This window comes from Pipistrellus kuhlii, unplaced genomic scaffold (genome assembly GCF_014108245.1).
Source record: "Pipistrellus kuhlii isolate mPipKuh1 unplaced genomic scaffold, mPipKuh1.p scaffold_m20_p_3, whole genome shotgun sequence".
In the NCBI taxonomy this organism is placed as follows: domain Eukaryota; kingdom Metazoa; phylum Chordata; class Mammalia; order Chiroptera; family Vespertilionidae; genus Pipistrellus; species Pipistrellus kuhlii.
The window spans coordinates 56,966,934-57,111,112 of record NW_023425529.1 but is presented as its reverse complement, the minus strand read 5'-3'; positions in this window follow the sequence as shown (position 1 = coordinate 57,111,112).

The following is a 144,179-nucleotide window of genomic DNA, read 5'->3' as shown; positions in this document are numbered from 1 at the left end:
GTAGCTAATTGATACATAGTACTTAAAACTGTGCCTAGCACCAAGTAGCAATATATCAATATATGGTTTCTATTATTATTAGATTTTTTCTATCAGAGCTGCAAGTCAGAAAACAGAAGACCATCAGTAGCTAAAAAAGCTAAATGCAGAGATCCTATATTGAGCCAGGTGCCCTCTGTCCTGATGGCTGTGTGGCTATGCAGGAATTCAGGGAGTATATCACTACATACTTCACCTGAGGAATTTTGAAAAATGCATGTTCCTTATCTTAATGGAATATGAAGAAGAGAGGAAATAGAGTAGAGACATCCTTAATCTTATACCTAGGTAAGAGGGCTTCAAGCTCTCTACACCCCCCCCCCCCCCAGATCAGTAAACAACACCAATATTTAGGTCAGGAAAGAAAAATTAAATAATTTATCAAATCTTCCCTCTCAGATAACATGAATGCAATAGTTCTTCCATATTGAAGTCTCATTTCCACTAGTACTGAGAGTCTACTTTTTCTTCCTTCTCTTCCCATTGCAAGTCCTGGCTCTGGAGTTACTAAAACATTAGCATGCTATTTGCAACAGGTGCACATTGCAGGTAAGAAATATTTTGCAGTATTAACAATGTAAATTACTTTTTAATCTACATACATGTAGATTAGATATAACATGAGTAAAGTATCATATATATTTTGAAACCATTTATACTTTTTATAAAAATTGAGAATTAGTTTTTTGTTTTTTAATATATTTTATTGATTTTTTACAGAGAGGAAGGGAGAGGAATAGAGTTAAAAACATCGATGGGAGAGAAACATTGATCAGCTGTCTCCTGCACACCTCCTACTGGGTATGTGCCCACAACCAAGGTACATGCATGCCCTTGTCCAGAATCAAACCTGGGACCTTTCAGTCTGCAGGCTGACACTCTATCCACTGAGCCAACCCAGTTAGGGTGAGAATTAGTTTTATTATTACAAAAAGAGAGTAATATTTATTAAGTGTTTAAATTATGTAAAAATTAAGCTTTTTAAAATATTTAAAAACTTTTACTAATAAGAAATTGTGTTTATTTTAAATTTTAATAGGTAATTTAAATATACTTGAAGAATATTTTTAAAAACATAAACAATTTTATATTATTATTTATCTAATTTAATGTTTCATGAAATTACATTCACTTTTTATATTTGTGATTAAATTACAGTTTAATTTTGACTTCTAGGTCATTTTATTATAGGAACATAATAAGTAATTTTATTTAAATGAAGGGAAAATTTTATGGAATAGATATACAATAATTTATGAATTGTCTGTGTTTTTATTTTATAAACATAATGGGTTCACCAACAGAATTTCAAACCTCTAGGGAAATTTGTATCTGATTATGAGAGCTAAGGATATAATTATACAGTAATTCAAGATAGAGTTTATACACACTCACACTAACACTCACACAAACATGAGCAAAAACACACAGTTTAAAAAACCACGCCTTTGAAGAAGATACACTATTCATCACATTGTATGCCACAAAACAACCTAACGTCTACAGATATGCATAATCCTAATATATATAAAGAGCCAGGGTCCATAACGTCCAAAATGGCTGACTGAATGCCAGGCTGTGCGTGCAGCAGGCTTGGGTGGGTGGGGACTGGCAAGCAGGCTGAACCTCTCAGTCTCTTGGGTCGCAGGTGCTGTGGTGACCCAGCACTGACTGCCGCTGCCAAGGTGGGTGCAATGCGATTGGTCAGGGGGCCCTGCCATTGCCCCATGATTGCCCTGCAGAGGGAGGCCCAGGTCTCCTGACTGGCGGCAGTGGGTGGGGCCTCCATCTGCAGGGCAATCAATTGCAGGGCTCCCAGACTGAAAAAGGGCACAGGCCAGGCTGAAGAACCGCCGCCCCCCCCCCCAGTGTACAAATTTCATGCACCAGGCCTCTAGTACAATTATAAATGCAAGGAATCCATGACAAAAACAAACACAATGGTAACAGCAGACTTCAATATATCTCATTCAGAATTACCCCTAACAGCTCTCAATAAGAAATAATATTGAATGTATGAGTGATCAAAAAACTCAAATATGTGTCAATGATTTGTTATTATGTTCATGATTTGTTATTATGTTCATGAAACTTAGATAAAAAATTAACACCTGAGAATATTTTTCCATTGATTTTTCTTAGGGGGAGTGGTAGAGAGAGGGAAAGGCAGAGAGAAACATTGATGTGGAGAAGCACATCAATTGGTTGCCTCCTGCATGAGCCCAGACCAAGGCCCAGGGCCAGGGATGAGCCTGCAACCAAAGTACACGCCCTTGACGAAAACTGAACCCACGACGAAGTTCTATCCACTGAGCCAAACCACTAGGGAAAATGTTGAAAATCTTAATGAAAGTTTTAACATATATACTATAGGCCACAGTTCAGATTATATCCAGTAAAGTTAGACATAAATATTTAAAAGGTGACCAAAAATTTCTAGTATTTGAAGATAAATATATTCCTGGATAACATTCATATCAAAGAAGAAATCAAATGGTAATGTCTATCTAGACAACATTTGGTAAAGGAATAAGATCTTTCATTAATATAAGATTCCAGGAAGGAGTTAAAGTGGTTCTAAATTTGAAGTACCTCCTGGATTCTGGCAGAAACTCTTTGGTGCAGAATATATTCACTTTAGGCCTGCAGGGTTCCTACATATTAAGACAGATAAGAGATTCTAGTAAGAGATCATCAAGCTCACAAGGAAAAATCACAAGGAACATATTTAGACCTTCAAAACCTTCAGATTTTGAAGCTTATGGAATACTTAAAAATAAAAGGTATAATCCCAAAGATGAACAAGCAACAGAAAATTTCTTTGTAGCAAAATAGAATACTGTAAATAAATAAATCTTTGTTAAAAACAAGGAAAAGGTTAACTTTCAAATTAGACACAATTGAGAAATCATTGGATAAAAAAAACATCAGATGAACTTGTCTAGAATTATGAGCATACTGAGACAAAGTTATAAAATATATAAAAAAGAAAATAAGATTTATGGAACATAGAATAAGTATATCTACTCAGAGTCTCAGAGGAAGAGAATAAAATAAAGGATAATATTTAAAGGAATTATTTCTTTGAATTTAAGAGCTTTACTCAAGGTAAATAAGAAATGCATACCTAGACACATCATAATGAAATAGATTATTATCACAATAATAATAAAAATTAAAAAAATAATTTATTATTGTAAATAATAATCAAAATATAAATAAATAATCAAATCAAAATAATAAAAATGAATGGCCAGAGATGTGACAGCAATGCCACAGGGGAGCAATAGTTAGGCCAACAGCCAACTTGAACAACAACAATGGGAACCAAGAGCCAGTTGAATGATGTCTTTAATATTTTGAGAGAAAAATACTGTCAACCTAGAATAGTATACCCATCAAAACTCTCTTCTAAAAAATTAAGGTGTAATAAATATATTTTCAGATTTAAAAAATGAAGTTTTATCATTCATAGACCTTTATGAAAATACCTATGTACTCTGGGAAGAAGAAAAATGATTCCACGGGGAATAGAAGGAAAAAGGGTGAACAAAGACCATGATAAATATAGACATAAATCTTAAATAAACATTGGATGCTACTTGACAGATTAAAATGCAAACCTCAAGTGCTGGGAAGGAATGGTATGTAAATTGGGAGTGGAGTGGGAATGAGAAGATTAACAATGTTTCTTGCTACGAAAGAAAGGGAATAAAGTAGTGTTTCATTTTAGTTAACTATTGATGTGGTGAATGACTGAAAACATAAGGTAAAACAACTGGATAGAATGTACAATTTTCTGACCGTAGGCAGAAAAAGGCAAAAAATAAAATAAAATAGGGAAAAAAAATCAAATCCTGGAAAAAGCAAGATACATACAGAGATCAAAATTCAAATAGATGGAAACAAGTCAAACTATATTGATTATTATAAGGAATCTAATTAAAAAAACATGACAGTCAGTTAAAGAATGCTGTCATGTTTATAATTTGATATTAAAATCCAGATATAAATCACTTTACAAGGGACACAGCATGTTCTTTCCTGAGAAACAGATCCAAGGAAGGAATCAGATGTGTAAGATACTTATTAGGAGAATGCCTGTGAAAGATTTAGGGAGAGGGAATGGGAATATGAGACAGCCTTGAAATATGAGGCAGGTCTGACACAGGTAAAAAGAGGGAGGGAGAGCAGAATCGGGCAGAGGAGCCTCAAACAGCATTCCAGTCCTGAGAGAGCTTCAGCCAGACCAACCGAGTTCATGGCAAAGGCTGACCACTAGACTGATCTCAGACTGGATTCAGATGGCCAATCCTACTTTTGTTGTTCTCAGTCTTTGGCTGAAAGCATCCCATATGAGGCATGGCCCTGGGGGATATTGTAGTGGATCTGAAAGTGTGGCAACCAGAGGTTGTCCATCAACTACTTCCTGCAGAAGGTTCTCTTGAAACTAAAATGAAGGGAAAAGATATATAAAGCTAATATTAACAACAAAAGTAAGGTGAAGTAGCTGGATTAAAAATAGAAGAAATAGGCTTTAAAACAAATAAACTATCTTTATAAATGTTCATCATCTCATTAGTTTCTGGTTTACCTTTCCTATATTTCTCTTTGCAGAAACATGTATATTTTAGTTTCTATTACAAAAAATTTAGCATAGTATATTCTGTTATTAGGTTAACTTACTATATTTTATTATCTTATTATGAACTATTCTTTTGCATTTTGCATTTTGCATCTCCTAATACACTGTGGAAATCACTCTATGTCAGTATATAGAGATATTCCTTATTATTTTTATACCCACATAGTACTCAATTGTATGATGTACCATAGTGTATTCAACATGCAGCTGTAAAAAGAAACAGAGGAAGGACAATAGAAAAGTGAGACTGATTACCTATATGAAAGGGCAAAAGGATGGAAGATGTGTGATGGAGGAGAGAGCCAATTTCTCTGATTGGACCTTTTTTATCCAATTTTGACTGTTGGGACATTCTTAAGAACAATATCTAGTCATATCAACAAGGATTTGAAAAAGCTTTTTAAAGTGGCATATAAACAGAAACATATGAACCTTACTCTATTTCAAATTAATGTCAAAACCATACTAAAGGGACAAAACGAATAACCAAGTAGTGCATTGATTTTATATCTCTAGTCTATAGGTAGAACAAATTGTCAACACATATGAATTCTAGTTAGTTTTATTTTTACAGCAGTATGGGTTAGCAATTCTGAAATTTTCTGTGTAAAATAGAGATTGAACAAATGAGTAAATATATTAAGGAAGTAGGAGCCAGTTTTTTTTCACTTTGAATAAGAGCTACAATATGGGTAGAAGAATGATTAAACCATCTGGTGTTGCACTGCAATTGGAGTTATTAGCATAACTCATGAATTTAAAGCTAAATACAAATTAGATGATAGAGATAAAGAGGTGTGTGTGTGTGTGTGTGTGTGTGTGTGTGTGTGTGTGTATCTTGCACACCTTCAGTACCACAGGGCTATCTGCAGAAAGTGCCTGGAAATAAAGACAGTGCTATAGCAGTGAGCACACCAAATTTTGATTACTAAATGCCATTTACCAATGAGAGGAAGTTGAGCTCCTAGGAATAATATCAGATTCTATGACTGTGAATAAGTCCTATGAGGAAAAGAACAAAATGAGCCAGATAAAACAAAACATGATTAAGAAAATGATAATGGAGACTTGTCAAAAGGATCCTAGATCCAGCTGGAAGGGAAGGGCATTCCTAGATTAGAGCTGTACTCTGCTCTCTGAAAGAAACTGTTTTAGTTTTTCTTTGTGTAGCATAATTCCAAACTCTACCCACCCCCATCCCTGCCCAATATTCTCTATAGCTCATTTGAAATAGGCATTTAGAATTATCCAAGGGGTCTGCAGAGCTTTTGGTACTTAATATTTTGCCTATAGAAGTTTGGGGTCTGAAGGGTTTTGAGACTTAAATAATCAGTAAATAGTTATAGTGGTTTCTTTGGCAGTAAAAATCCCTCAGAAATATGGAAGACTTCATCCCATATATCAAGAATCACATCTCAAATTCATTCCTGAAGGTAGGGTTATTTATGACAGCTTTATTTGTTTCCTCAAGCCTCTACTTTCAACGTAATGTCTGCTTCGGAGGCATTCAAAAGATTAGGCTTGGATGGGACTTCGATAACCTTACACTGGGTTTACCTCAGGGCTGAGTCACTTTATTTAATGGAAAAATCCTAACAAGCTTCATTTTCTCAAAGATTTTATTTTTCAATTTTTCTGCTTCTTACGTTCTAGAGGAGTTACCTTTGTCACCCTTGTGATTTCCAGTCAGCCAATTTGGCATAAGATTATTTTTAGTTGTTTGGTCATACCTCGCTAAACGCATAAGAGAAGTCATCACACATTAATACTATTTCCAACCACTTCTAAAGACATAGCCTCGACAGGCATTTAGTTTGTCTGAGGGATGACAGGTGGCAATTTTACCGAATATCTTGCCTCTATGGTTTGGTTTCCACTTTTCCCACTTGTGTTATCTCCGTCCTAGCTCCCTCCATTTGACCACTAAGCCTTTGTAATTTGTATTTTGCTGTAGTAGCACTCTGTCTATGTAATACTATGTAAGCCTTTGGTTATATCACTTAGATTGACTCTATAACAGAATGCATAGGCATGAGTCTACAGGAGCTGAGCAGGGGTGAGAGGACAGGACAGGGTGGACATCGATCATTCACAAGGTGCCCCAGCTGATTCAATGGTATGTAATGCACACGGCACTCTGTGTGAAGGTGCAACTTTCTATATTAGTTAGCATAGCACTACCTGCTGTAACATACAAACCCTAACCTGTTAGTTATGTCTACCTAACATAATGATCCAATGTGTGCCCTGTTGGAAGACAGTTTTCCTTTACATAGTAACTCAGGACCTCAGATTCCCTCGATCGTAGGCCTCTATGGCCTTGCTATCTTCACCCCCAAACAATGAATGGAAAATGAGATTATGTGACTTAGAAGTGACACACATCATTTCAGCTCACACCCCATTGGTAAGAAGCAGTCATGTCATCCCTGGCTGAGGGGCAAACTCCATACATCGGAAGAGGAAGCACAGATTGCATGTGAAGAGCTAACCTACCCTGCTACTTTTTACATAAAATACTGTGAAAACCTTTGGTTATTCTTAGACAGTCAGCTGCATGAGACTTGACTCACTCGCCTGCTTTCACTCCCAACATTGGTCAAATTAACTCCCTTTATTTTTTTCTTTTCTGTAGAATGAAGTCAAATCCCTAATGAAAAGTCATCATTGTTTAAATGTAAGGCTTTGCAATTGCATCTCTATTGAAATGATAATAGTTTAAGGGACATATTTTATGGAATAAAATGTCATGACAGAAAGCAGAAATAATGCAATTGGTGCTTAGATGTGCTTTGTAGAATTCCCTCTTTACTCCGTTGTGTCATTCTGTTGTGACTTCCCAGAATAATTTGTTCTCTGTGCTCTCAAGGCGAAGGGAATCATTGCTGGAATCACTCCCATACTTCTCAAAGAGGCAGCATCATAGTGGGTAGTGGTGTCAGAGGTTGAACTGAGTCTACAGGAAAGATATATTAAAAGTCCCAATTCTCTTTACCTCAGAACGTGACTCTATTTGGAAACAGTGTCATATCAGATTTAATTAGTTAAAAATGAGGAAATTAAGGCACAAGACCTAATCAATGACTAAGGTCATTATAAGAAGAAGGAAGAGGATATGAAGACACACACATATTACAATGAAGGCTGAGACTGGAGAGACACAGAGCAAGGCAAGGAAGGCCAAGCATCAATGACCAGGTCAGAAGCTAGGAAGAGGGAAGGATTCTACCCAAAGTCCCAGGGAGAACGTGGTTCTGCTAACACCTTGACTCGGACCTCCAGCCTCCAGAGCCATGAGAGAATCAATTTGTTTCCATAAGTTCTCAGATTCTGTATTTTGTTGTGGCAGCCTTAGAAAATGACCACAAAGTGTAAGATTGAGGATTAAGCATATATGGGTTGAATACCACATTTCTCACTTGCCATCTCTGTGTCCTGGGCAGGATGCTTTACCTCTCAGAACCTATTTCTTCAGCTATGAAGTGGGGAGAATAATGTCTATGTTTCAGAACTGTTAGGAGAATAGAAAGTCTTCACCGTAAGTCTTGACACACTATACTACTGGTTTAAAGGGAAATTGTTATGGCATGCTATTTGTTGGCATACTGAGTGGCATAAGGGTCTGAGCATTCTTCCTGGTATCACTGCTGCAGCTTCAAACCTAATAAAAAGTTCTTCTGCACAGTATTTATTTATTCACCCAGTTATTTCTCTATTCTACCATTCAGATAACAATATCTTCATGCACAGAGTAAATGATCAGTTTAGCTTTGGTTGTGGAGCAGGCAAACTCTTTTGTGAGAAAAGATCAAGAAGGAGACCATGATGCAGTCAATTCAAAAATTCAAATATGTACTGAGCACATAGCATAGTCTCTGGCACCATGCCAAGCCCAGGTGGTGACAGAGGAATAAAGTGATGTCCTCTGATGGACAACTCACAGGCAGCGTCTTGTGATGAGACTTTTGAGGGCAGTGTTATGAGAGAGCTCAGGGCACTTGTAGTAGAAGGGGCATTGTTCCAGCCTCTGGAGTCAGGAAAGGCTTCCTAGAGAAGGTGCACCCTTAGGCAAGCCCTTAGGGATGAGGACTAATTACTCAGGTGAACAAGGATTGTGAGGGTACAGGTATCTCAAGCATAGGAAGTCAACCAGGTGCAAGGGCCTGGTGACGGTCAGCTTCCCGGTGATTTCTCAACAGCACCTAAGAGCAGTGGCCATGTCTGCATGTTCTTGAGTATTTGGGGACATAATTCCCTTAGACTTGGAAACTATAACTCATCTAAAGCTGTTAAGTGTTTTATAATCTTGCCATTATGCTAGTCATCTATTTACTTTAAGAAGTGCTTTTACTATTCTTTTTCAAGTGGAAAATCACCTTTCTGGATAAAGTAAACTAAAATGAAAAAAAAAAAAATCAGTACAACCTTTTTGCTTTTACCTGTTATTTGCTGACATAGCGTTATCTCACCCACGTATTCCTGCCTTGTTTCTTTTCTTTCCAAATACAGCTTTTAAAAGTCAGCATTCTTTTTTCTTAAACCTTGGTTCTTAATGTACCTCAGTTTGCTGAAAGCTACTTCTAACGATGTGTTTCTTTAAATTTGCATTTTTGCTCGCTCATCCCCTTCTGCTGCTGTGATGTGTGTGTGTGAGACGATGCTCTTTTCAAACATAAGCCCACCAGAGAGGTGCCCCTGGGTAACTACATTGCTCTTTTAAATGCCCATTCCCTCCCATCTTTATTTTATTCTTTATTTACATTTGAGATTTAAAATTTCACTAATTTTAGAGCCTTGCATGTAGCTTGAGCCATGTCCCTTCTTAAGAACTCTTGCCCTGAGATGATATTTATTGTTTTAAAACTTGCCTTTCTAAAAATCTAAAGACTAGGCCTACTAATTCTCAGCGTTCCCTTTATTATTATTGTAGCCACCAAGATGCCCTAGACATGTAGACACTGGGAGAAATTCCTTTGCATGTGTAACAGGATGTTGCATACAAATTTTCCCATTGCTTTGGAGCTTCGGGGTCTCCAAAGGCTGCAAACAGCTAGTGACACGCTCTCCCACATTCCAAAGGAAGGGCCAGGCACCTATGCTGAACATGCAAAGAACATGATCCAAAGTGAGTTGTGTTACAAAAGCTCTTCCCCCACCTCCCATAAGGCTAGATGGGGCAAAATAAAACTCATCATTGAGATGTTGAAGCAGCTGGTAAGCAAGTTCTTTTAGGGAAGAGTAGTCAGCATTCTGAGGGTTTCCACCTAACTTCCTACGAGGAGAGAAGAGAGAGGTGAGCTTCCCCTTCCTCAATTGAAAGTTGCTTCAGAAAACCAAACCAAAACCAAAAAGCCAGCTGCTTTTTAGAGCTGAGGACAAGGCAGTGTGGAGGATGGTCTACCTGTTCAGATGCTGGTTTATTGGGGATGGAAGGGGATGGATAATTTATTCTTAGATGGCCTTTGCTCAAGATACTGCTGGTCTGTGCAAGGTAAATGCAACAGAGAGGGGACCACTAATAATCAGGGGCTTGGAGAGAGTTATAAATTGTAAGCCACATCAAGGACATGAAAGGTGAGAGATTATAAGCAATGAAAGATCTAAAGAACCCACAAAATTATACTGGGCGGGGGGGGGGGGGGAAATCAGTGTTTAGCACACTTAAAGAGCACTAATGACAGATTTCAATGGAATCAATCTATTGTAATAAGCTATTTTTTTGCCTCAGATCTCTCCTTCCTCCAACTCTAATCCTGAAGGAACTGAATGCAGATTATTGAATGGAAGGTCAAAAGTAGAAGAACAAGGTGACTGTGTGGAGAAGAAGCAGGCAGGTGTGGTAGAGATAGCTGGCAGTCCACCATGGATTGTGCTCCCCGTCCATAAGTATATCATACAGGAAACTGACTCCCTGCCATGGAGTTACCTTTCCCAAAGGCAATGAATGCCCTTTGCAGCCAGGTGTGGACATATGACTGAATTTTGTGCAGTGGATGTGGGTGGACATGACATGTTACTTGCTACCCTGGCCCACATTAACCTCCCATAAAATCTCCTATGTTCTCTCTTCCCCCTCTGTCAGTTGAATGTTGATACTCAGGATGAACTATAAATGTCTTACCCATGTGCCCTTAGCCTTTAATATTCAAATGCACACTAACCTATATTCCAACTACTTCTGTCTACATCTCTTTGTCTGAAGCCTTCTTTCCCCATATACATATGATAGGCTGGAAATGCCAGGGAATTAGCACCCTCCCCTACCCCCAATATTGGAGCAATCCTAAGCCAATGCCTGTTGGAGTTGGTAGATCAATACCCAAGCTTCCTCAAAGTCTCCCTGCTCCTTGGGTGAGATAACATTGAGGCACATATTCTGTACTATTTCCAGCAGGATATCTTCCTATTTGCTCTCAGTTATAATTTGTATAACTGTTATTTTTTTTTCTTTCCGTTCCCCATCTCCCTTCCCTACTCTTAGTAATTGGCTGTGATTGCCTCTTAAATAAAAAACTACTTTCATTCAAATTCTTATTTCAGGGTCTGCTTCTAGGGAAACCCAAACTAAAACCAGGGTAACTCTGGGATCCACATTATTGAAGATAGCTGAACCTCAGGCATCTTGGATCCTTGAATGACTAGATGGAGCAGAGCCCTCCCTGACCAACACATTATTCCAATGCCACTACAGCCAATTCCCTTTTTATGAGAAAAAAAAAACTAAATAAACTAAATTTCCATTGTGCTAAGCCAAATGCTACATATGCCTTACTTCCCCTTTGTCAGACTTCCAAACATAAAGCAAATCCAGATCTGGGAAAGAAAAAAGTTTTCAATTGGATGAGAGTTTGAAATTTCCTATTACTCTGACTAGATGTTTCTTATTGTGTTGAAAACGAAACTTGAAATTTATTACCTAAGAGTGACCAAGATTTAATTCAAAGGTGGGGAAGAACAAGTTGAGAGAACAGGTAAAATAATTGAGTTGCACCCTGGCTGGTGTTGCTCGATGGTCAGCCCATGCACTGTAGGATCATAGGTTCGATTCCCAGTCAAGGGCACATATGTGGGTTGCAGATTCTATCCCTGCCCCAGTGGGGATACATGTGGGAGGCAACCAATCAATGTGTCTCTCTCATATTAATGTTTCTTTCTCTCCCCATCCCTCCTTACCCCTCTTCTTCTCTCTGTAAGACAAAAACAAATCAGTGTGTGTGTGTGGGGGTGAGTTGCTTTCTATTTACATCCTATTAAGTTCAGCTTTTTCAGTAAACTGATTATTAGTTACATATGTTTCTTTGATTCAGTAAAAGTAACTATACTGAGAGTTCAGTGTGAGCTAACAATGCAATATAAAAAATGTTTTGCTTGACAAATTGAACATTGCCATGTTTAATTTTATTTACTTTCTATCGAAAGATATGCCTATATGAATAAACACTGCTCCATCTGTATAGTAGCCTACCATCTTATTTTAATTACATAAAGAAAAAATATTAGGTATAAACTCTAAATTTTAATGTTTTCAAGAAAAATTCTTAGCATCCTACTCTACCTACCTCCCCAAGCCCAATATCTAGATACTATGTTTTTTTGTGGTTCCTTTGGGATGAAAGTTTGATTGAAACAAATGCTTTACTGTCAACTCCTCTTTAACTTCTCCACAGTCTCTGTTTAACACATGGTTCATACTCTTTTGTTCCTTCCCCAACTCTTTATCTCATTAAGAAGGCAGGGACCTTGAGGTCATGCCCAGATGTAGCTCTGTGGGGTCCCACTTTCCTGAAAAATAGAAATGACAGTAAGAAAGCAAACTAGAACAAGTTTTGAGAGCTTATTAAAAAATAAAAAATAAAAAACAAGAACGGGGGGAAATAGCTAGAGTTCAAAAATGCAAAATTATAGAATGGCAAAGGCCAAAATGGAAGTTGACACTTAATGAGTCTTTGTTTTATATTTTATACCACAAAAATACATCTTCAAATTAAGTGAGATGTCATTCTATCCACAAGGTGAGATTAAAAATTTAAATTTCTTTGGGTTAATAATAATATTTTCCATTTACTGAGTATTAAATGTGCCAGGTATTATTAAAATACGATGTATAGTCTACCTCATTTTATCCTTACCATATCATCTCCTTATACCCATTTCACAAATGAGAAATTGAGGAATCTAGATGATAAGAAAAGTGTTCAAAGTCTCACTGCTCAGAAGAGGTGGAGTCTTAATTTACATCCAGGCAGGCTACCTTCTGAGCCCTGGCTTTAACCCTGGTATTAACACAGTGCCAGACTTGGGGCCAGGCATCTTACCTTGATTTAACCTTCATAACGATAGTCAAGGTAGAATTCTCAATTTACAAATAAGGGTACAAAGGCTCAGAGATTAAGAAATTTGCCAAATCTGTATTTATAATCTGCTTACCAAAACACTCTTCCTTAGCCTTAGTCTGACTATATAATTCATTGTTTGAATTCCAAAGTAAATTTAAGAGTGGAAAGGGACATTATTAATGATAGCGCTGGCAAAGTGGGCCCAAACCAGGATTCTCCCAAGCAAACTGTAAAGCATGATGGCCCTCTACCTTTCTGACCCTGACTATCTGATTGATGATTTTTCTATCTCAAACCTTTGAAGAGTTCTCAAAAATGACCAAAAAAGTGTTTGCCCAGGGTTTTGCAAACTGATCACCCCCTTCTCCACTGTCCCTAGATGCTTATATCCTTTTTGGAAGCCCTGTTAGACCAATTCCTCTTCTTTACTTCAAGTCTTTTGGGGGGGAAAAAAGAAAAGAAAAAAAAAAAGAAAGAAAGAAAGAAGAAAGAAAGAAAGAAAGAAAGGAAGAAGGAAGGAAGGAAGGAAGGAAGGAAGGAAGGAAGGAAGGAAGGAAGGAAGGAAGGAAAAAAGAAAGGAAAAAAGAAAGAAAGTAAGAAAGGAAACCCCAATTAGAACTTACAAATGGATTTTCTTCAAGTGTGAAATGCCAGTTTATTCGAGCCTGGGAGAAAATAACATCCTTTCAGTTAACAGAACTGAACAGAACAAAATGGGAGGAGACCACAGCAAGGACTGATGATTTAAAGAGAAATTTATAGGTCTGCTGATCTCATGACTAAGAAATAATTTGCTGTCTGCAGCTTCAGGGCAAGGAAATAGTGCTTAAAATCAGTGCTTAAATACTGCTTAAATGGTACATGGGACTTTCTCTGGCCCTGGAAACAGTGAAGATGCCCAGGTCTGACCCCAGACTCACTGAATCAGTGTCAGAAGGGTGAGTGCTTTGACGTCTGTGCCTTCTCCGAGCCTCCCAGGTGAATGTGATTCACAGCCAGGAAGGACGAGTCTATACTGAATGCCCCTGGCCCTACAGGCCTTTCTTGTAGGAGCATGGAACTTGCCTATTAATATACATCTGACGCCATTATAGTTATCAAACTATTCTTCCTGGCCTTTTTGTTCGACATATTTTAGGAGAACTTTTCTTGGTTACTTTTCCAATTTTTAAAAATATCTAAATTTGGATGAATCTTCAAGTTCAAAATCATGTTTGTTCTGTACATTCAAACCAGAATGAAAAAGACAGAAATAATATATTAACTAAGCCTTTCTCCTTCAGACTCCAGTAGGCTCTCATTACATCTTCTACATCAAGGGGTACACTTGCCTTTAAAAAATGTGTTGTGATAAAAAAAAAAATGGCCAATCAAATCAATAAATAAATGAATATCCTCATGTCTGATGTTGGCTCCTCTGTAATTTCAACAAATCCCTTCAATCACTTTCCCTCTCTCTCCCTCCCTTTTCACTCTTTCCTTCTCTCCTTCCCTCTTGTCCTTCTCTTTCTCTAATCAGTTATTTTTCAGGTAAAACTGCTTGCCTGTATTTGCTTTAGTATCATGTATTAGTCAGAGTTCTCCAGAGAAATAGAACCAATATGATGAGTGCCTCTCACACCGGCCTGCGCCCTCTTGCAATCCGGGACCCTCAGGTACAGCCCCTAGGCCTGGCTGGCGATCAGAATCTATCAGGGCTTTTCTTCTCCTGGCTGCCAGCAGCTGGCTGGCCCCTATTGCTGCAACTGCGTGCCATCTGTGCAGCACTGTCTCTCGCCCCTTCCCCCCCCTCGCCCCGCTCCCCAATCCCCTGCCATGGGTCGCCTCCCTCTGCAGGGCAATGCCACCAGCCAGGTAGCCTGGGCCTCCCTCTGTGGGGTGATCATGGGGCCATGACGGCCCTGACCAATCTCATTGTACCTGCCTTGGCTGGTCTGAGCCAGTGCATGTCATGGTAAGCCGAAAGGACAGTCGTTCTACTGTTCAGTCATTTGGTCGATTTGCATTATATATATATGGAGAGAGAGAGAGAGAGGGGGAGAGAGAGGGAGGGAGAGAGAGAGAGAGAGGGAGGGAGAGAGAGAGAGAGAGAGAGAGATTCATTATGAAGAATTGGCTCACACAATTACAGAAGCTGAGAAGTCCCATAATCTGCTGTCTCAGAAAAGCCGGTCTAGTAATTCGGATCTGAATGCCTAAGAACCAGGGGAGCTGACGTGTAAATTCCAGTCCAGGGGCAGGAGAAGATCAGGGCTCAAGTAAACTGGCAAAAAGCAAAAGGATGGAAATCCTCTTGCTCTGCCTTTTTGTTCTGTTCAGGTACTCAAGAAATGATGTCCACTCGCATTAAAGAGGGCCATCTACTTGACTGAGGCCACTGATTCAAAGGTTACTCTCATCTGAAACACCCTCACAGAAGCACCCAGAAAGAATGTTTAATCTGGGCATCGATTGGCCCAATCAAGTTGACACATAAAATTAATCACCACGTACCATTCCCATTAGGATGAGATGAGTTGAAAAGAGAACTTGGAATATGAAGGCTTTCTTGTAAAGTATGGGCATAAATTAGATAAAACGCCTCTTTAAAAATCGTCTTTTGTTCCACTATCTGCCACCAGGTGTCGCTAAGTAATCTAATTAAATACCCAATTTATGACTCCGATAAATTAGTAGACAGAGCTGAATGAAGCAGAAATAAAAATTAAGGCCATGTGGGCTAAATAAAATCCTGTAGATTATCTGTAACAGCTATTCCAAAACATCAGGATGAGTTCTGCAACATGAATTGGAAAGCTCATGAATTAATAAGAGCACATGAAGGGGCTTAGTCTTCATTGGGAAAAAAAATGAATGCATTCTTTATACTTTATGTGTCCTTCCTTTTTTCTCTACTACTAAGTCAGACATCCTGCTGCCTGCATTTCCATGAGCAGGACGAGGTTTTGTTGGTCTAAATATATTGGCTGGGCTGTTCAAGCCTCTGCTGAGGCAACTCCACTCACCAGATCTTTCATCAGTTCATATATATATTATACTTTATTATGTTTTTACAGAGAGGAAGGGAGAGAGATAGAGAGATAGAAACATCGATGAAAGAGAAACATCGACCAGCTGCCTCTTGCACACCTCCTACTGGGGATGTGCCCACAACAAAGGTACATGCCCTTGACCAGAATTGAACCCGGGTCCCTTGAGTCTGCAGGCAGATGCTTTATCCACTGAGCCAAACCGGTTTTGTCAGTTCATATATTTTATTGTTAAATTTTTCAAAGACTATTTTTGAGGGTGCTGACCCAAAAGCAAGGTCAATCAACAGAATACCTGTCCTTGGACATACATTAGGATGAATGTATTTCTATTCACCCTTCCAAGCTCAGATCTAATGTTTCCTAGTCTGTCAGGTTCCCAGGCAGCATTTCCCTTCTCTTCATTCCCACAGCACAGCTGTCTGTCCTTCCAGAAGGCATTTTCCGCCTGACTTGGTAATTGATTGCTCATATGTATCTGTCTTCTTCACAGGCTGTGAGCTCCCTAAGGACTGGGACACGTGTGTGTGTGTGTGTGTGTGTGTGTGTGTGTGTGTGTGTGTGTGTGTAAGCCACTGCGCCGCCACAAATTCAGCGCTGCTGCTTGCTTTTTGCTTCTGGCTTTTCTGCTAGCGTTGTACAGCAAGTCAGTAGGCAATTACTGATTCCCCTAAGCACTTCCCTGGCATCTTCTCTCTCGTCACATTAGCAAGAGGAAATCTGGTTGTGTGTTCTGTGATTTAGAATACTTTGTGCTTAGGACAGATAATTAGGGGCTCACTAAATTGACATTGAAAGAGGGATTTTTATTTTTTTTATTTTGGTGGGTTTTTTTGAGGGGAGATGGTATCTTCAAATATTTGTAAAAGGAGTTGCATTTTGTTCATCCATTGACATTTCATTTAAAAACAATTACACAGCAGAGGAAAAGGGGTTGTATTTATGAGATGCTAAATCAATATTTAACACAAGGGGAAGTTTCAAAGCATTTCCTTCCTAGCGAAATCAGTTGAGATTAGGAAACATCTCTTCTTGAAGAGGTTAATGGACTTGTAAATTCAAACAAATATTTCAAAGTGCTACCAGTAGTTATGTTTAAAGTTTTTACATATTTTTAATTTTATAAAATAAGCACAAGTTCCTTTGAGAAACTTGAAATGCAACACACATTTATGCAATGCTTCCTATGAGCCCGGCACCATGTTGAAAAGGCAGGGAGAGCTCAGCATGCTCCCCTGAGGAGCTCGCAGTTGGTGGGGCTGTGTACACAATGAATGTAAATACCTTTGTTAAGAGCCAGGAACCAAGAGATTTCGTTAATTCCACAAGGGACATGAGATTGTCAGGGAGATTTCACAGGGAGGCACCACATTTGAACATTTTACCATCTGTGAAGTCAGGATGGTTTTTACTCCATGGCTTAGCTAAATTGATACACTAAGGCAGTTAGGCAATATTTACACAGAGGTTTTTTTTTTTTTTTTTTTTTTTTTTTTTTTTAAGCCTAGATTTGTAAAATGTTATCAACTGATCGACTGTATCTTTTAATCTACTTTCAAGATGAAGGTATTAGAGTAAAGCAAAATGACTGTTTTCTGTCATTATGCTGAGATTGCCCTAACCTACTGGGTTTCAAGATTTGGCACACTTTGAAATCATCAGCAAGGCTGTTAAATACAGATTCCTCCTCAAACTTACTACAGCCAACTTTCTGGGTCTCCCCCCCCCCCCCCGCCCCCCTAAAAATTGCAAAAACACCAAGATTTCCATTTTATTTTATTTATTTTTATTTTTTTGTTAATCCTCACCCGAGGATTATCTCCCTGTTGATTTTTAGAGAGAGTGGGAGGGGGAGAGACAACGAGAGAGAAACATCAATATAAGAGAGACATATTGACTGGTTACCTCCTGCATGCTGGCCCTGGGAGCAGGGTATTGAGCCTGCAACCCAGATATGCATCTGTGACTGGAATCAAACCTGAGACCCTACAGTCCAACTGCCAATGCTCCCACCACTGAGTCAAATCAGCAAAAGCAAGATTCCCACTTTAGAGATGAGAAGAACTAAGGTTTAGAGAGGTTAAGAAGTTAATCAGGGCCATAGATCCAATAGATGATTAAACCAGTAATAAATATGCTGCCACCTACTTCTTACTCCCTTGAGTGAGTCGAGGTTGTCTCAGCCCAACAGAGATCAATGTTTAAAACACATTTCCTGCAAGGTAATTATTTAAGTAATCTCCATTAAAAAGGAAAGATAATGATGATTTTCTCACTTATGAGCTCTGACCTAGCTACTGACAACTCAATTTCCAGGGAAGTTCAGAGCCAACTTCTATAACTGACGGTCTGTCACCTCTGCCCAACCCACAGGCCTTTTCCTGGCTTTCCTACACCAGAAAGAAATATGGACGTATCTAAATTAGTTATGGACAAATCTAAACCCTAACACTCACCATATAGTTGGTGTTATTGAGTTCCCTTGAGCATGCATTTTCAAGAGGGGACAGTTCTTAAAAGTAATCAATTTGCTGATATAATGCATCTATTACAGTTGTGTAAATGACTCCTTTTGCAAATGGACAGCTGGGATTTAGCCAGATGCAAAGAAGAAAACTTCTGATACACTAGTTCTTTTGCTGTGGCTAGTTAACTTAGACTGAGGACAATCCTGGGTGTAGCCCAGCATAAGAGCTGAGAGCTGGGAGCACTAATTCTTGCTGACCTCTAGCGAGGTAAGAGAACACGAGGGACTAAGAGAGCTTAGCCTGCCTCAACCCTGAGATGACTCAAGGAACTAAAGGCACGTAATCCATTATCCTTAAGCTACAGGGGCAGTGAAGGTGTTGTCAGAGATGAATGGCACTGTAAAATGTTTACATTTATATTAGCAATTGTAGTCTGGAAGACCCTGATGTACACAAAGGCAGGGCTTTTACTACTATTCCTTTAATAATGAGAACCCTAAATTCAAAAGCTGATTCTCTTAAAAACATCCACATTAGTACTTATAGAAAACCAATGCGAGTGAGAAACACAACTTTACGATTTAGCAACTGAGTTCTTAAAGTGCAATCATGTTAGACAGACTTAAGTGTTTGTGTCTTTTTGAAAAAATAGATTAACATCATCCCATATGGGTCCATAATCAAATTTACTTTGCCCCTGCATTTGCCTATTGAAAGTGGGGTCAGGTTTTATACATACACGGTGTTTAAGTACACCTCACTTTCGGTAATGACATTTTAATGTATCTATATTAATAGAGTTACAGAGCAATGCTTCCTCAATGCTGGGACAAAGGTCATGGGGGTGGGGGTGGGGGTGGGGAGGGGGTTCTCTTTGCTATATTTCTTCCCAGAAACCTCTGTTATTCCTGTTCATAATATCACCCATCAGTTTCCTGAAAAGGAAAACCAATAGCCTAAAGCTTTAACATTAGCTTCTCAACTTTGTATTTATGAAAGCTGCTATTTTAACACCCAAGAAGCTGCTTTAGCTGGATCTCTCAAGCCTCCTCTCAGCTTGCCATGCCAACAAGGTAAATCCACCGATTGTGTGGCTGCAGAAATCCCCCTACATGGGCAATGTAGGAGCTGGCATATTCCTGAACATGTGGGAATTCTTCTGGTCAGTGTTCCGAAGGCCTGGCCTGTCTGCTCTGTCTCTGTCCCATTGTTACCTAAAGCCTGGCCTTCACGCTAATGCCTTGTACTGTGATGGGCTGCTCACCCCATGTGTACTAATTCTGGGAGCTAAGTTAGTGATGGGACCCAAAGGAAATGCTGAACTCCATCTATTCTTTAGGAATTTCTTTGTATAAGAGCAAATCTGGGTTATTGGATTATTATTTTTTATAATGGGAGCTCCTTATGGTTGGACAGCATTCACACACACACACACACACCCCCCAATATTTGGGAGATACATCTATAAAGGGGAGCATTTTCCTCCATAACTATGTTCCTTTCTTTGCTTTTGCCCATGGGGAAAAAAAAAGGTTCATTTTTTAATATTGTGTGCATATATGTGTGTATGAGTAGGTGGTGGTCTTATTTTATTCAGAGAAATCCCTCAACTTTCTACTTACCTGTAGATCATCTGGCAATACAAACTTGCCAGTTCTTTTGCTCTCTCATGGATACACTGGAAAATGAAACTTACCTTCTCTTTTCATCATCTAGTGTCTCCTCCCGGTAGGATGAGATATGGCTAATTGGATTGAGTGATTGGAACAAGTTGCTTATTCTCCACTTATACCTGCCTAACACACTGTGATCTGTATGATTTTATTAACACTATGTTGAGATAATACATTATACATCTCAACTTCCCTTTCAGCTAGAGGTGGCCAATGAGATGTAAGTGGAAGTTGTTGAGTATGTTTCCCAGGGAACTTCAGATTCAGCTGGGAAGTGTGACCCTTTCTCTGACCTCTTCTCCTCTTCTATTGCCTGGAATATGGATGAAATGTGTAGAGCTGCAGCAGCGATTTTGCCACCTCAAGGCGACATTGAAGCTGTAAGCTAGAGGATGCGGAATTAAAAATAGAAGGGCCCTCATCCCTGATGGGTGTGGAGCACATTGACAGTCCCAGCTTACCTCTCTTTGAAGTCATTGGTGGGGGGTGAGGAGGAGGAGGGTTGTAGTGGTATCTTTTTAAGCCACAGTCACTGGGTTTTTACTCAATGCAGTTAAACCTAATCTGTTGCAAAAATTATACAAGTCACATAATCAAGAATAACTCCACTCTGCCTCTTTCTCTTCCCTTCTCTCTCCCACCTCACACACCCCAACTCCCCAATTTTGTTTATCTTTTTAGCTTCTCATCTCCGACTGGTGAGCCCTGTGTTTGATCTGCTTATTACATGAGAATTGGAAGCCCACTATCATTGAACACAGGTACCCAGCATTTGTAAGCCTCTGACTCCCATTTGGTTTCAGGTATCCAAGATGGCAGCATGGCCTTATCTCTTGACTTGAGGCAGATTTACGAATCAGAATACTCATCACTTCCATTTTTATAAGGAAGAACAAGTAAAGAGGAATTGAAAGGAGTGGGTGTTTCGCTCATGCTATTTCTGAAAGGGCAGTGTTAGTGGAAATTCCTTTCTTTGTGGGATGAGAGACAAATCCTCAATTTCATGTATGTTTAATTTTCCACATCAGTCCCAACCTGTCTGTCCTTTCTGCTCTCTCAGCTGTTTTATTTTATTTTATTAAAAAATATATTTTATTGATTTTTTTAAAGAGAGGAAGGGAAAGGGACAGAGAGCTAGAAACATTGATGAGAGAGAAACATCGACCAACTGCCTTCTCTACACCCCCTACCTGGGATGTGCCCACAACCAAGGTACATGCCCTTGACCAGAATTGAACCTGGGACCTTTCAGTCCAAAGGCCTACGCTCTATCCACTGAGCCAAGCCAGTTTTGGCTCTCTCAGCTGTTTTAAAAGGAGGGGAGGATTGGCATGAAGATGTGGGTCACTAGATTCAGGGCTTTTCAGCACAAAATGCAATTCAGCTTTACCTCTCCTTTTGCTGGTGGCTCTGAGGATACACAAGGAGGAGCAAGAAGCAGGCTATGTTTCTCAGTCCCACAAAGGATACAGGTTCTCTCCTACCTGCATGCATAGCAGAGGGGCTGGAGGCAGAAAGAATCCATGCAGGAAGGGTGGGCTGTGGTTTGTGTTTCTGCTTTAGATTTTACACTGTGCCAATCTCAGACCCATTTGTGTAGATCACGCATAAGGAGCAGGAAGATTCTTTTGTTGGAAACGTGTTCATTTTGCAGTGAGTTGAGGACAGGCCTTTCCGGTTTGCTGTGGCTGTTTGGAACTCAGGATTCAGACACCACCCTTCCCAGACCGCTTCTCTCTTCCATAAAAGATGACACTAACAACACGTACCATCAACAATGGGGTGAGACATCCTTTCCTCAGCTCAGCTTCTTACTCCTCTTGTCTGCTGTCTTAAAAGAAAACTGAGGAAGAAGATTGAGGTCCTTCTGATTACACCAAAAGTGATGTGACCAGCACCTCATAAGCACCATTTTCCTCCCAGTAGGATGAAGATGTTCTGTGATTTTCTAAAAAGAGTTGTCAGAGTTGACAACTTGGTCAAGCTTGTCTGTTTTGCAAACAGAATTTAATATTCAGGAAATCAGGATGATTGATGTAATAAACTAATAACCTAAAGCTTGAATATCAAAGCAGTGTGTGTGTGTGTGTGTGTGTGTGTCCTAGGCTTTGCCCCCCTGGGTGATCCATTTTGAGCCCAGGACATCAAATAGGCCGCTCCCTGGCTGTGAGAAATGAATACCTGCCCACATGTTTCAGATTCAACCGCCACATGTGACTCTATTTAAAGTACCTAATGCTAGATGCCGCCTGTGTTTGTTGCCCTGTATTTGTATATCACCTTCTGCTGGAAAACAGGCTTTTCAAAAATACACTCAGGTCTTATCACAAATGTGGGTGGCAGGTGTTGTTTCTGCCTCCAGATGAGGTAAATGAAGGAGCAGGGAGGAGCCACGTGACACAGGTTCACCGCAGCCTTTCCAAAACTGAAGCCCCTGTTTGCCTTCAACTTAATTTAGTATAAAGTGTTAGCTCAGCAAGTGATTTTCCTCATACAACTTTTTTATTGAAATCTAATTCCTATACTATAAACTTACCTTTTTAAGGTATGCAATTTCATGGTTTTTAATATAGTCACAAAGTTGTACAACCGCAAACACTCTCTAATTTCAGAGCATAAAACACCTGTGTGGTGGTTGCCAGAGAGAAGGGGGTGGGAGGGAGGATGGAGAGAGAAGGGGGCCTCATACATGGTGGAGGAAGATGATTTGACTTTGGGTGGGGTGCACACAGTGCAATATACCACTACAGATGTTGCCTCATAGAAATCACACCTGAAACATATGTGTGCCTATCAACCAATGCCATCCCAATAAATTTAATTAAAAAGAAATCCCATACACATCAGTAGCCAATCCCCAGGACCCACCCTCATCTTCTCCAGCCTCTAGCAACCATTAATCTACTTTATGTCTCTGTGGATTTGTCTATTCTGAACATTTCATGTAAATCAAATCACACAACATGTGGCCTTTTATGTCTGTTTCTTTCACTTAAATGTTTCCGAGGTGAGTGCTTTGTTCCCTTTCAGGGCTGAATAATGTGGCACTGTATGGCTATATCCCAGCCTGCTTATCCACTCATTAGTTAACAGACATTTGGTTTGTCCCACTCCTTGGCTATTGTGAAGAATGCTTCCATGCATTCTTCTAAAGGTTTTAGTGTGTGCATAGTTTTTAATTCCCTGAGTATATTCCTGGAAGTGGAGTTGTTGAATCCTAGGGTAACTCCATGCTTAACCTTTGGAACTGTGTGACAGATGCTGCACGCTCTGTCTTAAGCTTCCTGAGCAGCAGGGGGAGACACGGGAGGTTCCAGTGTCTCTGTATCCTTGCTAACAGTTTTATCGTCTGTCGTTGTGATTGTAGCCATCTCAGTCAGTACTGTAGCTGTATTGCTTATATCTCTTAAACACTAACAAAAAGATATAAAGACCATGGATCTCTTTCTAAGCTGGGAGAGTGGGTTATGTGGCACATAGAACTGAAACCCCTTTTCTCACTGGACTTCCCTCCTGTTCATTAACCTATTCTTTATCTGTGACAGTTTTTGTTTGTTTGTTGTTTGTTTGTTTTTTATCCTGCACTTAGGAGAGAGGAGAAGCTGCTAGAAGCCTCTCCTGTCTTCATTCCCAGAGTCCTGTTCTCAGAGATTTGGAGGCTTTGACAATTTTAACATCCAGCTCTATACAAAAGCTCTTATACCATTAACACCAGCTAAATGTACTTACCATCATTAACCTCAGCTGTTCTGGAATATTCTTTACTTCCCCAATTTGATGCATTACTCATATGAATAGTGACACTAAGCACCACCCATAGTGCTTATTATACACGGTATCATTTCAGCTTTATAACGAGTGTGTGATGCGGGGTTTATTGTCCCAGTCATTTGGCAGGTGAGGAAATTGAAGAAGAGTGCAGAGTCAATTCCCTTGACCACACAGCCATCGGTAGTAAAGTAAAACTGACTAGCGAGGGTATGTCAGCCTCGTCTGCCCTGGGTTCTATTTCTTCTTGGCCTTTTCTCAGGCTCTGAGAGTCTGGAGAAGTGATTTCAGCATCCCCTCCCCCCCCTCAAATGTCAGAATAATTCTAAAGGGAATTTTAGAGCTAAGTAGGCTTGGGATCACTTAGTTTAATTTAATTATAATTTTAATTATTCCACTAGGCCATTTATGTCTCTGGAGTCAATTCTCCTTCTCAGAAAACTTCTGAGGATTAGAAAATAAATTTGTAACTGTTTTCTTCGTGATTTAAGCAGGACCCTGTCAATTGGGTCCATTTAGGTTTGGAGTAATTTCTTGTCATGGCAGAGAAGAAGAATCAAGGCTAACTCCATCCACACAGCCCAACAATCATCACTTTTCTTACCCGTGTAGTAGAATTCGGCATTGTCATGGCATGCCTGGGGAAGGATAGCTCTCGCTGAAACACAATATTCTCCCACCACACTTTCTGTGCTTTTGTGGTTTGTAAAGTGCATTATCAGAATAGATGACGACATGCTAGAGTGAACTCTGAAATTTTGATGCCATACTGCTATTAATGCGGGGGAAAGAATGCAAATCTCAACATTCCATGAGAATGGAAATAAAGGAGCCTTTAATTTTAAGGCTCTGTTTAAATAAAAAATAGTGCTTCTATTTTGATATTGACCAATGTATTTTCTTGTCATTTAAAACACCACAATGAAAAACATAGTGTCCCAAGTGTTGTTGTCTTAATTATTCCAACCCTCAACACTTTTCAGAGCAAAAGGGAGGAACTAAATATCTGATAAATGTAGACATTGATTTCTGGATGCCCCTTGACTATGCGTTTTCTGTGGCATGCAAGAAAGGCCTGCTTTTCCTGCTCATTTTTTTTTATTTTATCCTTTCTACCTGCAAAGCTAGAAGTTGGTTCTCTTCTCAGTGATAGGATATGATGAAGGGTAAAATATTTTCTGCATGTGTTCCCTGGAAGAAAAGCATGTATGTGTGTTTGAAAATCTTTAGGGGAAAGCTAAAAAACAGCTATAGGAAATAATGGCAAATTTATTTTAATTAAGATACTGTAATAAAGCCAAACCTTGTTCTTCTGAATGTTGTTAAAAAAACAAAAACAAAAACAAAAAAAACCTCTGTTCATTACATAGGCAAATATGAACTCAAAATTATACATTGAATTTTGTTAAAAAGTCCTTTTAACTCTGGGTTTTATTCAGGTTTATTATACATATTTATTTTTAGAAATGTTCCCTTCAACTCCAATTCATAGTAACCTTCAGGGGAAATGTGCTTCTAAGTGGCAGGATCTTTTACTAGAGAATTTTTTTAATGCTCATCCTCTGAGATGAACTGTACATACCTGATAGATGATTCTTATAGCTGGCACAGTTTTCAAATAAAATGGATATGAATTGTTTCAATTTAAAAATTTTAATTGGCATATGTTTCAATGATGGAGATATTTGGGGATCTAATCAACCTTGAATACAACAACCTTGTTATATTCATTATTAAAATACACAAAAATATCCCCCATCCTCAGCCAGGGTCTATATTCTTCCTTGTGCCTCCATTCTTTCACAGGGCTTCCTACTTTGTTTCCAACTCTTCCAGTTTGCATCTTAGTACTTAGTACCTTCTAAGGCAGGCAAATGAAACGGAAATAAAATCATAAAACCTAAATTGAATCCCAGATCTCATTTACTTATTTTGTGATTCTGAGTAAATATTTGACTTCTCTGAAGCAACCTCTTCATCTATAAAGGTAATAACATAATTAATAATGATTATTGTTATAAGATGTTTAATTTAAGTGTTTATTGTTGACACATGTCCCCATTTCCCTCCTTCAACCAACTCCATCCCCTTCCCCTTCCTCCTCTCTCTCTGGCCATCACCATACTATTGTTTGTGTCTGAGTTATACCTATTGTATATGTTCTTTGGATAATCCCTTCACCTTCTTTCATCCAGTTTTCTATACAAAGCTCTACTGTCATGATTCATTTAGAACCAATGATGGCTTGAAAAACTAAATATGCTAGTAATTTCCCTCTGGTCATTTCCCTCCTGCCCCATCTCCACATTCCTATTGATATCAATATATGTTGGTACTTAAACAAATTATAATGATCTTTCCCCACCAAGGAATTCTACTATTGGTGTTGTTCAATATTGACGTTTTTCTGCTTCACATCATTTTTGGAAGTGGGTGAATAGTAAACAAAATGAGTATTGATGCATCCTTACAAAACAAATTGACGCCTTTGTTTCAGAGAGCAGTGCTGGGACACTCAACAGAGTTTCTCAAAGGATCCCTAGAAAGACATGATGCAAGATTGCTGCAGGAGATCACCACTCTGCAGAAGAAGGGCCAAGGGTTCAAGCATCACAACTGCCCCAGGCAAAGGGAACCACTCACAAGGGGCTAATCACCCAGGGAGGAGTCCAGTGTCCTCGGATCTGTGGGACCCACAGAATTGATCAGGAAGGTCTCTGATGTTACTTGACTAGCGTTGAGAGTTCCCACTAAGAAGGATGGTTATTCTAGGAGCCAGTAGAGTACCTGGGAGAAGAAGGCACTGAAGCCAGATGCTTGCACAAGATCTTAGCCAGCATGACCCAGGGAGGCAGGGCAGTGTGCATGGTGCAGCCCACACTGGCAGTGGAATATTGTAGCAGTGACAATGCAGGGCTCCTCACCTCAACAAAAGCGATGCTGCAAAGTCCTGCTTAGGAATCATTTCAGTCACCTGAAGTAACAATATTCTTTGTGAGCCACTAAGACACGTAAATCCTTTTGTTCCTAGTAAACAGTATGAACTTAGTAAATGATGAATTTATTCATTCAAAAATATTAATGAAACTCCTATTATAGGCTGAGCACTAACTATGTCAGGTTGTAGGGTAGGTAGGTAGGTAAGTGGGTCCCTGCAGCCATAGCGTTTGTATTCCAGGAGGGAGATCCAGACAATAAACAGGTAAAGAAACAAGCAGGATAATATCAGACACTGATAAGTGTTGTGAAGGCTTATAAGGAGTGACATTTTTGGCAGAGTGGTCAGGGGAGTGGTCTTTGAGGCCTAAATCATGAAAATTACCATCTGTCCTGAGGTCCATGCATAGGGAACCTTAAGTTTATTCAATACCATATGATGTTTGCTGATTTTCTATTTATTAGATAAACTTCATTCTCATGTACTGTGATCAAAACCATCATTCAAAATAGTTACCAATATGTTAGATGCCAGGAATGTAACAGTAAAAGCCATAGCCTCTGCTTTCAGGAGCGGATATCCTAGCATGGACAACCAGTCGTGTAAACAATTACATAAAAGGGAGACTTGCTGTGATGGAGCCATGGTCAGGATACTAGGGGGACTTGTTGAAGAAGTGCCTAAATTGTAATGAAAATAGCAAGACCATCTGTGTGTTGGGAGAACATTTTACATGGGTCTCTCGGTTTCTGTAGGCCCTGTCAACAGAGAAACCGACAACCTTTTGTTGTTGAACTATATCCTTTAAGAACAGTGTATTGTATAATGAGCAAACACTTTAAAGGTTAGAAATGGTTTCTATTTCCAGGGTAGAAAGATATGTTTTTTTTTTTTATTTGTTTGTTTGTTTATAACTAAAATGCCCCAAAAATGTTCTCCTCCAAGGCAAGGTTGGGGGGAAGGTTATCTTCGCTCCTCTTTAAAGATTGGCTTTTCCTAAGTCCAAGATGCCTCAATTGTGATGCAAACCCACTGTGTGCAGCAACTACCTGGACCACTTCTTATCACTCTATAGAGTTCTGATGGTAAAAGAACCAGTGGAACAGGAAGCTTAGGCTGCCTGCTGTGCCATGAAGTAACAAAGTCCTTTGTCTCTGACTAAAGAGCTTTGTGTCTTCTGTATAAATCCGTGCACCTGTAACAGGCTAACTCGTGAGCTTGGAAATACATAGAATTCCTTAATATTAATAGTTCTTGACATGGTGGCAATATGAAAATTACTTAAGCTTTCTGGGACTTCATTTTCTCTTTTGTACACTTGGAATAAAAATTCTCACCTCAAAAATAATCACTGTACGGATTCAATGAGATATCATATGAGCGAAAGAGTGTGAGCTATTTCCCAATATCCATTCTTTTTTTCTCCTATAACACAGAAACTTTGTAGTGTGCCAAAGGCTACTGATTAAGAAAAATTAATATTTTGACCTCCTTTACAACTAGATGTGCTCAAGCAATAAAGTTCTAGTCAGTGGAATTTGAACAGAAGTGGTAACTTTCAAATGACATTCTTAAAAGAAAAGAAAATTCCCTCCCCCTGTTCTTTCCTCTTTCTCACTGCCTGGAATATAGACAGATCTGAGATATCTTGGGTCACGTGGATTGTAAGACCTACATGTGGTAGAGGAATAAGATACAGGGACTCTGGGTCTCTATCTTTTTGAAGAAACCATTCAATCCTGGTCTGCTAAAGTACAGCCGTTTGAGTTGTTGCTACTTGGTATCTCTATTGGAAAGATAAACCTGTATCCTATTGAGGGCATCTGAGTGATCATGTTGGCGATGGCAGTGGGGAGAAAATAGAGGCAAGAAAATTAGAAGGAAGGGAGCACCTCACTATCCAGTTATGTGCGGGTTTTCCCAACAATTTTGAATGTTGGCAGGTCTTATCTGGCCTATGGAGTCTTTAAAAAAATTTGAACTTTATAGCCAATAGAATTAGAGACACACTGAGTTACAGTTAAACATTTTATGACAGCTATGACCGGTGCTTGCAGCACCAGAGAATTTTATGTCTCTTAAAAGAGAGGGCTAAAGATAAAGTGTTTCTCAAACTTATTTGAAAATGGGTCATTTTATCATAAAACTTCTAGTATTCATGGCCACCAATGTTCTAGGAAACACAGGGAGATGTGATCCCATGCCTATTAGACTTACAGAGATCTATCCAGCTGTAGAAATGTTTAAATCGAAGTAACATCCATCCACGTAGAAACAGTTCACAACGCACTCCACAAAGAAGGATGCTTGTCAGAAACAAGGACTAAATAAACATGTGATATGCACACACATCCCTTTTCACAAACTAGACCCAAAAGCTCTGAATACACCAGATGCCATCAGGATAATTTTTCTTTATATAGAATTAATCTTTCAGTGTTGCTCCAAGCTGTGGAGGAAAGGACAAGGATGGAAAGATAAACAAGGTACTACCTTGATTCCACTTGGGAAGAACTTCATGAGGCAAGACCTTACAGGAACTTAAATGGTGTGACTACTAATTCTCATATGAGGTTAGGTTGCATGGTAGATGGCCTTCTTACTTGGGGGAGGAGGAGGTTATGACAATCTAAGAGGCAAAATGAATGGAGGCAGAACATAACATATAAAGTCAGAATCATGGGACTTTGGCCCGGGAGTGTTTGATCTGGCAAGAGCTATTTTCCATGAGTAACCGAGTCCCGTGGAGCTCTTATGGGATCAAATTGCAGTATAAATTGGATCACCAGTTAACATCCTAATTCTCTCCATGACCAATACGAAGAAAAGCAACTCTATTTAAACCCCTCATAGAAAAATACTTTGTGTAGAATCCTTGGGGGAATTTTTTTTAAATCACCATCCTATGCCACATATCCTGCCAGTTTTCTTAATGGTACAGCTAATTCTCTGTGCCGGCCGAAGTCAGTTTTCCTTTATTATTTAGCCCGCATTGGGAAAGTAGTTCTTAGGTACAAAAGAAACATGCATGGAGGTGCTACGCCGCACTTGACACTGTGACTGTGGTGACAAGATTTTCTCCAGCTGTCAGTTTCAGAAGCATTTCATTTCACTTGATGTTGCACAGCCCTGTGGTGAGAATGGGAGCCAAGCTCTTTCACTCTTTGTAATGTTTTCATTAGTAATAGCAGTAATAAATTACCTTGGAGCAAAGAGGTGCAAAAGAAATGGTAAACACTATAAGCTCAGGTCTTTATGAGGTTGTTCTGTGTTCATTCCTCCAAGGGGACTCGGGTTCTCCATCTGTAGGAGTTTTGAATGTTAGGAAGGTAGGGATAAGTTTTCTTTTTTTTTTTTTTTAAATGATGGCGGTCACATCAGACATTTAGGCTTCCTGCACAGTTTCCTTGTTCTCTTCTATGGGCTGGGTCATTACCTGCCAACAGTTAAATCTTAGTTTTTAGTCTTCTGACTAAAGTCAGAATCTTGGGACTTTGGCCCAAGAATCATTTTATATAAAATTAATCAGATTTCTTTTTTTTGCAGGGTTTCTGGACATTTCTTAAGATAATTCATTCTATGAAACTTTAAGGGAAAAAAATATAGACAGTTTCCTGAGTTTGTTTCAACCCAGAAGCTTTGTTGTGGGCCTAGATAGTTCCATGAAACATCAATTTTTGGAAAAGGCTAAAGGAATCAGTTAATCATAAACTTTTATATCCAAAGAACACATGCCTGCCAAAAACTACAAGTTTTCAGGAAATGTCCAATAACCTGACAATCTGATCCAAGACCTTACAATGTTCTAGCAGAGAAGTCATTTAATCCTTGGGACTATCAAGAACAAATAGCAGTGAAGTTTGCTCACTCTGAGCTGCGGCAGGGTTGGGCTACAGGATTTGTTCAATTCCCAGATCTCTGGTTGGAATTCTTCCTTTTCTACTATTTCAGGTAGAAAATATAAGTGAGAAAGGGTGATTTTATAGATAGAAATTACAATCATCTCTAAAATTTGAAAGAATAATACAAAAGCTTGGTACTTTACTCTTTGAATGGCACGTTACAACTGAGCATCATACTCCAGAATGGCCTTGTTGATTATAATTGGTGGCCCACAGAAACATGAAATGGATTTGAAGAATTCCAATGGGATTGTGATGCCAATGAGTGTGTGTGCGCCTGTGTGTGCCTCCTGCACATACAGGCATGCACACAGTCATTGGCATCACAATTGGCATCACAATTGGCATCACACTCAAGTTCATACACATGTACAAAAGCACTGGATTGGAGGGTTGGGAGGAGAATTCAGAGCAAGCAAAATAAAACATACTTCCCAAAGTCTTCAAGGCTACTGAGAATCTCAGAGACTAAAAATCTTTTAAAGCTCCTTACCTCACGTTTTATGGGTTTTTCATTTTCAAATGATCCTAGAATATAGACTAGGATTTGGTCTTATGGATTTTTGTCTATGTTATGGAAAAACCTTCACTGCACAACTTGAATTTATTGTATCTGGAGAAGTGTGACAGACAATGAAATACCTTTGCATTCAACCAGGAGGAATGTTATAAAAAGATAAAATGAGTGTGACAGGCAGATTAGTATAGTGATTAAGCATATGGATTCTAGAGCCACACTGAGTTTGAACCTAAGGTCTGTGCTCTTGGGCCAAATTGTTTATCTGCTCTGTGCCTCAGCTGCCTCATCAGTAAAGTGGAATGATAATGTTGGTGGCGAAATGGCACCAGAATGTTACTGGTGATTGGACCTCAGTTCAGCAACCTAAGTACTGGCTAAGAAAGAATTCAGAGCCAAGATTCAAACCATAACAGAAAGTTTACTTAGAAAGTCACAGGGATAAAAGAAGTGAGTCATAGAGAAAATGGACTCAGGAAACAAGTTGCAGAGGCAAAGAAGGACCCTTAGAGCTTAGAAGAGAGAGGGGTTAAGGTAAGGTGCTAGGTGGGGACATGTGGGGTGTGGGGAGAGAGAAAAGAGGAACAGGAAAGGTTTAGCAGGCATATTCCTGAGAGGGAGAGTATGCTGGGTTCTCCCTCTTAAGGGCTTTTAAGGATGAGGATTTTTAGGGGAGGTCCCAGTGGAGAATCTTAATAGAATATTCATCAGGTTATCAGGTGGGTCATTTCAGAGTCTTGGTCTCCAATGATTGGTCAGCGCCAAAGAAGGGGGTCATTAGTCAATGCAGCTGGTCTTGATGTCAACCTTGGCATCACTTATCTGGTTTTGCTGCTTTTTCTGGGCCTGGAGCTAAAACACAACAGAGGCCTAGGTGTATTTGATGCAGGTCAGAACCTTATTGTCCTCAGGGCTTAATGCCTATGGACTATTCTCCCACCCCCTTGTTTGTTCCCCTCTAAAGGGGTTTAATCTGCATGACTAGCAACATGCCAGGGGAGGAAAGGTCTGGGAAGGGTTCAAACCACATGACCAGAGATATAAAAGGTCAGGAGGTGGAAGGCATGCAAGAGGCAAATCCATGTTTCTATCTCTCTCCCCCTCTCCCTTCCTCTCTCTCTAAAACCATTTTTAAAAAGTGGGGGTTAGGGGACCTAAACTGCATAACAAGAGATATGTTAGGGGAAGAAAGGTCACCTTGGCAAGGACCCCATTTTCCCAGTTTTGCCTGTTGCGAGGCACAAGGAACTTTCTGCCCTGGTGACTTTATCTGGTCCTTGCTCTGCTCATGTCTGTCCAACAGTCTACTTAGATGAAGGAGAGGCTGCTGTAACGAAGTACCACAAACTAGGTAGTTTAAACAGAAATTTATTGCCTTATAGCTCTGAAGGCTAGAGGTCCGAGAAAAGGGTGTTAATAAGGTTGGTTCTTTCTAAGGGCTGTGAATGAGAATCTGTTCCACCTCCTATCCTCAATTCTAGTGGTTTGCTAGCAACCTTTGGGGTTCCTTAGCTTGTAGAAGTATCATTATGATCTCTGCTTTATTCTTGGCAACATATTTTCTGTGTACATGTGTCCAAATTTCCCCTTTTTGTGAGGACACCAATCATATTGACTCAGGACCTGCACTAAAAGCCTTACCTTAACTTCATTATCTCTATAAAGATCCTCTCTCCAAATAAGGTCACATCATGAGGCTCTGAGGTTAGGAATTTAACTTATGAATTTGGTGGAAGTAGAACATGATTCAACTCATAACAACCTGCATTTAAAGGATAAGCTGAAGAGAAAGAGCAAAAGAAGGATTAACAGGGGAAACAGGAAGAAAATGCAGTGTTAGAAAAGATAAGGAGGAGGAGGTACAAAGAAAAGCTGCTTGCTCCTCAAAAACAGTGAGTGGAGGCCCCAAATCCCAGCTTTGTCTTAGACACTTCACTTTTCTGAACCTCATTTTTCTCAGTTGTATGATGTGGGTAATCCTACTTCTCCATGGGGTTGTTGTGAGAATTGAATATGATTGTGTATAAATACATTATGACTCATAATGGGTCAATGGTAAAATCCTTGCCCACCATGTGGGAGACCTGGATTCTATTCTTGGCCAATATGCATGCATTGCTTGATGTTCAGGAGCCAGAGATGACTCAATGTCATGTGACTCAGTGCTAGAGGATTCTATACAATCATCAATTTACTTCCTAAATATACACTATAATTTAAAAGCTAACACCTTGGGGGGGCTGCTGTTGCAGTCCACCATGAGTAGAGCTCATTAAATTGTAAATTCCATATTTGTTTCATGTGACCAAAACCTATAGGAATATTTCAGTACAAAGAGTATGAATTATGGCTATGAAACAGAATTTCAAACTATTTCTCTTTTGTCCTTTTTGTATAAATTAAACATCCTATTTGACATCTCATGAGCCTTTTTCTCTAGGTTGTTTGGTTTGGATTTAATGTGTTAACTGATCCACCAAGGAGATTAAACAAAACCCTTCCTGGCTCTGCTCATCTAGTTGACAGGATGTCCAAGAGGTAGTTCCTTCGCCTTCCATCACTCCTACCACCCAACAGATTCCAAGATCTTCATGCAGCTGAGTGACTGTTTTTATTTTTCTTAGGTGCAGGTGAGAGCTAGTTTAGATGCCACCAAACCTCTCTTGGAAATGTTTTTTCATGGCATACTCAACTGATGTTTAAATGGAGCATCTGCATTGTGGCATTGGTGCTAAACCAACTCAGTTCTCCAGATCTGGGTCTCAGTCTTTTAAACTCTCCCAGCCTCCAGACTCTGGCATCATCAATATTTTACAGATGTCCGAGAAAAGGAGATGTTCCCTCTGCTGAAATCCATGTAAGCAATGTTTCTGTAAGATGCTGAAACACACCCATTGTCTAAACATTTGTGATTAGATACTAGTATGTTTCCAAACAACTTTTCATTTTCTATTAGTCTGAATCCCTTGTTGAAGTGAAAGCAGAACCACCCTTTTGCTTTGCTCATCCTCAACCAGCTTATTGGGAACAAAGAAAAAATTCTCAGTTGCTATCAATCATCCCCAGTTACCCACACAACTGGTCTTACAGGACCAGGATGCAAGAAGAAAACCTTCCAGGCTGGCTACTTCAGGAGTGGGCCTTTGGGTCATGGAGCATCAGGCCAAAGAAATGTGTCAATCAATGTTTGTTTCTCCTATTCCTCTGTCACTGTACAGCCCCTCTCCTCCCAAGGTAGGCCCTCAGCCTTCTCACCCAGATTCCTACAATAATCTCACAATAGTCTCTCCTTCTCAGTGTCAATATCTTTGTTAACCTGAACTAATAAGGCCCAGCCTTTACCTTGGGCTTCTGGACCCTCATTGGCCTCCATTGCTCTCAGAATAAAGTCCAAACACCCCTCACATCTCTCCCAAAGGTCTTCAAATCTGACCCTAAACCTCAGCCCCAGCTCTTGTTCCTTGAGAGCCTTCCATACCCCCATTTGCTCTCACCAGCTGGAACCGCCTTTCCATGGACACATGTCCAGTGGTGTGTGCTTTGTTCATTCTCTTCTCTCTGAATGGAATGCAGGCCCTTATGTCCTCAGGCTTAGCCTACTCCCTCATGAAGCCTTTCCTGACAGCTCTATTTAGAAGGCACCTCCTCCCTGAATTCCCACAGCCCCGTTTCTCTGCCTCTTCTAGGACTCCTGTGGCTTTCTATTTGATATCCTACACATTTGTTTTTGTTCTCGGCTCCCTCCTAGACTGTGAACTCCTTGAATAGAGAGATGTGTCTGATTCATGCCCCCCCAAGTATCTGGCACATCTTCTTACACACACAGAAAGCACCAAATCAATGTCTGAGAGGGACTGGACACATGGAATAGTCAAGGGTGCCAGGAAGCCTTACGAGAGATTTTTCCGGTGTCTCAGCAAGTTTTTACATATTATGTCTGCTGCGTTTTCTCAGCTGAAATTAATCTGGAAACAGGAGTTTACAGAGCAAATTACTTTCATATGAATTCAGACTTGCAGCTCACGGATGAAGGGAAACCGCAAAAGTCTTCATTGCGCATCGTCTAGCCGGGAATGAACTCCAACCACACTTTTATAAGCAACACTCCCATGCAGATCTGCTCGATAATTTAGGCCTGGTGACAGCCCTCTTTTGCTTTCTCTCGTATATTCTTAGCACAGTCCCCATGGTAATAAAACTTCACTCCAAAATCAAGACCCATGTGGGGGAGGAAAGGAGGAAAGTGGTATTTTTCTGTCTGATCTGTCCTGCTGTTGCTTCAAGTTCATTACTTGCATTTTACTTTGGTTTTAAGAAACTAAATTGCTTATCAATGATCTTGCTCACCGGAAGCTCTGCTGAAATGTATTTGAAGGTAACTCATAGCTCTTGGTGCTCTAGGCCCTAGAAATCCACCCTCCTTTGGGACCCCATGATTTTCCCCAGGGCGGGCAGAAAGGCCCCATTTAATTCTTGCTGTGAGAAACTAGTTTTCCAGGATTAGAGCAGCAAACTGAAGTAGTCACCCTGGGCTCTGTGTTATGCATCTATCTGCATCTATGTTTATGTATGCAGGTGTGTGTACATGTGCATATGTGTCCATTTGTGTGTGTGTGCCTGTGTGTGTGAGTGTATGAAAGTGGGTGGGTGGAGTGAGTATTAGGCAAGGGTGAGGCTCTGGGTGGTGACTTAACAGCTATGGGTGGAGAAAGGAAGAGGCATTGTCAACTGATACTAAAAAAACATCTGGGGTCTAGAGAGCTCCAGTCAACCCACAACCATCACAGATGAAGTCAAAGTGAGTGAAGCATGACCCTCAGCTGCAGCACCCCCAGCGGCATATTCAGCTGGTGATTTTCTCCTTCAATGTTGATTTTCGCCTCTGGCTTTGCTTATTATCTCCTATCATGGGAATGAATGGCCCAGGAGAAGAGAAGGGAGATATACGATATGAAACGTGTGCCCATGCTTGTCCTCTCCCTATCCTCTTTCTACTCATCTCCCACTGTCCAGGGCTGCTCTGCCTGGACGAACGTCACAATTTTCTCTTTGATTCGGGTTCCACGTCTCCTCTTTGCCTCTCTAAGACTTCCGTTTAAAGTACTGAATCAATGGGATCTCAACTGTTTACTCACAACCTCCGTGCAGCGTTCAGAAGTCCCCCTCATTGTGAAAAATGCCAGGTGCGTACAACCGAGCTTCCCTGGAGTCCCGGACACTTCTGAGCTTCCCATTACAATGAGGCTGCGGAAACTCCTGGCTTGTCTGCTGCTGGTTGTTAAATGCTAGAATTCGAACCCTTTCTCTGCCCCTCTCCCCTATCAAGATGCCCCATGACCTGGAACTGCTTTAGGCCCCACAGCATGGCCTAAGATTGTATCACAAGGAGCATCCTATACTTTAGGGCCATTTTCTTTCCATTTTTTTCTGAATTCAATGTTCTCAAATGCACTTCCATCTCCTTCAGATTGACTAGGTAGAGAGACTGGAAAATTCATTCAAAATCTGATTCCGATGACTAATAATAGTCTAAGGACTTTCCTTTCACCTCAAATATGTATGTAAATAAAATATGTACTTAGTTAACTCCAAGTGATACATTCTATTTGGATAAATTGTGTGGGTGTGTCATCAATAAGGGAGTATCCGGAAAGGAGTCACTCACACACGTTTTGACTTTCCACTGAGCCGAGTGTATTAGGGGAGACTCCCAATAAAGCCAATAGAGTCACAGGCAGGTTGAACACAGAGAGGGAGTTTACTTGATAGAAGCGATCAGAGCGAACATCCAGCACGCCGTCCCAGGATTAGCGCTGTCCACAGGTGGGTGGGTGGGGGGTTGGTCTCCATCCAGGTGGCTGGCAGTGGCAGCAGCGGACTCTGAGCGACCCACGTTCTGAGTTCTGATAACCCACAGGGGTGGAAGTCCCACTCATGTCGGTGTCCATATGGAATCCTTTACTTGTGGTTTGGGCATTCTGAGTCCCTCCTAAAGGCATTCCCATTACACCCTATTACTTTAGTCCTGACACAGCACTTGACATGACTATCGTGCCTGATGGTGACTCAGTATTGGATTGTCAAAGGTGTCTAACATGTCCCCTTTGTTCTTGCTCTACACTGTGTGTGAGAGAGAGGGAAAGAGAGAGAGAACAAGGGGCTTTGGTATCCTTTAAATTAACTAGGAAACAGACTGCCAACTGTCAGAGCAGAGGGGGTTTGTGAGGTTGGGTGAGAAAGATGAAGGGATTAAGAAAAAAAGAACAACTCACAGACACAGACAAAAGTGTGCTTATCACCAGAGGGAAAGGTGAGTGGAGGGAGGTAGAAGAAGGTATAGGGGGGATAAATGGTGATAGAAGAAGACTTGAACACAGAATACAACACGCAGATGATGTATTAGACAATTGTACACCTGAAACCTATATAATTTTATTAACCTCCCTAACCCCAATAAACTCAATGAAAAAGAAAACATTAATTAATTAAATAATTAATTAATAATTATTTTTTAAAAAATTTAGACTATATCCACTATGGCACCACCTAACTCTAAAATCTGTCATGGGAAGGCAGTAGGCAGATGTCCTTTTAACTGGGCACGAGTAGAGCCCTGAGAAGTGAACATGGTGAGGGAGTAGGAAGTGGTCGGCAGTGCTCACAGTGGTTGCTGATCTGAAGTCCCCATGCCCTCTCTCACTGTGCCTCCAGCCACAAACCTGCTGGTTCTGTGGCCTCTGGTGCCTGGCGTGGCAGAAAGGAGGTTTCTGAATCTGCGGACACTTGCTCCTCTGCATGTGTGTCCTGCACAACATTGTCTCAAAGAATGAACTTGGTAGAGTTACAAAACCTTTTGCCATGTATGTTCATCCAGATGTTGAACACACCACTGCTTTCTATGAGGACGCCATCGGCTCCTTAACCAAGTTCCCCAAAAGCTTATAAAACCTGTTTTATGTCAAACGCTTTGAAGCAATTTAAAAAAATCTTTTTTTGTTTGCAGGATTTTCATGAGGTTTTATAACTGAAGTCCTGAGAAATGTCTCTAAGATTTATTAGTGGCAGTGATATAGGTGTGAGTGTGGCCTTCTGTCTAGGTTATTTGCAAAACAGAGTTTGATGCATTTAGAAAATATGATAGCTAAAACTAAGCAAATGGTGTGAGCTTAAAATGAGAAGAAGGCTGGAATCAAAGATTCCTCTGGAAAAATGGAGCTTATCATCCACGTATCTTCCATCTAAAGCACCTGGATCCCAACATTTTAAAATATAAGAATAGAGTAATGCAAAGTGATTCTTTCCTTTGGTGTTATTTTTCACCAAAAATATTCTAATGACAGCAACAACCATTTAAAAAAAAAAAATCCCTTGAAAGGCAAAGTTTTAAAATAACGTTACCATATTTCATACAATTGATTCAGCATTTCAAAGGTATTGAACATCAAATATCACATTTTGTTTTCACAAAATCATCTAAGATTTTCTCATTTATTATCAAGTAAACACTCACCAAACAATAGAAAGGGGGAGGGGCTAGAATCTAGAAGTTTTGATTGCCCACTTTATATTAGTTTTAGTAGTTCATAAAAGAAGGAAAAAAGAAGTAAGGGCTGAAAAGTCCTAGCAGAGGCACACATTTCCTAAGTGTGGATATGGTGCTACTGGTACTTATGCTAACTTAAGGGCTCCTGTTCAAATTCCTTCTCTATTTGTAGGTAATTTTCTGGCCATCGTTTTGATATTCTAATACAGTGATAAATAACTTTTTAAAATCTTTAATAAAGGAGCAAAATAAATTACTTTAACAAACATTAGCATTAATAAATGCCTATCTACATTTTGGAACTATCTGGAAAATACTAATTTATTATCAATTAAAAGTTAATTTAGGCCTCCACTTCCTTCTAGATTTTTATTAGAATTCCCCCTCTTAGTCTAGTTTTAAGTCTAAAGGGGAGGCACACTCTTTTCTAGGTTCTGAGGGCTCTGATACCTGAAGTTACCTTAACTTTAAGATTCTTCTTAAGATATACCAATGTGTTAGAGTAACAGAGTGGTTAGCTCTGAAGTAGTAATTTTATAAGCCTTTTTGCTTTATCCTTTTTTTATTCATTTGGATTTTCTCATTTTATACAATGGGAACATATTGTACTTTTATAACAGGAAATATTTTAATATTATTTTAGATAAGCAAAATTATAAAAATGGAAAAGGAAGGCAGAAAGGAAGGAAGACCAGAAGGAGTGAAGGAGAGAGGAGAGAGGCTGAAGATAGATAGAAAGGAAAAGAAAGAAGAAAAGAGGTCAGGAAGGAAGAAAGGGAAAGAAGAAAAGAGAGAGGAATAATAGAGAGAGAAGGAAGGGAAGGAAAGGGAGAAGGAAAAAACTATACAAAAAAGAAAAGACACTAGCCTAGGCCTTGAGAAGCACATTGTTGGCCTACTGTGATTATCTTGTTAAGGCCCCAGGGTCAGATCCCCACCTTTGTATTAAAGTAATATTTCCATAACGGAACATGTCTTCCCACTCACAGCCTTCTTGAGAGGAGGCTACTTTTGGATCTGAGAGGCCTCATTCGGGGGTTGAGTTGGACCTGGACTCTAAGGTGTGGAGAGGCCGAGGGAGTCCTGATGGGTAGGCGTGAGTTATCCCTGCCTCAGGGAGGAAGGTAGCTTGCCAAGAAGTGGGCTCTCTGGACTCTGAGTCGCTACCTCTAGTAGCCCCGGAAGGGTGGGACCTGCAGCAGCCCTTCAGCGGGGCCAGAGTGAGGATGTATTTGCCGGGACTGGTGTCCCTGCAGCACAGGAATGCATAAGGATGGAGGGCATGGGGGCACAATAAGATGGCAAAGGGAGAGGCCAGTGGGGAGAAATGTGGGGGGCGGGGGTGCTGGTGGTGCTTCTGAGGCAGTAGGAGATTTGCCAGGAAAACCTGCCAGGAGACCCCTCCAGGCAGCTAGCTCCTGGGAATTAGTTGATGGGCTGGGAGTGGGATTCACATCATGGCAAGTTACACATAAAAAGCAGACATAGCATTTTGTCATGCCTCAGACTTGTGAGACTTGGGACATTGAGAGGTAGGGAGTAGGCATGGCTAAAAAGACTGATGAATGGAGATGTATCAAAATGTGGAAGAGAAAGATGTATCATTTGTTGAATTATGGGCCATTTCTTTCCCCCCTTTTTTTTCTTCTATAATTTCCAAGTCACGCACAATTTCTTTCACAATTAAAACTAGCAACACACTGAAAGTTATTTGTTTTGCTTGGTCGAGCACCTGAGGCACTGCTCAGTCAAGGTGTCTTATAGCCCCTCCTGGAATTCACTCTATGGGCTCCTTCCTCTGCTGCTCTCAGGTGCCTGCTCCAGCCCAGTCAGAGCCCTGCATTCCCCCTCTACACAGAACAGGGGAGACTGAATTATACTGCATCTGTAAACTCAAAAGAGGCAAAGCCTATTGTTATTTTGTAAAACAATCAAACAGTAACTGTTGGCTCTACCCTTCAAAAAATCTCAAAACTGAATGGAGGGTAGTACCCCTGGGAGCAGAGAGTACCCCGCACATGAACTGGCAGGAACCTCTGAACGGATGTCCAAAAGGGAGGGACTGTTGTCAAGACAAACTTTTGTGACATAGAGCAGGGGAGTAGTGTATCTTCAGGTGTAACTTGACCATTTGGCATATAAAAATCCTTCAGGTCTATTTTCAGGCAAGATAGATGATCTGTGCTTGAGCTACTGTCAAAACCCTGATAAAAATGAATGATTTTTGCGAACTGCCAAGAGAATACTAACCATCCATCCAGTAACATTCTGGTCAGCAAGTGTAGCACATTGGATCATATAAACCCAGTGCCTCATCTAAAGCACAGCTCTATACCATGACCTATACAGACTTTTAGTCAAGAGCTCATAGGAGAAATGACCATGTGAAATACATGTAAAAATGATTTTGCAGAACAGATAGTTCTCAAAACCTCTGTAATTAGGATCCATATGAGTAGTTTGTCCTTGATTTCAGCACCTGTCAAAAAAAGTGGTTCTCTCCTTAAAAACCCGTGTCTTTCCTTCTACCAGACAGAGAGGTCTCATGACGCTGCTCTTTTGCCTTGGGTAATCATAGGCTCAGAATTAATTTAGTACTTAATTGTGGTCATAGTTTAATTTCTGCTTCTTGATAAAATTATCTTTCTCTAGTTCCTTCTCATTTATTATCTTTATTTGAAATACCTGAGGTACATAATTATAGTGGTGGCTCGCAGCAGGCTGCAGCTGGCGCTCAGCCAGCCTGGATGAGAAATCGCTCGCCCCACCCTCCACCACAGCCCACCCCCCTGGGAGCCCAGGAAGGCTGTCACTCTCTTCTCAGTTGGGGTTCAACTATGTATTTATCTTTCTGACAGAATATGTTGGGGGCATCAGAAGCTAGACTAAATAGAGACAGAGCATGTGAAGAGATGCCTGAATACACTCTAGCCTTAATTCAAGGGAAGGAAAAAAAATAGCCCAATATATTTTCTTTGTTTTACAATTAACAAAAATCCTAGAAAACAAAACAAAACAAAACAAAATAGATCTCTCTGGACTAGTGATAGAAAGAAGGGAGAATTACAAAATGACAATGATAAAAGCTGGTCATTAAAACCTACTTGTGTGATGAAGTCGTATCCTATTACTTCATACGAAGTCCTTGCTGGTTTACAAGGCCCTATGTGATGGATTTCCAACCGACACCTCCAGCTTTATCCTGCCATCTGCTGCTCATTCACTGCTGCAGGCATACAGACCTTTGTGTTCCTCAACTGTCCCAAACACCTTTGCCTCCGGCTCTTTGCACTCGCTGTGCCTTCTACTGGAAGCACTCTCATCAGATCTTTATATGTGTGGTTCTTTGTTATCACTCCAGTTTCAGCTCAAATAACAACCAGAGAGGCCTTTTAAAACTAGCCCTTTTAAAGAAGCCCTCGTACCTTCAACTCCTCTCTATCGCATCCACTTGTTTTTTCCATTGCCCACATCACTATCTTAAATTATATTTGCTCATGCCTCCCTTTTTAAATGGAAGCTATTGTACCTGGGCATAGAGATGTTGTTTATCTCATTCACCTTTCTAATTCTCAGCACCCGGGACAATGCCAGGCATACAGAAGGACCTCAATAAAAGTTGTTAACCCATACATTTACTTATCGTTGGTAACTTACATTTCATGGATCCCCATGAAATGGACTTTGAGATAGGTAGTTTATTGATAGGGTCCTTTGGGATCAACAGTGGGCAGGGAAGGATGTAGGACTGGACAGAGGGAAGAGCTGAACTGCACTGAAATCATAACAAAGCTTTAGTCAGTTTAGTCAATTCCACAGGAAACTCTAGAGCACATGTGTCAAACACAAGGCCCGCGGGCCAAATCCGTCCCGCCAGGCCTTGCAATGTGGCCCACACCGCGCTGTCATCACTGCACTCCGCTTCGTTTCCATCATAATGACAGTTTATGACTGTTCAGTAAACCATTCGGCCAGCGATTTAAGCTGGATTTTAGATTTTGCCCCTTCTCTGATTGAGTTCGACACCCCTACTCTAGAGCTTGGATGGCCCTTCAGCAAGAGGGCTGGGTCTTTCTACCCCTGGAAAGGGCATGAAACCTTGCGTCACTTAACTCTCTTCAGTCAGGGGAGTTCCTGGGGTGAGACAGTTGTGAGCAGTCTGTTGGACCAACATCTGGTCCAACGGGAAGAGTGATTCTGGGCTGCACAGCACATCTCCCACTACAATGAAGTACCTACTGTGAGCCAAGAATGAATGTAACTGCTGCTGCTGCTGCTGCTGCTTCAGTGAGCTAAAGGAACAAAAACCCTTGGTCTGTTGGAGCTTATATGCTAGTAGATGAATGAATCAATTAGTGCGTCAACCTGTCCATCTGTGTGTACATTGTATCACAACATTCCCTTGGCTTTGACCAAACATCTTGTGAATTGTAAGCAGTTGAGGGACCTTGATGCTTAAGGGGCATAATAAAGAGGAAACAGCCCAGAGTGCTCTGAGGGAAGCTGTCATAAGCTTGTCAAGATCGTTGCAGGGGGAAGTGTTAGGGCCTCATTGCATCATAGGATCTTATTAAAGTAACTTGTCAAAGGGGTTGCGTAGGTGATTAATGGATAGTTACCAGGTGCCTTCTATGTGCCAAGCACTGCCATGTGACTTGGGAGGAGGGTGTGAGTAAGATTAGCTCACACTCCTCATCCCCTGCAGCCCCAAGCCCTCAGCCCTCACAGAACTTACCTTCTGGTGGGGACACAGAGGGACAGAACAGCAATTACAATAAAACGGGAGGAGACTTCAGGGGCAATGTGAGCACTCACAGGGGTCTGACAGGTCTGCATGATTTCCTGGCAGAGGGAAGCTTTCTGGAGAAAGAAACATCTAAATTGAAACTTGCATGATGACTAGGCATTAGCCAGAAAAAGAAGGTGGGAGGTGTGTTCTAGATCAGGGGCAGGAACACACAGAAAATATGGCACTGAAATGACAGTTATTCAAAACCTGAATGTATCCAGGGGTGACTGGAACAAGACAGGAAGGAGGGGAGGTAGCATGAGATGGGGCTGAGGGTGGGAGAGGACAAGGTCATGAAGGTCTTCTAAACCTGGTAGTAGTGCGTGAAGTTTACCAACATGTTTTCAAAAGCAAGGGCGTGACACCTCCCGTTGGGTGTCCTATCACCTTCTAAACCCTGCAAACTGACAACAAGGTCATTTTCTTTAGATCAAAATGGAGACACTCCTCATACATAACCTATCTTTTTTACCCATATTTTGTCTTTCTTTTCAATTGTCTTTTATCCAACTTTTGATTTATATATCCAACTTTTGATTTATATATAGACATATTTTCAATCATCCTGGGTTTTGAAATTCTTCTCTCTTACCTTTCCTTTCTATAATGTGCTTAAGATCTCTCCCTTTTTCTGAGAAACTCATTTTCAAACTCATGTGCTATGGAACACGAGGTCTAAGAAATACTATGGGGCAGGGGGGAGGGGAAGAATGGGAGTCTTACATCAGATGTGTCTACTTCTTGGAGAATCACAACACACAACTACAGAAATAAATTTATTTTAATTGTCTGGACTATTGTTTCCCAAACTTATTTTATCACAGCATTTACCCCCATAGCTTTTGTGTTGTTTTTTGGTGTTGTGGGTGGTGTTTATATGATAGAACACCTGTCAATATCCCTAAACAGGGACTGTCACTGAGAGATACTACCCTCATGTATGTGCCTTCAGCCTCTTTTCCAATGTCCTCCTTTGGTGCATTATGTCATGCATGGTCCCTGCAATCTTGTCTTCCCTCCTAGTCTCTGCCAGTCTCATTGATATTCCATTATGCTACAGGAGTATCTTATTCTCAAGAGATAGTATATTCATAACTCATAGAGAGAGAGAGTAGATTGGTGGTTACCATGGGATGGGGGTCGGAGGATGGGGAGATGTTGGTAAAAGGGTACAAACTTCCAATTATAAGATGAATGAAAGTTCTGGGGATGCACGATGATTATAGTTAACAATACTATATTACAGTGAGAGGAAAAGTAGATTTACATAGTTTTGAGTACACAAAACAGTTTATTGTTGTATTATTAATTAATTATTTTATTATTTTCCATATTGACAGCTGTAGACCTACTTTTGCCCCACTCTGTATATACTTGGAAGTTGTAAAAAGAGTGGATCTTAAATGTTATTACTACAAAAAAAAGGATAATTATGTGAGAAGTTGGTAAACATTTGATAATATATATGTTTATCAAAACATTGTTGTGTACTTTAAATCTACATATGTCATGTGTCAATAATCTCAATAACACTGAAAATAAGATATAGTTTATTGAATTACTTTCCTTATTTAAGAAGCTCTGTGCTCCTGGACCAACACATCTAAATGCCACAGCCTGACATTCCAAAATTTTGTCCAAGTTCCAGCCCTCACTGTTATTACTGTTTTTACTCAGGTCTGTCAATCCAATCTGTATATTGTCTCCTCCAGCACATGATTGGTTCATTTCTTTCTTTGTATATTTTGTAGCTCCTATTCCTCTCTTACAAATGATGCCTTATTCCCTTAAGGTTTATTTTCAAACTTACCTCCTATGGAAACTTTTTCCATATTAGCACAACTCTACCTCAGCTCTTTAATACATCAACTTTATGTAATACTGGGGAAGAGGATTTGAAAGTATTGGAAGATATAACTGAACAGGAATAGTGCCTGACATGTAGTATCTGCTTTTTAAAACATTTTCTATGCCTGACCAGGTAGCTCAGTTGGTTAGAACATTGTCCCCATACACCAAGATTGTGCCAAGGTTTCAGGTACCACCTCCAGTCAAGTCACATGCAAGAATCAACAATGAATGCATAGATAAGTGGATCAACAAATTGGTTTCTCTTTCTCTCTTTCAATTCAATAAAAATAAAAACATTTTCTATGTAAATGACTAATATTAAATATTATTTAGTGTAGCAATAACAATAAAAAGATAAGTGAATTTATTGCCATTAAATAAGCCTAATTCATGGTGTAGTAAAGTGAAAAAAAGAATTACCTTATCTTATCATCTTATTCAAGACTAGAAGCCCCGTGCCTGAATTTGTGCACGGGTGGGTTCCCTCGGCTTGGCCAGTGATCAGGACCTATCAGGGCCCATAAGAGCTGGCTGCCTGTGAGAAAGACCGTGGGGGGTTGGCTGGCTGCAGGAGGTTGGCCATGGGAGCGCAGTGACCCCCAGGGGGGCAGCTCCTGCATTCAGCATCTGCCCCCTGGTGGTCAGTGCATGACATAGCGACCAGTCAACCTGTTGTTTAGTCAAGGCTTTTATATATATATACTAGAGGCCCAGTGCATGAAATCCGTGCATGGTGTGTGTGTGTGGGGGGGAATTCCCCTCAGGCCAGCCTGCACCCTCTCCAATCTGGGATCCCTCAGAGGATGTCATAAGCCAGGATTGGGCCTAAACCAGCCGTCAGACATCCCTCTCACAATCTAGGACCACTGGCTTCCAACTGCTCACCTGCCTGACTGCCTGATCACCCCTCACTAACCCCCTTGCTGGCCTAGTCGTCTCATGCAGCCTGTTTGGTCATCTGTTTGGTTGCAATAGTCACTTAGGCTTTTATATGTATAGATGAGCTAAGTAAAGCATGGTAACATTTAATGAATTATCTAAAGTCAATATGAGGCCAAACTGAAACAAAAGCTCAAGGCTACTTGATTCTTAGCCCAATAGACTTTTCTCTTCCCCAGACAAGTTTCTCAACAACTAGTTGTTTATGTGAACAAATGTCCACCCAGGTCATTACTTGGGAGATAGCCGATGATAAGAGCTTGAGGTATTCACAAGAAGAAGAGAATTCTCTAGGTCAGTGGTTGGCAAACTGCAGATCGTGAGCCACATGAGGCTTGCAAGCCACGGTTTGCTGCTCTGTTGATTAATGAGTTTGCCGACCACTGACCTAGACTCTCAATTCCAATAATTACAGGCTGTTGTTGTTCCTTGTAATTAAGCCCCTAATCCAGTGGTCAGCAAACTAATTAGTCAACAAAACAGCAAACTGTGGCTCGAGAGCCACAGTTTGCTGACCACTGCTCTAGGTCAAAGTGTTCAGTGGGTGCCAGGGACCATGAAGACTCAAACCAGAGAACCAGTATGATTTAGGAAGTTGGGGGTTCTGAGTGGGGCAGGGAAGGCATTTAATTTGGCCCAACAGAAAGGAAGAAAATGTTTGGAAATGAGTGGGTGAGTATAAGGCATGTTCAGGAGGAGATACATAGATAATCTAACCAGAGATAAGAAATGGGTTAGAAGGCAGCCTGTACTGTATGCCTGGGCACTTTCCAATGTGTTGGGAACAGAGGCTTTCATTCTTCAGAACAAGATGTATGACTTGAGGTCTGAACAGAGCACTACAGTCACAGAGCTAAGCGTTTTCTAAAGGAAGAGGAGTCATCAATGCACGGCCACACTGCTGCTGGCTTGTGCTTCTGTTTTACTCACCAAGCACTGGAATCTGGCGTCACCATCCCACCTCCAACGTGGTCACCATGAACTCTTTTCTCTTACTGTGAATTCTCAGGTGAGAACATCGCAGCTATTTTAGGTACTTGGGTAAAGGGTCCTCTTGGAGCTTCCTGAATTCTTAAAATTAGCTGGTGGTGGCAACTTTCAGGATGAAATGCACACTGGTAATTAAATGCTGATGAATAGTTAAAAATGGAAGTAAGGCAAAGCTCTGCAGAGCTGGACAGGGTGTTGGCATTGCAAAGCTGACCTGCCACACATTTACCCAACAGCACCTTCAATCTCCAGGATAGCCACAAAGCCCAGGGGCATGGGCAATGAGGATGGTATCAATGATACTGAATGCTGACAACAAGCGAGGTCTTCCATCAGTGGGAAAATCTAAAATTGTTTATCAACACACACACACACACACACACACACACACACACACACACACACTCACATCCACACCAATACAAGAAATTCATTTCCAAAGTGGGAAATGTCTATTCTATGTCTCAGTTCCCAGACAAAGCCCTTTCCTGTATAAAACCCAATGATAGACAGTGCTGCTGCTCTTCTTCTATTGGATGCATGTGCAAACAGGCAAGGAGGAGGAGTGGCTCCACCTGCCATGTGTATCCCTACCCAAGAGGCTTAGAGAACTGCTTTCTTTGTTATGTATGTACCAGATCACATGGGAAAGTCACTTAAAAAATAGTCTCTGCAGGGTAATGAATAAGTTCATTTGTCTCAGGAGGCCAATTTTGATATGTTGTGTTTTCATTGTCATTCAATTAGAAATATTTTCTAATTTTCCTTCACATATTTCTTTTGACATTGAGTTGTTTAGAATATATTGTTTGATTACCAATTTGGGGAGATATTTTTAGATGTTGTGTTTTTATTATTTTTTTAATTTAATTTTTTTCTTATTCCAAGAACATTCCCTGTAATATTTCAACCTTTTGAAATATACTGACATTTATTTTGGGGCTCAGCATATAGTCTATTTGATGAATATTCTGTGTGCATTTGAAAAGAATGTGGATTCTTTACTTCAGTATTGCTAGGTATTAGGTCAAGTTGACATTGTTATTCAAATTTTCTGTAGCCTTATTAATTTTTCTCATCTTATCAGTTACTGAATTATAAAATACTTAGTCATGATTGTAGACTTAACTCTTTCTCCTTTTAGTTTTGTAAATATTTTGCTCTACATATTTCTAGGTACCTATGCATTTAGAATTATACAGTAGCTCCCCTTACTCATGGTTTTGCTTTTTTGTGGTTTAAGTTACTATGGTCTACCATGATCTGAAAATATTAAATGAAAAATTCCAGGAATAAATAATTTATAAGTTTCATATTATTAAAAAAAAAGTAGTTTCATTTTTTTAAAAAAGGAAAACAACTATAATCCTCTTATATGTGGGGTTACAAAAAATGTGGCATTTGAATGTGATTACTGAAAATTTTGGAATTCCAGAAAAGTTAGGCATTTTGAGTAATACGTGAAATTCCTAGTTCTTTATACTTTTTAGTAATTTTCCATTTTCTCAACGACTCTGATAATTCAGATAAAATCTGTAGTTTGGAAAACCAACAAGCTGTCTCTGCTCTCCCACCATAGACCCCACATTCCAGCCAATGTCCCCATGGCATCCTCATTCTGAATGAACACTTCCTAGTTTCCATTATTTCTGGCTCTTCTGGGTCAGGGACACATTAATAACAAAATTCTGCCCTGTAGCTCACTTAACAGGTTTATATTAAATCAGCCCCCTTAGGTTGTTATTACAACTGACTTTTATCTTGTGCCTCTATGCTTGGTCTCTGGATGTTTTCGGATTGTAACTCAGTTTTGCCTTCATTTTATTTTATTACTTATTTATTTATCTATTTTTTTTTAAGTCCACACCCAAGAATATTTTTCCATTGATTTTTAGAGAGAAGACGGAAATATCAATGTGAGAGAAACATATCAATTGGTTGCCTCCTGCACCAGCCCTGGCCAGGGTCCCGGCTAGGGAGGAGCCTGCAAGGGAGGTACGTGCCCTTGACCAAAATCAAACTCAGGTCTGAAAGTCAACGCTCTATCCACTGAGCCAAACCAATTAGGGCTGTCCTCATTTTAGATATAGAAACTTCCTCCAGACTCAAATCACCTGAACAAAGCCCCACAACTTCCTAAAGGATCGCCTAAGGACCTGGGTCTGTGGTCTAGTCTCCTCTGACTCCTCTTAGCCCAAAGAGCTTCCTGGTCTCTGGATCAGGCTCTGACCCATTTCCCCATTTACCAAGCCTCAGTTTCAATGGACAAGATCGTAGGACACAAATACTTCATTTCTTTTCATTGTCATTACTAAACATTCTCTTAGCTTTATCATCTTGCTACTTCTTATGTTTATTTTTCATTCAAAAACACCTAAGATTTCTATGCTGTGGCAGGCGCTAAAGCAAGTACCAAAAAGTTTTAATAATAAGACATGATTGTTTCCTTGAATTAGCTCACAGTCTGAGGTATTATCCTAAATAATAATGCATTACATTATTGTTCTCAAATAATTTTCACATATAATGTCTTGACCATTATGCTTTACACTGTAGATTAATTGGCTTTTCGCATTCAAGACCTCAGCTATTCCAAAGGAGTCATGAAACTAACTTTCCCATGATGTAATTCAGATTCAAGCTGGAGAGAAACATTATAAAAGCAAAGAATGTGGGAAAGTCTCCTGTCAGAAATGTCATCTTTCTCAACATGCAAGACTTTCTCAACATGAAGAGAAGTGCTATAAAGGTTTCGTTGCCTGAACACACTGGTTTCTTGGCCTATATTCTCTGGTGAATTTTTTATTTAAAGAGGAATCCATGCAGGGCCATTTGGGATCTTAATACTAGGTTCGTTTCTTTTAAATTGAGAGAATGTGCAGCTTATGTTTTTGAAATATGAATTAGAAAAGTACTTTAGCACAGTCAGTTTTCACTTTCTGCAGGAAGTCTGATAGGAGTTCATAATATTACTAATTCTTTGTGCAGTTTGGTGAAAGCTGACAGTGAATAGTCATTACAATCAGATAAAACATAGCTGTGCCATGCGCAAGAATGAAAACAACTAACAATGTTTTGTTGTCTATGTGGTCAGCTGGAAAACATATTTTGGAGAATTTTAAATGGACCTTGAGAGCTTGTTTGGAGGTTCTAGCAGGGGAGCTCAGCTACTCGTATACCCTTGACCGAAGACCAGTCCTCTCCTCTTGGGGGAAAGTCGTCCTCTTCGACTGAGCACGCAGCTTCGGGAGGGACGCACATGGATCGGTGAGGGAGGACGGGGACACCCGCCTAGCCAGCCAGATCAGCCGAATCAATCCTGGCGATCAATGGGGTGACAGATGTCGCAGCCAGATCGCCCTCACATCCTATTTTGGAGAATTTTAAGACAGAGGCCAAATATAGTGCCAAATCCAGCAGCTGTGAGGGCAATGTCACTTTATGGAACCACATTTTTAACTCAAAGACTCCAGGCTCTTATTTACTTTTAGGTAATTTGCTATAATTATAAGGTATGTTGCCCTCCAGGTGCAGTTAGCACTATGTATATATCCTTGAGCCAGCAGGTGTGTGGTAAAGAGAAAAGCAGGGGAACCAAGATCAAAACATCTACGACTTGGCAACCTGGGGATGCTCTGACCTCTCAAGACAACTTTGAAGTTGATTCTTCAAAAGCTAGAAAGATATTCTTGACTTCTGCATAGATGCAGTTATAAGAGCAACTTGGGTTGTCAGTCATAAGTCCTGATATGTATGATAAAGTTTAAAATTTTAAGATTATCCAATAAATATTTCAGAACTTCATCTTCTTTATAATTCTGTTTTAAAATGAGAGTTTTAAAATGCTCTTGAGATAGCCTTTATCTTAACAAACACCTTAAAAGAAAGGGCATCTGAAAAAGCATAAATTTTGGTTAAAAAAAATCAAGAACTCAGATATTAAATGCTGACATTGTATCACTGGAGTTTCAATATAAAAGTGTCCTTCTCCCCCAATCCCCCACCTCAAAGAAATATGTCAAACAAATATCTAGAGATGTGATAACGGCACTATAAAGCTGTGCCTAATTTCATACAACAATTCTGTGCCTGCATTTTCCTGGGCACTACTCTCTGTTCCCTTCAATCTTACAGTACAGTCTTTTTTTAAATTTCTTTATTGATTAAGATATCAGATATTTGTCCTCATCCTCCCTCATTCCCACCCTCAACCCCTCCCCATGCATGCTTCCACCCCCCTGTTGTCCATGACCACAGTTAGGCTCGTATGCATGCACATAAGTCCTTGGTTGATCTTTCCTCCTTATCCCCACCCTCCTTTACCTTCCCTCTGAGGTCCAGCAGTCTAATCAATGCAGTTCTTGTTCATCAGTCTATGCTGTTCATAATTTCCCCTAGATGATTTAGCTCATGTGATACTAGAAATACACTTAAAAGAACCAGAAATGAGACAAGCAATAATGATTATGCTGAGAGGCAAATGAATCAGTCTGTAGTGAGTTTCTTTCTGATCCAACAGTTCTTTTGAGTCACATTTTCTGTGTCAAAGAGTGCCTTATGTGTACATGTCAGCAATGATATTTCAGTTCTGGATGGTGGACAAATGGTGGTAATGTAGGTCCAACCCTCTCTGGTTTGGTACTGGGCAACCTGCAGTAATGCACAGCTGCTGACTGCTAGTATGGCAAGGCTTGTCAGCATCTTTCATCTCTGGACTGTTTCTCTTCTGTCTTCATGGCTGGAGCAGTCCTGTTAATTCCTCTCTGTTGCAAGAATCAACATGGTCTCAGAGTTGTTTTCTGAAAATATACAAACATATTCTCGACGAAAAGTTAATAAAGGAAACTTTTCTATAAATTTGACTTGCGATCCTCATTCATCTTTGCCCAAACGATTTTCCTTTGGCTTGTTTTGACACAATGTATGTTGTACATGGGTATCTTGCTGTTAGCATTACAAATGAAAGTTAATTTCCTAAAGTAAAAAAATTTTCTAGATGTAATTTACTTATGGGATATTTTTCTTTACATAATATTCTTATATTTTTTATTTAAATATTAGGAGGCTTTTGGAAATTTTATAATGTAGTCTTGATAGCTTTTAAATTTTAATTTTTACTCTAAAATATGATTGCTTTAGGTTCATTACATGTTATATAATTTTACCATAAAATGAACTACCAATAAAAATTTTAGTTAACACTTTATGAACAGCTTTTTGTTCAATACAATTATAGTAGTCTTAAGGGAAGAGGTGAGTTATGGAAACTAATCCTTACTGATTATATACTATCACATACCAGCCATCAAATTCATGTTAAAATATGTTGTCTTTTTAAAATCCCTACAGTTATGTAAAGATTATGTGTTATGTAGGTATCATTATTTCCATTTTAGAAATGTTCCCACATCTTGGCTATTCTAAGTAATAATAATGTGGTTAGGAGTGTTAGCTTTTCTATCTATCAGCAATAACCATTATATTATAAACTAATTTTTAGAATTTTCAATTCACAATAGCCAGAGCAACTAAAATGTACTCAATCAAAAACATAATACACATGAAGGGACTTTATAGAGGAAACTATAAAAGCATACTGAAGTAAGTAAGAGAGTTTTTGGTAAATGGAGAAAGCATTATGAATGTAAGTACTCAATATTATAAAGATGAAAGTTCTCAAATTTATCTTTAAATACAATCCAGTCCTAATTAAATTCCCACAGTATTTCTTATAGAAGAGTATATATGCAAAAGTTGCCAAAATGACTTTCTAAAATGTTATTAAAAAGCATTATAATGAAAACAGTATGCTTTTGGGGGGAAAATAAGATAAATAAAACCATGGAACAAACCAAAAGGTCCAGATGGAGGCACATATGTATAGCTACATATATGATTTGGGTACAAGAATGGTAGTGTCTCAACTCTGGGTAAGGGATGAACAGCTCAGCAATGCTGTTGGCATAACTGATTATCCATTCACAAAAATATATTCCTGATGGATTAAAGAACCATGTGTATACCCATATGTGTCTGTGCACACTTGAGCTTCACACATTTAGTCTGAGAAGTATTTAGACATGTGCAGAGGAAGACTTTGACAAGGAGATTCATTTCATGATCATTTTAATGATTAATTATCAGCCACAATGTCCATTATTGTGAGAATTGTGAAGCAAATTATGGCATATCCAAATATAAAATGCCATGCAATCTATAAAAGGATGACATACACGCATATGTAAGCACATTAAAAGATCTCAGAGTCATGTTTTTGAGAGAAAAACACAAGTTATATAAAATTTAATATTATATTCATAATATTAATCAACTTAAAGAAATCCTTCTACATAAAACTCTGCTGAATAAATATATATATATAATTTAAAGGCCTGATGCACGAAATTTGTGCAAGAATAGGACTTCCTTCTCCCAGCTGCTGGCATGAGCTTCCTTCTAGCACCTGGGACCTGGGCTTCCCTTGCAACCCCAGCTTCATCCAGAAGGTTGTCTAAAAGGACATCTGGTCTAATTAACATATTATGCTTTTATTTTATAGATGTATATATTATATGTATATATATATATATATATATATCCACATATATATCCAGATATATATAAATATAAAGCAAGGACACATATTTTGATATATATTACACAAATGTTTCAATATAAATATGTACACATATATGTATACATATAAATATATAAAATTTATATTTATATATGTATTATATGGCCCGATGCACAAAATTTGTACAGTGGGGGGTGTTCCTTAGCCCGGCCTGCACCCTCTCCAGTCTGGGAGCCCTCAAACAATGTCCTACTGCCGGTTTACAAGGATCAGGCCTAAACCAGCAGTCAGACATCCCTCTCACAATCTGGGACTGCTAGGAACCCAGTGTGCAATTCTCACCTCCAGCCTCTCATCTGCCTGCCTGCCTGTCTGCCTTATTGCCCCTAACCTCTCTGCCTGCCAGCCTGCTCACCCCAAATGCCCCCCCTGCCAACCTGATTATCCCCAACTGTCCCCTGTGCTAGCCTGCTCATCCCCAACTGCCCCCCCCCGCTGGCCTGCTCACCCCCACCTTCCCTTCCCTCTGGCCTGCTTTTCTCCAACTGTCCCCCTGCTGGAATGCTCACTCCAAACTGCCCTCCCCTGCTGTCCTGATCACCTCCAACTGACCCCCACTGATGGCCTGCTCACGCCCAACTGGCCCCCCTGCTGGTCTGTTTTCCCCCAACTGCCCTGGCTCCTCCTCCTCCCTCCAAGCCTGATCATCCACAACTGCCATCCCATCCTGGCCTGATCACCCCCTAGAGACCCAAGCTCCCAGCCCCTCTTTTTTTTTCTTTTCTTTTTTTTTTTTTTTTTTTTTTAGCCACTTCTTGAGCGGAGGCCAGGGCTTGCTAGAAGCAAGTATCTGGGATTTATTTATCATCTATAATTGAAACTTTGTAGCCTTCAGTGGAGGCCAGGGCCAGCCAGGGCGGGCAGGAAGCTTGTTTTCCTCCATCACCAGGGCAACCCAAGCCTCCTGCTCTCTCCATGGCTGCATCTATCTTGGTTGGGTTAATTTGCATACTTGCCCCTGATTGGTTGGTGGGCGTGGCTTGTGTATATAATGGAGGCATGGTCAATTTGCATGTTTCTCTTTTATTAATGTAGATAACCGACCACAATGTCTTATTTCCTTTGGGGAGTGGCCTAATCCAGGTTTTCAAGGCTACCTAGCAGAACAGTAGTTTGTGATTTAAGTATTATATCAATACTAGAGGCCTGGTGCATGAAATTCATGCATGGGGGAGGGTCCCTCAGCCCAGCCTGCACCCTCCCCAATCTGGGACCCATTGAGGGATGTCCAACTGCCCATATAAAGGACTAATGAATTAAGTAAGTTATGGACGATAAACTCCACCAACATTTTCCATTACTTTCCAGATAACTATTTTAGAAATATAAATATGGGGGATAACAAAGAAACAGGAAAGGCTTGTCATTTAATCACATTCCTGTAAAAACTATTGATTGCTTTGGCAAAATCATACATAATCTACTTTCTTACAGTAGTAGGTAGTAGGATATACAAAAGTAGGTTTACAGTTGTGAGGACTTAAAACACAGTTTATTTTTTGTATTATTTACTGACTATTGTATTATTTTTCAAATGAACAACTGTAAATCTACTTTTGCTCCCACTTTGTATATGAAAAAAAAACTGTTTAGTTAAAACATCAATTCCCACCTAAAGATGGAATCACACAAACACACAGAAGCATACTGTTTAGATTGGTCACAGAGTGTACAGAGTGGTTATCCAATTTTTCTTTTATTTTCAAAATAAATGTCACTTAATGCTTTACCGAATACATATGGTCAGAACACACTTTTGGACTGATAGGAACAATCTTTAGGCCAACTTATAAGTTAAATTCAAGCTACATGATTACTAAAGGGAAGAAACTTGAACCCACCCCATCCCTCCAGGAGATGCCTCAAAGACATTCAGCATCCTGTAAAATTCCTTTAATTGTAGAATGTGGACTGCTTCATATGGTGCTAAACATACTTAAGAACTTCTGATGTCCTACTGAATATGTATATATTGTATACATCACACTATTCCACTCATCCACTCAGTGGAGACTTTTGTCAGATCTCCTGGGTATAGTTTCTGGAAGTTGATCTCTGAAAAGATAAGGAGTAAGAAACTTTATAGTTCTGACATTCCAGATAAACTCCGAGTAGTTGAAAACCACTGAAGATATACAGATCGATCTTGAACAGTTAACCACGGAGCTGAGATATGAACAAACACAGAAATGTACTTAATCCGGTTTTACCAACCATCTTTGGATCTTGTAGCAAGACTTTAAAAAATTCAAGAAGTGCTCCCTGGTGTTAAATGAAAAATAATCCTACAGCCTGCATGCTGTGAATTGTCTAGAGTGTTTTCTTGCAATAAAACAGTGAGGGGGAGTTTGTTTATACATATCTCTCTCCACTCTTGCCTTCAGGATATCTGATGCTCAGTATATTTTCTTACCAATCTATCAGCTTATCAGAACTCTTTCTAACACCCCTCCCAAATTTTCAAATGAAAAAGATAGGACAAACTCATTTTTTACCACATATAGTTTCTGCCTTACTCACTGTAATAGCTTTTCAGCAAATAGGCTTAGAAGTTTTCAGCTCTTTTGATATACAGAATTCTATGGGACACACCTGAAGTGCAGCTCTGAGCTCTGATGATTCTAGGACATTTTATTGGTCTTCTTTAAATTGTCAGTACAAAGCCTTTATTTTCCAACCAAGTACATACAACAGACTACTCTCATAATATCCACATGCTTCATACCTCTCACTCCCACCACGCCTGCTCCTTTGACATAGCCCATGTTAGCAAAGGGCACCCCTAGTGAAGGGTTACTCAGGCCAATATCTGCAAAGTCATCTTGATCCTTCTTTCTTTCAAACCCATATTCTGTAGTCAGGAAATCGCATTATCACAATGCACTTGAGGTCTCACCTCTTCTCACCAACTCCACTGCTGGCCGAGTCTCTGCTGTCTCTCACCAGGGCCACTGCACTAACCATCTCACTGGTCTCCCTGTCTCTGCTCCTCACTTCTTGGAGTCTGTTCTCCAAACTGCTTGAGACTCTCTTTTACTTTTATTGATTTTAGAGAGAGGAAGAGAGTGTTTGTGTGTGTGTGTGTGTGTGTGTGTGTGTGTGTGTGTGTGTGTCTGAGAGAGTGAGAGAGAGAGAGAGAGAGAGAGAGAGAGAGAGAGAGAGAAACATCAATCAGTTGCCTCCTGCATGTGCCCTGACCAAGAACCAGACATGCCACCTTTTGGTGTATGGGACAATCATACACTAACTGAGCCACAACCTGACCAGAGTGATACTCGCTTTTAAAATGTAAACTTGGTTGTGTCATTTCCCGGCTCATTCTGCTGAGACCTTCCATTGCACCTAGAATAAAATTAATAAGCCTTATTTTGGAAACCAAGAGTTTGTCTGACCTGCCTCTTGGTTCTTCTCCACCTTGATTCCTTCCTGTCTTGTTTTCCTCTGATTCAGTGGCATTGCCCTGTAGCTTTTTCTCAAGTCCAAGGAGCATAACAAGCATGCTTCTGCCTGAGGGCTTTTGCACTTGCAATTCCCTGCCTGGCATGCTCTCCCTAGATGGTCACATGATTCACTTCATTCAAATGCTACCGCTTCAGAGAGGAGGTCACCCTATCTAAAAAAGGAACAGCCTCAGCCTGTCACTATTGTTTTATCCTACTCTATTATTCCTTCCTCATCATTAAATTATATACCTTGTTTATTATTTCTCTTTCTTACTACACTGGAATCTTTATGAAAGCAGCGATCATATAGCATCCCCAGCACCTAGGATAGGGCTTGGGCTTGGCAACACTCAGTAATACTAGTTAAAATGAATAAATTACATATTTGTAGTGGGTAAGTTTATAATATATTAATTATATCTCAATAAAGCTTTTAAACAAAACAGGCCCTTGACTTAAAAATTAAGGGAAAAAATGAATTGATTGATTGAATGAATTAAAGCAATACTTAACTTGAATAAACTATGCTTTCTAAAATAAAATAAAAAGTATTGATTTATAGAAATCAGTGTTTCTGATTATATGGCTGATTTCATCCAGTGAAAGGCTTCTAGTTCTTTTTCTATTATATGTTTGGAAGTTTAAAACATCCTAATATAATATACTAGGAGCCCAGTGTGCAATTCAAAATCATGCGATGACACCCACTCTCCAGTCAGTGGTCTGGCCCTGCTTCCCTCTCTGGCCCTTGAAGCAGCAGTGACCACTGCTAATCAGGTCCTCCCCCAGCACAGGCGTGCAGAGACCCCTGCCACCCTGCCCTGATGCTGCGTGCAAAACCTCTTCCTATCTGCTGGTTGACCCCTTATGACATCCCAGTTAATTAGCATATTTCTCTAAAATATATATATATATATATATATATATATATATACACACACATTTGAGTGTTTTTCTGAGTGCCCAGAAACTGCTAGTTTGTGCATAAACTATTCCATGAACTCCTCATGATGAGGAAAGTGTAGCTTAGAGAGCTTGTTTCTAGCCCAATGTCACTGCTATTATATGACAGAACTAGGATTTGAATCCAGGCATTTTCCAGAACTGATCCCTATTAGGGACTGAGATAAAAGAACAGGGAAAAACAGTTAATACGATGGATGCCAAACTGCCATTTTTTTTGTAAGTGCCAAGGAATTCCAGGATGTTTTTTAAACTCATAACTTCTCCCTTGCATCCTTCCTTCTATTCCAAGGGGTGGGCCATTATGGCAAGCCCAACCCAAGATCACCCTTTTCTGGTTGAACTGCCTTTGCAATGATTGTGTTAAAATTTTATGATTTATGATTCTGATAGGATTGCAGCACCTCTGTATCACATCAACTTTTCCTTGATGTGATACAGAGGTGCTGCAAAAATATATGTTTTTTCATTCAAAATTCACCTTAAACCTAAAGAGGCTTATGAGCTCACCACAAATAATCCAGCGTTGTCAACTCCCTTCCATGCCAAACCATCTACATTACTGTTGAACGTATTCTACCGCATACCTTCTTTGGGTCTATTTGGCTTGCTGCTCAAATCCCTCCAGATACCTTTCTCTAGGGCAGTCATGTAAGGGGGGCGGTGGGGGGGGAGGCAAAACATGTTCTGATTTAATTTAATGATTTTCCTGTTTACCACTCAGAATTGACACCTGTCTATGCTCCTGTCATCATGAGTAAATCTCAACCCTGAATGTCTTCCCAAAAGACAAGTTCACACCCCTCCTCACCACTGTCCTTGTATCACAGGTCTTGACTTTCCCATCCCCTCCATTCCCACCCCTTCCTTTCCATCTTGTCTTCTTCAGCACTGACTTTATTTTTTCCTCTTTATATTGAACCTGTCATATCTGGTATTACCAACCTCTCCTCACTTTTAGTTACACGTTCTTAGACATCACTGTGGGTTTTTTGTTTTATTGAAACAAGATCATATTTCAACAGTGAATTACTCATGATAATACCTTGCATTTTTATAGCATTTTATGGTTCTCAAAGATGTCTCACATATCAAAGTTAACTAAATCTTCTGAACAATACTGTGAAGTCGATGTTACCATTGCAATTTGGGAGAAAAGGAAACTGAGTCACAGAGCCTTTTCCCCTGCCCACTACTACCCAGAAATGTAGAAACGGGAGTAGAACAAAGGCCTTTGTTTTTCCCATTTCCTCACAGCACACCTCTTGTTAGCTTATAGCGGGAGAATATGGTAGGATTTGTGCTGCCATTATGGTGGCTGCTAACCACATGTGGCTAGTTAAACCTAATTAAAATGAAACAAAATTAAAAATTCAGTTCCTTAGTCCCATTAGTTTCAATTTACATGACCAGTAGATATAAATGGAAAGTGGCTACTGTATTGGACAGGTCAGATAATGAACATTTCTATGTTTTCCAACCTAACTAGATCATTAGAATTATAGACTTCTGACCCATTAATTTTTTTAATGAATTCACAGCACCTGGAGGTGGATTATTCATTCCTAATCTGCTAGTGAGTGACCCCCGTTTTTGATAAATCAAAGACCCAAGAGGTGAACTGACCCCAGGGCACAGTAAACACTATCCATTGCAATTCTTCTGCTTTATCATTGTACAATAGAAACTCAAGCCCAACAAGACAAGGCGACTCTTCCAAAGTCTCCCAGCTAAAGGCAGAGCCGAGAATATACCATGACTTTCATATTCCCTTTGCAGCGCTCTCTTCTGCAAACCACGCTATTTAATCGAGCATGTGTAATCTACCAGACTAATCAGAGATGCTAATTAGGAAAGGACGTGAAGGGCAGCTTCTTGCTTCTTCTGCCCATGCCTTTCCTTCTGTAATTATTAAAAACGGAGGAGCTGTTTTGCTAAAGCGATGTTCCAGAAAGGAACAGCCTACGAGGCTCCCAAGACAGCTGGCCGGCAGGATCACCCAGCCTCGCCTTGGACAATGAGCCTGTGTCCCCGTGCCATACCTCTCACAACGCGTTCCAGGAGACGCGTCTGCTGAGAACACCTGCCACGCGGCCCTTTCTCCCCCAGCCACAGCCCGCGGCCCGCCCTCCCTGCCTCGGCAGTTCCAAATAAGTCCATGTCGGGTAGCCAGAGAAGCCTCCACAACGTCGTCGTGCTTACTAAGTCACAAGGCAACAGCTGGGTGTGAAAATATAACCCCTGTCCCTTTCCCAAACAACATGAGACCTGGCCCAGAGGGGCCGGAGGAAGGTCTTGGCCGTCTTGTCATTCACAGCTGCCGCCCGGAGTAGCTTTTTTTCCTCCCTGAGGTTTCGGTGGCAGAGGGCTGCGATCATTGCCAGGGGCTGCTTTTCATCATGATGACCTCGTGCCCACGCTCTGCTGGACATCGGCTCCCTCTGGACTTCAATGTTTACGTGCGACGGGGTGTGAAGTGCAGTGACTTTGGGGCATAACATCCCAAAGCTCCCTTTTGCGCTGCTCCTAGAAGGGAAGCCGAGATTTCTCAAGCAGAAGGCAAAGCAAGAGCCAAGCTCCGGGGCTGACATTCTTTGGCTTGGAAACACCAGCTTGCTAAATTTGGTCGCAGTTTTCTTTTTTTAGCGAGATCAGAGAAAAGCCTGAGTTTCCCATGCAGGAGAATAGCATTCACCAGCAGCGTAGCCTGTTTGAATTTCTTTCCCTTAGCGTCCACTCTGTGCAGCCACTTCCGACCTGATTCCTTGCTTAGAAAGGAAAATTATGGGGTGAAACGGATTCTGCGTTTTTTCCTCAACACAAACACGGAATTGAATCGTTAGTCGCAAAAAAAAATCCAACAGCTGCCCGTGTTCATTTTTATCTTAGGAATCTGATGAACAGAAACAGGAACGAATGGGTTTTAAACAGCCCATTTTCAGAAGGGACCTCAAGGCAAGGAGAGAAATGGAGTCTGGGTCCAACCCAGCTCTGTGATCAGCACACCCGCCGCCATCTGTCAGAGCCGGGCTCATCCCTCGGCTCCGGTTCCCTGGGCCCAGCTGACAGACAGAAGGGTGTCCTTAGCTGACTGGTGCACTAGGTCACCCCACGGAGGCAGGCCACCTTGGGTCGTTGGGGTGTTCTATTCCCCTGTTCCCAATTCTGACCCTGAGAAAGGGAAATGGAATTGTAGTTTTCAGATTACATGATGGCAGTACGCAATCTGTCAGCTCCTTGGGGGAAGACGAGCAGGCTTGCTAAATTAAAAAAAAAAAAAAAAAAAAAGAAGAAGAAGGGGAAGAGAGGACCCAGCTCCTCTTCCTTCAGTCTTGCGGGACCAGACGCAGGGAAAGCCTGCCCGTGTACATCCCATTTACATGCCAGCACCTCAGAGGTGCTGCCTGCCTTTACCTGCTGTATGGGTTAAGGAGCCGGCCTGGAGATTTTGACTATTCTGGCTAAAATACGGTGGGAATGAGAGAACCTGGCAGGAATGGAGAATTAAGGAAAGAGAGTCAACATAATGGTGAGTAGTGGCAGGTCCATGCAGGGAGCCACTTAGAGGCCCAGAGAGTGAATGGAAGCTACAAACACACTCTCGGCCCCCACACCCTCCAACCCCTAGGTGTTTGTTTGTTTTTTGTTTGTTTGGTTGGTTTTTTAAATCAGTCATCTGTTTTAACACCTCATTCAGTTGCATAGACTTCCTTCCACAGTTTTCTCACAGACTCCCCTCGTGTCTCCCCCAACCCCCAACCACCCAATATGGTGAGCCCTACACGTTTTCCACTTTCTCTAGGGGAAAGCTGTCAATCTCTCATCTCCTCCACCAAAGGATGCTTCGACCCAGGCATCTTGGCACTCCTGCTAAACACACTTCTTTTTGTTGGTTTCTCATGAGTTATAGTGACTACATTCTGAACTACACTTTAAACAGGTTCTGGCAAGAATTTTTTATTAGCCAAATCTTAATGTAATCAATTGTCTCTTCTGACACGATTTAATTAATCCCCTTGCTAAAGGAATACATATGCTGGCAGGAGTGTAATTAGAATTCAGCTGCATTTTAATTTGGAAGAAGAATGATTGTTAGATCCCAAACATGCATATTGGGGAAGCGTCTGGATTTCCCCTATGTAAACTCATCAGTGCAAATGCTGCCCTTTCATCGGGAAGGGACTCGAAACTCTGCATAGTGAATCCTCCTGCAAAATGGGTGGGCTTAGTTTAAGGACCTTAATACTTTTTATTATTTTTTAAAAATATATTTTATTGATTTTTCACAGAGAGAAAAAGAGAGGGATAGAGAGTTAGAAACATCGATGAGAGAATCATCGCTCAGCTGCCTCCTGAACACCCCCTATTGGGGATGTGCCTGCAACCAAGGTACATGCCTTGACTGGAATCGAACCTGGGACCTTCCAGTCCGCAGGCCAATACTCTATCCACTGAGTCAAACTGATTTCGTCTAAGGATCTTAATACTTTTTAAACCATGGGTATATTTTAGAAATATCATGAAATATAACGAGGAAGCGGCTTCCTCTGTGCATTTCCCAAACAGGTGCTCAGCAGCGTTGGAGGAAATCATGTAACAATGCAGACTGAGCCTTCTGCATGCTTGGTCTTTGAGTCTCAGCTTTGACATCCATGCACAAGTTCAGGTCTAACTTCCCCTCCGCTGCCTCCCAATGGGCATTTCAGACCTCTGGCAATGCGCCCGCACTTTCCCCTCTGCCTCTCCTCCCCATTGTGCTGTTCAAACCTGCCTCCAACTTTACTGAGAAGTAGACGTTTTCAGACATTTATTCCCATCAAAGCCCTGTTCTGACATACAAGTGCCTGAGCACCTGCCCTCACGTCCTGGCCCTCAGTGGAAGAGGGATCGTCTCTACGCCTGTCACATCCCCGCTTGCTTTCTTCAGGACTGGGCTTCACTAGTTATCCGCTCTCTGTTCAGCCACACTCTCTGCTAGCTCCCTCTTCTCAGTCTATAAATGTGCTCCCTCTTCCCTGTCTTCATTTTTGACATCCACCTGTGTCCACTCTAGTGACTCCTTCCCTTTAATGAAAAGAAAAAAAAAAAGAAGGCTTACACTTGCTGTTTAGACTTCCTCAACTCCCATGCCCTTTTTAAACTCTCCCCTGTGTGTGCCGCCTTCCTGAGACCCCCTGGCAAAGGTCACCATTGACCTTGGAATTTCCAAGTGGAAAGGGTTGAGGGTGGGAGGTAGAGGGTCATCACTTTCCTCAATCTTGTGCAGCTTTTGAAACTAGAGCCCACTGACATCAATGGGTACACTCTCCAAACCCATGTGCTAAATGCGAAGAGGCAGGCCTGAGTTCAAGTACCTCTCAGACTTCTCTGGCTGCATAGCTTGCGAAAAGTTGCCTACTTTTTAGCTATGAATTGTTAGTGCCATTAAAGTTACAAAGAGCTAATGGATGGAAGATTTACAATGAATCTGGCAGGGGCAGGACTAGTTCTTTATATGCATTATCTTGTTTAATTCTCAGACCAAGTCTGTGAAATAGCTGTTATCATCATCATCATTATCATCATCATCATCATCATCATCATCATCATCATCATCTTATAAATGAGAAAATGGAAGCAGAGAGCGGTTAAGCAATTTGCCCCTGTAGTTACACAGCTGGTGAGTGGTAGATGAAGCAGCATCTTTAAACACTACCTTGCACTATCTCATACTTTCTGTCTCTAAGCTCCCATTTACTCAGAGTGAATATAAAATAAAATACAAGCTCCTATACCAGGTAGGCATTTCCATTCCCAAAATGCAAACATGTCATATGTCCCAAACCATAAGTATTACCTTTCCTCATTCTTCCGTAATTCCCTGTCTTGGTTAATGAACCAAATCCCCCTCTTCAGAAACCTAAGAGTCCATCTGGATTCCTTTCCCAGATGCCCTCCTCCTCCAGATTCCAGCTCCTTGTGGCCTATCTCCTCTCCCCCTTCAGACCCCTCATCCCAGCTCTCACGGCCCTTTGTAGAGCTCAGGTCCTCATCGCCTCTTCCTAAGATCATCTTACCAGTTTCCCACCTGCCACACTTGCCCTGGGTCTGGCTTTGCTCTAACGTAGGGGTGTCAAACTCAATCAGAGAAGGGGCCAAAATCGAAAATCCAGCCTAAATCGCGGGCTGAATGGTTTACTGAACAGTCACAAACTGTCACTGTGATGGAAACGCAGTGGAGTGCAGTGATGACAGCGCGGTGCGGGCCACATTGCAAGGCCTGGCGGGATGGATTTGGCCCGCGGGCCTTGTGTTTGACACATGTGCTAACGGATACTTTTCTTCACCGCTTCCAAAACATCAGTGGGATCATGCCTTATTAATTCTCTCCAAACAAGACACACAGGTAAAATCATCTCCTCCAGCTCTAAAACTTCCTGTCCGGGGAGTCTGAATAAAAAACCTGGCTCCTAACCCCTGGTCAGCTGGGCCTCCGGAGAATGAAGGACACACGCTCCTCCTCCCTGCTGCCTCTCCTCCAGGACTTCCTCTAAGCTCCCACAGCAGTGCTTTGCTGGAAACTTATTTTGGCTCACCGTCAGTTAGAATCAGACAACCACAAAATAACACATCAAATTCACCAATTTTGACTGAGCTCTTACTTGCCCAAGTTTTTGTACTCACACAGGGTTACTCATGAGAATCAGAGCAGATCTCCCACAATTACTAGTTGTCAAATCCGACAGACTGGTATTCCTTTTGAAGGGAAAACTGTGGTGGCAATATAAGCTCTCTAAGGAGATCAACATGTGACTTAATTTTTCTCTATTGAAGGTATCATAGTTCATTTATTGGTTGTTTTTAAAAAGTAAAATTTAAAAATGCATGTGTTGAGTCATTGAATAGTCTTAAGATTGGACTAATGCTGCAATTTAAAGAGGCTTTGTGAAATGTTACATGTGAGTTTATGAGTTTCCACTTGTGCTTTTTTTATAATAGTGAGTAAGGTAGGACTTTTCATTCCTACTCTCTGAAAGTATATACTGAGACTCAAGATGTTTAACCTATCATCAACAAATCAATAAACGACAAGTGTTGGTGAGGATGCAGAGAAAAAGGAACCCTTGTGCACTGCTGGTGAGAATGCAGACTGGTGCAACCACTGTGGAGAACAGTATGGAGTTTTTTCAAAAACTGAAAATGGAACTCCCATTTGACCCAGTAATCCCACTCCTAGGAATATACCTTAAGAAACTAGAAATACCAATCAGAAAGGATATATGCACCCCTATGTTCATAGCAGCACAACTTACAATAGCTAAGATTTGGAAACAGCCTAGGTGCCCACCAGCAGATGATTGGATCAGAAAACTATTGGATCAGAAAACAATGGAATACTGTGCTGCCATAAAAAAGAAGGAATTCTTATCATTTGCAGCAACCTGGATGGAATTGGAGAACATCATGCTGAATTAAATAAGCCAGTCAATGAAAGAAAAACACCACATGATCTCACTCATTTATGGATAATAAAGAACATCATGCCAAAACCGGTTTGGCTCAGTGGTAGAGCATCGGTCTGCGGACTGAAAGATCTCAGGTTCAATTCCGGTCAAGGGCATGTACCTTGGTTGCAGGCACATCCCCGGTAGGGGGTGTGCAAGAGGCAGCTGGTCAATGTCTCTCTCTCATCGACATTTTAGCTCTCTATCTCTCTCCCTTCCTCTCTGTAAAAAATCAATAAAATATATTTTTTTAAAAAGAACATTATAAACTGATGAACAAAAAGATAGATAAAGAGAGAGTAAAGCAACAAACAGACTGTCAAATTACAGAGGGGAGGGGAGGGAGATATGGGAGAGATGGGAGATCAACCGAAGGACTTGTATGCATGCATATAAGCATAACCAATGGACGCAAAACTCTGGGGAGGGAGGGCATGTATGGGAGTGGAGGGTGGGCAATGGAAGATATGTACACATATAAAACCTTAATAAAATAAGGGGGGGAAAAAGATGTTTAACTGACTCACCTCAAGTCACCCTGCGGGATGGTGGTTGAAGCAAGAGTCTTATATGGCCCTAACTGGTTTTGCTCAGTGGTTAGAGCATCAATCTGCAGACTGAAGGGTCACAGGCTCAGTTCTAGTCAAAGGACATATAACTTGGTTGTGGGCACATCCCCAGTGGCGGGGGGGAGGGGGGGGTGCTGGAGGCAGATGATTGATGTTTCTCTCTTATAAATGTTTCTAACTCTCTGTCTCCCTTTCTCTCTTAAAAAGATCAATAATTATATATATATATTTAAAGAGTCTTATATGAAGATACCCAAGCTGTTACCACTGACCAGCCACTTGGGAATCTGAAAATACTTTTTAAAATAACCTTTATATTTTGAAATACTTTTTAATTTTTAGAAAAGGTGCAAAGATAGTACAGAGAGTTCCTGTTATATTCACCTATTTTTGTCCAAAGCTAACATCTTAACTTACAGCAACGCAGTTATAAACACCTAAAGTTAACATTGGTACATTATTATTAAGGAAACTCTAGACCTTGTTCAAATTGCACCTGCTTTTTATGGATGATCTTGATCTGTTCCAAGACTGAATGCAGGACAGTACATTACAGTCAGTCATCTCTCCATCTGTCTCCTCTGATCTGTGACACTCCCTCAGCCTCTCGGGTTTTCATTACTTTGATGGTCTTTAAAGAGTACTGGCCAGGCATTTTGTAGATTTAGAAAATATTGCTTTTGATACTGAAAAATGTCACCTTTTGCTTTCATCGCTCTTATGCTGTACCTATATTTAACTTTAGTGGACCTTCCCAGAGCTTACTGTGGGCCAGGTATTCCTCTATGGCTTTCCCCACATTGACTGCCTCCTTTCTCCCACCCGTTTTAAAGTGGGGGAACAGGCACACAGAAGTAAAGTGAGTCACCCAAGCACCCACAGAGAGGAGGTGGCTTCGGACCCAGGCAGCTGGCAGCCTCAGCCACTCTTAACGGGGTACTCCTCTGCTTCTTCCTTATCTCTGCAGACCAATCTGAGAATTTAGCTTGGCACATAAGTGAATTTTTAAGATGGTGGGATTTAAAATAATCTCTTTGTTGGAACTCTTTCTAAAATAAATCACTTGTGTTATTTCCTGGTATCAAAAGGTTATTGATGGGAACACCAAATAGTGTGCTTTGCTTAAGTATTTTTATTTTGCCTACATAGAAGGATCTCATACTGATAAAGTGTGGATGGATTATTTGTCCTGACATTCTGATTTATCTGTCACCTCTTGCAGCTTTCAGGTGTCTGACAACTGACAACTCTGACAGCATCCTTTTTCTCTCTTTGCAGTCACCTGCTTCCAGTTTGCTTTCAGAATTTTATTGGAAATAAAAGTAAATAGATACTGAGGGCTGCCCTAGGCCCTCTCTGGGGAGTGCAGAGCATAGGAGAGCATGTGACCTGCAACATGTATCTCAGCTGCTCGCACATCGCTTAGAGAAACGACTCCTTTGCTTATTCATTGGCTCTGCTCCACACCACTGAGAAGGGAACGGAAATGTCCCATCTTGACCATAATGCCTTAATTAAATAGATAATCGCCACTGGTTACTTTATATCCGCAACCAAATTACTAAATTCCATGGCAGTTATGACAAAAATAAATAAATTAGGGGTTCATCTTCTAAATGATAATGCAAACGTGATGGATTATATAATTTAAAGCTCCATTGCCATCATCATCAGAATTGGGCCCGCTGGTACTGCTGTAGCTTAGTCAATCAGTTCTCCCCTGGGAGAAATATTCTAACCGTTGGTGGCATTTGAAGGCACAGGGTGGGGTATGGATTGCTTCTTAGCAACTACTTGGTGCCCTGAGTGACAACCAAAAGTGGCAATGTCCGATGAATGCCATTTCCCATCCTCACACCTAAATCCTTATTAGTGAAACCATGAGGTGTGTTGTATTTTTTCCTTCTTGTCTTCCCCCACACTGAAATTATTCCAAGCATTTTCAGATGGATGGAGTTTTTGTTCCTGGCTCATTCTAGTGGAAACAGAGGAGTCCTCCGTCTGGGCAGGTTTGGTGCCAAATTGAGGAGGAAGCTATTTCAGCTGCTCTCTCAGACCCAGCCATGTTTGGGAGAGTGTGGCTGGATTCAAACCAAGGTGTTTGCTTTTTGCTCTCAAATCTTCCATGGCCCTTGGTAGTAGTTACCTCTGTGACATCCCAAAGCATCCACATAGGCGAGGAAGCCCAACCACGTGCCACTGGGGGAATGCCACAGGGACAAACTGTTTCCATAGCTTTGAATTTTTTCCACTTGGGCACTCACCAAACCTGGAACAGGTGGCTCCTAGTCCAGGGCAGAGACTGTTCGGTAATAGAGAGTTACCAGGCCTTCAGTTTGTAAATACAACACTCAAAACCTGTTCTCTGTTGAATTCATTCCTGGTGATTATTTTAATCCTTCTAGAAATGCAACTGGTAGCTTCCTAGTAGTCTTGGTTTATCAACAATAAATACTCCTATTAATTACGTGGTTAGTGAACCTTTAGTCTGAGATTTCATCAGAGTTTACCAATGAACAAATATCATGTAGAATTAAGAAAGGAATGCCCATTTCAATTCCTAGAAACGATATCCTTCCTATTCTTTAACGACATCTAAAATCTTCCCAAGTCTGACAAACACATGATCAGATTCATGTTCTAAATTCACTTAACGAATTTGTTTCCAACCCTAGTGCCTTTATTTTGTGGCTCACATGATCAAAGCGGTGTTCAATATTGATACTGAGTTATAGTCAAGGCAGTTCCTGATAGATTAATTGTTAATATACAAGATGAATCAAGTTACCAGGAAACTTGCCAGCATGGCTTTTTAATGAAAAAACAAACGTACCTGGGCTTTCTGGAAGTGGCAGTGTGGCCCAACTTATCACTCATCCACTGTCCCTGGTTTGATGTGTGATAGGACACAGCCATGGAATCAGGACTCTATTTCTGAGGTAGTTATCCAAACAGCAGTGACCTCTAAAAATAACAGTAACCACATATTAACAACCCATTAAGGCATTAGTCTGTGTTCACTGCCTGAGTATAACTTACTCCCCAGTCAGCTGGAGAACTGGGCTCTATTTGTTGTTTTTTTTGTTTTGTTTTGTTTTTGTTTTGTTTTTTTAAAGTAAGTTTTTATTGTTCATATTATTACAAATGTTTCTTTTTTTCCCCCCACCGTTGCTCTCCTCCACCAGGTTCCCACCCCACCCTCTGCCCTTTCCCCACTCCCCATTGTCCTCATCCATAGGTGCACAGTTTATGTTCAGTCTCTTCCCACATCCCCCTCTCCCCTTTTCCCCAAGAATCGTCAGTTCACTCCCCTTCCATACCTCTGATTCTATTATATTCAACAGTTAATACTGTTCATCAGATTTTTTAAATTTCCTTGGTTTTTAGATTCACTTGTTGATAGTTACGTATTTGTTGTTCATAATTTTTATCTTTGTTTACTTTCTCTTCTGAAAGAACCCCCTTCAGCAATTCATATAATTCTGGTTTGGCGATGATAAACTCCTTTAGCTTTTTTTTATTAGTGAAGCTCTTTATCTGGCCTTCAATTCTGAGTGATAGCTTTGCTGGGTAGATTATTTTTGGCTGTAGGTTCTTGCTATTCATCACCTTGAATATTTCTTGCCATTCCCTTCTGGCCTGCATGGTTTCTGTTGAGAAGTCAGCTGACAATCGTATAAGTGCTCCTTTATAGGTAACTACCTTCTTTGCTCTTGCTTCTTTTAATATTCTCTCTTTGTCTTTTGCTCTTGGAATTTTAATAATGATGTGTCTCGGTGTGGTCCTCTTTGGATTCCTTTTGTTTGGAGTTCTGTGCGCTTCCTGGACTTGTAAGTCTAATTCTTTCACCAGGTGGGGGAAGTTTTCTGTCACTATTTCTTTCAGTATGTTTTCGATATCTTGCTCTCTCTCATCTTCTGGGACCCCCATAATTCTGATGTTGGTTCGCTTGAAGTTGTCCCAGAGGTTTCTTACATTATCTTCAATTTTCTGGATTCTCTTGCCTTCTAGCTTCTGTGGAGGAGTGTCTTCTGGCTCTTTATGTTCCAAATCTTTGACTTGATTCTTACGATCTTCCCTTCTGTTTTTAGGACTCTGTAAAATATTTTTTATTTCAGACAATGTATTCTTTATTTCTTGTTGATCCCTTATCATTTCTTGATGACTCCTTATTAATTCTAGTTGATCTCTTTACATATCCTCATAGGCCTTATCCATCTTTTCTAGGAAATTCTTGAAAAACCTTATAAGCGTAGATTTGAACTCTATATCCAGACGCTTTTTGTCCTCCATTTCTTTCGTTTGTGATCTATTTTGTTGTCGCATTTCACAGTTACAGATGGGACAGGGTTTCAGGGTGGAGCCTGCAGCTTTGGCTTCCGTCAGCCCCGCCCTATGCGGGTCCTTCAGTGCTCGCTGCTGGCGCCTCTGAGAGAAAGGTGCCCTCGATTTTCGCCTGCTGCCAAACAGTCTATGCTCTCCCCCAATGAGCCCGGTATTGGGGTTCAGTTCCATTGGAAGTGGAGTTGGAGGTGGCGTTCAGAGCAGTCTGGAGCCCCAGTCTCCTTCCTGTCAGGGCAATCCCGCGGCACAGCCGACTGTCCCTTCTCTGCGGGCTCCTTTCGTCGCACCCCGGGGTTCCGCCTTACAGCCCGGCTCCCTATGGCTGAGCCTGAGTCCCCGGGGTCTGGCCTAGAACTGGGGTTCAGAGCATTCGGGGGCCCAGCACAGTCGGAGTTTTGTCTCCTTTCCGCTAGGGAAAGCCCGCCAGGCACTCGGCCTCCCTCCTCTCCGGCTCCATCCTCTCTGCGCGTCTCCGTACCTTGGGCTTTTCCAGCTCCTTCCCGCTTCCTTCTGGTTTTCTCCTTGCTTCTCGCTGTAGAATTTCCAGTCAGTCAACCTTCCTGTAGTTCTGGGCAATGTCCATATTATATTTTAGTTGTATTATTGAAATTGTTGTGTGCGGCTGCGGCTAGGTTTGGGCTCTATTTGAATAATAACAGGAGAAAGGCCCTGCTGGGTTTTTTTTTGTTTTGTTTTGTTTTGTTTTATTTTGTTTTTCTCAGCAGCTGACTCTGGATAACAACATACCATTTTCCTCCCAAGGTCCCAGAGTAGACAGCTGTCAATTTTCTCCTTTCAGGATTGTACTGAATAAGGAGTACAGCTGTTTATTACTCGTAACATGGTAACTTTCTAAGAGCATTTGACTTTAAAAATCTCAATATCTTGTTAATAAATAAATAAATAAATAAATAAATGCTTGTTTAAAACATTGTCCTACTTTTTTTTTTTTTTTTACTTTCTCCTCCAAGTTTTGAGAAATTTTCTTCTCTTATTTTCTCACTTGCATACTCCTTACCTTTCTTCAGGTTCCAAGGCAGACTTACCTCCTTATCAAGCATTTTACTCTGCCTAGTTCTGTATCAACTGGGTTATAACCTAAGGATTTTATCTTGGTGGACAGCATCGTTCGTGGTTTGACTGTCCCCCTTTTGATAGAGGGTAGAAACTGTTCGAGTCAGCTGATTCCCATCGAGTTTTAGCAGGGGATAAGAACAGAGTTATAATCTCTCTCTTCATTTCCAGCTCTGTGGACTATATGGATCATGGTCTTTCCTGAAAGAAAGACTACTGAGATGAAAAGAAGAAATGGGAGAAAAAAAGATTAGTCATTGCTTGCCCACTTAAAATCAGGATCTTCATACACATTAGCTCATCTGATTGCACAACAACCCTGCAGAGGATGGTCATCTTTATTTCAAAAATGGATCTCGTGAGGCTCAGAGAGTCTGAGGGACAGCCACCTCCTAAGTTGCAGAGTCAGAATTTGACACCAGGTCAGGGAGGCTCAGCACTCAGCTGTCTCCACAGAGGTGAGAGTGAGGGCCAATTAGGCTCCCAGGTAGGCGTGCCCTCACCCCTGCTTTTCTCTCCAAAGAGTCTCAGAGATGGAGATGGAATAAACAACTCTGTGCCCGGGGAGGAAACAAGAAGCCAGGAAGGATATCATTGGAGACACTATGTTCCCAGCTGCTACTTTCCTCTGAGAAAGCAAAGCACTTCCAAACGGGGCATGTTTCTGCTCCTACCAGGGGCTGACACTCAGATGTAAAGATGGCTTTGCTGCTCACTGACAATCAGACACTTTCAAGTAAGCATTTTGGGGCAATAACAACTGAGAAGGGACTCAGCCACAACTTTGAAGTTTGTATATGAGATGACTGATGATGGTAATAATCACAACAGAAATAAAAACAGTTACTGTTCATTGAGGACAAACTATGAAGCAGGAACTCATATATCATTTCTAATTACTGCTAACAACCCTAGGAGGTAGATATTGTATCTCCATTTTGCAGATAAAAAACCCAAGGCTCAGAGGAGTTAAGAAAATGTGCCTCGAGGCTGGACGGAAGCCTGGCAAATTTGCCCTGAATGTCCATGCTGGCAGCAATCGAATTGCTATCCATGATTAAACGCAATAATTGAAAATCCTGTTTCATTCTTACACTAGGTTTGATTGCAAACGATCTTGCCCTCTCTGTTGAATATTAATAAACGTTCAACGACTCCCTTTGCCCAGAATTAGACATCCCAATGCATTTGTTGGAAGCGGAAAGGCCTCTACAATCTGACTTTAGCCCGCTTTTCTGTCTTACCTCTTACCACCTTTTACTAACCGCCCCCCTGCTCCAATGGAACAGTGTCACTTTACGAAACACTAAGTGCTTGTCCACGGCCTGAATTCTGTCCAGTTCTAACTGTCCTTGAAAGCCGTTGCTTAGCTTCCTATCGAACTCAGTCAAACTTCACTTCCTAAATCATCTGGAAAATTCAGACTGAAGTACTGACTTTCACATTCTACTTCCATAGTAATTATTGTCAGTATAGCTCATTTGCCAATTAATGTCTGTGTCTGAGAGGCATGTCTACTTCAGGGCTTCAGTGCACTACTTAAAACCTTTTTATCTGATCCCAATTAAAGAGGAATCTCCTCCTACACCCATTCCAATCACCGGTGCTCCACAAAATGTATTGCCTGACAGGTAGCAGGCACTGAAGATCTTGGGCAATGTCTCTTTAACAACACTGCATCATTGCTCAAGCCACTAAAGTATGTTTCCCTAATAATGTCAGCCTATTAACAGAGATAAGCCCCTGTTGACTGTTTGACCTGGATGAAAGTCTCAGTAATTTCATTGATTTGGTGTTAACTTTCATTTAACCTGAAAGACTGAGAAGGGGGCGGGGGGGGAGGGGGGGGGGGGAAGCGGGGGAGACAGGATATAACCCTGAAAAAAGAAAATGACATTTCAAATGGAAACAAGTGATCCTTTTTCCCAGTTCAGTTGTTTACAATGTCATTTTCACATCAGTCTATATATCCTTCATATGCAACTAAAAGAGTCAGGGAGTGGGAGTCAAGCATTGTGCTAAAAAAAATTCTTTTAAACAGAAATTCTGATGGACTGCCTCCCTGAAAACACCTCTTACCTCCAGGGTCAGCCGGGCACAGGGCACCACAGGGTGACTGTGCCCACAAACAGACAGGGATCCTTTAGGTCTGCTTATTGGTGCACCTGCTTGTGAGTCAGCAGGGGAAGGGGCCCCAGGACTGGAGGGTGGTCAGCTTATTTGCCTTGATTCTGTGACCTCAATGTTTCTTTCATCTTGGATCCATAATTGAGGTTAAGCAAGGCAGCAAACCCATCCAAAAAGGGGGAGGGCAAATATGTCCTTCCCAAATACTATTTGTATATATCATATTCCTTTCAACCTCTTCCCCTAGAAGAGGAGAGAATCAGAGGCTTCCTGAGTGAGAATGCTAATTATAATTATTACCTGCAGTCACAGATCTTTCATGACAAGGGCAAAGCTGTCAGATATTAACACTAAAGCTCCGTTTTTCATTTTAGTTCAAATTACTTTCCTCTTCCCTTTGACAAATGCCTCAATTTCCATCTCAAAGTTGCTCTTGGAATGGACGTGTAATTATCTGGTCTTGTTTACAGCAACAAAGGTCAAGTTGTGTAGCAGATATTAATAGCCACTGTGCTAAGAGCACTCTTCCAGCTCGCCCCACATGCTGAGCTCTGCCCTGGTTTCAACCTTGTGAAATGTTCATGGCGTCCATTCTGTACCCTACTGACCTTTTATGCATATCCAGAGTGATCACCACTCTCAGCCAAATTTCCTTTTATTAAACCCAGTCATTATGCATTAAGAAGACATTGCGTTATTCTGTTAGGGTTAACAGAGTCTGAGTCTGTGGGAGTAATATATAGAAAGATGTATCTGATTATTTTTTTTTCTCTCATAGGGCTTGAGAGTCTGAAAGAGCATGGTGAAGAAGTCCCAGTGATTCAAGAGGAATGTGAGGGTGGCATTGTCATTTCTGAGGCCAGGTTCAAGCTAGCAAAGTGGAAATTCTAAAAAAGAAAGCACACTACAATGCCAAAGTAATTTTGCCTCAATGATTGGGCTATTTTAGATCTGAAGTAGGGTTAGGTATTCCATTGTGTACCTACTTCTCTATTTATAAGCCTGTAATAATAGCTAGCGTGTTATATTCTAGACACTGTTCAAAGTATTAATTATTTAATATTGAAAACAATCCTAGGATGTAGCTACTACTGTTGTCCCCATTCAACAGGTGAAAGAACTTGGGTACAGAGAGTTGAGTCTCTGACCCAGGCAATGCTGCTAATAAATGGTGGAAATAGAATTTAAACACAGACAGACTGGATTAAGATGCTAAGGGCTTAATCACTACTTTCCAGCAGAGGGTAATGGGGGAGGGACATCTAAGGAGTTTCTTCCCCCTTCTCATTCCCCTCTGTGTAAGAATCTCACCAGCACTGGAAGCCTGTAAATTCATGGTTCTTAGAATATGTTTAGAGTCAGCCCCTGGACTCTGAGTGCTGTGAAGTCGGGGAATGTTTCTTTTACCTCTACATCCTCAGCGCCATCACCTGGCCCACAGTGGGTATTCGTGTATCTCATTCATTCAACAAATACTTATTGATCACCTACTATATGTCATGCCTCGTAGTAGGTGCTAGGGATGTAGCAAAATAAATGTTCACTATCATGAAATTTACATTCTAACAGAAGACAGAGAATAAACAAGCAAATTAATAAATAACCCACATACCATCACACAGACACAGTATCAAGCTGGGGGAAAGTATTTGCAATCTACACAATAATTATCATTCTAATAACATTAGTCTTTGAGGAGATGTATACAGATAAGTAAAGAAAAACTAAGCTGCTTTTAATACAAATTTGCTTGTAAAAACTGCTTTTAATGCAAATTTGAGAGAAAAAATTGATTTTGGGTCACCAGTTATCTAAGATCTGGGGATTAAAAAACAGGATTGAAACAACTCATTAATCTGTTTCTTCAAATTGCTGTGTTGTTATTGTGTTTTATAAGAACAGCCAATGTCTTCAGTGGTTTGAGAAACTGGGCCTCCTCACAAACTCTTAGAAGTGAATGTTCCCTTTTCGTTTCTGGAAGGCCGTATGGCAAGATGTAGCCAGATCCTAAAGTGAATGCCAGTAGAACTAGCATTTTTGAGTCAGTAGAACTAAAATTAGAGGCTAGGAGTGTAGGCTGTGGAATCAGCCAGCCTGGGCCTATGGAGGTGCCTGTTCAGCCGTGGCTTCCTGCTGGGGAGGACATATGAGCTGAAGAGGAGTTCATGTGGCCGTATGAGGTCTAGGATGGGAAGTTACAGGCTAAGGAGAAAGAGCTGTCTCTTCTGGGACAAAGAAGCAGTGTGCACATTAGGTATGTAAGGAAGCATGGGAATCAGAGAGGGAGAGTCTGGTTGACTCCCAGACTTCTCTCCTAGCCAGCTGGCGGCTGACGGTCACTAGCAGGACAGTAGAATAGGAAGAAGTCTCACATAGTGGGGGATGGTTAGGGGTTTCCATGCCCTTTTGATTGTGGCTAACTTAGGTGAGGTAAAATACCTGGAAGTTACAATATGTTTGTTAATCATATTTTAGAATTTTTAATATTTCACTAAGTTTTGTCTGCTTATTAATACCCTGTTTCCCACCGAGGCCGGTTTGGCTCAATGGATAGAGTGTCGGCTTGGGGACTGAAAGGACCCGGGTTTGATTCTTGTCAAGGGCGTGTACCTTGGTTGCGGGTATATTCCCAGAAGGGGGTGTGCAAGAGGCAGCTGATCGATGACTCTCTCTCATCGATGTTTCTGCTCTCTATCTCTCTCCCTTCCTCTCTGTACAAAATCAATAAAATATATTTAAAAAAAATACCCTATTTCCCTGAAAATAAGTGTCTTCTATTAATTTTTGCTCCCCAAAATGCGCTAGGTCTTATTTTCAGGGGATGTCTTATTTTTCCATGAAGAAGAATACAGTACACATTTATTGTTAAATGAAAATAAAGGAAATTTATTACCTGTATACAGTACAGTAGTACGGTAGTTGTCAACACAAATCAGACAAACTGAATCCTACAGTATCAAGAATTTACTCATTTATTCAATGACAATCATGTCATCATCTTTTGGAACATCATCATAACAATCCAATTCCTGAATTTCTTGGTGAATTTCTTGTGACTCCATTTCTTTCAGAATCAGTGGACCAAATCTCTCATGTTTAGCCTAGGGGGGGCCTTATTTTCGGGGGATGCCTTATATTTCACTCAGAAGGAAACCTGTAAGTAGGTCTTATTTTTGGAGGATGTCTTATTTTCGGGGAAACACAGGTATGTATTATAGGTAAACTGTTAAAAAAAAACAAAAAAACCTCACTATGATTGTGAATATGTCCATTTTTTTCCTGATACCTGTGTTTAGTTTAGTCATGTTACTAAATGATACAAATAGGAATGTCCTATCTTTCTGATAAATTTAACTTTTATAAAAAAAAATAGATTTTATTGATTTTTTTACAGAGAGGAAGGGAGAGGGATAGAGAATTAGAAATAACAATGAGAGAGAAACATTGATCAGCTGCCTCCTGGACACTCCCTACTGGGGATGTGCCTGCAACCAAGGTACATGTACTTGACCAGAATCGAGCCTGGGACCCTTGAGTCAGGAAACTGGTGCTCTAGCCACTGAGCCAAACTGGTTGGGGCTAAATTGAACTTTTATTCATTGTAAGGTGACAACCTTTTATTTAATAATCTTTCCTTTATTAATCTGGTTATACCAGCTTTCTTTTAGTTAATGCTTTCACAGTAGCACCTTTTCTTTCTGTTACTTTCATGGTAGACCTTTTTTCATTTGTTACTTTCAGCCCTTCAATGTCCTCATGTTTTAGATATGTTTCTTAAATGCTGCCTATATTTGACTATGTTATTTTTAATTCATCCCCAAAAGCTTTTTCTTTTGACAAGTATATTTAGTCTATTTACATTTAATGCAATTATTGGATTTTAATTTATGCAATTTTAAATTTTGTTACTATTTTATGTTCTTTTTTCTCCCCCTTCTTGTTAGTTTTTGGAATATTTAGTACCATTCTATTATTTTGCTCTATGAGTTTGCGAGTTACACAATTTGTCTTTATCATTTTTAGTAATTATTATAGAAATTGCAGCATGTTTCCTTAACCTGCCAAAATCTAATGTCAAAGTTTCATGTTCATTTACCCGCCCCTCTCAATAATGCCAAGGTCTTAAAATTCTTTAACTTAATTCGCTCCTCCCTATTTATATGCAAATGTACTATTCTTTTCTTATTGTTTTGTAATCCTCACAAGACATTATCTTTGCTTTCCATGGCCAACTCTCATTTAGAGAGTTGTTCCTTGCCCTTTATTCCTTCCTATACTGCTTACTGTCCATCTGGAATCATTTTCCACTGTTCCCCAAAATTCCTTTAAAATGTCCTTTAGTTTATTTAGATTGATTTATGGCACATTCTTTGAGTTTGTTTTTCTAAAGTATCTTTCCTTACTAGGTACATAAATATAGTTATAGATATAGGTATAGATATAGATATATAGAGATGAAAATAGAGAGACATATATTGCATTCAGCCGGTTATTATGATGAGAGGTGTTTTTTTTACTTTCTTAATTTGGCATTACAAAAATTTTAAGTATAGAAATTCCTGTTTGGGATATTCTTCCTTTCTTCTCTAGAGAGTGTTCATCATTATGAATGAAGAGGTGTCAAGCAATATATTCTCCCACTCTTTGTTTTCTCTTATAGCAGAGATACCACCTTGTGATTGCTTTACGTGTAGTTTGTTACCCCTTTGGCAAAGAGGATATAGCATGTCATTTTAATTGCTCTGTCTGTACCTATAACTCACCATTTATTCAGACATTATTTATGAAGCATTTACTACATAACCAGATAATTTCCTAGGCGCTCAGAATTTAGGGTGAACCAGGCAGACACATGTCCTGTCCTTATGGTGTTTATTAACTAAGACAAATAAAAAGTTCTTCCAGAAAATGTTTCCAGATTAATTCATTAGAAGTATGTAGCTTAAAAACTGACATAATAACAGTCTCTCTAATTAGAACTCTTAAAGCTAAGTAATGGAAATGCATTCTTCCTGACTTAAAAAGAAAAGGAATTTATTGGAGTGACATTAGGTAGATCCCCAAAGTACTGGGGAGGCTGAGAAACAGATTTAGAATTGGTAGGAACAAGGGAGGTCAGGGCCAGTGTTCTCAGAGGCATAACTCTGGAAACCTCCGCAACTACCCGCTTTGTTCTCATGTCCTACATGAGCTATTACAGCGACCACTCTCAGCATCAGGACACACTCTCCCATCCTGCCCCTCTGTGACTCTAACTGCTGACTCAGAGCCTGTGTCCAAGGGTCTACTTGCCTGAGTCTGGGTCACGTGGCCACATTGGCCACAGGGAGGATGGAAAAGGAAGGACCTGGCAAATGTAGTAAAGTATTAAAGTTAATGGACAGCCAAAAATAATGGCAAATGTCTGCCTCACTGCCATTTATTGAAAGTGGACCAAGCATCATTTTATATAATTTTCATAGTAAAACTTCCTCCATTTTTACAGAAGAGGAAACTGAGACTTAGAGGGGTTAAATAATATTTCTGTGGCCCCAGAAGCAATACGTTTCAGAGCTGAGCTTTTAAACCAGATCAGTCTGAACACAGGGCCCATGGCTAGCTATGCTATTATTACACTGCCTTCCCCCTACTGCCTGCCATCCCTTGCTAGATTTAGCGTAGGGTCTTTTCTTGCTTCCTGCTAAGATACTAGGGTCATCATTAAAATAAATCATTGAATGTGATATTTAAAATAATCATTAAGATTTAGGAAATTTCCTTCCAAACAATTAATCAACATAAGCCACTAATATGCTGATGGATAAAGAATGCAGACCGATTGCTGTATTTCTGGCAATATAAATACGATGTATTGTATATTACTTATTAATTCATCTTGTAAGATGCCATCTTCTTGGCTAGTTGAATGCCAGTCAGGAATAAATTTTGAGAAATGGCATTTTAATCCATGATATCATTCCTTCAGTCTCAGCCAGGAGGCTGTAATAGAAAAAGACAGTGTAGCCCAGAGTAACATTTAAAACACTTGTTCAGCCTAAGAATCGAGAAAGGACTGTCTATCATGTAGGCTGGAAGGAGAAGTAAACCAGATCTTGAGAATTCTAAAAAGGAAGTTGTCTTTACCAGGCTGGGATTTTTCACAACCAAAATGGACAAATAAAGGCAGTTTTGAAAGCTATGTCCAAAGAGGAGGCTGCTGCAGATAGAAAGGCAGCAGGTGGCAGGGTGGTCTTTGAAGACCAGGTTGGGCTGAGGCATCAAGAGCTGAAGATATTACCTGGGTGTCTTAAAGTGGAATATATTATAGTGGCTATTCAGGTGTGTGACTCTGCAAAATGAAAAATCACCTCAGACGAATCCAGGAAAAAGATGAGAAGGGAAATGAAATGACAAGAAGAATGTGAAATGCCTCTGTGTGTGTGTGTGTGTGTGTGTGTGTGGATAAGGACACATATGTAATACTTTAATCAATAAGAAAAAGAAAAGAATGTGAAAGGGAACGTATTTGTGAAAAGGGAAGTAATCCAAATAAGGTTCTCATCCACATATTAAAACACTTGAAACATTATTAGTATATTGCATAATTTTAGTTTGTGACTATTTTAATATACAATCCTATCTAATAAAAGGGTAATATGCAAATTAACCATCACTCTGTCCCAAAGATGACAGCACCTATAGTCACAAGATGGCAGCGTCCAGTCCTCTCTGTTCTACCAGAGTCCCCTAGTCCCAGGGGTGGCCACAAAGAGCAGGCAGTGTGAGTGGCCTGGCAGAATGCTTGCTTTGTCACCAGGGTGACGAGGCAAGCATTCCACCCTGGCCATGGAGGGCTTCTGGGTAGTGGGCATGGAGTGGCAGGCTCCACAGAGAGCTACTGGCGCATGGATTCGTGTGCAGGCTACTAGTTTTTAATATGACAAGACTAAGAGAAATACATTTGGTTTCGATATTTCTCACTTTTAAGAGCATAATTTCTCTTTATTTGATGCCCTAAGGATATGTGCACATCTAATTTCCCTAAGAAGGTAACTCACTTCTTTGTGTGTGTGGGCTTCTGTACAGATTCAGGTTTTGTTCCAGAGTGTAAAAACCTGCCCAGTAAAGTCACCACCACACAACCTTGGAAGGAAAGGATGTCTTTGAGAACAGAACTCACCATGTAACTATTTTTTGCCCAAAGCAAACCTCTTAATATATAATGTGCAAGAACTTTTCTGGGCTCGGCTTCAAACTAAATTGGCCTTGATTTTCATAAGGTGCACTGACAAGTGTTTAAGGCTAGACAATAAATCAGAAATTGCATTACGAGAGGAGCTATTCAGTGTGGTGAAGACAGCACCCCCCCCCCCAAATGTCGTACCTCAGAGTAAGCATTTTTACAAACACATGATGCTCCCTGCTAAAAGAGGTCACCTATGGAACTGGATGTCAATATTGTGAAGCTGGCCCATTCCTTTTGGCATTAACTTTTGCACATCCCGCCCTGTACTGCATTATAAAGCATAATCGCACTACAACCAGGAGCAATATTTGCTCCTGTCTGGATTAGTCTACCTTTGTTCTTTGCTTTCATGGACCAGAAAACTTTTAGTTTTCTTTTCATGACATTGTGCCATAAATAACTCAAAAGTCCTCAGAGTCCACTAAAAGTAGACACAAATGAAGTGATTTTAATATTCATGAAATAGATTTCCTACTCTTGCCCACCGCTGCTGGAATGTGCAAATCAACTCCCCCTTCACTCTTCTCCCTCCTGCCATCACCACGGATTCTGGAAGTTCCTAAGTATCTCAAATATATTGTGAACAAGATGGTAGCTTGAGTCCCTATGTGACATCGCGTTTCTTTTTAGGTCCCTCTTGTCCTCTTTCCAGAAAGCCAGTTAAGGACTCCCCCTTTTTCTTGTTGCTGAAGTTAAAGGTGCCCATCATGACCAAGAGCATTCAGACCAAGGACATGAGTTTCTGCAGTCCCCAAAGCCAACAATCCAAATGATCCAAGGTTTTGTTTGTTCATCAGATGTTTATCGAATGCCCACTGATTTCCAGACACTTTGAGGGCATGATGGCACTCTCACCATCCCTGTGCCATCCCTGTGACATTGCCACGAGGGCCCTTAAAGGACACTACTTAGGCTGAGTACTTTGGAAAGGTCTTTATGAAACCAGTCTTTTTAATTTTGACTTAGAACTCAGTGAGCAGAGATTCAAAACCAGTCCAGTAGCCAAGGAAGAGGAGAAAAACATTCCATCACTCATTGGCCTCATCCCTTTCTTCTCTATTGGAGTTCTTCAAACAGACTAACACAGAGAAACAAACAGATATTTCTTTACTATTTCACAGTATGTGCAAATTAATGCACAATCATTCATGCAAAGTGATTGTCAGAGAGATCATAAACCCACCAGTTTCACAAATAGCTGAGCTGTCGATGCTAGTCTTGATTTAGCTATGACATTCTGCTATGACATTCTGTTAACATACTTAAATATATTTCTTAGCTTTTCTACTAGATTACCAATAACTTAAAAACTTGTAAACTTTATACTTTTTCATTCCCACACACTACCTAAAATAGGGTTTTAGATATTTTTATTTAACTAAATTGATAATGACCTTTTATGTGTAATTCCAGTAAATCCTGAGGAATATGACAGTCCCTTCCAATAGTCACATGGAGAGAAAATACATGTAAACCTTCTAACTCAAGATAAAAATGAATATCTCCATGATTGGTAAAGTATGGTATCATGCATTCTCCATCCAAAAATTTACCTCAATTCCTGTGTTGGTTATCATTCCTTCTCATCAAAACTCCACACCCAGAGCAATTGTAAAAACAAAATAAGCAAACAAAACAAAATTTCTCCTACTCTCGCCGAAACCGGTTTGGCTCAGTGGTAGAGCATTGGTCTGTGGACTGAAAGGTCCCGGGTTCGATTCCGGTCAAGGGCATGTACCTTCGTTGCGGGCACATCCCCAGTAGGGGGTGTGCAAGAGGCAGCTGATCGATGTTCATCTCTCATCGATGTTTCTGACTCTCTATCCCTCTCTCTTCCTCTCTGTAAAAAAAAAAAAAAATCAATGAAATATATTTTTAAAAAAATTCTCCTACTCTCTTTATAAAATTTGTCTCCTATCTAGCCCTTACGTATCACACTCCCAAGTTGTGACAGTTCATTTTTTGCTCCCATTCCTCCAATTTCTCACTGTGAAAAGCCCCCCCTGTGAAGTGTAGTTTCATTTCTCATTTGACCACTTTTAAAGTGAGAATTATCAACCTGGAGAAAAAAGAAAGGTCAGGAGCTGACTTGGAAATAAGTCTATGCTAATGGTACAGTCATATTTCCCCTTGTTAAACAGACAGCTTCTTTGCTTTTGTTTTTCTGTTTATTAGTTTTAAACCTTAAAAGGAAAGATGGATGGAAAAATCTATTTTTAAATCTTATAGTAATTTTATCTGAAGAAGAAAAGTTCTGACACAAGATACATGTAGCTATAGAAAATATTTTTCTGCAGTATCTTTACAAGTTATTTTTTGTGATACTTTTGCCCTTTTCAGCTCTTATTGATTCAACAAGCATAGAATTGTCAGAGGGAAACTGAGAACAAATGTTAAACACTATTCTAAACCAGTGCTTTGGAAAACAAAATGAAGTGAAGAGCAATCTTTCTGGATACTTTTCTGTGCATGCCTCTACACTACCCATCCATGTGCTCTGGTCTTGTATCACTGTATAAGAAACCAATGCAAAATTTACTGGCTTAAAATAATCCTTTTATTAGATCTCTCAAGTTTGCAGGTTGACTGGGATCAGCTGGGTGGTTCTTCTGCTTCACGTGGTTTTGGCTGAGGCTACAATAATCTGAGGACTCAATTGGTTTGCAAAGTCTAAGTTGGCTCACTCGTATGCTTGGTGCCTTGACAAGCATGGTTCAAAAGCTGATGCCTTCTGTCTATCTTTTATCTATCTGACTTGGGACATTTAGACAGCTGGGCATCTCTCTCTCTCTCTCTCTCTCTCTCTCTCTCTCTCTCTCTCTCTCTTTCTCCTTAGTTGCATGGTCTCTTCTACTGTCCACATTATTCTCTAGTATAGGGGTGTCGAATTCAATCAGAGAAGGGGCCAAAATCTAAAATCCAGCCTAAATTGCGGGCCGAATGGTTTACTGAACAGTCATAAACTGTCATTGTGATGGAAACGCAGCGGAGTGCAGTGATGACAGCGTGGTGCAGGCCACATTGCAAGGCCTGGCGGGACGGATTTGGCCTGCGGGCCTTGTGTTTGACACATGTGCTCTAGTAGATCTTCCATGGAGACTCAGAATTCCCAAAAGCACAAAAGCAGAAACCACCAAGCCTTCTTCGGACTTAGGTGTAGAACTTCAAATTCTATTGGTTAAAACAGTACACAGGACCAGCCCTATCTGGTGAATGAATACTAGAAGATATGGTTCATTTGAAATCATCTTTGTGATGTACTTCAACATACACAACAATTCTCTAGAATGGTTCAATGTTTTTTTAATAGAATTTTCTTCGATCTATATAATTGATTTGACCTAATTGTGTGTGGGGTTTTTTCAGTTGAAAACTTCCCCAAAATAGCCATCAATATTGCTTTGGAATGATTATATACTTTATTTTCTGAAATAATTAAATTTGTGTTTACTTTTCTATAAAATCACTAATAGTCATCATTTTATATATTTAGACAATTATGAGTTGGAAATTAAAGCTTAACTAACAATCATTAAAAGTGACAAACCTGATAAACAAAACAATACCCTCTTCACCTTAAAGACATAAAGCAGAGTTTAAAAGAATTTCCATAACATATTGATGCTACAAATTATAGATGCTATTATGACAGCAAGAAGTTATACCTATTTTTTTCAGATAGGCAAGCATATAGTTTTTGTTGTGCCACAGAAATTTAGTAATTAACATTATGTGTGCCATGAGATGAAAAGTGTTGAAAACTGCTGCTCTAAAGCATCATTTGCTGAGAATGTTGTATTGCCCCTAGTCCCTTTATGACTTGGCCTAGGTTGTAAATTTGTGCTCAAGCTACCATCTTTGTACTCCACAGGCCTTTATGTCCCATGTTTTTAAAAAATGCATCCCTAAAATATATCCCTAAAACATGGGAGTTACAATAATTATAACAACCAATGACATTAATTGAGCATGTACTTTGGGCCACATAACAGGCTAAGTGCTTTATATCCATTTTATGATGCATTAAGTACTTTACACACATTCATCTTCCTAATGATTGTTCAAAGAAGAAATAATTATTATGAGCTTCATTTTACAGCTGATAAAACTGAGGCATAAAAAAAAACAGGCAACTAAGAGGTGGAACTACGACTTGACCCTCTGTTTGCATGACTCCATTGTCCGTGAGCTTAACTCTAGTACCATACTGCCTTCTCTTCTGCATTTTGAAACCACATTTTCAGCTTCTAACATGAATGCCTCAGTTTGGTTTGAGATTCCACAACTTCAGAGGAAACTAATGTTGATCAAACATCTACAACATACCAGTCTTTGTGCTTTTATATATATTTATCGCATGGGTCAATCCTTACAGTAACAATAGAAGAACAGTATTGAACATGTTGTGAGGAAAAAAACCCTCTTTGGTTGTGCTACTAAATATTTTGCCAACATAGAATAAGCATCTCATAAACCACTTCAGATGATAGCTCAGTCTGAAGTATGAGCTATCACCCTTCACATTCCTCTGAAGAATTGCTTCACGGAAGCACCCAGAACATTCAAACTGATTTTAGCTTAAATGAGCCTTTTCCCAGCCCCTTAAATATCTACTTGCAATTCTAATGAAAATTTTGCAGAGCAAATCTGCTTAGAACCCATCCTTATTAACGTCTACGTCAATGCGACAATGTATAGCTTTGTTAATTGTATATAAATGTAAAAATAAAAGAGTGGAGATGAATAATTTAGCTGGAATCTACACTTCTTTTCACAATGCCAATATTAACAATTTAGAAAAATGGCCAAAATACCCATAGCAATATACTTACTTTTGAAGTCACTTCAAGACCCAGCCTCAGCACAAATGTAAAACCCCGGTCTCTGAGGGGCTGCTGAAATAGAAACATAAATGCACAAAAAAGGGATAAACAATAACAGCAAAGTACTTTAGATAAGGGTTTGAAGAACACTGGTAATTAGTGAATGAGAAATTTCAGCACATTTCTGGATGACAGGAAGCAGATGGAACCCTCTAAGTGGATGAAACAGCACAAAATTCCCTGCAATAAGGTCTGCAGCGAGGTGAGGTGGGAGCTTTCTACAGTAGCAACATCAGGACAACCCCAAGCTCAGAGTTTGTGGGATGAGGAAAGCATGGGGCTGATGACATTTCTTTAAGTCTGTATGTTAAAACTAAAATCTATACGGGAAAACCTGTTTTAATCACCCTTTAATCCCCACCTCTACTCATAGAGGGCAATCATTTCAGGAATATAACCTAGAGATTAAAAGAATGGACTGTGGCCTTGGCTGGATAACTCAGTTGGTTAGGGTGTCATACCAATAGATCAAGGTTGCAGGTTCTATCCTGGTCAGGGCACATACAAGAATCAACAATGGATATATAGATAAGTATATATCTCAACGATGGATATATAGATAAATCTCTCTCTCTCTCTCTCTCTCTCTCTCTCTCTCTCTCTCTCTTGTATCCTCTCTCTCAAATCAATAAATAAAAGTCAAAAACAAACTAAATAAAAGAATGGACTGTGGAGCAAGGCTACCTTTAATCAAAGCCTACTATTGCCACTAACTAAGCTGTGTGACTTTGGGCAAGTTAGTTAACTTCTCTGTGTCTCATTTCCTTGTGTGTAAAAGGGAGATAATGATAGTAACTTACTCAAAGGATTATTGTGAGTAGTAAATGAATTTATGTATGTGATGTTCTTAAGGCCGTGCCTTGTATTATAATGCTATGTCAATATTAGCTATTGTCTTTATCATCATCATCATCATCATCATCACCCAGATCCAGCCTCTTGAATAAGCCGCAGAAAACATCTGTGCTTATGGTGTGGAACTGGAGTCTGAAAGTAAAGCGCTCCTCTCTGCAGTTTGGAGGACTAGTGCCTCGCTGCTGGCTCCTGCCCTCTTAGGGGAAACTGCTGTCAGCGCTCCTTGGGGCTTCCCACTACAGGAAAGGGGATGCGCAGAATAAAGTAAACCCACCCAACTATGCAGGAGTTTGTTTTAAATATGAACCGAAAATCAAGGATCACTAAGCAGAGTTTACTAGCATCTTCATTTTTAAGTTTTATTTTTTTTAGTAGTTAAATTAATTATTTCACTTTTTCCAGCTTGATTGAGATATAATTGACTCATGACATTATGTAATTTTAAGTGTATAATGTGATGATTTGATATACAAAGTGGGGCAAAATAGATTTGCAGTTATTCATATGGAAAATAATACAATCAGTAATAAATAATAATACAAGAATAAACTGTGTTTGCATACTCATAACTGTAAACATACTTTTGCCACTGTGCGTGTGTGTGTGTGTGTGTGTGTGTGTGTATTACAAAATGATTACCACAGTAAGATTAGTTAATATACTCATCACCTCAGTTACCAATAGCAAAAATTGACCCCAGAAGAACTGAAGATAATTCAGGGAGCAGAAGAAAAGTTTTAAAACAACAATAAACTCCAATTAGAATTCTCAGAGATATTTGAGAAGATTTTCATCTTCTTATGAGTAAAAACATGATTTCTGAAACTTAAAGAAATCAGAAGAATGCTAGAAGTTAAAGTCAAGGATATTTCCCAAAATATAAATTAGCATGATGACAACAAGATGGACAACTAAGGTGGGGGGAAGCCTTATAAGTCTAATTTATAAGGATTCTACATATAACTAATCAGTTCTAGAAAAATAAAGGCAGAATGGATGATACTTGTCTTAGGAAGGATTAGATATTGGAAGACACATCCATGGCTGAGGAAGGATTTAATGATTCAGACTGAAATGGTCTGTGAATGCCAATTGGGGGACTGAAGTCCATAGTGCTGACATCATTAGAGAATTTTAGGATATTAAGTCCTAAGAGAAGATCCTAAAATAAAAACAAGTATCACATAATCTCATGCATACGTGAATCTAATAAACAAAATAAACCAATGAACAACATACATCCAGATAAATAGAAGCATAGAAAAGACTGTGGAATCTCAGAGGGAAGGCAGGTGTGGGTGGGAAGAGATCAACCAAAGAACTTGTACACTGTACACATATATGCATAACCCATGGACACAGACAATAGGATGGTGAAGGCTTAGGGTGGGGGCTAGGAGCAGGCTAGAAGAGTCCAATGGGGGAAAGAGGACATATGTCATACTTTCAACAATAAAGATGTATAACATAAAAATAAAATAAAAACCCAATGAGAATAATTCTTAACAGCAAAGTAAGGAGGCCCAGATTGGAATCAACACTAGATACTAACAGACAATGAAGTGATGCTTTCGGGGTACCATTCATTCACCTTTGTAACAACTGGGGATGCTGATTGTAAGGTCTTTATTTCCTCAGCCACCTCAGCCCACACACAAAAATAAGAGCATAAAAGCAATGATTTGGCCCTCTTCAGCAAAAACTCCAGCTAGCCTTCAAATGCCTCCAGAATATTTTCCCTGGCATGACCTGCAACTCAGTCAGTCATCTTGGCTCCAAGATGTACCCACACATTTCATCTCTCCTGCAGACCCCTTCGGTGAGGTCTTGTGTTACTGCCAATACCAGTGTCTACCCAAGGGTCTGCTGCTGATAATGCCTGAGGGAGGCAGGCTGTCGTGGACTTAACTGCACAGGCCATATCAACAGCCTCCTGGACTTGACCACATACTAAAAGTATAGCCTTGACCTCTCCATGCCTCAGATTTAACATCTGTAAGTTGGAGATAATAATAGTATTTATCCACAGTGCTTTAGTGATGATGAAATGAGACAATTTCATTTCAAAGAAATGGAATATGTATAACACGGTGCCTAGCACGTAGTTAGCATTTGATAAAGTTTCAGTATATTAGCAAAAACAAGGTAAGATCTCACGTGCCATGCCACTGCACACACCCAAAATGCTGCTGCCTGAGCATATTGCCCTTTTCCATCAATACAAAGCTGCTGTTGCCTCCGGTAACATTTCACTCCAGCAAGCAGTTAACATAATTCTCTTGATTTATGATTATACTTATGCTCTACGTTAAACACCCATTCTGAGTGGTGAGAGCAACTCGGAGTCAGAGTCCCATTTCCCAGATGGCATGTACCTTCCAGGAGATTGCACACCACCTCTGTGTTGTCTGGGGTGGGAGGAGTGGCCCCTTGTACTTGGTTCCCCAGGCACCCGTGATGTACTTTTGCTTCTCTAGGGTCTTCATTATCAATGAAGTTACCTTGCTACATCTCCTTGACTCCCAGACTAAAGGCTGCTCAGCTACTTGCGTGCCACTCCACAGCCTCAGAGAATTTTCAGGGACTGGCTCTAGTCCTTAACCATCGCTGGCCCCAAGTGAGTAGTGCAGGGGAACGCGTTCCATAGATGCTCTGGCCACCTTGGCAGCTCTCTCAACTCTTGCTTGTTTCTCATGCTCTGAGAACAGCAGATACCCTTGCTCCAGCTTTCTGCACCTACCTGGATTGTTCTATCCACTCTCTTCTCTTTGGGGATTCTAGCTTAGAGTTAAAAACAGGCATAGCCCCATTTATTAAAACAAAACAAAAAAAAAACCTATTTTTTAAAAAATTTCATAGAGGAAGAGAGTTGGAGAGAGAGATAGAAATATCAATGATGAGAGAGAATCATTGACTAGCTGCCTCGCCTCCTACACGCCCCACACTGGGGATCAAGCCCACAATCTAGTCTTACATATGCCTCTACTCTACTAGCAAATCAGATTGAACAGATAAGCGACACGGCATTGTTCAGAAACTTACGTCTTTAACAGAGGATGGAATCCCACACCCACACCCTTTATGGAGCTGATTAACAGCACATTATTTTTCAAGTACATGTAGCCTGACAATTGCTGCCCCTTGGAACCAGTTGTCTCGCCAAGTTTAATATTTTCATTTGTTTTTCCACTGTTAATATTATTATTGCCACTTTAATTTATGCATTACAACCATAGTATATGCCTCTGGGTACAAGAGAAAGGAACAATTCAATGTTAGTGTTTGTCTTATTTGCACTTCACTTGAAGCAATTTGGTTGGCCACATGGAGTGAATAATGCTGACATATTATTATTGTTTTTCAAAAAGAACACAATAACTATAATAGACTATGCACTTATTACTGAGTAGCTTAATTTTTTCTTCCATTGAATACATAAAAAGGGGGTAATTTCAAATTGAATTGTGTCTGGTGAACCACGATTCACATTTCCAACCGAGGCATCTAACAGGTCCCAGATTTTCTGCCAGTGTTTTCCAAACACTTAATCTTTTGTGAATACTATTACTCCGAATGCAATAAAAACATCTTTTTAGCTCATACTTACTAATTATATGCAGGAAAATCTGAATTGAAATATAACTTTTGACTTCCAAAAAGTATTCTCTTATTGACTGCATAGCTTTCTTCATTTCTTGATGACTTGAATTCTCTTTTCCTTTTTTCCCCTTTTTTTACATTGTTTCCTTTATACTCTCAGCTAACAGCTAACCATTGTCAAATTCTTTCTTATACCTTAGGTCCATACCAGGATTCAGAGGTGCCTGGAGGTTCACTGTGGTGCGCCCTTCTGAGCTCTATTTGCATAAATGTGAAAGATCTCTCTAGGGAATAGCTCATGATAAAACAGGAGAGAGTGGAATGGAATATGTTTGTTTCAGAAACAATGTGTTTGTTTCAAGACAGGATTGGACGATGTTATTTTGGCAAAATGTGATCATTCAGATAATTTATTCTCCATTCAGTCCCGTTTGGAGTGGGAACAATAAATAAAAACCTTAAGAACTGTTTTACCAAAAATATTTTTAGATATTGAGAGCACAAAGAAGCATTTTTGGAACCTGGGTAACAGATGTTAATAATAACAATTAACATTTATTGAGCTCTTTCTAGTTACTACATATTTAACATACATTATTTAAAAGCATCACAGTGGCCTTATCATATATGGTCATTATTTTCTGCAATTGATACATGAAGAAACTGAGGCTTAGAGGAAATACATATCTTGCCTATGGATAAGTATCTAAAAAGTAGTAGATCTGGAATTTAACTCAAATCTTTAGTTATTTAATAATAAAGACAAATTAAGCCAGGACCGGTTTGGCTCAGTGGATAGAGCGTCGGCTTGGGGACTGAAAGGTCCCGGGTTTGATTCCGGTCAAGGGCATGTACCTTGGTTGCAGGTGCATCCCCAGTAGGGGGTGTGCAGGAGGCAGCTGATCGATGATTCTCTCTCATCGATGTTTCTAACTCTCTATCCTTCTCTCTTCCTCTCTGTGAAAAATCAATAAAAAATATTAAAAAAAAATACAGCCATAAAAAAAGCTGTATCCTTAACCATATTGCAATATTGTCATCCACCAAGACCAGTTAGAATCCATTGAGCATGAACTAGAAGCTGTAAGCTGAGAAATCATTCATGTAGGAACTACATCTGCGATGTAAGCACACTTGGCATGGATGGCTGATGCATTCGTGCCCTTATCAAAAGCCTCTGTTGGCTTCTTGGAAACCTCTCTTAGCTGTTGCATAAGAGAGAAGGAAAGTGGCTCCTGGAAGATGATAGCCTAGATCCATGGTCAGCACACTCATTAGTCAACAGAGCCAAGTATCAACAGTACAACGATTGAAATTTCGTTTGAGAGCCAAATTTTTTAAACTTAAACTTCTTTTAACACCACTTCTTCAAAATAGACTTGCCCAGGCCGTGGTATTTTGTAGAAGAGCCACACTCAAGGTTTCAAAGAGCCACATGTGGCTCCCGAGCCGCAGTTTGCTGACCATGGGCCTAGAGATGGTCGCTTTGAACTTGCTTAGGAACAGAACAATTTCTGCCACTCTTTCCCATAACCTTGGTTATTATTCAAAAACTGTTGCCAAGTATATTCCACAGGACTGTTGGGAACTGGCAGACCAGGCTCCCTTGGCCGGGCAGCCTCTACTACTGCTGAAATCTCTCCCAGAGCAGCCAGCTCTGCCGCAGAGACTGCGCCATCTTGAAGGGGAGAGTGGCTATTAACAGAAGCCCAGCCTTACCTTCAACCGGGGAGTCCCCAGATACAACCCAGGACCCTAAAACCACAATGTCCAGGGAGCAGCTGCCTCAGCTGCAAACCCATGAACACTGAGCTGCGGGTGCCTCCCCAGCCATGGGTGCCTAAAACGTTTGTCCAGGGAGGAGAGAAAGCATAGCCAAATATGTGGAAGGGCCCTATGCCTTCTCCCAGAGCAGATAGAAGGACTAGCTGAATCAAATAACATCCACCCAGAATTGGCAAATTAAACACAGCTGGTGAGGCAATCCTTGGATGGAAAGGTCAGAGATCGCCTAGCAGTGGTTCTCAAGCTTTCTAATGCCTCCACCCTTTAATACAGTTTCTCATGTTGTGATGACCCCCAGCCATAAAATTATTTCCGTTGCTATTTTGTAACTGTAATTTTGCTACTGTTATGAATTGTAATGTAAATATCTGTGTTTTCTGATGATCTTAGGCGACCCTGCTAGCGGTTATCGACCCCCAGGTTGAGAACCACTGCTGTAGAGCCTTCACTTTGAGGTCTAATTTGTCAGATATAAGTATTAGTTCTTCTTTGAATGAAGATTCTTCCAAGTGCACATGGTAGAATGTAATACAGATTCATAGGTTACCTAAATAGAAACTTTTTGAAAGAGGACATACAGAAGGCTGAGAGACATATGAAAACATGCTCAAAGTCATTAATCATCTGAGATGCAAATCAAAACAACAATGAGATATCATCTCACACCTGTCAGAATGGCTATCATCAACAAATCAACAAACAAAAAGTGCTGGCGTGGATGGGGAGAAAAAGGAACCCTTGTGCAGTGCTGGTGGGAATGCAGACTGGTGCAGCCACTGTGGAAGATAGTACGGAGTTTCCTCAAAAATCTTAAAAATGGAACTCCCTTTTGACCCAGTAATCCCACTTCTAGAACTATATTCCAAGAAACCAATAAAAAACACAAAACATTTGGAGACATTTTATCTTGATAACTGCAGACAGCAAAGGTGTTCAAACAGGCCCTGTGTTCATAACAGCATAATTTATACAATAGCTAAGATTTGGAAACAACTTAAGTGCCCATCAGCAGATGAATGGATTAGAAAACTGTGGTCATCTACACAATGGAATACTACGCCACTATAAAAAAGAAGGAACTTTTACCTTTTGCAACAGCATGGATGGAACTGGAGAGCATTATGCTAATTGAAATAAGCCAGTCAGAGAAAGATAAATATCACACAATCTCACTCATATGTGGCATATAATGATCAATATAATTTGATGAATAAGAATAGATTCAGAGACAAATGGCAAGGGAGGGGAGGGTTAGAGAGCAACCAAAGGACTTGTATGTAATGCATGTTAGCTTAAACAATGGACACACACTGGGCGGTGGGGGCTTGCACTGGATGGGAATGGCTGCGGGGGGAGGGGTTAAGCAGGGAAAATGTAAAACTTTAGATAATTAAAACACACACACACACAAACTATTGCCAAATACAGGTCCTTTACCAAATGTGAAAGTGCTTGTCACCCATCCTGTTTGGAACACTCACTCTGTGAGAGAGGCACAAGGCAGGTACTGGGGGTTTTAAAGATGATTAAGCCTTGCTTCATTGCTTTTAAAGTTTCACCCTCATGGAGAGAGATGGATAGATATATAACTAATCACACACAAGACTAACTTAAACAGCTAAATGGGGGCAAAGTAGCAAAATGTAGGCAATTCGCTACTCTGTTAAGACAGGGGTGCCATTCTTGCCTGGGAGCTTTGCTCCTCTTCTCCCTCAATCCCATTAGGTAAATGTTGGGGTACCTGTGATATCACACTACTTCTGGTTTTCTCAGCCTCTTCCTTCAATTAATTCATTCTTCTCTGGCCCTCTCTACAGCCTCTTCCTTTCTCCCTTCCTGAATCCCTTTTCAGACACCCACTGAAATTACTGAGCTTCCTCTCACAACCCCTTTCAAATCAATCTACCAGAGATGTGTTCTTGCCAACCATTACTCTCTAAGTCCATCTGTCTCCCTGTCTGCTCAGAAGAGTCCAGAAATATTTCTAGGTCTTTAACAATCTTTAAGCCACATGGGAGAAATGCATTTAAACTAATTAAGAAGACCACAAACCAAGGGCAAAACACTAAGATTGGCTTTTATGTACCCCATTACCACTTAGCTGTCAACTGTGCACCAGGGGATCCTTAATGAGTTATGTAAGGGAGAGAGTCTTTGAAATGGTGTGCCTTTTCCTCTTTCCTTTATTACCCGGTGTCTATCCTGCGGAAACCAGCAGCTACCAAATGCAAATAAGGAAAAAGTTTCATGGTTGCAGGGGTTTGTCTGACTTATTCACTGCTCTAATTCCACCACCTAACACAAAATGACATTAAATAAATATTTGCTGAAAGGGGGAGAAGGGGAGACTAAATTAAACATTGGACTCCCCTTATATTAGCTGAACTTTAAGGTCTCTTTTTACTGAGATTTGATGACCCAGTAAGGTTGAACAGAACTTAACTTTGAAAAGCTACATTAAACCCATCAAGTTATGTTGTTTCCTATCTCATCCTCTCTGTATATACAAATCGCTAAATAGTGGCATGGCCAATAATATTGAGTTCAAGTAAGGAAGAGTAGAACCGAGGCAATGGAAAGAATTTCGAGGGCCATGTCTTTTATCCCCAGTTGGCAACTAAATCACCCCTAACTGGCTGTAGGATGATATCATGGAAAGAGTGCAGGCTTTGGAGTCAGATGGAGCTGGATTTGAATTCCTGGTCTGATTCTCACAGGCAGCATGACCCTGGATGATTTAATAGCTCAGAGCCTCTGTTTCTCTTTTATAAAGGCACACTATAAAGCCTTATGCACATACTTATTTTTTTCAAAGGTATGCCTCTATTTTTCTTACCATACGGCATCTTACAAATTCCTAGTCTCTTAAATCTTTGAATTTTGTCATTCTGGCCTTATCTTGCTTTTAAACATTTGTTTTCCTCACGATTGGTTGGATAGATGTTGAAAAATGTCACTGCTGACGAATCCCCATTTGTGGAACAATCCTTCATGAACTTAAAGATCACTGTCAAGTCCCAGTGTGCCTATTGTAAAATCTAACTCTCGCTCCACCTCATTTGTCAGAGGTGCTTGAAGAACTCTGTTAAACACTTAGTGTGTCACAGGGTCTTAACCTGCTTGAAGACCGGGCCTTGCTTTGCACTTGAGTAAAGGAGAACCTAAAACAATGATTGGAATTCTAACTGTGGAAGATATATTGTATATCAAAGCCAGAGCAATATGTAGTATCTCCTTCTACTAAATGAAGATTAAGCTTTCTTCAAAGTCTTTTAAGTTTAAAATAGTTGTTATACAGCCAATTGACTTACAAGGCAAGTTTTTCTCTAATGGTAGGTGTTTAAAAATGGAGTAAAATCTTCTAGAAGACCAAGGACTGAGTCTGAATCCTTGGTGATTCTCAGGGGCCAGAGTCATGTCTGGAATCCAATATCAGCCAGAAACATCTGCTACTCCAAATTGAAATAATTTCATCACCTTATAAAAGTTACAGGACGCAGAGGCCAGTTTGGCTCAGTGGATTAAATAAATAAATAAATAAATAAATAAATAAATAAAAGCTACAGGACTATACAGGAATACTTTTCTTTTTTTTCTTTTTTAAAATATATTTTATTGATTTTTTACAAAGAGGAGGGGAGAGGGATAGAGAGTTAGAAACATCAATGAGAGAGAAACATCAAACAGCTGCCTCCTGCACACCCCCCACTGGGGTTGTGCCCACAACCAAGGTGCATGCCCTTGACTGGAATCGAACCCGGGACCTTTCAGTCTGCAGGCCAAAGCTATATCCACTGAGCCAAACCTATTAGGGCAGGAATACTTTTCAATAGAAAAGCGGAGAATATACAAGTTAAAACCTAATAATATTATAATTATTTTTATATATTTTATTGATTTCAGAGAGGAAGGGAGAGAGAGATAGAAACATCAATGATGACAGAGAATCATTGATTGGCTGCCTCCTGTATGCCCCCAATGGGGACTGAGCCCACAACCTAGGCATATGCCCTGACCGCTTCATAGGTCGACCCTCAACAACTAAACCACACCAGCTGGATTAATTATTATTTTTAAAATGGTTTACTATTTCCTGAAGAAGAATGTTGCCATTTTAAAAACAAAGTATATCACTTTATTTTTTTAGAAACTATTGAAAAAATATTTCAAAGTCCATTAGTTCTGAATCATAAACCACTATCTCTTTCCTAAATCAAAGTGAAGATCAAATCTTCACTATCTCTTTCCTAAATCAAATCAATCAGAAGATCTATTTTAAAAAATTGATTTGTCTATGTGGAATAGATTCATCTCCATCTGCTCTTGCCTTCAGTGGATGGAGCCATTTGGCTGCATTTACCCAGAAGCTTCCATTTTCTTTGGTGGCTGACATTCATTCATATCCATGCAACAATGGATACATTTCATAAATGTATGGAGGAAAATTATTTGAGACATAAAAATAATCCAAATTTGTCAAAGTCCTGTCTTGCATTCAGTAAGAATGTTAATATTACCACATGGGGTTTTGGAACAGAGAAAGTGAGATAATGTACAGAAGTCATTTAAGGTACATCTGGGACATAGAAGACAGTAGGTGGCAAATTAATATTATAAGTACTTAAGGAGCAATCATAGTACAGAGAACAGGCTTATCTATCTGGCAGGTCTGAGTTAAAATCCCAGCTCAACCACTTTACAATTATATAATTTGGGGCATGTTTTTAAAATCTCTATAAGGCTCAGCTTCTACATTTACAAAACCTGGACACTTATAGCACCTATCTCAAAGCATTTTTGAGAGTATTGAGTGAGATAATTCAGTTAAAAAATTTAATACAATTAGTTTAAAATTAATTAGTTTAAAATTTACATTTGTACAATTTAGATTTGTAATTTAGTACAATTAGTTTAAAATTAATTAGTTTAAAATTTAAATTTAGTACAAATTTAGTGGCAAGTATATTGTTTGGTATATAGTCAATAAATATTTACTATTATCATTGCCATCAACATCACTAATAATAACAATTACTTTTGTCTGTATATTTCTTCAGGAGAAATAGTAAATAATTTGCACATCAGGGAAAATACTCAATAATATACTTTCCAACATTCTACCTCTAAATACTTTAGGTAGCATGGTAGGATGCACAATAACTTTTGTTCATTAATAATGTACTTTTAACAATTTGATAATCAAATGAATTTCAAACCTTAAACTTAAAGAAATAATTAATCTAGTATAGAAATTACCAGTGGAGGTGGGGTGTATATGGTAGAGACCAGTTGGAGCTTTCTCAGAATATATATGCTTTTTGTGCCTAAGACTTTGGTATATCCTGGAGAGGTGGCATGAATAGGCATGAGAATTTAAAAACTATCCACCTTTGGTTATGAAATGTTCTCCTTTTTTAATGTTAGCTAAGTATAAAAGACTTGAAAAAACTATTTAAAATGCTAAACTAGACAAAAACCAAAAATAAATAATATTTTAGGGGATGTTTATTTACCTCATTCATTTTGAAGATGAGGTCATTTAAATAATTGACTTGCCTGGGGGCAGGTCACACAGATTTGTCATCTCAGGCTGAGTTTCCTTCTTTCTCTATTATAACATACTGCTTCAACCTTGACTAACCAAGCTGAGTTTAAATCAGCTGGAGACATTGAAATATTTTGCTGTAGTTCACCAGTGAGTTCCTCGGTCCATGAAAATCATATCAGGTTCTACTTGGCTGAGGTTCTTCTTTAGCATATGTGGGGTAATCATGTATTGATTTTTGTCGATTTAATGAGAGAAAAGTCAATTTAATTAATTGTTACATGAAGCAGTGTAGCCCATGTTGGCATGAAACTTGCACTACAACATACATGTGCTTTTCTTCCCACAACTGTACCTTGTTTACCAGGATATGACCAATGGTGAGACTTGGCTCCACAGCCTTTGAAGTTCTTGGTTTTCCCATCATATATTTCATCTTCGGAGATCTCAGATGTTTTATAAGAAGAATTCACATTATCCTCTTAGAGACTGAATACTGATGAGCATAGGACATTCATAACATTTTAAGGTCCCAGGCTTCACCTTATCCCAAGGTTGTAAAAGTCTGAGAGATTCAACAGTAGATAAATTACAATTTTTCCGTTCTCAGGAAGGTTCCCCTTTTCTGACAGAAGGAGGTCTACAACAGCCTCCGAATATGCATCTTCGTCATGTTTAAACACAACCAAGGAAGGACATTAGTTTCTTTTCCAAAAGTTTTAAGAAACATTTCGATGACTTCTCAGTGGCATTGATATGGTCACAAGTCTATCTCTAAACCAATCACTACTGCCTTAAATTTATGAGGCTTCATGTGGTAGATATTGGCTTTGGCGACACCCCTAGGCCAGGGTTGAAGACAGCGCCATCAGTATCATAGGAGAGTGGCAAGTGATGGATCCCACTAACAATTGGTGTGAATTAGATTCTGATTGATCCAAAACTAACAAATATCTACTCCCTTAGGGAAGGCCAATGAGTCATTAAGTGATAGAATAATAAGACTAGAACTCTTTACTTAGGAAAGATGGAAACTGAGAAACCACCCAAAGGAAATCTTTAAAGCTATAAGCATTTTATATGAAGGAACTTCAAAACCTTAATTATTATGTAAAAATGCTATTTTGGGAATTTTGAAAGTTATTTTGGCAGTGATAAGTGTTTCTTTATATAGAAAGAGATATTTTTGTGGGATTCTTTATCACCTAGAATCCCACAAAAATATGAAAAATATAATTAATTCAAAAGATTTGGGAAGAAAGGCCAAGTTAGTAATGTAGAGAAGATAAGAGATGAAACACCCTGAATTTCCATGAATCCCTTTGAAAACAGAGCTAAAAGGTCCTTGGGAGAAATCAGGGTATTCTCCGATGCCTCCCACCTCAGAAATCCTGTTCAAATCAACAGGCATGATGAAAATGTTTTTACATGAAGTCTTAAATCCCTGAAAGAGTCTAGGAGATTAAGCAAAGCAGAAAGATGCAATCAGACAGTAAAGAAAAAGAAAATTTTTTCCGTCGCTTTATTTCCACATCCAACGAAGAGGAGAAAATGCAACTGTAATCGACATAAGTGAATCAAGAGAGAGAAAAACAGGCATTAAAATTTGAGAAAATTTTGCTTGGGACCAAAAAATAAGCCAAACCAAAAAAAAAAAAAAAAAAAAAAAAAAAAAAAAAAAAATTGAGTTAAACATTTATATACACATTGTTTGTGTTCTATTTTTTAAATTTAATGTTTACTCATTAAAACACATATAAAATAAATATGGGGGTGGGCAGAAGTAGGTTTACGGTTATTAGTATGTGAAACAAAGTTAATAAAGCTATTGTAATAATCATAACCTGTATATCCTTTTTCATACAAATAACTGTAAATCTCTTTTGCCCACACCTTTGATTATATCAGTGGACATAGAAAAGGAATAAATTAAGCAACTGTCCCAGTCTGAACCTACCTCATAAACAAAGTATCCTGGGTTCATACATCACTAACTTATAGAAATGTAATATCCATATTATCTTGGTATTATTTTGAACCACACTTGATACCCTTAATTACATTTATTTTCTGTAAATGCACATTATATATGCTTTTTGCATAACTAACAGAGGGAAATTCTGATCCTATATAGTTTCTTTCCCAAGATGTGCCTTTAATTCTATCTGTGACAGAACTCAAGAACAATCAACTCTCATTGTGACCTTTTATTTTAACTTTGTCCTCAGTGCCCAGAATGAGCCACAAATCATTGAAACAGATAGTTCTTTTATCATTCCTCAGTGACTAAATCACCAGGAAAGTGCAAAAATATCCCAGAAAAAAAGAAAAGAAAAGAAATGAAAGCCTACTCAAAGACACATCTACATCTTAAGGATTTCTAGCTTTTTTGATGAAACAAACTACAGTGAATGAATCAGAAACTTTTTCAGACCTTTATTTCAGGAACACAAGATGAAAAAAAGCAAAAGTGCCCTTGCTTATAGAATAGTCAGTTATCAACTATAAGGCCATGTATAATAATAATGAAATTTGTTATATTATCTAATATATATAAAAGCCTAAATGACTTTTATAAACTGTCACTATAGAGTGCATTGACCACCAGGGGCCAGATGCTCAATGCAGGAGCTCCCCCCTGGTGGTCAGTGCTCTCCCACAGCCAACCTTCCATGGCTGGCCAACCTCCTGCAATCCCTCTCTCCCTGCCCCCTGGTGGCCCTCCTGATCAGCCCAATTGGCCCAATCGGGACTCGGTGAGACAGCCCTAATTGGCCCCAATCACCAGCTAGGCTGAGGGACCTCCACCCATGCACAAATTTGTGCACCAGGCCTTTAGTATTATATATAATCATATAACAATAATATACAGGGTGGAAAAAGTAAAGCTATATACATATTTTCTTACTCACTGAACACCTATTTATTGAACTCATTCTATGTGTCAAAATATGTCACTGAATAAAATATAGTCTTTGCCTTATGGGAAGTGTAATGGGAAGATATAAGTTAAATAAAAAATACTAAATTATGACTACAGTAAGTGATTAAAAAAATAAGCAAAGGTGTGTGTCCAACTAGGGTGAAATTGTGCAGCGGTAAAACCAACTAATGAAAAAGAACTGGGTTTTTGCTTAATTAGGAAAGATGAGGACATGTGTGGGTGGCAGTTGCTTGAGATTAAGACCAGGACATGTTGATGACTTTCCAGCCTACTCACTTAAAAGATTATGTTCTCAACAGTTTTGGGCTGTGTCCTCCCTCCTTTTATTATTCATTTTCTTTGTCCACTATTGCCTTTCATTCCTAGCTTTCTTCTCCTTTTTCTTCTTCTTCTTCTTCTTCTTCTTCTTCTTCTTCTTCTTCTTCTTCTTCTTCTTCTTCTTCTTTTTCTTCTTTTTCTTTCTCTCTCTCTCTCTCTCTCTCTCTCTCTCTCTCTCTCTTTTTTTTTTTACTTTTTCCTTGCTGGTGCTCCAGATTGGAAATATTTTAGGAGCAGCTTGCTACATGATATTTCACTAAAAATAATGCAAGTCAAATTATTGTCACTAGAGTAATCTTGGAGGAACACCCATTGAGCAGAGCCTGGCAACTCCATCCTGGTTTCTCAAGCTGGACTGATCTCTAATTAATGTATCAGGTGTCAACGGTGTCCAGACTAACAGAGGTGAGCGTAATCTGGGAGCAACCAGGCCCAGAGCAGCAGCAGCCAGGCCCGGAGAAGCCAGGCCAGGAACTTCCAGGCCCAGAGCAGCAGCATCCAGGCCCGGAGCAGCAGCAACTGGTCCCCAAGCAGCAGTGGCCAGACCCAGAGCAGCTGGTTGTGGAGCGGCCCAGAGCAACAGAGGCCAGGCCCGGAGCATCCGGGCCCAGAATAGCTCGCTCCTCGCCGGCCCATGCCCCAGGGCTGCTTCTCAGACATGGCAGGAAATTTTGAGGGGAACTTGAGGGTCTGCTGAATCAAGTGATGAAGGCTTAGATCTGGATGTGTTGAGTTGTAGTGCTGGGGTGTTTATCTGTGAGTGCCTTGTGTGGGGTCTGGATGAGGTTGGTTGATCTGTTTGGAAGTGTCTTTTGTGTGAAGTGTATCCTTGGGCATGTGGAGGTATTATTGATTTGAGAAAATGCTAAGTAATTGATTTACTACCTGAAAAATTTAAAGTTCTGAAAATTTAAGGTCTCTTGCCAAAAAGAGATTTTAAAGCTAACACCTTAAGTTTAATGGAGAAAGGGGAGGACAAGCCCTTCCTACCCAGAACAGGTAATCCAATTCCAGCCAGCAGCTATCTTTAAACAATGTGTTCATTTGAATGGCAACACCTTTTGATAGCCTAAAGGCAAGTTTACATGTAAACAAGTTTGCTTCTCAGTTCCCCAAATTATCTATAAAATTCAATTAAATTCCTTTGAAAGTCCTACCAGACTTTCTTTTTTTGCAAGCAATATTTTTAAATTTTATTTTTAATTACAGTTTACATCCAATATTATGTTGCCTTAATTTCAAGTGTATAGCATAATGGTTAAACAATCATACTTTACAAAGTGATATCCCAATATTTAAAGTACCCACCTAGCACCATATATAAATATTATAATACACTGATAAAGCTTTAAATTTTATATGGAAAAGCAATGGACCTAGAATACCTACAGCAATTTTAAGGACTTACAATGATTGAAAGACTTATATAATCTGATTGTAGTCACCTATACAGTATGATATTGGCATAGGGTAGATATATAACATCATTGGAACAGCATAGAGAGAAATAAATCTATACTTCTAAGGTCAATGGATTTATTACCAAAAATGTCAGGGGAAAAATGATGGTTGTGTCAGCTTACAGTGTGAAGCAATGGATGTCTGGGTACACAAAACAAAACCTCAACCTTCACTTCAAAACAAACACAAAATTAACTCAAAATGAGTCAAAGATATAAGAGATGTACTTAAAGTTATAAAACTTCTAAAGAAATGAAATTTTTGTGAAATTAAATTAGGCAATGATTACTTAAGCAGCAACAGAAAAGCATGAAAACAGAAGAAAATTAGATGTAAGAGACTTCAACAATTTTTAAGGTTTACTATTAAAAATAAACTTAAAGTAACTAGAAGCAAATAATAGATTAGGAGAAAAGATTCACAAATTTTAGAGCTTGTATCCATTATTTACAGAACTCTTAAACAAAATAAAAAATGGGCAAAATATTTATATTTTGTTGTAGTGGGCAATATATATCCAAAAAGCAAGTGAAAAGATGTTGAATATGAAGAGTTATCAGAGAAATACAAATTAAAATCACCATGAAAAACTACTTCACACATGGCAGGATGGTTTAAATTTTAAATACTGACAATACCAAGTTCTAACAATGATCTGAATCTGTCAGAGCTATCATACATTGCTAGTGGGAATACAAAATGGTACAGCCACTTTATACAAGTTTGGCTATTTAAAAATTTTTGCTTTCTATTTTGTTTGTAATTTTTACAAGGTTTGTGTAGAGTTTCATATATCAAAACCCAATATTTTATAATGAAAAGTAAAATTAAAAAAAGAAAAGTTTGGCTACTTTTTATAAAGTTAAACTTACATTGTATATATGACTGAACAATCCTGTCCCTAAGTATTTACCCAACATAAATGAAAATATACATCCACACAATAAATTGTGCATCAAAGGATTATAGCAACCATACTCATAAAAACCAAAAACTGCAAACAACTCAAATTTCCATCAGCTGCTCAATGAGTAAACAAATCATGGTATATATGAAATACTATTTGGCAGTAAATAGAATAAAATACTGATGGGTAGCAAAATGATTAAAATATTAAGAATCTTTGGTTGTATGAAAAAAGTTTTTAATACAAGAGAATTCATACTTTATGATTCCATTTGTATGAATTCTATAAAAGGCAAAACTTTAGGGACAGAGAGCAGATCATTGGTTGCCTTGGTGATGGGGCTCAAGAAAAGGAATCCACTGCCAAGAAGAATGTGGATACTTTCTCGGGTGATGGAAATGTTCTATGTCTTGACAGTCAATGTGGTTATAAGACCACATATAATTGCAAAACTCACCACACTGTATGCTTTCTGTGGGTGAGTTTTCATAAAATTATATGATGCCTCAATAAAGCAGGGGAATAAAATAAAAATAAACAGAAAACACAGGACTAACTCCATGACCTAGTCATTGCACCTTTTGGTGCAATAAGAGATGTAAAATAAAATAGGACTTGCCCTGGCCTGTGGGGTTCAGTTGGTTGGAGAATTGTCCCATGCACCAAAAGGTTGCCAGTTTGATTCCCAGTCAGGCCCATCCCTGGTAGGGGGCATGCAGGAGGCAGCTCAATTTTGTTTTGATCTCACATCTATGTCTCTCTCTCTCTCTCTCTCTCTCTCTCTCTCTCTCTCTCTCTCTCTCTCTCTCTCTCTCTCTCTCCCTTCCTCATTCTCTAAAAATTATTTTGAAAGAAAGAAAGAAAGAAAGAAAGAAAGAAAGAAAGAAAGAAAGAAAGAAAGAAAGAAAGAAAGAAAGAAAGAAAGAAACAGGACTTGGATGATTGGAAACAGGACTTTGGGATTCTGATCCAATTCTGTCTGTAGAAATTTTGTCTATCAAGAGGCAATTTCTCTAGATCTCAGTTTCTTTATATAAAAAATGAGGTGCTTGTTAGATGTCCTCTAATGTCCCTTAGAGACAAATAACAAACTACCTCATGTGCTATTCTACTCTATTTCCTGCTCATGTCTAACATTACTAATTGATCATGACCAACCTCCTGAGGAGCCCAGATCCCAGACTCCTTGTCAACATAGCAGCCAGTACCAGTTGCTGAATTGTGATTTGTGTGAATTTTTGTTGCTATAGCTACTCCAGAAAAGAAATTAATCTCTATAGCCAGTTTAAAGAGAGGCCTTAGAATAATAATACCTCAGTTGATGCTTATTGTAGGAATAGATCATTCTATTAGGCTAGCTCAATGTGGAGAATGACTAGCACCTTCAATATAACAAGCTAATGGAGAGAAAAACAAGTGCTAAGAAGATGAAACACTCTAAGTTTGCTTTGGAACCAAATTTTGGAAATGTGATCTAATTGTGGAATTAAAAGAGACCATACCAATATCTCATGGGCTCACTCATGCCCTTCCTTCTGCATGAAGTCTTTCTTTTCTAATTACTGCATAGAGAGTAGTTTATTACCTCCGAAATCCTTGCTATTTCCAATCATTCATGCAGCATGATTCTGAAACTGTCTTATAATAAAATTACCCTACGCTGTGTTTGGGCTTAGCAGGAAATTGTGCCATGAACAATTAGGAAAGGAGGCTATTTTCCAAGCACTAAATGTTTACAGATATTATCTTACAACAGCACGCTGAAGTAGTTATTTTTTCCCCATTTTGCAGATGAAAAAATTGAGCTTCTGAGAGGTTACATAAGCTTGTAAGAGTCCCACTCCCCCATTGTAAATGACGATGGAACTGGGCCTCAAGCCTGAGCATTCCCCACCATACTATGCTCTTCTCTTATAGCACCACTCGGTTCCTGGCAAGTGCCTAGCACAAAACAGATTCATAGTAAACATTTTTACAGACTTAATGAACGGGACACATGCCAACTTGGCACATAGCAGCCTAAAATAGGGAGGGTATATTTTAGACTGTGAAGCTGAGGGCAAGTCTGAATCATAATGACAGAAAATTTTTTTAAAGACAAAGATGTTTGAAAATAAATAAAGGATTTACATATCTATAGTGCACAGAGACTTGTAGCCACATACACCATGTCTTCAAGCTATTAACAGGAGCATTACTTTCAGTACATACAAGACAATAATACTAAAATACACATGACATTAATCTGTAATTTTTATGGCAAAATAGTCATCAGTTGAAACTTTAGCCATATTACTCCATGCTTAAAATTCTTCAATGGGTTGTCATGTGTATTAAAGTCCATAGCTCAGTCCCAAATGTTCTTCATGATTTGATCAATATCTTTATCCTTAGCTCTATCTCTACATTCACCCATCTGTCTAGCTTCACATAGTCATACCAAGGCCCTAAAGCACTCACATATTATTTAGTTTTACATCTTCTCTCTTTACATATACAGTATTTTTTTCTCCATGAACTTTTCTTTATTCTCAAACTAATTTAAAGCCTCACTTCTTCTTGCTACTCTTCTCAGATCCCCTGAGCCTAGGTAAAGAGAGTAGAACTCTGGATTCATCAGAGAACTCTTTTCATTGTCTTTGTTGATTGAATTTTTCTCTCTTCTTCCTGACCATCAATTCTTTGAAGACACAGATCGCATCTTATTGAACCCTCACTTTCAATTAAGTTGCACTTCTTAAATCTTTAAAACTATATCACTCAGCACATTGTCTGCAACATAGTAGGGGCTTAATAGTTACTTTTAGAATTAATGATTATCAGTTCTGTTTCTTAAAGAAAACATCAACTATTTGGTTTTTAAGCAGGGGTAGGGGAAGGCTGTTTTTCTAGGAGATGCAATAGTTTATTTTCAAATCACTATTAGTCAATTTGGTGGAGACTGTAGATTTCACCAAATGATGTTTCCCAGTCTTACTTGCACTTTGGTCATATGGTGAGTTACAGGGAATGGAATATTTGTAGAAATGGTGTAAGCTACTTTGCAAAAAGCTACAATGAGAAAAATCTACCATGAGAGTGTTCCACTCTTACTGTCTTCCTCTATCTGCCTTTGAAAGATGCCAAGGTGACTTTGAAACCATAATACAATGGAGCCACCAAATGGAAGTAACCCAGTTAGAAACATCCACATTGGAGGTTAAATCCCTGAGATTTGGGGGTTACTTATTACCGAAGCTTGTGTCATTTATCATGACGAATATAGTCAAATAAAAATTCTATTTGCACCCATGTTGCTCTTACACAAGATTTCACAGACATTCAAAAATGAAGCTTTTAAGGCCTTTAGGGAGAATCATTCAATTAAGTAGCACTTATTAAATCTTTACACTGTAATGTGTTCATAAAAGAGAAACTGGAAGTTGCAAAGGAAAACATTTCAGAATAGAGCAGACGGGGTGCATACCCAGAGAGCCAGAGGGCCCTGGGTGTGTGTGGTGTCAGAGGTTTTACCAGCCTCTCTACCTTACCAGTAGGGCCTATGTAGCTACAAGAGTCAGCAGAAATGCACTTGCTGGCTCTTTTAGTGAGCAGTGAGGGAGAAGACAAAGACTATAATTTAAATGAATCCTCAGGCTTTTGTTAGTGGGAAAGTAGAATAAAATATGTATGGCAGGGGAGGGTTATTTCCCCAGAATATTGCCCAAAGGGGTCTTTTCCTCCTGTCAATATGCCCCTTTCCTGATCCATCCTACTCCCAACCCCTGATTCCTCCCTGTGAGTGCGGGTGTTTCTGCTATTAAACTCATGGTCTACCGGCTAAAGTAGCAACCAAAGTGTAACTCTAAAGATATAGTTCCTGGTAAATAAAGGAGAAAACAGGGAGTGGGTGCAATTATATAAATCAAACAACCTAAGGCTGTTCATTATAGGTATCATTACCAAGGGATGACTTTCCTATGATGCTATAGAGAACTTTTGATCAACCCTATTTCATCTCTGTAGGATTTAAAATAGAATGTGTCAAAATGAGATAATGCAGATGAATGGATATTGTAAGAACTTAGGATTTACAGGGTACGATCAGACTTTTGGCTTGGTACCAATAGGGCCTGAAATAGAGACATCATTCAGTTCTCAAGAGTGTTTCTCCAGAGGTTAATGCAAAGGACTTCTTTTGGGGCGGCTTCCCAGTTCTTTGTGATGCTCTCTTATCAGGAACAGCTATGTGGCAGCCATGAAAATGCACTTCTCAGATCTCCTGTGAGGACTCTAACTGATGGATGGCCACCTCTGGGAATGCTGAGTCCACCACAACACACATATCCAAGACCATCCTTCCCATGAGCTGCTTTCACCAATTACTGAGTATGGTGGGGACATTTAGGCAGGCTACTTCCTGCAAGGTTGCAAAAATTTTCTGATTCTTGACTTTGACTCAAGAACTCCCATTGGCTCAGTCAAAACTTTCTTAATGCTACAGTCTTAGAGTATGCTAATCCAACTTTGCTTCCTTCCTTCCTTCTCTCCCTTCCAGGAATTATCCCTGCATTATGGTGTCCTCTGCACACTCTCTTTATCCTTTATAGCTGTTTCCCCTAGTAAGTGGGAAAGCATGTGTAATGCTGACTTGATGTCTGCTTCTTAAAAGGCCAAATAAAATAATGCAAGATCACATCTATGGGGAAGAGGGGTTGCAAGCACTAAGTATGTGTTGTAGGATTCAGCCATAATTGCTACTGGACTGAACAACTGACCAAAGTGGGACCACAGCATTCAGAGTCCCAGAAACCTGAAGTTTAAAGGACAGAGATATGATGACTGAGGGTCCAAAGAGCTCAAGCATATTCAAGAGCTCCTTGGAGGAAAGCCCATCAGCTCAAATGTCAAGGTCCTGAACCTTTTACTCCCATATTTTTGCTTTTAATTATCCCTTCATATTTTTATGATTCTCCAATTTTCTTCCACTTAATTCCTTATTTTTCCTTTTGCTTAGCCTCATCATAATTTATTTCTGTTACTTACAACCAGGCAAACCCGAATGACTATGGTGCAACATAGAGTAGATGTTTCATAAGGCTTTATGGCACTGCAATCTTTTCTGCAGATGCGTTCAGGTACCAGGCCTCAAATGGCATCTGCATGGTGTTGACTTTTGCCCTCTGCATGAAGTAGGCTTTATTTTTCAATTGAGAAAAATCTTAATTTTTTCTAGGTTATTGACCACAATTTTAAAACTCCCAAAGTGAAGTTTGAAAACAACCCACACTGTCGGAAGGACATTTTAATAGAAGTTATGGGAAAGGATCTGTCAAGCATCATTTGCAAAATCTCCACATAAAAAGAAGGTGCTCAGAAACTAAGAAAAAGGACATCTGTTCTCCTGAGAAAAGTCAGAGATCTTCATTACTAAAGCAACATTTTATTTTCTGTGTGGATCTTAGAGAGACATTTACCTTCCAGTGTTGAATTGCAGATAAAATATAAAAACGCTGAAATATCAGGGGGGAAATATCACTACAAGAAGAGACAAAATGAAGCAAAAACAGAGATGCCTTACAGATGATATTCTCTGAAACCACTCCACCAACCCATAGCTCTCTGGCGATGTCAGCGTGTTTCTAAATGCCCGAGACACACCTGTGAGGATGGAACCCGTCAAAGAGCAAGTGACAAAATGGCATGGAATCATATCACTTCTCATTTTCATCAGAATCAGAGGTGACGTTGGAAGCCAAAGTTCTGCAAACTGAGGCATCCATGTGATAAAACAGGCCACACCACCTCTGAAAGCAGGGTGGCTGGTATGTTTTCAATTTTATGAGAAAATTTTGCATTTTTCCTTTGGTTTTCTGAAGGATTCAGAAACAGAGGGCAGGACCTCTAAGGACTGTTTTTAAAGGCTCCAAAAAAATTTTCCCCCCTTTATTTTAGTCAAACATCAGTCCATTCACTATACCTACTGGGGAACGTGAATAAAGTTATAAGCACAATGTACACTCAGAGACATGGAAGCTTTGTCATGTAGAAGGATGTGATCTAGATTTTCAATCAAAAGAATTAGGTGATAAACCCAGAATCTATTTGGCCTCAAATGTTCCCTCGGGAGTTCACAAATATGTTTTCAAACGCCAGACAAACTCATCATTTCTGGCCTGAGAGGCAAAGTCTAGATATATACATCATTACATGAGTACTGAGCCCCCAAGCTCTCCTGGGTAATTTCAAAGGCTTTTCATTTAGTTTAGGAACTGAGAGGAAGACAGGTGATTAATCATCATCTGCTTAATCTCCAATGACAGGATTGAAGAGCGCAATTTTATTTCTGGCCTCATTCACTTCTGTCTTAACATTTTGGAAGCAGAGGGAAGGTGGCAGTCGTGCTGCGGAACATTCTTTCCTGCGATCTCTATGCAGAGACCGCAGCATACCTTTCCCTCAGAGGCCCAGTGACATATTTCCCCCACGGAGGATCTGGAGCAAGCGAAGTCGCCATGTGGCTAGGATGTCAGCCCTGACTAACTTTGGGCAGCTGATGTCTCCTCTCCTTCCGGGGACATAGCTCATTTAGCAGCTCATCTCTCCCTGCCCAGTGGGCTCCAGTGTCTCTCCTCCCAACACTCCTTCTGCAATTTGCCTGAACAAAACCAGAAATCTCCCCAAGGAGAAGCAATAATTTATAATCCATTTAAAGGGAGTCTAAATCCAAATGGGGAAGAGAGATGTCTACAACAGTAACAATGAGCCAACCTTTAGAGTGCTTCTTATGACCCATGTTCTGTGTAATTTAACTTGTTTAGCTCCTACTACAGCTCTGAGTCATGTACTCTTATTAATACAACTTGGTAGAGGAACAAACAGAAGCACAGAAAAGGTAAAAATAAAATTGTTAAAAGTCACGACATTCAATAACAGAGTAAGAAATGTTCATGCACTAAGAAGCAGAGATGAGAGTTGAGTCCTGGCATACTGGTTGAAAAAGCTGGGACCCCTTTACCACTCTGCCAGCTGTGTTTACTCTGTAGCTCCTAATCATGTAAAAATAATCTACAAAGATGCACTTTTATTCACTGTTAGAATTACATAGCTCATGGGAGTTCAAATGTCACTCCAGAGTCTTCTCTCTCCATTTACATCTTACCCATTGGGACGGTCTGCCTCAAAGAGAAAGTCGCCAGCTCTTTGTGACATGTGAACAGCTCAGCTCAGAATTCCAAAATTACAAGGTTTTGTTTTTAGGGCCTTGCTCTTGTCTAGTTGTTTGTTTTCCGGTTCTGCCCTCTCTAACTTAAGAAGGTGAGTAACATTTCCCGAGACCGCACACACACAAAAAGCTATGGTTCCATGAGGCAACTGCCTCACCCCCATTCCAGTGGGCTTAGTTGCAGGTTTTTTAAATCCCTTCTTGACCTTTCTTCTTTGGCTGAGAGCACTCCAGGTCACTGTGCAGCCACTAATAACATGCACACTTTCTTCACCTTGGGTGGCCCTTCTCTTCCGGTCAGGGAACATAACATGGAAACTTATTTCCATGGTATCAGACATGAGCTTGGATGAAAAGACTATGAGGAATGCATAAAGAGATATTTATTATGATTCAATTATATGAAAACTGTTTTACCTCATGTTGTGGGAAGGTCTGAAGGAAATGAAAGATGCAGCCCAATAGGGAATGGTCTGGACAGGAACTACTCACTGTGGCTAAGTGAATAGTCTGCCAGTGACTTAATGAGTCGTCAAGATTCCTAGAGTCAATAATTTCCATTGTTGCTACTGCCTGCCTCCAGAGACAGGGAAATAAACAGCCCATCTCCAGCCCACATAAAACACAGATGCCTTCCAAACCACACGTTTGCCCTGGAAACTTGTCAGTCATGCCAGCTGCTTGTGTTGTTACTTTCTACATATTCCATCCAAAACCAGGATGGTTTTACTGTTTCAGGAAAAAAAGGTTGGGTGGGTGGGGGAGGGGAGGGAACATCCTAAGGGAGCAAGCAAAAACTAAACATGTGAGCCTTTCCAATCAAATAATAAAAAATGTGAACATTTACTTCAAAGTTCATATGAAAATGAAAGCCGAAGAGTTTGGGTCATTCAATGTCATACTATCCAGCATCTAGCATAGTGCATGGAACATAACAAATGCTCTCACATGTGTGATGAATGAATTTCTGTAAAATGTGTCAAATTAAAAAGATTCTAAGAGGAGAACAAAACAAGGATATCAGCTAGTATGTTGCAAGGTTGGCTTCCAGTCAACAGAGAAGGTCAGTGCTTCCAACTTTGTTGACCACTGTTGAGCCAGATGGACCAAGTCAGGAAGAAAAGCTGCATAGAGGAGGCTGGAAATTGCCCTGCAGAGTGTCTTGCCATTCAACTGAGTTATTAGCCACATTACTTTGCTACCGGCCTGAAAGCTATGTGTTTTCATGGGAAATAATTATTCCTGCCTCCTGCTTCTTTCAGCAATGCCCATTCTCTAGAGTTCTGTCTGAGGCAAACATAAGAAGACCCATCATTTCTCAGTCCTCCATAGCAACTTAATAATTCTGTTGTCTAAAGAACTAGGTCAGAGACAGTGGTTTCTCATCAGAATCTTAAAAAAAAAAATTAAACCAATTTCAAATAATTTTGATTAATTTTATTTTCCTAGTATCACCCAGGAAACAACTCTGTCTGGTAATTGTACCCAGGTCCTTCTTTTGCTCTTCTTTCCCCTGGTCTGTGTTCTGGAAGGCTCACCCCTGTGATTATCACCTGGGATCCTCTGACTCCCAGTTTTCTTCAGCCAGTGAGAGGCCCCAGCAGGTGATCAAAAGGTCGACCAGGAAGGCATGAGGGCATTCTGCCTGGGCCCTCCTGATGTACTGTGCCTCTGGCAGGGGCCATAGGCTGCTCTGACAACAGCTCCTTCCACATCTCCAGCTCCCTTCTCCCTTCTTCTTTTGGGCTTAGGATGGTAGCAAAATGCTACAGTTTTGGCTGCCCCACCATTCCTTGTTGACCCCCTGAAAACTTCCCCACCCATTCAATAAATTGTTTTCATTAAACACTTTGAGTGGGCTGTGTAACCGATACACCATATGAAATAGTTTCATTTTTATCTTAAGTATATCAGGAAATCAGTGAAAGGCTTTAAGCATTGGGGGAGAAATGTGAAAGTAAAGCCACAATTAGATTTGAATTTCAACAATGTGATTCTGGCTATGGTTTGGGAAACAGATTGAAAGAGGATGAGAGTACATACAGCTGGATCAGTTAAGGGATTATTGTAGTGGTCCAGAGGGAAAATGATGAGCTTGGACTATATGTTGGTAAAGATGAAGATGGAGGATTCAAGAGATGTTTGGGTGTGAAATCATCAGAACCCAGTAATGGAATCAATATGGATAGAGAGAGGGAGTTGAGAGACTGAAAAATCAAAAGTAACCTCTTGTTTTGGGTCATGCAGCATTAGATGAGAAATGCAGCAGTGGGAGACTGGATTTCTAGGAGAATGCTCATCCTTTTTATTGCATTGTCTTTATAATATCTAAGTAGGCATATAAATGCATGAGTCTAATAACTCAGAGTAGAGGTCTAGACTGGAGATTTTGCAGTTGAGAGTTGCCTCTGTATAGATGTTAATTAACCATGTGAATTATGACCCCTGGGAATGAGAAGTGCTTTCACTGTCCCAGATAAAAATTTTATGGAGATTCTTTAGGGACTTTAAAAACAAAGAGAAATGAAAATATGGGAAGTGAATCCACTTTTTAACTGTTTTTTTTTTTTTTTATTGCTCAGATCAGATACAACCTTTATACAAAGATTCAAAATGTAAAATAATAAAAAGAGCTCCTTTATAAAGTGCATATTATAATATATAATTTTTCATTACAGTCTGATGCAAAAATGTTTAATGTCTTATAAGAGAATGCATGCTAAGTAAACAAAGTGATATACTTATGTTCTCAAAAAAAATTTTACTCTAAAATGCTAGGATTTTATATTGTACATATTTAAGAGAAGTTGCCATGGTAACTAAGTGCAGCAGTACCATCATTACTTGTGCTATTCCATGTCCTAGCAATATGGCCTAGGTTTTTATCCGCTCGCCCATGTCCAATTCAAAATTAGATCCTTCTTGATCCAGAGTCCTTTCTTCATCGATTGCCATAGAAATTTTTCTCAACTCTTATACCTACATTCTCTAAGAATATTTGCTGGATAGGATCATGCTGTAGGATCCCCTCTTTATCTATTTTATAATTAAAATGCCTAAATCTGAATATGTGGAACAAAAATATCTAGTTTTGTAAATGTATCCAAACAGAGCTACCTTTTGGTACAAGATGCATTGTTTTAGTTATAAATGTACATGTATTGAAATAGCTCATAAAACAATGCTTACTTTTCCCACTTGCAGGCCACTCTAAAATTTTCTATGCTATCCCGCTTAGGTTCTTAAAATGCTGATTGAGATCTATCAACTTGATTTCATAATCCACTTATGGGTCCCTGCCTCCAGGTTCCTCCTGGTTTCTGGCTCCTGGCTCCATCATATCTCCTCCCTTAGTTTCATAACTCTATCTTTTGTCATTAAGTTTTGCAAATTTTTGACCCAGAATCATTAGGAGAAAGGAAGAAGAAAAATAGCAGAAAAAGTAGCTACATGAGGATGCAGTTATGTGTGTGTATATACACACGTGTCTTTGTCACAGTCCTGGGAACTCATCCTTTTGTCTATTCTCAGGATGTCACCATTTTGTTTATTATATCAGACACATTTAGGAGAAACCCTTGCCTGGACTTCATGACAAGAAGAGCAATGTGCTTCTGCTGAGCATTTGGACACCGTTTAACTTAAGGACACAGTGCATTTCGAGAAAGACAAGATTCCCATTTTCACGTTGGCTGCCAGAAATCACCAAGCTAAACACAAGTATACATTCTCTTCATTTCTAGATCCAAGTTCCAGTCTTAGTCTTATTTTTCCTTCATTTTTTGTGCTATTTTGCCTTTTGCATATCTTTGAAAATAATCTCAGATGTTTTTTTTTTTTTCTTTTCTTTTCTTTTCTTCCTGGAACATTGCAGAATATAAAGGAAAAGGAGGTATAAAGGAAAATAAAATGTATGTCGATGCGGTGGTTAAGAACATGAGCTCTGGAATCAGGCAGCTAAGTTTTGCGGGAACCTAAAAGATGGAGCATTCCTTTTCACACATTGGGGTTCTCATCAATAAAATAAAGGGAATAAGAGCCTCTTCAGCAGAGGCCTATCGTGAGGATTATGAGATAATGCATATGGAATATTTTGCCAAGTTTGTCACGTGTAGTAAATGCTCAGTTAATGTGAGATATTGTTGTAAAAACAAATGTATTTGAGTTTCTGAACACACATACAGAGTCATGCAGGGCATAAGGAAATATTAACAGCACTTTATTGTTCTGAAGCAAGTGAGACATATGAAAAATGTTGCTTTCATAACATCCTAGTGCCTTCAAAAGATTCTAGTAAAATTTTTGTGAGGTAGTTCTATTAGTCAGCTCAGGCTGCCATAACAATACCACAGACTGGTGGGAGTGGAGGAGGCAGTGGAGTGGGGGCTAAATTTATTTTCTCACAGTTCCAATGCATAGAAGTCCAAGATCAAGGTGCCCACAAATTCTGTTTGTGGTGAGACCTCTCTTCCTGACTTGTAGACTCTCTCATGGCCTCTCCTCTATATGGAGGGAGAAAGAGAGAGAGAGAAAGAGGGGTGGGGGGGGATCTGGAGTGTCTTTCTTTCTCTTCTTATAAAAGCACCAATCCTATTGGATCAGGGCTTCACCTTTATGACCACATTCAGCCTAAATCACCTCCGTAAAGGCCCCTGTCTCCAAATACAGTCACATTGGGGGTTAGGATTTCCACATAATAAATGTTGAAACTATACCACAGTTCAGACTATAACACTGGTAGAAAGATATATGGGAACTATCAAGGAGAGAGGGAAAATAAGTAAACAACTGCCTGGAGAATAAGGTTGTTTTCCAATGTGGAAAGGGGAGGAGTAGAAAGGGGTTGAAAGGGGGTCGTGTGAGGGCAGCTTTCACGGACTAGCACACACAGTTCGGAAGAAGGCAGGGCCGCTGTTGACAGGACTGCAGAAGCTATGCTGGAGAAGCCCCAGCTGTCGTCTGCTGCAGAATCACAGCTTGGGATGTGAACGCAGCCGCACTTCATGAGAAGAGCCATTTCCCATGCCTCGTATTACTGCTCTGCTGGGCCAGAAACGCCCTGGGAGCTGGTGCTTAATGGCTCTGCTTGCCTGGGGGTGAGTCAATGCTCAGTGTGCCTTCCAACTGCCCCTCACCACCTTGTCATTTTCTCTTGACCACTCATCATCAGCAAGGGCGGTTTTGTTTGTTTGTTTGTTTGTTTGTTTTTCAGATTTCATTTGTCAAAATCTCTAGGAAATGTTCTATAGATGAAAGTACAATAGGGAGGCAATGGTGACTCTGAGTTAACAATCCACCAACTCTTAGAAAGGTAGAGAAGGAGGGGTGAGAGTGTGTGTGCACAGGAATAGGTCTTGAAAATCAGTCCTTTTTATTATATGAAAATCCTCAGATCAGCTGCAATGAGGAAATATGAGGCTGGTATGAAAACTCTTGAGTTCAGAATATCTTTCTATTTAAACCCTGGCTGACACTAAGATGAACTGGGATTGAGATGGGACAATGACCAAATCTTTGTCTACATAAATATCACACAGCAATTTAGCTAATTTTTTCTATCTTCTCCAACAATATATACTGCAGAAGGAGAAGGTACAGGAGCAGTAGGAGAGGAAGAGGGATGAGAAAGAGGACCTGGAGAAAGAAGAGGGGAGGGGAGAAAGACGGTGAGTGAAGGGAACCAAAGTTTTGCCACCCTGAAGCTGCTTTTTGGGATATTGGTTTTAAGCTGTTTATTAAGAAACAAGACTCAGAAAGGGCCTTTAACTTTTCACCCTTTCCTGCCTAAGAGATTTAGACAAAGAAACCTGTTTAGGAAGGAAATCTCAGGATGTGACCTTAGTCTAATTTGAATTAAGTATGGTAAACAGAGGGTTTCGCACAGGGCCCTGTTAGCTAGACTCCCTTTGTTTCTGAGTCCTAGTAAGAATTCTTCTGCCATGTGTGTTCCACTGTCCCTCAACTACCTGTAAATGCCCATTCTCCCTTCTAAAATCTAGTTCCCCTATCCCCCCTTTTATTCTTTGTCCAAAAATGTCATACACCCAATGATGCCCCACTGTCTTTGAAATTTTCATGCGTATGTGAATTCCCCATGAGCATGTATGAACATTTTGGTTTTCTCCTGTTAATCTGTGTCTATTAATTTGATTATTAGACCAGCTAGAAGAACTTAGAAAATGGAAGGGAAATTATTAACGTTGTTTTAACTTGCTCAGAAGAAAAGAAAGAAGAAAATGACAAAGAAGAGGAGGGAGAGGAGTGACAGGAGGGAGAGAAGGGAGCAGGTACAGAAGAGAGAAAGAAAAGAAGGGAGGGGGTGGGGCAAAATGGTGTAAAGGGCTGTGGGCAGGAATTAGGTCAGGTCTGAGTTCTAGGCCCCAACCTTGGCCCTTGAACTTGCAGTCTTTGAAATTACGAGTGAATGCTTGACTCTTTGCAGGGCTGACTCCATTTCTTTCTCTCCGTGTGTGTGTGTGTGTGTGTGTGTGTGTGTGTGTGTGTGTTACTGCCTTTGAGCTGGCTCTGACTCCTGGTGACTCTATGAGGAAGTGATGTCCACTGGCCCTGCTCAGCCTCTGGAGAGGGGCTCCTTTTATGAAATTAATCCATCTCCTATTTGCTCTCTCTCTTTTCTTGCGGTTTTTATTTTTCCCATCTTTTACAAAGAACCCTGCCTTTCTCATGATGATGGTGCCTGACGTTTATGATACAGAGTTCACTGCATTAGGCAACTACTGCTCCAAGGGACTCCAGAAAACTAGATGCTAGTGACTCGGCCCTCTCCAATTTGACATCACTGCCCTTGTTTTGTCGCTTAGCGATGTTATGACAAGAAGGCTCACTCTGATACCATTCAGAGATGCCACGCAGTGAGCCTGTCTTTGTATGCCAGTGCTGCCTAAATGGCTTTCCGTGGGTGCTTCAAGGATGGAGATCTCTCCAACAGGAACCAGCCCCCTCTGGACTGAGTTTACTCTCTAAGGAGCAGCAAGATTACAGTGCAGTCTCTCATGTTTCCATAAACTTTAAGGAATTAATGTTGATATCCTAGGCGCCCCAGGGTGGAGATAGTCTGTGTCATGAGACACAGTGGGAAGACTTCACACAGACTCCCTGCCACCACACAGCCTGCCTCACCACCATGAAGGAGACTCACAATGAAGCATCTGACCTGCAACTATTGCTGGAACTGTCCTGGGAACCCTTCCACAGCCGCCATCGCCCCTATGCACAGCCTCTGCGCAGCCTCATCTGGATTCCGAATGCTGCAGGGGAGAACCCGCCTAGGAATTCTGTAACCCAAACCTCAGCCTGAGAGCCAAACCGTTTCACCCACTGGCATCAACCCGTTCAGAAAATGAACTAAATTTAGAACGTCCACGTAAACACTGAAGCTCTTTCTGCTGGGGTCCAAAGAGTTGCTCCGTACACCACACCATTCACAAAGCAGTGTGACTGCCCAGGGGGAATAGCCACAGCGAGTGCCGTTTGGGAAACAGTGAGGTTCTCCACTCCTCCGCAGATCAGCCCTGCAGCTGCCTCTCACCGGCGGGCCACAGAGCCGGGCTGTGGCAGTAACACACATTTTTGGGATGACTTCAGCACTCCCTGCGCTTGGCCTCCCTTGGTCACAGGCCATCAGAAAGGGTCTGCTTTGGTCACTTTTTCTTCCAACCACATCAGATTGAAGCCTTTGTCTTTAGCAATTTGTTCCCAGCACAGGGTATTTCCAAGTAAAAAGGCAGTTTTGTAAAATCTACCACTAGGGCCACAGGACAGGGTTAACAGTTGATGTATTTCAACACTCATGCCCATGTTTTTCTTTTGCTAGCCTAAAGCAACTCACTGACTCCAAATGTTTGCCCCCTTCAGCTCCACTCATCAGGCGGCTGCAAATGGGGGAGAAGAGGGTCTATTCAGGAATTCCAAGATTCCAGGAGAGCTCACAGGAAGAGTATGGTTCCCCCAGATAAGCCTGCAGATGCTCACTAGTTCATCAGGATCTGTGCTTCAGGCTGGAATTTATATCATTGTAATGTAGGAAATGTTCTCTTAAGAAACTCATGCTGATACAAAATTTTGATTAGCAATTATCTAACTCTTTTAATTAGTAAGAAGCTATGAAACAAATTTTTTCATACCCAATGTAGTTTGGTAGGTTATATGTTTCCAAATATGGGACCCAGGAGGGGACCATAACAAAAGAAGTCCTTGAGGGTGAGAATATTGGAAACTACTGAGAAATTATTCAGAATATATAATTGAGGGAAAGGTAACTACACGCGCGCACAAACACACACACACACACACACACACACACACACACACACTTTACCCCAGCCCTATGTGTGATAAGGTAAATTCAAAGCAACATCAAAGACCAGTATTGGGTTCGTTAATAAATTATGATAGACCTATATAGCACAAATACTAAGCCATCATTAAAACATGCTGCAGAAGTCAATTTATTGAAAGGGAAAAATGTTCACAGTATGTTGCTAACTGAAAAATAACAGCTTAAAAAGCAGTTGAATGATACTGGTAAACCCTAAAGAGGGGTTGCTTCTGGATGATGTGTATTTTATAATTTTCATCTGATTATCCATACTTTCTGACTTTTTTGTGTGCTTTTGTAATAAGGAAAAAATTAAGAGAAAGATACAAAAATAAATGCCATGGCCAGAAGAGAAGGAAAATCATGATGTTGAACAACAGATAGATTTAAGGTCACCCGAAGTGAAAATAAATAGAATTGTTAAAATAAATATGTAGTGAATTTGAGAAAATCCAAAGGACTGAATCTGGGGAACTCTGTCTTTGCTCCTCTGGTCTAGAACTCCTTCCCCACAGCCCTCTCCTACTCCCATATGCATGGAACTTTCTCTTACTTCTCTAGCCTTGCTGTTGAAAATTTCTTTTAAAATCTCTTTCAAAATCACATTACACATTTTATTGTACTTTTTAAAAAATGGTTACATTTAATTTTGGATTCAATGTTAGTCTTTCTTTTCTAGTTCTTTCTTTTTATCTCCTTATTCTTCAACCAGTTTTCAAAGCCCTTGTACACCAGAAATATCATTATACCCTGTTTCCCCGAAAATAAGACAGTGTTTTATATTAATTTTTGCTCCCAAAGATGCGCTAGGTCTTATTTTCAGGGGGTGTCTTATTTTTCCATGAAGAAGAATACGGTACATATTTATTGTTAAATGAAAATAAAGGAAGTTTATTACCTGTATACGGTATGGTAGTTGTCAACACAAACCAGACAAACTGTGAATCCTACAGTATCAAGAATTTACTCATTTATTCAGTGACAATCATGTCATCATCTTCTGGAACATCATCATAACAACTCAATTCCTAAATTTCCTGGTGAATTTCTTGTGACTCCATTTCTTTCAGAATCAGTGGACCAAATCTCTCATGTTTAGCAAAAGCATTCTGAGACAGAGCCTGGGGTGGGGGTGGGGGGGAGCTTATTTTCGGGGGGATGCCTTATATTTCACTCAGAAGGAAACCTGTAAGTAGGTCTTATTTTCAGAGGATGTCTTATTTTCAGGAAAACACAGTAGCTTTATCTTATCCCCATTTGAGTCTCAACACAATATGAAATATAACTAGCCCAGAGCCTTCCATGTAGCAGACAAACAAGAAACCCATCTCAATTGTCCACGAGACCTGGGTCATGTCCTGATTATTTTGGCACCTCCCTTGGTGCCTTATGATAACACACTCACAATTAATATTAGTGAACAAAATAGTAACCAAATTATGAGAAAAGGCTCTGGCTTCTTCTATGTTTAATATACAATTCTAAGCCATGTCTCTCTCCCTTTAGCTCAGAAGTCCCACAGGGGACTTATCTGGAGACTTTTTTAAATGCCTTGACTGGGAAAAGGGAAGATGTTACTCTGTTGAGAGGGAAGAGACCAGGAATGATGCTAAACATCCTAAAATGCAGAGGATAGATTCCTACAACAGAGTGTTATTTAGCTCAAAATGCCAATAACACCAAGATTGAGAAATCCTGGTTTTACTGTATATGTAGCTCTAAGAGCCATCAGCACATCACACTCATCTATTTTCTTCTCCTCTTTTACTGTCCCAACTTATATGGCTTTTAGAGAACGTGAAGACAAAAAATCTGCAAGTCTTTCTGGGCCCAGTGTTGCCATCTGTCTACTAAAGAATAAGATCTGCCCCAACTACCTTTCAGGGTTATTGTGAGGATAAAATAAAAGAATGAATCTTTAAATGTTTTTAGAAACAGATGGGATATATTAATAAGCTTTGCCAATATATATAATGAGGGGGGAAATAGGATATTTAGTAGAGCATAAATTTCAATCCCTTACCAATAAACACGTTTATTTTGTATTCTGGCTCATCCAATACACATTTATTAAGATTTATCTAGATAAAACAAAAAAATGCTACAGGTTTTAGATGCAAAAAAATGATGCAATTGCATGATATGAAAGTAATCATTTCTGGGCTCTAGGCAACTAGAAATATTTTTGTTAAGCTGGAAAATGCTTTCCTTCTTTCTCTATATGGGCATGAAGCAGGGTTGTATAAAGTGTGGCTGAGTTAAATCCAGAACTCATTATCATGGCCATGTAATCAGACAGGGATCATTTTTGTTGGAGATTTTTGGTGAAGTCTTATTTATGTGAACTTTGCCTCCTTTGGTTTGGCAGCCAATATCTGAAGCTCTTGAATTCCTAATCCATAGATCACATATGTTGAGAGCTAAAATCCAAGAAACTGCCCAAAGAAAACATCAGAATCTTCTGAATGAAGGGAGTTCTCAGAGCTTAAGAATTTAGATCTTAAACAGAACATAGCAATGTTGAAAGGCATGAGCAATTGTTTTAAAACAAACCAGGTACACTGACTCTTTGGTCAGGCTCCAAAGCGTTGATTTGATCCATCAGGAAGGTTTAAAATATGCATGATTGTGTTTTGAGGACCCTAATGCCCACTAATCCTGTAACTACATGCCATGATTTTATGCACATGCTTGAGAGACATACTCTGCTTTCTAATTTTTTTTCTAAACTTATGGACAAAGGGTTTTTGCAAATTTGGTCCTTGTGAGAATATGAGCCAGTTGGAAAGCTCTGGAGGAGGAATTGCTGTTTTAAAATGTCTACAAGAAAACAAAATGCTAAACTTTTGAGTCAAAAGTGTAGCTGCGTGAATTGATAACTTTGTCAACTGTTCAATAAATACTTATGGAATGACTTATACATAAATATAGAAAGAGAAAGACACTGTGTTAGAGGCAAAGATGTAAAGAAGAGCTTGCAATCTATCTGGAAACATACATGTATGAAAATATGTCATCTGAGAGATGTCACCAGACAATGAATGAAATTTGTCAAGTTATTAGCAAAGACAATAATGTCTATATGTGAGAGAAGACAGATGTCATGATATATAGAATGATGGGAAAGATTTATGGTGATAATGAACTTTGACTTGTCATTGAGTGACAGGTAGACTGGTTAAGTAAAAAAAAAAAAGGAAGGAGAAACATTTTTGAGTGAGCACTAATGAGAGAAAAGATGCAGAGGTGGAAATTTGTTGATGCATTTAAAATAAGAAATCATTAAAGTTATGCTTATGCCCAAAGTGCTCTGCTAACTTTCATGGATGCAAATCTGGATTCACCACACACTGTAACTTTAGAGAAGGCACAGTCTAGTTCAAAGGCATAATTGCAAATACCAGTGCTATAATGCAGTGATTTCCAATGTGAGGTGCGAACCCTGTGGATTCTGGGATGTGCAAGATGATCTGTTGGGGTAACAGAAGAAACTACATTTTTTTCCTAATTATATTTATTCTTAATTTTATCATTTTTCATTTGCATATGTTTTATATGTATAAAAAATGTGCTACGTTGGAGTGTGTTTACGTCATTTATAAATAAGCATACATAATTACAGATGAGAGCTCAAAACGATTTGCTAACAATAGTGTAAGCTCAAAAACCAGTAGAGCCCTGCTGAATGTTGTGTCTGTCACACTGGAAGTGTGAACAAATCCTCTGGAATCCAGAGCCCTGATGTTGAACAATGTCCACATGACACCAAAGCAAGGGTGAGGGCAAAGGGAAGGAGAGTAGCAGGTGATATGTTAGAGAAGAGCAGATTTGGGGCTACACATGGGAGGTAGCCTAATCTCACAAAAGCAGATAAGGGTTATAGATGAACTGTGGGGGCTAAATTAGGATGTGCTAGGGCAAATTCTCATCTGCAGAAGAGCAATGTCTCATTCAAAATGTCTGCAGAAATTCTAGTTAGAGAAGAACTAAGTATAATATTACCAAAATTGCCTGTGTGTTTTTTGTTTTGGGGTTTTGTTAGTATTTTTGTTGTTATGTTTTTGTTTGTTTTTTGCAAGTTTGCTGATTCTAAACTAGGTATAAAAGTCTTACTCTTTACAGCAAGTTAAACATTCAAGGCTCATACACTTTGGAAGCTTATACCACAAAATAATATTTTCTATTTCAGAAAGAAGACTTCCTTTAAGAAAATACATAAGGTTAAAATCATCTAGACTGTTATTTCCAAATTAGCCATGCTCTAAACAGAAGACATTGCCAAGGTTAAATCATCCCTGCTATCTATCTACCAATTTCTCCTTTCCAGAGCAAAGACTATAGACATATTTATCCTCATTCCTCAAATTCAGTTTAAGTATTGTTTAATGAAATGCCCTCCAACCCCATAGACCTGGCATAGCCCTGATGGGCATGTGAATGAAAATCAGGTTATAAAATATTGCATCCCACCCCAGTAAATAATACCTTTACTTTACTAAGAGAACAAGTGCCTGAAATGAACCCTGGATGCCATTGTATGGTGTTACATCACAGTTAGAATAATTATGTTGTACAAGTATATTATTGGGTGTCAGGACACAGAAAGAAATCAGTATCACTGGTGGTTGCTGGTGTTCATGGTTAGTAATGTATCAAATGCATAATATTCAGTGTTCTTTCTTTCCAACCACAACCTACAGGCCTCATAAGCACAATTAGAATACAGACAATCACCAAGGAAAAGATTGTTTTGCAGGCTATGAAATATTTTTGGCTGCCAGTAAGAAAAAGAAATTCCTCTTCTGAGAGCTTGAGGCTACTAATTTTTTGTGGTCTCAAGTAAGCAAAAATGTTAACAAATGGAGAGCAAACTACAAATTATTTTGGATGAACCTTGAATTTTCATGGCCTGTCATGAAAAGGAATTTTTTTATGAAAATGAAATGTTAATAAATCCTCAAAACACAGGTATTAAATAAATTTTAAAACCTTTTCACAGAGAAGTCCCAGAGTTCTACTAAGATTCTTCTCTCCCACAGCTCCCAATAAAAAGCAGTCCAAACGTCATCAGAAGTTTCTATAAAAACAGGAATGTTCCAATGGACTGACTCCATTCCTCAATGTCCAACCTGAGCAAGCTAGTAACACTGCATCAGGGAAAATGAGAAAAAGCATAATACAGGATCCAGATCTGTGTTAGAGATGCGTCAAATAAACTGTGTAAAATAGAACTCTACAACTAGGGGGAAAAAATACATTATGGGGGTTTATTTAATCCAAAATGGTCTGTCATCTTTCATGTTTACCTAATTGGCTTTCCCGAGGGGGGGGGGGGACACTAATATTTTATAATAAGAAAAAATATAAAAACCTGTAAATATGCGGTTATAATGCCTCCAGTGGTAAAATTTGAAAAGAGCTATTTATGCTTGCTCTTGATTCAAATATTACTCTTGCTTCATCTATCACCTGTCTAAAATTGCCTGAATGCCTTTCTCCAAGAGATAACATAGGAATCCATTCGTATGTCTCAAAGACAGCTGGACCACCCAACTAATCTACTAGGGAACTCAAAAGTTATATTTAATCAACTGCAGCCTCATCTGGAGAAGTTCTGAGTTCTACATCAGAGCACATAATAAGTAACAGGCTAGAATTAGACACTTTCCTTAGTGGGGCTTTGACACTGTGGGTTCCCTTTTCCTCCCAGCCTCAAAGCAGCTTCTTAGACTTCAAGATGTTGACATAGATTTGGGTTGCATTTTTTCAGTCTAGTTATACAATTACTAACTAAGTACTGAGAAGGGTATGTTACTTAGTTCAATACATAACAGTGTCCTAATTTACCAGGGTTATTAGATGGATCAATTGGTGCTTAGACATAGAGATAGATGAGTAAATCCTATAAGAAGCCTGATAGCTTGTGCACTTATGAGTAAATGAACACCCATGAACTCACTGCATACACAACTGTGATAGTGATTATTAATAATGCATATTACTTTCTCTTATTTAATAAAATTTAACCCCCACTTTAAAAGAAACACATTTGAAACATAGTATTCTAAATTATCCAGAAATATATCCCCCAAATACTATAGTATGAATGATTTTATTATTACAACTAATTCATGTTTTTATTTTTCTCTCTTTTAGTGAATAAAAATGTCCTTCAGCCATGGAATGATAAAAATAAAAAAAAAATCCAGTATAAGCTATTAATAGAAATGTGTACTGTCCTTGGAATCTATTTGCTGGAGATATCTTTAGAGATAGTCTAGTCTGAAGCTCCACCCAGTGCAAAAATTCCTACTAAAACATCCTGGACAGATAGTTATTCTGTCTGTCTAAACCTACCAGCAACCAGGAAATATCTTAGAAGGCAGCTTATTCACTGTGAAAGTCTCAGTTTTTCTCAAAACTCTTTCTTTCTGATAGGATGTGTGTTCTTGTAACTCCTTGGTTGCCTACCAGATTACTAGATCTGTGAAAGGATTCTTTAAGGGACCTAGGCTCATGTCAAGTGACTTCCATTTTCTTTCAAGGGTTCTCCATGCATTAGATATGAGGACAAGAACAAGATGAGAGAGTCTCAGAAAATCCTGGGTATCCATGTTATCATCCCAAAACGTTTCAAAGTCTTATAAGACATGTTGGTTCTAACACTGTGACATTTAACATGGATAGATGCAAGGCTGTAACACAATTCAATAAACCGGTTGCCTAAGAAATGATAGAGGAGACTCAACTAGGCAGAAACATGTGTTAAAAAACTGCTTCTCTTGCTATTCAAACTTCAAATCCTGAGGCTGAATCCAATTAAAAATAATGAGATGCTACATGTGAGAGTAGTTTGTGGCATGCCCAAAAAGTCTGAACAGCCTTAGCTTGGTATTAATAGAAACATCATTTTCTTAAAGGAGGGAAGTGAGATTATCACTTTTTAAAAAGCCAGAAACATGGTCAAACACGTTCTTGAATTCTACCTTAGGGGGTCTTTGGACAAACTGAATGTGTCCAGAAGAGAGCAATCAGGATGGCAAAGGAGCTAGAAATCGTTTTAGATGTGCAGTGGGAACTGAGTGGTTTAACCCTGGGAAGGAAGGTTTAACCTGGCGATTGTGAAGAAAAGCTGGCCACAGGAGCAGTGAACCTTGGTAACAGATGAAAACTCAGGGTCTCAGATTTTAGCTCACTGCAAAAGCGAGGACTGGGAAGCAGCTCGGAGACTGGAGGGCTATTTTATCCAACTCAACAAATCTCCCAATATCAGCAGTGCTCAAGCACTATGAGATTTCCTTATGATGGAAATGTGGTTGAAGGAAATCAAGCATTGGAAACAGAGAGTCAAATGCTATTGAATGCCTACTACTCACCAGCTCCTGGGATCCCAGCCTTCTCTAAACAACGAGAATACAAGTGCTGTATTCACAGAGCTTATCCTCTCAATGTTGTACTAAACAGTCTTTCGATTTCCTTAACCCTATTAGTCTAATATACTCTGTTATATATGACACCACATAGAAATGAAAACAATGTGTCATGTGTGACTTTATAAAAACTTTGGAGAAAAGCGTTCTGTAGTATCTGAGCCTTGATTCAATGTTTACTGAATGCCAGCTAGGTGCTAGATACTGAGGTGCTCCATAAAGAATCACCTACCTTAAAGGAGGTTAATATCTGTCATTTTAACCACTCTTTAGTCTCCACTTCCTCCAGTACTTTGGCAAGCTCGCCAATATATATATAAGATGACCATATAATCTATCTTCCAAATCAGGATATTCAGAAAGTGAAAGGGTGCTATTAATAATTGCATCAAGACAACAGGTGTAAAAAGGAACTGTCCAGACAGATTAGGGCATCTGGTCGCCCTATTAATAAGCCTCTAGAGCAGTGGAAAGCCCAGGCCTCTGAGAGCAATAAATCTTTGTGGTTGACTTTGTGGACTAGGGATTAAATTGGCTTGTCAGTCAGCCCCTCCTTCACTCTTGGAAAGTGCCCCTCCCCACTTTTTTCCATCCCAGAAATGTGATTATCAGTCCTTCTTAATTCATTCTGCGTGGGCACTAGACCCAATCAGAAGCTGTCCTTGGGGTATTTTTAGAACGGGCCCTCTGTGGTAGTGAGAACCACCAGATCTAACACTTGAGTGCTGTTTGTGAGGACGTGGTCTATGAAAAGAGAATGAAGTCACCACAGAGAAGCGGTTGAGAAAGGATCCCAGCCATGCTTGACTCATAGTTTCAGTTCTCTCTGTTAAATGCCAGTGGTTCCTGTAATTTTTTATTTATGAGAGATACCAACATTATTCTACTACTTTTTTCTTTTCCCTTTAGTTCAGTGGTTCCTAACCTTTCTAATGCCTCAACCCTTTAATACGGTTCCTCATGTTGTGGTGACCCCAACATGTTGTTACTTTATAACTGTAATTTTTTACTGTTAACCCCTGCTAGTGGTTCTTGGGTCAACCCACAGGTTGAGAACCGCTGCTGTAGAGCCTAAGACCATTGGAAAACACAGATATTTACATTATGCTTTATTAACAGTAACAAAATTATAGTTATGAAGTAGCAATGAAAATAATTTTATGGTTGGGGATCACCATAAAATGAGGAACTGTATTAGAGGGTTGAGGCATTAGAAAGGTTGAGAACCACTGCTTTAGTTAGTCTGAGTTGGATTTATGGTACTTTCAATTCAAACTGCATTGACTAATATGAGATGCAAAGAAATGTAAGTAGAAAAGATAGCTCCCCAAAAGCTTATCAGTTGACTCTCACTTGCAGTTTTGTCCCTGGCTCTGGCTTCCAGAACAGAATAGACTAAGGAAATTATGAGCTTTGTATCAATTCATCTTGGCTCTTCACTTATCCTCAACCTTGAGCAGAAAAATATGCTCTTACTTGTTTCTGAGACCATACTCATTTTTGCTGCTAACATGGAGGATCTGTCTAGTTCCTCTTCTCTATTCTTCTAGAAAGTTTAATTGAATCTCATGCTATCAACCACTATGGATAGGCTGGTCACTCCTAATTTTATTTTTTCAGCCCAGGTCTTTCTTGTGCACTGGATTTATAAACCTACCTACTGAACATCTTCTAGTAAGTACATCAAACTTACAGCAACTCAAACTAAACTCATCTTTCCCACAAAACTGTACCATTTTTTATGTTCTCACTTTCTTCAAATAACACTACTCTCTACTCTAGCACCTAAAACAGAAACCTGGGAGACCATCCTAGCTCCTCCCACACCCTGACACCACATTTCAGGTGTCACTACGTGTATCCTATTAGTTTTACCTCCTAGTAATTCTTGAAGCTGTGCCTATTCAGTCTCACTCCCCATGCCTCAGTTAAGGTCTCTCTCTCCTTTCTTTAACTATTGCAATGGTACCTTAAGTGGTTTTTCTTCATCGAAAACCACCTCTTCCAAGTAACCTTCCTTCACGCTGCCTTCATACTATTCATAAAATACTCTTAAATTCAAAATTCTCTATTGACTCTCTATTATGTAAAAAAATATATACAAACTCCTCAGTAAAGCATGTAAAGTCACTCTTGGTCTAGCCTGATCACTTCCTCTAGACCCTTGTTCTAACACTTCACCTGCTATATAAGGAAGGCTGGCCACATTAAATACTTTGTCTTTTTTTGTAATGGGCTACACCATATTATCCTTTTGTGCAAGTCATAAAACACCATGCAGCTTCTGTCTGATTCTTTTGGAATGCTAACTCTCAGTTTGTTCCCTCTTGAGACCCATGTTGCAAAAAGCTCAAGTCACATGAAGAGGTCACACGTAGCTGCTGTGATCCCAGCTGAGCCCAGTCCAGGTGCCAAAGATAATAAAGAAGATGATTCTGGCTCCAGCTGTGTGAGCCCTCCCTCCATTCCAGCTAAGGCCTCCAGACATCATGAGGCAGGGACAAACCTTCCCTGCTGTGTCCTCTCTAAATTCTAACCCACTGAATCAATGAGCATGATCATATATGTTGTTTTATACTACTAAGTTTGGGGTAAGTTTGCTACACAGCAATAAATAGTGAAACATCGCATTGTAATATCATTTAATTATCTGGAATATTCAATTCTAAGATACAACTTTTGGGGGTTCCGAGCTACTCGCCCCAAGATGTGCTTTTATGGTATGCATGTTATTTTGAGCTAAGGGCAATTTTAGCTACAGGCTCAAGAGAAACTTCACTCTTCTTTTTAATTACATAGAAGAACATGACATAGGAGCCCTGCTAATAATAAGAGATAATTAGCAATAATCTTTTTTTTTACCCACTTACATGACAAGACAAACCTCTTTCACTAAACATCTGCTGTGCTTATCACCTTGTGATGACCTTTTGAAGCTCCCAAGGCACCTTACTCATCTCTAGTTCAGGATGTCTTATATACTTATGTTCCTTTTTTAGTTCTGAACCTTCCTACATGTGGGGTCTCTGATTCTTTCATGTGAGCGAGGTTCCCATCCATATGTATGAATTAAATTTGTTTATTCTCTCTTGCTAATCTGTCTGATATCTATTTTATTATTAAGCCAGCCAGAAAAACCTTGAGAGTAGAGTTTGTTGCTCCTCCACACTTCTCTCTATCGTCCATCGTTGTCCCTCAGTTACAGTACTTCCCTTGGCTTCTTGAAGAGTATGTTTTATTCTTCTTTGTTTATCCAGTGCCTAGCACACATAAGATTTTCAATTAATGTTTTTGATAAGATACCTAGTTTTCTATCTAGTTTCCCATTACTCTGACTGAGGCACCCAATAGGACCTTCCCATTCTATCTTTTATTCTCAATTGCTGATCGTTGTTGATAAGATCATCTTTGCCTCTCAAAATATGTTACCACCAGTTCATGCAGACCTTTGCCTACTGCAGAAGTCAGTCTAGTTTCAATTCGGCTTCTCCGTAGGGAGCTCTAAGTAATTATGGAAGACTTGGCAGGAGTCCTAAGAAATGCTATGGATCTAAGTCTGATGGTATAAGAAAAAGTGGAGGAGAGAGACTAGCATCTTCCCAATACTAACTGTGTGTCAGGACCTGTGCTAGAAGGTCTCCTAATCTTATCAGCACCCTTGTGAAATACACATTTCAATTTTTTTTTACACATGAAGAAGCCTGGACTCAGTGCACTTCAGTAATATCCATGGGTACACTCAGCTGGCAGAATGAGAGTATCAATGCCAGCCCTGCTTGCTCCAAAGCCACTGTTCTTCCTAAATGCTATACTTTCTGGGAAATTTTCCCATCCCACCCACAGAAACACTTGCCCATGAGAAGGCTGGTGGATAAAATTTCACCAGTTGAAAAGTTTATTTCAATGATGTCAACCACAAATTTGATATATTCTCTGACAAAATGCAAAATACCTAAAAACAGCACAATAAGTATAATTAATTAATAATACTTCAGGATGCATATGTTTATGGCAAATCTGACTGGACAGGGGACTCTGGGAAGGGAGCGGAAGGAAGAGCACACAGAAGGCCAGAGAGAAAGGAAGAAGTTGTCTGAAGGTGAAGTCAGAGGGAAACTGCTGAGGGAAAGCTTGGAATCTGAGACAAAAGGCCTTTCCCTGGAGACTTGGGTGGGTCGTGTCCTGGGGAAGATCAGAGGCTCTGGACATCCTTTTGTATATACAGACAGGAAGCTGAAAACTTCTTTTACCTCAATGGAGAGGAGCTTTACATTTTTGTTAAACCAAAGACTACAAAGAAATAGTCCCAAGTGAAACTTGGTTGATAGGCTTCTACTTTTCAATATTCAAGATTAATTTTTTATCATTCTTTTTACTTACACATATCAATTGATTTTTTTCATGGTTGTCAAAAGTCTCAAGCATTACAAATTTGGGATCAGAATCCATTTCTATTTCTTTGCCATTAGGTCAATATACTTTAATGAAGGACAATTGGTTAATATATTTTTTAAAAAATACCTTTTCTCAGATATCATTGATCTATGTCTGAGCAAAGAATTTCCCAAAGGCCAGTCTCTCCTTTTTCTGTTGAGTAAGGCCTGGGATCTTCAATCAAGCTGACATTTGTCTGCTACTGAAAAATAAGTGAATTTTGGCAACCTGTAGTGTGCCAGCATCCCCTACCTGCATATATATAGGCCGCCTGCATGCACGTGTATGAGAGCCCAGGAAAAAAGATCACATGTTTGAAATCTGGTTTCCTAGGCAAGAATTTCAGAGGTTGCTCAATAAACAGCGATTACGCAACATGAGTATATTTTCCTCTAAGTGGGGATTCATTTCACTTTATATTCCTTTGAGTTGAAGTTATAGCTATGTCACTGCTCCTCCCTGCTAGGCCTTGTTCCATATAGCATAGTAGAGATGTGGTATCCATTTTAAGAAATACACTGCACTTAGAAGATTGTCACAGAATTATTTTAAATTCTATATATTTAAAGTGTATCAGAGAGCAAAGGCTCCAATGCTAAGCTATCCATGTGGAGACACACCTGCTTCCAGGACTTGGTCCAAGAAAAGAGAATTCCACCTCAACCACATTTTTCTGTGTCATTCTCTCATCAGCCATGATGTATGAAGCTTCTTTTCTGTGGCAGGACTTTACCAGGCTGTGGAGATTGAAAGGGAAATAAGATGAGCAGGTCCCCTGCTATCAGGAAGCTTGCATTTGAATGAGGGAATCAGACAATAAGACAAGCAGGTAATTGAGCTAACGATGCAGTTACAGGTCTTAACCTTTTCCATGAAGAAGATAGGCAAGATCATGGCATACAAAATGATTGTGGAGGGAATGGTGTCTACTTTAGATGCAACCGTTGGAGAAGGCATTTCTGAGAAGATGACAATTGAACTGATCCTGATAAAGAAGAAAAAGCCGGCTGAAACTGGTTTGGCTCAGTGAATAGAGTGTCGGCCTGCAGACTGAAAGGTCCCAGGTTCGATTTCAGTCAAGGGTATGAGCCTTGGTTGCGGGCATGTCCCCAGTGGGGGGTGTGCAAGAGGCAGCTGATTGATGATTCTCTCTCATTGATGTTTCTCACTCTCTATTCCTCTCTCTTCCTCTCTGTAAAAATATTAATAAAAATATATTAGAAGAAGAAGAAGAGGAAGAAGAAGGAGGAGGAGGAAGAGGAGGAGGAGGAGGAGGAAGAGGAGGAGGAGGGGAGGAAGAGGAGGAGGAGGAGGAGGAGGAGGAGGAGGAGGAAGAAGAAGAAGAAGAAGAAGAAGAAGAAGAAGAAGAAGAAGAAGAAGAAGAAAAAGCCAGCCATGTGAAGAGTCAGAAATAGAGCATTGTGATCTAGGACTGACAAGTGGGAAAGCCCTAAGGTGGGTACAGGAGCAATGCTTCTGAAACTGTTAGAAGGAAAGAGATAAAGGTATGATTTCAATACACATGAAGAAAAAAAAAAATTAGCAAAACTAAAAGAAAAGGTATACTAATCCACAATCATAGTTGGAAATGTTAACAAATAAATTACCATAAAGCATAGCAATTTAAAACAGCTAGTGTGGATCCTATCACAGCCTCTATAAGGCAGGTGTTCAGAAAGCAGCTTAATTGAGACTCTAGCTCAGGGGTTACTGGCAAGATATCAACTGGGACTACGGTCATCTGAAAGCTTGAGTGGGGTGGGAGAATCCCCTTCCCCCTCATGACCTCAATTCCTCATTGGTTACAAGCAGGAGGCCACAGTGTCTCCTATATGGTCTTTTCCATAGAACTTCCCAAGTGCCTTTAAGACATGCAGCTGGTCTTCCAGAGTGACAAATCTAAAGGAGAGGGAAAGCCACAACGCCTTTCCACCCAGAAGCCACACACCATCACTTCCACAATATTCTAGCCATTAGAAGCGAGGTCACTAAGTCCAGCCTGCACTCAATGGGAGGGAAAGGAGGACTATCAAAGAATTGTGGTCTTCTTAAAAACAAACAAAACAAAACAAAAAACAGCACAGACATGCTATTTTAAATATATCGTTGTGAGATACCTAAGTGGCAAGACAAAGTAAGCAGTTGGAAATACTGGTCTTAAAGTAGAGGAAAGAAGCCTGGGCTAGAGATACAAATTTGAAAGTCAGCATAAATTGGAGTGCTACAACTTTGAAAGTCACCCAGGTAAGCTGTGTTACACAGGCTGGGTGATGGAGTAAAATAGTTTAGAGGGAGAGTGAAGCAGAGGAAAGAAGGTCCAGCACTGAGCTCTGGAGTCCACTCTAACCTTCAGTGGCCTAAAATGCCAGGCAAAGGAGAAAGAGCCAGTGAAGGAGAGAGCGGAGGCATAGCCAGCAATATGAGAGGAAACCAGAAACGTGTGGTACTGTGGAAGCAGAAGGGAGAGTGCTTCCTTGATCATCATAATTAGTACAACAAGAGCATGACTGATAGCATTTACTGAGCACTGTCTATTGTTCTATGCATTGTTCTAAGTTATTTCTATGTATTAACGTTTAGTCTTAATACAGGGCAGAAATTTTATGATTTTGTATTTATAGCTAGAAAAATTGAGACACAAAGATGTTATTTTTTCCCCCCAAAGGCTTATTTAAAAGTAAGTGGGAACCTGGGGCAATTAGGTGGTTGCTGGGTTCAATCACACCCTGATTAAGTCCAACTCTCTGTGTATTCAGTGCCTGCACCCAAGCAACTAAAAGGTTTTAGATCATCTCTGTTCGTATCTCACTCAACCTGATAACACTTGAGCAAATATCCATCTGGAGCCAGGCACTATCTTAGTTATGGAAAATGTGGTGGAGAATGAAATATTTTTAAAATCCCTGGCTTTTGGACTTTACCTTCCAAAGAGAGAGACAGATCATAAGATAAATACATAAAATATATAGTACATAAAATAGTGGTTAGTGCTAAGGTGAATAAAATTAAAGCTGAGAAAGGAGAAAGAAGTGTTGAGAGATGGGAATTGGGGAGGCAAGTCAGAGAAGACCTAAACAGAAAGGCAACATTTCAGTAAGACAAGTGTGTGTGTGTGTGTGTGTGTGTGTGGGGGGGGGGGGGGGGGGGGGGGGAGGAAGGGCGGGAGGGTAAGCCATGCAGATATCTGGGGAAATTTTTCTGTGCAGAGGAAAAGATTATTTAAAAGGCCTTGAGGCAAGAATGCATCTGCCTGGCATGTGAGTGAAAAAAAAAAAAAAAATAGCAAGGAGGCCAGAATGGCCAATGTGGAGGAAGGAGGAAAAATACCAAGAGATGGCAGAAAGGAATGGAGTCAGACAGGTAGAGTGGAGTAGGTATAGCATGAACTTTGGCTTTTATTCTGAATCAGCTGGAAAGATGCAGGAAGGTTTTAAGCAGAGGACTTACATGACCTGACCTGGGTTTTAAGTGGATCACTCAGGCTGCTGTGTTGACAGTAGACTATATAAGAGCAAGAACAGAAGTGGAGAAAGCAAACAAAGAGGTAGAGATAAGTTCTGAAGATATTGCACAACTTAGTCAATGATGGCTTGGCCAGGTCATTGACTATGGAGGTGGTAAAGTGTTTTGACTCTAGAAATATTACAGGATTTGTTGATGAAGTGCATGTGAGATGTGAGAGAGCAAAATAAGTCAAGGTTGACTTCAAGGTATAAGATCTGAAAATCCTGAGGAATGAAGTTGTCATTAATTGAGATGAGAAAGGATGCAAGAGAAGCAGGTTTTGGGAAGAAAATAAAAATTTCAATTTTGGAGGTATTCAGCTTGAAGTGCTTATTAAATATCCTCCTGGGGAAGCTGAACAGGCATTTAGGACACAAATGAATTGAGAGTTCAAGGAAGAAACCAGGTAAAAAATGAAATCGGCCTAAACTGGTTTGGCTCAGTGGTAGAGCGTCAGCCTGTGGACTGAAAGGTCCTGCGTTTGATTCTGGTCAAGGGCATGTACCTTGGTTGTGGGCGCATCCCCAGTGGGGGGTGTGCAAGAGGCAGCTGGTCGATGTTTCTCTCTCATCGACCTTTCTAGCTCTCTATCTCTCTCCCTTCCTCTCTGTAAAAAATCAATAAAATATATATTTTTTTAATTAAAAAAAAAGAAAGAAATGAAATTGGAAGTCAATAGAGCAACATGTATGGAATTTAAGGTCATGAGACTGGGTGAGACCACCAAAAGAGAAAGAGTAGAAAGAAAAAGGACAAGTTTCACACTGACTGCTGGTCTTCTCCAACATCTGAGTTGGGGACAATGAACAAGAACCACAAAAGACATCTGACAGCAGCTTCCAGAGAGGTAGGTGGAAAACTAGACAAGTGTGAAGGCCTGCCTGCCAGGTGAAGGAAGGGGCAGAATGTGATCAATCACTACTGAGAGGTCAAACAAGAGCATTGACCTTTTGATTTAACAACAGAGTGACATTGGTCTCATTAAGAAGAGTTTTCTAGGGGCCTGGAGTGAAAGTCTGACTACAATGGATCCTATTGGGAATGGGATGAGTGAAACAGGAGACGTCAAGTGCAGCCTACTCCCTCCGATAACTTTGCTATATATAAAAGGGAGAAGAGAAAGAAGTAGTAACTGGAGAAATCGGGCCAAGAGAAGTTTTAGTTGTTGCTGTGTGGCCATTGTGGTTCACAGAAAAAGTGATGCATATTTGGAGGCTGCTGGGGACAATCAAATAGAGAGGGAAACGTTGATGTTACAAGAGGACCAGGCAGAATTGCTGAGACAATGAGAAGGTGAGGGAAGGTGAGATCTATAGGACAAGTGGAGGGGTGGACCTTAGTGTCATGGAGCTCAGAGTTAACAGGACAGAGGTGGGACACAGGTCCACATAATGGGTCGATGCAGCTGTGTGCACTGTGGAAGTTGCCTTCAGACTAACAGTTTTCTGAAAAACTGGAAAGTAAAGTAGGAAGCAGGGTCATCTACCAGAATGAGAATGAGAAGGTGTTGGAGGCCCAAGGAGAGAAGAAGAATGATAAAATACTCAAGACTGGGAATGTGGGTAAAGTAGAGAAATGTAGTCTAACTCTGGGGCAGCATTAATGACCCACTATTGTCAGTGGCCACAAATTTGAAGTGAAGTCAGTCAGCATGGTTGTGTGTTTTTCTCCAAACCCTTTTAGCTTCACCATTACAGGTGCAGAACAGACCGAAGAACAGCTTTAGTGGAGTGACAATTAAAAAAAAAAAAGAAAAGAAAAAGCCAAGAGGAAATACGAGGTGAAAAAATGAAGGTTCCAGATTTAGACAACTTGTTCCAGAAATCTTGGTGTAAAATATGGCTCAGATATGCTGCTGTATTTGGAGGGGAAAGTGGAATTGAGAAATATAAGCTATTTTTTTAAAGGTGGGAGACACTAGAGTATAGTTGTACATTAATGGACTAATCAGGTAAAGACCAGGGGTCATGGGAGAGGTGAAGTCCTTAAGGAGGTAAAAGAACATAGAACACAGAGCACAAGGGCAGGTACTGATCCCTAATAGGCATAGGTATGAGCACATTGGCAGGAAGATTAGATGGTCCACTCTGAGGGCTTCTATTTGTTTAATGATAATAAGATGACATCTTTTGTTGGGAAGAGGGCAATAAAGAAATAATCTTTTTAAACATTTTTATTGAATTTATTGAGTTGACATTAGTTAATAAAATTACATAGGTTTCAGGTATATAATTATATAAAGACTAGAGGACCAGTGCACAAAATTTGTGCACCGAAGTCAGGGGTCCCCTAAGCTCAGCTGGCACTCTCTCCAATCCAGGACCCCTCAGGGGATGTCCAACTCACAATCCAGGACCACTGGTTCCTAACTGCTCACCTGCCTGATCTCTCCTATCTGACCTCCCCCATCAGCCTGGTCACCCCCAAATGTCCCCCCTGCTGGTCTTGTCACCCCTCACTCCCTCCTCTGCCAGCCTGGTTGCCCTTCACTGCCCCCCCACGCCAGTTTGGTCACCCCCAACTGCCTCCCGCCTGTGGGCCTGGTTGCCCCATGCAGCCTGCTGCTAGGTTGTTTGGTCACCCTTCACTAACCCTTTGCCGGCCTAGTCACCCGACATAGCCTTCTGCTCAGTCATTTGGTAGCCCCTCACTAATCCTCCTGCCTGGTCACCCCACGAAGCCTGTTGGGTCATGTGTTCGGTTGTGTAGGATCGGATGATCCCTTAGCCTTTTATATATATAGGATGTATTATAGAATTGTAAATATATGATGTATTATAGAATTGTACACATAAAATGCTCTTAAAGAACAGGTAAATGCACAGTGGGATTCCTTGCCATTGTCAAGTGCCCATTTGAGGTTTTTATCCAGAACTTAAAGTTAAAGCAGTCAGTCTGGTTCCGATTTTCTTCCACAAGTAGCTACAAGATAGTATAGAGTTGGGTTCACCAGGGAAACTTTCAAGTTTACAGAGCTTCACCCATAAAAAATAGCCTATCTCTAGAACCCAGAGAGGGTGGCAGAAAGGTGACATTATGTGTTATTCTGACTGCTGATCCCTTTAAATGAGTTTCTATTTTAAGAGCCTGGTGTCAATAGTGCTTAATTCAATCAGCTTCGTGCAGAGTGAAAGGAAATTGGAAATCTTCATGAGCACTGAGACAGTTTTCATTAGAAACTCAGACTAATGGGCTAAGGACAGAGGAGGATGGATGGCTTATCTGTTTATTTCAAAAGACAGTTATGACCTTGCAGGACAAGTTCTTCAGCTTGCATCCCATTTATCTTATTAGGATACCCTAGTTGCTTATCTCAGGCTCTCTCTTTAATCCCAAGCTCTCATTTCTAGCACTGGCCTGCAGAATCATTCCTGAGATCAGTCCTGAAAATTTTAGTACAAGGAAATTTTAGGAGCTCTAGTTTCAAACTCAATGGACCCTAGCTTCCTTCCTCAGGAGTGGAAGGCCTTTCATATATGGCCTATACTGTGGTTCATTTCCTGCCACCCAACCTATACCAGGCTGCTGGTGACTCCTTGCCTTGTCCACCTGGGAAGTTGTTATTGTTCCCTTGAGACTCCTCAAATATCACCTCTTCAAGCTTTCTCTGGTTCCCTTCATCCTCAGCTTCCCCATCAGCACTTAATATCTGGTTCTATAAGCCTTACCACATTGTGCTGTGAGTTATGTATTTGTCTAGCAAAATACTCCTGGATGGATTGTGTCAAAATTGTCTCTGTACGTCCACCACTTAGCTCAATGCCTTGCATGTATATGATAAGCACTTTGTTTAATAAATAACAGCATCAGATCCAACTTATAGAGAGAAAAATAACAATTCTAGGAACAGAGCTTCAACCTTTTTTCAAGATCTGAAACATTTGGGAAACTGGAATGGTGAAGTAGCTAATTTTGGTGGTTCTAGTCAGAGGGACCTAAATGTGAATCTCGGTTTCATTACTTATTAATCGAGTACTTCTTTGTGCCTCAGTTTCCTCATATGTTTAATGATGAAAATAAGAGAATCACCTTCATGGGATTACTATAAAAATTAGGTGAGCCAGTGCATGCAATGTGGTTAGCATAATATTTTCAGAGCTTGGCATGCATGGGTAATAAATATTAGTTATCATAATCATTATTATAAACTGCAATTATCTGAAAGCTCAATTCTTGCTGATTCGCCTGTGCCTGAACCCTTGTCTTAAAACCTTAACTATTTTCTTTTCTCACTAGAGGTCCTGGTACACAGATTCGTGCACATGCACAGGTGGGGTCCCTTGGCCTGGCCTTCAGGGATCCGGCCAAAACCAGCTCTCTGATATTCCTCGAGGGATCCTGGATTGTGAGAAGGCAGTTATTGGGTGACACACTCTGGAATTGGGCTCCCTCCTCTCTGGTTCTAGGTGTGTCACCCCCCCCCCCCCCCGAACTGCAGCTGCCAAGTCACAGCAGCTCAGCAGCTCTTGCACTGAGCGTCTGCCCCCTGGTGGTCAGTGCACATCATAGCTACCAGCTGGACTGTCGAACTGATTGGCTGGTCTCTTCAGCATAGATAGATAGATAGATAGATAGATAGATAGATAGATAGATTAAATGTATCTCTGCTTATATTCTCCTCCCTCTACTCCCCACCCCTTCCAAACTACCATCCCACCTCAAGATGTTTGGTCTCCTAGGGGCAGGACCCAGGTCCCTGGTGAGCTGACCTCTAACCATTGCCTCCACGAGGTTCCCCATTGCACACTCCACCTGTGCACCTCTGCAAGCACCTTCACCTCCAGTGGGGCCTCCTCTTGACTCCAGCTACTTCCTGGGATTCGGTCCCTCGCTGTCAGTACAGGAATCTCAGTCTTCTTTCCCTCCTCTACGGACTCTGCCAGTATGTACCAATATCCCCAATATCTGCCCTCCCCAGCTTTTCCAGGCCCCTTTGGTCTGCATTGAAGTGTCATCATTAAACCCCTCTTCCATATCTGGCCATACGGTACATTTTAGATTTGCTGTGCACACTTTTGACAAACAGTAATGATCAGTTTTGTGACTGCACACAAAAGAGTGTGCTGACCCAGTTAAATTCTTTTCCTACAAGAATTCCCCAGATATCCTTCTGCAATATCCAAAAGATCGTCCATGTACTGGATTGTTGTCAGTTCTAAGCAAACCACACATATTAGATTATATTACAATTTGTTAGTTTTAACCAAAGCCATCAAAATGGCCCAATCATTTCATCCAGCCGGAGCTCTGGGGAGAAAGCATTCCAGCTGCAGTGGATGGCGGTTAAAAACGCTGTGGGTTTGGTGCTTTATTCAATTGAATTTGCCAACCAGAAACTTCAGCGCTGTACAATATTTTGACTGTACAAGGATTCTCCAGCCAACTACAAAATAATCTGAAGACATTAGTGTGTTTGTAACAGATGCAAATGTGTGGAAATAAGAAAATCCCATATTCTAATGTTTCCAAAGCCTCATATTTAGAAACGACCAATCTGTTTAACCTAAGGTCTTGGTCATGTGAAAGGACAAATTTAATAGAAAGAGGAAGAGAAAGAAGATAGAATGAGAGGAGAGTGAGAGAGAGAGAGAGAGAGAGAGAGAGAGAGAGAGAGAGAGAGAGAGCGAGTGATAGAGAGAGTGAGGGGGACAGGGAGGGAGGGAGAGAAAGAGAGAGACTCCTGGAACTGATTTCCTGGATTAAAAAAAAAAATTACCCTTAAACTGGAGCTACCATAAGTCAGTTGAACAGACACTTACTTCCATATCATCAAATGAGTTAACTTTATCTACAAGACAATTTTTTTTATTAATTTCTATTCCCATGGAACTTTACTTATTATGTAAATTTGTCTGAATTTATAAGAAATCAATTCATGCATAATGATTGTGTTCTACTTATACAATTATATTTTATAAAGGAAGACACAGTTTTAGGCCCAGGGGATTTTGTAGTGTAAAATAAAATCCTTTTAGTACCAATCATACATTTCCCGTAAAACCCAGCAGCAGGCGATGCCTTTTTATTTATTTCCTAAGTAGAGAAGTCATGAGGCAATAAACTATTCCACTCATCGCATTAGTGGTTACTTAATCTGATGTGGGAGAAGAGGTGAGGGCTGAAGGGAGGAAAATCACTGTTCACAACATTTTGAGTGATGGTTCATTCAGCAATTACGATCCCTTCTCTCCATGTTATAAAAGCAGCTGAGATGAAAGGGACTGAAATATTCTTCCCGGCTGGCAAAGGCTGCCATGCAGACAGTCAGGAGGAGGTGGAGGGGGGAAGAGCCCAGCTCTCTCCCACGGCCTTGGCCTTCAGCACCCTGGGGATTGGTGGAGACTCCCGCACATCAGTCAAGGATCAGGGCAAAATGAACTCCAAAAGCCCTTGGGTCAGTGAAATGAAACAGGAGATAAAAATAAAAGGGAAACATCCTCAGGAGAGTGGGAAGGACAGAAGAAAGGAGGACAGCAGAGGGACTGACAGGTGCGTGCCACCCCTCCCCAGGGCTGTGTTGTCTGCGCTGCTGCAGCTGCTGCTGCCCGAGCGAAGAGGAAGACAGGTGTCCCTGCTGGCTTCTTACCACAGACCCAAGCAGCGAGCAGACTGCAGAGGGTGGCTCCCGGGCCGCTCGGCATTCTTCCCTGCCTGCTGGGGGGCCCACCCTTCCAGGCTGGGCCATTCAGGGCCTCAGAGTGTCTACGGAGAGCCAAGGACTGTGGTGGCCCTTGCAGAAATAGAGCTGAAGAGCCAGCCAGTGACTAGACAACGAGCGCCCCTCCTAACCTGCTGAGTGATAGGGTGAAATACAAAAAACATCTCTCCCCTTTTTCTTGGGCAAAAAGAAGAAAAGCTTTGTAGCAGCTTCCCACTAGCAGGGCTGGTAGGACTGCAGGTTGCTTTGGAGAGGGGGTGATGTATCATAAAACCAAGTTCAGTTTTAAGCCACCTCCGCCATGCTGCCTGGTGCTTCCAGAATTTGGTAGGAGGGCTCTCAGCCAGCAGGAGGCCAGGGAGGGGAGGGATGCTTGTACCGTATGAAGTGCTTATTCCTGTAAGGGTCAAACGTGGGCATCTGGGCTGTGGGCCGCCCTGCTGCTCCCTGTTCTGCTGTGATGACAGGGCAATAGCTGGCCAACCGTGTGTGCTGGTTCCCCTTTTGGAAACCTACATTATGCAAATTGCCTTTCACATTTTATTCTGTCAAGGCCAGAGTCCCCAGAGAAGGACAGTATAGGAGGTCTCTGCATTAGAAGTGAGATCTTTTATCTGCGACAAAAGGCACGGACAAAACTCTCCCAGACATCATCTTCCTCCTGGGGAAATCTGCTTGTACACATGGAGTGAACTCCCCTGCTCCCAGCCCCAGCCAGATATTGTCTGCTCCCTCATCACTAGACTCTCTGAGACGCAAAGACACCCCTCCTCATGTGTCCAGAGTGGCTTTCAAGTGGGATAGTTTGATGGGGGCTCTGCAAAGTCTCAGTCTGCGGATGGTGTTCTGCTGAGGCAGAGCTCCAGGCTGCTGTGGAGGACAGTCCCCTCCTGGCACAGATGGGACCTCTGCTGACACAGGGAAGACCTCTCTGACACAGGGGAGACCTCTCTGACACAGGCTTCTTCCCTGAGTGATGCATAAAGAGAGAAGGTCACCCATAGCTTCAGCTTGGCTACTTCCGGGCTCTCAAGCCACTGGCTGTCCTCTGCCACCTCTGCACTCTCTCATCTCCCTCTGGAGCCCCAAGTGTGGCCATTTCAAACCACAGCCCCCTACACCTCTCTGTGCTCTTCTGGAAGGTGTGGGTGAGCAAGATCTGCTGGCCCCGCTGACCTCAGGACCCGCCCTGGTTTGCTTTTCAAGCTTTGTTGCTGCATAAACTTGTAAGTGGCACCTCTGTGCCCCTTAGAACCTTAGCTTTTGGTTCAAATAAAACCTAATTAATAACTGTTTCCAGATACAAGAACCAATTTAGGCTGTTTGAGGGGCAAAAACAAATAAAACTGCAATTAACTTTTTCTTGCTCTAATGATTTTTTAATACAATAATCCTAATTCTCCTTGGCAATGAGGACCCTCTGGAAACTTCAAAAAGTTTCAGGAAATGCAGAAGAAAAGCATAAAAAATAAAATATAAGGTCTCATATTGCACCAAGTGAAATATCGATAGACTTTATTACAAAAGGAATAAATGATGTCCAATGGACAGAAAATAAACACTAGGAAATTTTAAAAAGCATGAATTCATTTTCAATGAAACGGATTAAAAATTCTTTTTTAGAACTTGTATAATTGCCCATATTTGCAACCCAAATAGAGGGGGGGAAGAGGAAGGTCGATAATTCCCTTGAGTTCTTATTTGAGTGGTCACAGTTAACTTCACAAATTCACAAACTCGAAGCCATAGTTCACCTTCAGCCCAGCTGTCCCACCCACCCCAGGTTGGGAGAGATGCTTCAAGCCCGAGCAGCGGTTTGCCGCTCTGTTGACTAATGAGTTTGCCGACCACTGCTTTAAGCAAAGGTTATTACTGCTTTGATGCTTTACATCTCAGTAGTCTGGGGCTCTAAGAAAATGTGGACTCGAACATGCTCATATTCACAAATGAATTACATGTGAAATTAATGTTAACCGATAGGATTCCCTTTATTTATTTATTTATTTATTTATTTATTTATTTATTTTTAAATATTTTTTTATTGATTTTTTACAGAGAGGGAGGGAGAGGGATAGAGAGCTAGAAACATCAATGAGAGAGAGACATCAATCAGCTGCCTCCTGCACACCCCACCCCCCACCGGGGATGTGCCCGCAACCAAGGTACATGCCCTTGACCGGAATCGAACCTGGGACCCTTCAGTCCGCAGGCCAACGCTCTATCCACTGAGCCAAACCGGTTTTGGTGGATTCCTTTTATTTAACAATTATTCTGTGAGGCCTGCTATATGTCCTCCTCTATTCTTGCTGAAGAAGGTACCATGGGGACCAAAACCAAGTTTCTACCCTTTGAAGCTTATCGTGGAGGAAACAGACCCAAACAAAACAAAACTGATTGTCCTTATAACTCTGAAGGAAATGAGTAGGGGAGAGGGTGAGTGAGGGGACCAGCAAGAGAACACTGTTTTGGAGGCATGGCCCAGGGAGAAAGGCCTCTCTGAGAAGAGGGCATTTTGAGTTACGGCAGGCCGAGAAGTGCACAGGTGCTGGTAGAAGAGACAGTTTAGGGTGGTTGAGGCCCAGAAACCAATCAGCACATGGCTTGAGCCTCGTAAAACAGGGAGAGAGAGAAGAGAAATGAGATCGGTGGATAGGGAGGGATCAGAATAAGCCATGGAGAAGTTGAGACTTTTATTCCAATTTCAACAGAAAAGCGTGCAAGGGGTGTTAGCAGGGAAAGAATGTGATCTGATCTCCAGGTTAAATGTCAACAATTTCCAAGCAGAGCTCCAACAACATCGACAGCTTTATCACCCAGGAGACGACGATGAGATCTCCAGATAGCTGCTGGGTGCCTGCACGTGACCTCAGCAGCGCAAGGGCCTCTCACAGCCTCAGCCTCTTAGAGTTTGACAATTCTGCATCATCAGGGACCTGAGCTGATGCACATCCCAGAATATGCCAGGTAGGAATGCTCTTTTCCTTCTCTTCTGGGTCAGGAACCAGCTGCACCTTCCTCCC